The following is a 142,777-nucleotide window of genomic DNA, read 5'->3' on the forward strand; positions in this document are numbered from 1 at the left end:
CATTGATATTGCACAGACAGATGACTTTAGCACATTGAATTTTGTTAAGAGTTAAAGTGTTAAAGTTCAGTTATATAATGTTGGTGCATGTAGTTTTACTGGGAGCAGGACTGGTTGGTATAGACAACACAACACACACATCCACATCCACACAACAACACAATCACTTTGTAATGATGTTAAAAGAAGCTGTGTAAATAAAGTTCAAATACTTTTATATATTGTGCATACTGAGGGAAATTCTCTCTGGTTTCAAAATTACACACTTTCAACAAACTTGAATAATTTGACAAAAATGAAATATATGAAGATATTAACCCAAGTGACCAAGTAACCTTTCCTGACTACAACGGTCGGTCGTAGCTCCGCCCCCCGGGTATCGTACCTTACGTGGCGCCTCCCATCACGTTTCATCTCGGGTGTGTTTCCTCAGATCGTTGAATTAAAGACTCAAAGTTCATCATGTCATATATCCTCGTTATAATATAAAACTGGTTTAATAATCTATCTACTGGTTTAATAATGTATCTCCGTTATTTCATTAAACAATCTGGACGAGTTCTGTTTGTACAGTTGAGTCCCCCCCGCTCTGAAATGGTCTGTCCCGGGTCAGTTTGAAGTCTGGGGCGGGAAGAAAAAGAAGAAGAAGAAGAAGCAGCAGCTGTGTGTTTGTGACGTTTCTCTGAGGTAAACACACAAAGTGCAGGTAGACCGCGAGCTACACACACACACACACATCGCGTTGTTGAGTGAAACACACAACTCGAGTCTCTAGCGGTGCTCGTGCACTTTCTGCGCCTGTAGCCGCCGGGTTCGTTAGCTGCTAGCTCTTAGCATCCCGGCGGCTCTAATGGACGCAGGATGATGACGTGTCGACTCACTGCTGTGTGCCCGCAGGTCGAGGTGCTGCTCCCCTGGGGATGGACCTGACGACGTGTTTGAAGTCCCTGCTGCTGGCCATCCAGCAGTACAGAGGCAGCAGGACGACACACAACACAGCGCAGCTACACAAACAAGTGGAGGTGAGTTCCCTCAGGACGTCACCTCCTCTCGTCCAATACACCTGGTTGTCCCCAGCACCTGGAGCCACAACAACAACAACAACAACAACAATGGGACATATCACGTAAAACCCATAATAATAATTAGGCAGAATAAAATTGATGAGAATATTGCACATGCCCATAAAATCCTAAAAAGATATAAATCATAAAAGATGAAAAACATAAACTGGCATTAAAACCTTAAAACAAAGTGTAGCATGTGTCAGACAAAGTGAAGAAGGTTTGTTAAGATACATGACAGAACCAACATGTCTCCTATGGAGTTTCACACTTAGTCTCTGTAACGTCCACCTGATGGTAACCAGTCCAAGTCGGGGATTATTGAGAATCCTGTGTTCCAGTCTGACCACAGAACCTTGGTCTGAAGGGAGGGATGCTCCTTCATAGCCGTCTGTACCAGGTTCAATGTATGATTTGAGATCACGATTCTCTCAGAAGAGAACAGCTTTGCTCTCAGACTCGAGGAGAAGCTAAATCAGAAAGTTCTGATGTGTGGATTACGACAGGGTTTTAAGTCAAGTCAGGTTTATTCAGAGCGCGTTTGAAACAATGGAGTTGAGCCACAGTACTTTTAAAAACATGGTTACGGATGAAGTAAGTGTGGTGCAAGAGAAGGAGGCAGTGAAAGACACAAGATAAGAGTAAAGGAAGGAAGAAGGGATTTAGGAGGGAGGGATGCAGGATCTTATTCAGAGTCGGGCAAGTTTGGATGTTTGTGTTTTTGTTTACTTTCTAGATTTTAACACAGCCCAGAAAAAATGTGATGTTGTTGTGATGACAAAGGTTGAATGAGGTTAATATGAGTATCATGTGCATGGTTGTGGCTCCACAGTGGAATGTAATACACTGCAGGCTCATCTCTAATGAACTTACCCAAAAGGAAATTCTGTTTTATCCAAATCATTGGTACAGATTGTTTAAGATTCTCTGAAAGTTGGATGAAATGTGTTCTTTCCATCTTTGTGTGCTTCATACCAGTGTAGCATGCAGTCTCTGCAGTGTGCGTACCATGTGTGTTTGTGTGTGTTTGCAGGAGGTCTCAGGACTGAGATGTGACCAGCTGCTCTCCTCAGGCCAGGTTTTACCCAGTGAATGTGTCAGTGGACTGGTGGAGCTGGTTGGAAACCCAAACACCAACCCCTCCCTGACCAGCTCCATCATCTCTCTGCTGGCACAACTAGGTATTGTAAATACACACAGTATACACACCTTTCGTTTGTCTTAATGATACAGATATTAACACAGTGTCATAAGATTACAAACAGACCAACATGGAACTGATAACTGATCGTCTGCCATCGCCCCGGTCAGAATTAATGTGACTTTACGCTGCTTGTCTGTGATAAAGACTGCGTACTGACGGTCTGTGGTTTGAGAGTTAACGTGGTGTTTCCGTATCTTCAGTTATGAGCCAGTGTAAATAATTCTGTAGATCTTAAATATCACATTCTCACTGTCCTGCAGCCTGTGATGACGACAGTCGGGAGATGCTTCACAGCAGCTATAACCTCACCAGCACCTTAGCCTCGGTCATCCACTGCCACAGCGTCACACCAGCAGAGCCACTGGTCCTGCAGGTAAGTCACTGCTCAGCGTCCTGTGTCACGTATGTCCTCTTCTCTGTTCTTGAGTATTTCGAAGCATAATATGAAAACATGCTTTGAGTGGCATTCATTGTTTAAATATAATTTCTTTTACACCAAATCACAAAAAACAATTCGTTAGTCAAAGCTGTTGCTTCCTAAAACCTGAGTAGAAGAGGACTTGATGCATTTGTGGTCTTTTCAAGTGTGTAATTGAATTTCTCAGCTAAAATAGACCAAGCTACAATGAGTTATAGTTGTATTGCATCAATCTATGTAATCTTATAGGTCATATGTATTAATGTTGTATTTGTTTTCAGTGTCTTCAGGTGCTGCAGAAACTGACGTACAGCACTCGCACCTTCCAGTCGACAAACTACATCCACGAGCTCATCGCCTTTCTCATGACCAACATGTAAAACCCACATCTCACGTCACCCAGTATGATAAATCCCAGTGAGGGGTAGCTTTGTATTGCTGGCTTCACGCTAACCACGTCACGTTCTTTCACCGCAGCCAGTCTCACAATGATGACATCATCATGCCGTGCCTCGGCCTCATGGCCAACCTGTGTCGTGACAACCACTCGGTGCAGAGCCACATCAAGTCTCTGGTGAGTCTCCCACACTGACAGAGCTGAAAGGATTTGTTGTCTAACCGATCAGTTGATTGACAGAAAATTAACTGAATCGATTTATTTGTTTCTACACGTCCCCTCGTTTTAGCTTCTCAGTTGTACGGTTGTTCTGCCTCTATTGCTTACATGGATGTTACACCTTGGTTCTTCTGTGTAATTTGTGTGTTTTTCCGTGTAGGACAATGTGAAGCCGTTTTACCGCACACTGATCAACTTCCTGGCTCACAACAGCCTGACGGTGGTGGTCTTCACGTTGTCCATACTGTCCAGCCTCACCCTGAACGAGAAGGTTGGCGAGAAGGTAAAACTCAGAATCGACTGAACTTATATTTAAGTCCCAGTATTAGTATTAAGTATAAGTATTAGTTTCTGTGTTCTTGATAAAGTGCTTGTTCAGTTTACTGTATATACCTCACTTTATATTTAGTTTCTAGTTCCAAAAATGTGATGATGTGATTTATCTAATTTACTCATCTCAACAAATATCTCTTCACTTGTGTTCTCTGCTTGTTCCCATCAGTTCTTTGACGCAAAGAACATCCATCAGACCTTCCAGCTTGTGTTCAACATCATTGTGAATGGCGACGGAACTCTGACAAGAAAATACTCAGTGGATCTCTTGGTGGACTTGTTGAAAAACTCAAAAATAGCAGACTTCCTCACAAGGTGCAGACACACACACAAACAGACATTTCTCCACTGACCTCAGCAGTTGCTTCAGGGCTTTATGTGCTGTGAGCTAAATGTGTTTTCTTTCCTTTGCCAGGTATCAGCACTTCTCAGCATGTTTGTCTCAGGTCTTAGGACTGCTGCAGTCCAAAGACCCAGATTCTGCAGCCAAGGTGAGACCAGAGAAACCAGGCCGCATTTAATGAGACGTTTGTGGTTACAGAGAAAAGTGTGAAAGTACAACAAAAGGCAAATTCTGCACTGTGTGTATTTTGCAGGTCTTGGAGCTGCTCCTGGCCATGTGCAGTGTCTCAGGTCTGCGCTCGCTCTTGTGTGACGTGGTTTTCAAACCGGCTGCAGCCAAACTCAGAGCCCCGAGCAGAAGGCAGGGGCCCGGTCTGGATAATGGGGGACGCAAGGAACAGTCTGGCCTCGCCCTGGTGCAGTGGCTGAGCTCGCCTGTAGAGGGCGCTGAATCCTGCTCTCTGCAGGCCCTGCACCTGCTGCATGAGCTACTGAAGGTAGCTGAGGGAAACTGTCTTTATATAATATGTTTTCTCTTTTACTTTCTCTTTAATTTGTTCCTGATCCTGTTTTCCTGTTTCCTCAGGAGTCGTTGGGAGCAGATACTTTACCTGATCGTGTTGTGAGCTTCATAGAGATGCTGCTTCCAGTGCTGCTGGGGCTCCTGAGGGGTCTGGATCCTGCGAAGGGAGACGCTCACCTGAGGAAACACTGCCACCGCATCACACACGTCAACAGCTTGCTGCTGCATATCCTTCACAGGAGGTCGGCACCTCTGCTTCTTCTTTCGGCGAATATTGTGTCTCTTGTGTTTCTGCTGGTTCTGAAGCCTTGACTCTGCCACTCCTGTGCACTGACGAGTCCACCCGGTCCATCGTGTCCCGTCAGGTGAGCGCTCAGCTCTGCCTCTCGCAGGCGGAGTCCCTCCTCTCCTCATGTCACGGCAACAACCCTCTTACCTGTCTCCCTCCCGGCTCTGACAATGATCTCAGGTGAGTCGCAGATGAAGGAATGAAATGTACATTAAACTAACATGGGTTCTGATCAGTGTTCTGCTTTCATAGCTCAATATAACCTGTTTCACAAAAGAACCGAATAGAATTTTATGTTTCACATCTCGATAGAGAGGATTTAAGAACATGCTCCCTACTGATCCTGGGGACAGCAGGACTTTGCTCTGTGATGGATTTGTTTTTAAGCTGTCGTTTGTCTACTTGAGTAAATGAGCTGAATTATTTCAAGTTCTTAGTCGAGTGTTTTGGTGTCGGCTCAGTCAGGTGTGTGCAGAAGCTCTGCTGAAGACTCTGGAGTTGATGAGCAAACTGAGACAGCAGGTGAAAGACATGGAGACCAGCTTCTACAGGATGTTACAGGTACACACTCCAAAACTATTCACACACACACCTTTCACTTCCTGTTCTCCGTCTCTCGTCCCTGTTTTGTGGTTTTGTCAGTGACTTATCTTTCTCTCTCTCTCTCTCTCTCTCTCTCTCTCTCTGTCGATCAGGATCAGAGGATAGCCACTCCCCTCTCATTGGCTCTGACGTCCCACCACCGGCAGCGTGTGCAGACTGGACTCTCGCTGCTGTTTGAAGCCACGCCCCTCCCAGACTTCCCTGTGTTGGTGTGAGTCACATCCAGAAGGTTTTAAATGGCCACAAACACATTTACATTTCACAAATGCTGACATATTAGGTCTTAAAACATTGAGCCGGTGTAAAATGAATCAAAAAAGTCACTGTGCTGTCGTTGATCTCTTTCTGTGGAAGTCTGGGAGAAAGCATCGCGGCCAACAACGCTTATCGCCCGAGGGATTGTGAGCTGTCCGTCAAACGTGTGGCTGTGCAGGAAGTCCCACCTCCCAGGATAAACACGAGTGTACTGGACTCTTCCAGTGGAACCAGCAGGGGCGTCCACAGTCTGGTGGAGAAGATGCAGAATGGCCTGGGGGTAAAAACTGTGTGTTTAAAAATCAATAGTTTGTTGTTCAGTTTGAAAACTGCATCAAATACCGAGACTGAAGTTTAGAGTTTTCACAGAATTTTCATCATTGACATCGATAGAATCATCTTAGGGGCCATGTTTTTATGATAACGTGTATTTCTGAATCATGTCTCTTCAGGACCATAACAAGTATTCAGCTAAAAACCCAACTGTCTGTTTCTGTAGCTGCAGGAGCCGGTTAAAGACTCTCATGTGTCTGAGATCATCGATGTGTATGCAAAGAAGATCTCAGCATTTGCGGTGAGTACGTTTGTCAGATGAAACATAAGAACTTACTGTGTGAATACTGCTTTATCAATGTAAATGAATTTCTTATTTTTCTTTAAAAGATGTATAATTAAAGGAATCACAGAGAAGTGTGTTATGATCTGAGGTCAAAGGGTTTTTCTTGTTTCTCAATCATTACATTTTCACTGCAGTAAATCCTGCTTCTTCTGTGGTCATATTTTACAGTGTATGTTTTTTAAATGAGGGTTATTTCTCTTCCTGTCATGTGATCAGTCTCAGGAGAGTCGCCTGCAGGACCTGTTGGAGGCAAAGGCTCTCGCTCTGTCTCAGGCCGACCGTCTTCTCTCTCAGTTTCGCTTCCAACGAGCTCAAGCTGAGGCCGAGGTGACCCTGACACTTTACCACACGTTAGTCAGTCTCCTCCTCTGCTTCCTGAATCCTCTGGTGACTGTCACTTATCTTCTGCTGCTTCTTTCTCCTCAGGCTCTTAAACTCGGCTCTTTGCTGAAGGAGGCCGAGCGGCGGCGCGAGGATCTGCAGAGCGAGCTCAGCAACCAGGTGCTGGAGGTGAAGCGCTCCAAGGCCGACATGGAGGAGCTGCTGCAGCACAACGCCAGACTGCAGCAGGACACTGAGGAGCACCAGGGTCTGAAAGGAGGATACAACGCCTTGCTCAGCAGGTGAGAGGCAGAGGGACAGCAGCTGGAATCATAGGCACATAAATAATTAAACCTCTCTAGTGTGTATGAATCAGGGAGGAGGCAGGTTTTGAAAACCACAGATGAACATTTGAAAATTGTTAAACCCCAAAACATAATTCTTTACTCAAAACTTTACCAGTTGCTAGAAAAAATAATTCAGATTTCTGTGCGGATCAAATATGTTTTGGCTGCTCAAACCACATCATGTACAATGAAGTGACTTTGACTGACGCTCTATCTACTGACAATGAATAACGATATTCATAATGAAAATATGAAGTCTACTGTGTTTCGAACACGAAATTGAAAAGTTTCCTCACAGGTTGAGGCTGATCTACTGGGGTCGATGGTCTTGTCCCTGTAGATGTGTGACAGGTTGTTCTCCTGTGCAGGTTCACTGAGAGCGAGCGGCTGCTGAGGGAGCAGCAGGTCGCTCACGTCGCTCTCACCAAACAGAGCGACGCTCTGAGGAAGAACCACGAAGCTCTGCAGCTGCAACACGAAAAGTAATTCACACGGACATCTTAGTACCTTTATGTCTCCCTCCATCTTCTCTGTCTGGACAGAAAAGCTTGACATGGAAGTCGTCCGTTTCAGTCGAAGGTTCACGTCTCAGTGTCTTCTTCTCTTTCTTAGGATGGCGTCAGAGTTGGAGGAGAGAGAGGAGGAGGTCAGATCTCTCCGTTCAGATCTACAGCAGAGAAACAGTGACATCACAGGTCAGTGAGAAGTTGAATCCTAAGTGAGTGAGAGGCTGTCGTCACGACTGGTCATGTTCACCTGCTGGTCACCGACTCACACTCAGCATCTTAGTCAAGAATCCCTCTGGCTCCCCCTGAAGGTCGTGATAAGAATAACAGTGCGTCAGTGCTTGAATAAAACCCGCCTCCTTCTCGTCAGGTCTACGTGGTGAACTTCGGGCCGAGGAGCAGAAGGTGAAGGAGAAGGATCAGGAGAGGAGGGACCTGGAGGAGACCGTGGATGTTTTGAGGAAAGAACTGAACAAGACGGAGCAGGCGAGGAAGGACGCCAGCATCAAGGTAACGAGGAGCATTAGAGCACAGATCAGACACCAGCAGGCATCACAAGACCCGCGGCCTCGTTTAGAACTAATGCACACACACAAAATGGGTCTTGAGACCTTAAATGATTTCTGATACTGAGAACTTTGACGTTTCCTCTTGTCCAGGCGTCTTCTCTGGAGCTGCAGAAGAGCCAGCTGGAGACGAAGCTGAAGCAGAAGGAGGACGAGCTGAACAAACACTCGGCCATGATCTCCATGATCCACAGCCTGAGCAGCGGCAAGATGAAGAGCGACGTCAACCTGTCGCTCTGAGGAGCAGAGGACTGACCGAGGGAAAACTGACTAAAGGAACTTTATTAACTATGATCTTTTTAATCTGTAATACTGTATATATATTTTTAAATATAACTATACTTAATAATACACAAAGAACTAGAATTGTGAGACCAGTTCACACTTTCATGTTCTCATTTTTAAATTAAACTAGTATTTTTAAAGTCATATTGAAATCTTTTGTTTGTGTCTGTCTTTTATTGTTTGATAAATAAATGATGTATTTGTATCTTTACTGGATTTAAGGCCAAATCAAATGTGTGTATGTATTTTAGATTCAATATAAAACAGCGAAGTGACGCTGCTGCTTTTTCTTGTAAATATGTTTATGAGCTGATTTTCATCAAGTGAAACTCATTTGATCAGATTCGGTCAAGATCTGAATAAATTACTTCATTCACTTTGAATTCTTTCACTTTTTGTAAAAACAGAGCTTCAGTGTTTGAATAAAGTTTTTAAATTGTGACAGACGTCCTGCTGGAGTTTGGAACTTTGTTGTGACTGAAGGTTTGGGACCAGTTGTTTCTTTACAAGAAACACTGGGTGTCAACCAAACAAAAACAGTTTTGCTAAACAGGGAATATTCACATTTCCGGGTGAGAGAGGTGATTGTGTCATGTTTTCTTTATTTTTATAGTTTTATGGTTAAACTAAAGTGTCAAACCCCAACTAAATGTCTTTGTCACAGGAGTTTGAAGAAGACATAAATGTCAGTTGATTTATTGGTATCAGAATTTCTTCCTACTTTAAATCCATCAGGCTGTAACGAGAACGGTCTAAGAGATTCCTGTGTTTTAATAATTTAATAAAGCAACAGTCGGTGATACCAGGAGACAACAAAGTAAAGAAGTGAGGCTGTATATAGAGAGAACATTAATGTTAATAACTAATAACATGGAAAACAAAAGTAAACTTCAGATCCTCAATCAGGTGAGTGACAGGATTCAGTACTTTGACTTTAACTGACACTTAAATCCATTAAGTCCAACTGCTCTAAGTATAAATTTCTCAGGTTTTTAAACTTCAGATATTTTGTCTGGAGGTGTCATGTTCAGCTGCAGATATTCAGACATTCATACAGATATCAAAACCTTCAACTTTTAGGATTGAAGGATTTCTCTCGTCCGCTGTACTTACACTAGTTGTTTGTTAAATCCTTCATCACATGTTTACTGTTATATTACTGTAACTGTCCCACACACACACACACTGTGTCCCGTTCAGTGTGGAGTTGACAGCAGCCGGCTGCTCGATCTGTTTTCTATTTTCTCCTCCTGTGTTCCTGCAGCTGCCTCCTGTCACTCACGAGGTCTTTGGGCAGAAGGTCGGGGGGGAGCCTTCAGTCCGACATGAAGCTCCAGGCTGCAGCACTCGGCTCCGTGTTCCTCCTCACTCTGCTCTCATCTGGTGAGTGAGTCTTCCTTTCAAATCTCATCTGATCTCAACTTTTGATCTTCTTCACACATTTAGACGTTACGTAAATGTTCGTCTGGACCAGTGCATGTAGAAGTTATAAAACTTTGGGTCGCCAATCGACAGATGAAGCGAATCTGTCTGTCAACAATCCTGATAATCAAACAATTCAGTTCTATTTTAAAGGAAAATTTCCTGAATTAATCTTCTTAAATGCAAAGAAAGAATCAAGTGTCAGAAATGAGATTTAACTACAATTTAAACAGCTGAAAGGAACCTTGTGACAGGGCTTCACTTTAACAGAAAGAAAATCTAAATATCCACAATTATAAACAAACAGATAAACAAACTGATTAAGAAACAGATAAACAAACAGATTAACAAACAGAGAAACAAACTGATAAACAAACAGAGAAACAAACTGATAAACAAACAGATAAAAAACAGAGAAACAAACAGAGAAACAAACTGATAAACAAACAGAGAAACAAACTGATAAACAAACAGATAAAAAACAGAGAAACAAACTGATAAACAAACTGATAAAAAACTGATAAACAAACAGAGAATCATGGCTGTGTGGACGTGTGGAGATGAGAAATGTTGGCCAGCTTCGGTTTGAGCTCTGTAGAAGTGAACTTGTGTCACAGCAGCTGCCAAGAGGGACTGAAACGTGAGCAGCTTGTAGGCATTCACACACACACACACACACACACACACACACACACACACACACACACACAAACACACACTGCTTTGTGGGTTAGGAGTGAGGCCCTGTTCTTTAACGTGCACAGGTGACATCATGCTGCTGAAGTAAATGTAAACTTGTGGTGTGTGTGTGTGTGTGTGTGTGTGTGTGTGTGTGTGTCAGAGTGCTGGTGCAGGAACGAGGAGGAGCGTCTGATTCACTACCTGTTTCAGGAGCGAGGATACAACAAAGAGCTGCGTCCCACAGAGAGGCAGCAGGACGCCGTGGACGTGTACCTCGCCCTCACTCTGTCCAACCTCATCTCTCTGGTACCAGGACGTCTGTTTTAAACTGTGTGTGTCTCTCACTGTTTGAGTGAAATGAAGTTTTCAAAATAAAATATAAAACATTAATATTTAAAATATTAATATTAGATCATAACTTTAGTTGGTTAAAGTTCTCGCGGGCCACCACCCTTCCAAGAAGGGGAAATATAGCCAATTTATTAATTAAGATCAGTCTCATTTAGATGTAGTTCGATTAGAAATCTCAATATTTACTATTAATTATTATATAACGAACAGTGAAGGTTATGGAGTTCTTAACAGTGTAACGGTTGGCAAAATTCACTTATGCAACATTAATGACAGAACATTTGTGAAAGAAGAACATTTATTATGAACATAATAAAGTCTAAAAACACAAATTTCTAAACAATCGAATTAACTAACAAGGATGAGTGTGTATGTGTGTATGTATGTAAATTAGGGGCTCTCAAAATGGTGGTTGACCAAAGAGTAACGCCTTCCTGAGCTTGCTTTCAAAATGGTCACTGACCCCCTAAGAGGTTGCTTTACGGCCGAAGGGGAAGGTTTCTCTAGGTGAAATGCTATGTGTGTCTGTGTGTATGTTAATCAGATAATGACAGTCAGAGAGAAAGCCTGTGAAGAGCGTATCTAACACTTAACTTTCAAATAACACAATATCAGAAACACATATCAACCTTATAAACACGCACAGAATCGAATAAACAGTCGTGCTTAGCGTAGTATAATTATTAAGCCCAGATTATGTTACCAGTCCGAGGGAAAGAGGAAAGGAAGTTGCAGTTCTGTGACGTCTCCTGGCTTTGTGGTCGTAGAGTTCTCTGTCTTAGCGTTACTGTGGAGCCGTGTGCTCAGATGCTGGTTCGAAGTCCTGACCTGCAGGACATTGAGTCGCTGCTAGGAAGTTGTAGAGCTTGAAGGGCGAGGAGGTTTCCTTGAGAAGATGAGTTGGAGAGCTGCACCTCTGACCTCCGGGTTGTTGGTGGGAAGAGAAGATGTGTTGGAGCAATCAGGTTTCTCCCTCTCGCTGATGCAGGAGGAGAAGCTGGCTGCCTCCCTGCTGGAAGGTTGTGGAAAGATGGCTGGAGCAGCCTTCCGCCCTCAGAGGGAGTGGAGAAAGAGAACGATTTTGGGGCAGAAGTCCCCTTATATTGGCCCTGTGACCTCACGGATCCTGGACCAATGTGACCAATAGGAGGTGAGCATTTTGGCTCCTGACACCTTTGTGTGAGGTGGTCCAGACCACAGGACATGCAGCATCCTGGAACCTGTTACATCCTGGGGGACTGAGTTCTTTCGCTTTCTCGAGACTAAGAAACCCTGTTGCACTCTGGGAGACTGAGTTCACTCCAGAACATGCAGCTTGCTTGTTCCAAGCTTTGACCACACATTTAGGCCGAAATGAGGCCTGTGGTTTGCACAAAAAACATGTGCCAGCATCCCCCCTGTGGCTTCAGGGATCGCACCTGACGGGTGTTCCTGAGGGCATATCTGAACATGTTTAGTGCAAAGATGGAAAAGTCAATTGTCAGTTCATTTGGATGGTAACATCTGGGCATTTGTGTATCCTATCTAGTTAAGCTAAGCAAGATTCAAATTAGACAAATCATTCAGAGTTACAGTAACAGTACAATATGAACAACCTGTGCTGTTCACTAGGTTCAAGGAGAAAACAGAAAAATGTGACATTAGTAAATTGTAAGATAAGTTGTAAAGAGGCACGTACAATGATAAGGTCATTTTTTTGGGGGAATTTCCAAGAGTTTTGTTTCCTCATTAGATCTTACTCAATTTAGTACAGGGGCTAGCTGCATTGGTTATGGCCGTGAGGAACGAGCTCTGGATCGCCTGTGTCTTGGCTCAGGCCTGTAATGGTCTGCGGGGCCAGAGTCTAAGTTGCGTTCAGAGGCGCTGTCACTGTGTGCTCGGTCATAACCATATTTTGAACTGTACTCAGAGATGCTGTCGTCATCTTCTGACTAGTGGTAGTTTGTTTGGGCCAGAATGTCAGAGTACGGCTTCCTGCAGCTTCTACTGTGGGAATGCCTATCTCTCGGAACTTGGTGCACAAGGCAGATACGCTCTGTGTCCCGATGCTGCCTGTTGTCACCCCCCCTTGTTTTGCTGTGAGGGGGGGTGTTTTGCGGCTGTGGATAAATTTGACACCTTGGTGTTTGTTCTGACTCGGGTGCACCAACTGTAGCCTTGAGAGTGATAACAGTTTCCCAAGTCACCTGTGACATCTTCCTGAACTGCTGCATTGAAGGTTTTCCTTCCTGTGTCATCAGTACAACATGTATGCGTATATATGGATGTAAATTGCGTAAGAACGTGTCATTGAAGGTGGGATTTTCTTCTAGGCCTGGTTCGTTCTTTCCTTGAAAATAAACATGCCTCAAACGTATGAAATAATCATTGGGATTTTCGCGACGTGAATGTTTAATTTTGGATGCTGTAACAATGGCTGTTATCTCATCAGCAGTAGAAGAGAATTCCTCGACTAGTGCTTGACGGAGCTCTGTGTAGTTACTTGTGATACTGGAAGGAAGTGACTGAATAAACTTAAGAACAGCTGTAGAGCTGGTTTCTAACACAAGTCTAACCTTCTCTCTTTCTGTTGCATTTGGCACATCACTTAAGCTGAGATCTAGTTCTCTAAAGTAATTATCAATGTTGTTATCACAGTTGTCTGGATCAAATTGTTCAATATCTTTAGCTAGAAACTCAAGCAACTCAAAGCGCGGACACTGTGAGGTCCGGCTGCGTGCATCACCTCCTGCAGGTCTCTCTGGTTGAGGGGGAGGTGCTAAAACATTTTTGAATAGGAAGCTGTTACCTCTTCCTGTCGGTGGAGGATCAGAAGGTGACTTCATTCCCAAAGACTTCGGGTCGGATGGGATTCTGTCCCTCTTTGGGAGTGAAGAGGGAGTTAACCGTACACTATTGGAGGAGTTTGAATCGGAATAACCAGAATCACTTTGGTTCAAAAACTGATGTGAGGCCGCGCCTTCTAATCTAAGTTTTAACAATTCCTCCTTGTGTGAAAACAGATCTGACTCTGCTGAGTGCAGGTCTTCCAAATAGTGCAGAGTATTCTTACTAGCAGTCTGAACCTCCTGGAGGAGAAAAGCATTTTGTGCTCTAAGGGCATTTACCTCCTGTTCCACGGCTGCTTTGCTCTGACAGGCAAGGTTGATTTGCCTGTGGAAGTTAAGAATCATACATCTCAACAATGGACCCTTTGATGCTGTTTGTGCATCGCACCTGTCATTAAATAAAGAATCTATTTCTTTATTACACTCATGGAAGTTCAACTTGTTGATGAATTTAGGATATCCAGGGGTCAGGCTCGGTGCTAGGGAAGAAACAAATTGTTCTACACAGGGGTACTCCATTGTTGGATCTGAAATTCAAGGATTAGATTTAAGTGTATACGCTATGGTGAGTAAAACAGTTCACCAAACTTTTAATCACACTAACTGATATGCAGGGCAGTAACAGTTAGGGGTTCTATAAATTCACAGGGCTGGAAGCACACTGTGGCTCTTTCTCAGGTTCTCTTATCCAACTTAGGCTGATATGCTAGGCAGTAACAGCCAGGTACAAGCTCTGTAACATAGAGCCATTTAACAGTTACAGGCAATTTTGCAGCTTAACCATTTAACATTGAATGTGATATTCAAATGTTAAAAGCAATTATTAAAATTTCAACAAGGAACATTGAACTACAATTATTGGCAACAATAGCAATCTTTTAGGGTAACACTATGGGGACATAAAATGGTAGTTCTTAATAATTAATTATTAATAAACATTTCATTTATGAGTAAATTCAATTTCACCACAATGCACTTGTTTGTAAATGCGGTTGAATGTCTACTCCGGTGGCAGACTAGTGGAATTGAATTCAAACCTTTGACTTGACTGAAAATTACAAATTCACTTATTTCTGGCTTTTGACAGAAATGAAAAACACATTAACATTGCATAGTAATTAATTTTTGCTAACTGTACTCTGCCTCACACGGGGCACCATTATGCTGTGCAATAGTGCTTAAAAAGTGTTACCATAGAATAGTGTGCCTTTAATATTTAATACTAATACTTTGAGCTTGTTTCACTCTGTTATATTTAACAGCTAGAATTTCATCCCTCCGAGGCCAAACAGTCTCCGTATGAAACACTTTAATTCACTAGATCCAGATTTCTATCTGGATCTACACCAAATTTCTCACACTTGTAAATATCACTCCACCTTTTCTTCATCAAGATTAATGAATTATTATTACTGAGTTGTTTTTTGACAGATAACACGTCAGTCCACCAAGTTTCTAGATAATCAGTCCAGGAGTTTTTGCGTAATCCTGCAAACTAACAAACAGACGAAGCCTGACCTTGGAGATGGAGGTAATGATAAAGTCTCATATGTGTCTTTCTTCTGCAGAAAGAAGTTGACGAGACCCTGCTGACCAACGTATGGATCGATCATGTACGTAAAATTTATTTTACAGGAAAATATCTGTATATTTGTTTGCATAGATCCTCTAATTACGCACACCTTTCTGCACATTTTACTGACCCTCAACTGTTGCTGTGTTTGTATATTTTGTGTTTTTGCTTTGTTGTATGTGTTAGACGTGGACCGACTACCGGCTGTCGTGGAACTCCACAGAGTTCGATGGTATTGAGATGCTTCGCCTGCCGCCCAGCATGTTGTGGCTGCCGGAGATTGTGCTGGAGAACAAGTGGGATTCAATTCTCTGTATTCATTTGTGTTTATGGAGACAAAATGAAACATGTTTATCACACATATATAAATATATATCTTACCTATAATCTCTAAATCTGTATTAAAGATCAGTTCATCGTCCTCTGACCTTGAGCAAGACCACGAGCCTCTGATTTCTCCTCATGTGTTTGTATGTGAGGAGAAATCAGAATAGATCAGAATACGATCTAACTGGGCCCCTCTGCCTCTCCCCAGTAACGATGCCCAGTTCCAGGTGGCCTACTACAGCAACGTGCTGGTGGATCCCACTGGGAGCTGCATCTGGCTGCCTCCCGCCATCTTCCGCTCCTCCTGCTCCATCAACGTCAACTACTTCCCCTTCGATTGGCAGAACTGCACGCTCAAATTCACGTGAGACAGAATCCACACGTGTTTCAGTTTTGTTTCTTGTAGGAAACATGGATCAGTGATGATGAGCGTCGAGTGTGTCACTTTGTTCATGAACCTGAAAACGCTGTTTCCCATGTTGCTTTGCAGTTCTCTGACCTACAATGCCAAAGAGATCCGGATGCTGCTGAAGGAGGAGTCGAACGAAACCAGCAAGTGGACGGTGGAGTGGATCGTCATCGACCCGGCCAGCTTCACAGGTGACGCACATGTCCAGTCCAGTGAGTTCCTCCTGACCTCAACTCACTGATCTGAACCTCAGTCTGGGTTTGTTCTGTCTCTGTCGCTGCTCCTCACTGGTTTCAACAGAGAACGGCGAGTGGGAGATCAACCACCGGCCGGCCAAGAGGAACACGTACAAACACATTCCCATGGAGAGCAACAAGCACCAGGACATCACCTTCTACCTGGTCATCAAACGCAAACCTCTCTTCTACATCGTCAACATCATCATCCCCTGTGTGCTCATCTCCTTCCTGGCCTCGCTGGTCTACTACCTGCCGGCTGACAGTCAGTGCCCCCCCCACACCTCCGACTGACAGGAGACACACTTTGAGGAATGAGAGGAGATGTCTCCTCAGGAGTGGTTCCTAGAATTTAAACACTTACATGTGTGTGTGTGTTTGTGTTTGTGTGTGTGTGTGTGTGTGTGTGTGTGTGTGTGTGTGTGTGTGTGTAGGTGGTGAGAAGATGACCTTGTCCATCTCTGTGCTCTTGGCTCAGTCTGTGTTTCTGCTGCTGATTTCTCAAAGACTCCCAGAGACTTCCATGTCTGTACCACTTATTGTCAAGTAGGTTACACACACACAACACAACACACACCTAATAAAGACAACAATCAAAGATACAAAGGAGGAAATATTGAGTTTTCTGTTTCTTTATACATCACGTGTGTGTGTCTGTGTGTGTGTCTCAGGTATTTGATGTTCATCATGGTGCTGGTTACAATTGTGGTGCTGAACTGTGTGGTCGTCCTCAACCTGCACTTCAGGACCCCGAGCACACACGTCATGTCTGACTGGACCAAAAAGGTAACACACACACACATAGACACACACAGACACACACAAACACACACACACACAGTTTCTCTGTGATTAACCAGTTTTCTATTGGTACTATTTGACCTGGTTTGATTCTGGTGTGACTTCTGGATCTTATTTCTAATCATTCCTTTGTAAAAGATGACTCAGCGTTTTCTCTGCTGTGACTCAAAGACTTTAGCTTCTTTAAAGAAGAGTTTTTTTAAGAATACATTTTAAAGCCTGATTTAATTTCCCCTCTTCTCTGTCCAGTTCTTCCTGGAGCGCCTGCCCCGGATCCTGCGCATGTCCCACCCCTCGGACGAGGAGCCCCACTGGGATCGAGCGCTGCCCCGGCGGTCCAGCTCGGTGGGGTACATCGCCGCGGCGGAGGAGTACTACAGCTTCAAGTCCCGCAGCGAGCTGATGTTCGAGAAGCAGTCAGTGAGACACGGGCTGACCACACGGACCACACACGCTGCAGGTTCGAGAGCAGGTCACTCAGTGGAGTTCACACTTCAGACAGTTAGATTCCATCAAGCTGCTCCACCTCACTCAGAGAGACCAGTCCCCTCAGTGTGTAGCACGGCTTCATCCAGGTCCATGAAGGATTCTGTGAGGAACCAGAGAAAAGACAGACTCCTTTGTGTTGTTGTGTTGAAGTGTGTGTGTGTTGTCTACACCAACCTGCTCTGTGTGTTTGCTCTGGTTGTGCAGTGGTGAGTCCACAGGACGACGGAGGGATGACAGAGCAGCTGTACGCAGAGATCAAGCCGGCCGTGGACGGAGCCAACTACATCATCAAACACATGCGCAACAAGAACGACTACAACGAGGTGACACACACACACAAACCCACACACACACACAGAGAGGAAAGCAGGAGTCTTCTGTAGCTGATGACTTACAGATGAATGAGATGAATGACTCGATGCACTGTTTCATGAAGCAGAGTTAAACTTTAGTGTAACATTGTGTTACGCTCACTCGCTGTGTGCGTCTCACTCTGACCTCACACCTTCAGCCTTGTGTGCAGAATGCAACGTGTGGTTGTGTGTTCACAGGAGAAAGACAACTGGAGCGGCATCGCTCGCACGGTGGATCGTCTCTGCCTCTTCCTCGTCACTCCGGTGATGACGATCGGCACCATCATCATCTTCCTCATGGGGATCTGCAACCACCCCCCCCACCTGCCCTTTAAGGGAGACACACACGACTACAGAGAGGAAAACCCACGGCTGCTGTAACACATACACACACACACACAAACACACTCACTGCCATGTGGGTCTAGAGTTTGTTGCCTCTATATTATTTGTGGGTCCAGGTGCATAGTTGTGTGTTTCTTCAATCAAAAGTGGACAACGGAATAACAGAATAATCAAACTAGTATTTTAATTTGATTTGTGTGGTTTGAATAAACATTTATACTCAGTGGACATCTTTGATTTTATTTTTGTTCTGCATATATTATTATTATTATTATTGTTATTATTATTAAGAACATAACTGAGCGATTATCATTTGAAATAAAATGTAAATAAACTTAGTTTAATCCGTCATCACACACACACTAAATCAAAAACTTAACACTGGTGACATTAGAAGAAAAAGAAGCTTAATGCAGGAAGATACAAGTTTTTCTAAAATGCCATCAAAAACCAAAACAGTTAACATGTGAATACTCAGTAAATGATATTCTACTGCATCTAGTATTTATGATATATTCAAACATACAAAAGGCAAAAGACTCTCCGGCTAAAATGACGTCTCATGGACGGACGGAAGTTTTACTCAGTACGATACTGGGATGCAAATCCACACAGCAAGACAACAGAGCCAGAAAACACTTGGATGTACTGGACACATACAAGTACAAGAGTCAAATACTTCTGTCCAGAACGTAGACGGGAGCCGTGTATCAAAATACTCTGAGACGTACAGAAACCTGGAGGCCGGACGTCCTCACAGTCTGTCCACACTCCAGAAACTGTCTCTGTCTGGAGGAGACAACGACCTGAAAACTGTGACTCATCGTTAAAAACACAAGGCATTTGATCTGAGACACAAAAAGACACAGTGTGTTAGTTCCTGTATTTCAACCCAAGCTCAATGATTCAACGTGAGACATCTTTAAACTGTTATTATCTCTAATTCCTCCTTGCCCCCCCCACTCTCCAACTCGTCTCTTAAAGACAGAAATCAGACGGAGGCACTTTCCCGTCCTCATTTCCACACTAAGTCTTGTGATGTCCTGTAGTTTTCTCTTTGTCAATAAAAACTCTTTTCTCTTCTCACATTATTCTCGTAAGTTAGACAGATGTCTCACTCTGCTCCAGTTCACCTCAAACATGTTTTAAACAAGTTAAACTAACCTGAACCTGAGATAAACACAAACTTAATCTCACCTTAACTTAAACCTGAAACTACTTCATGCTTAAAAATGAAGTGAAACCATCATGTTGAGTGTCTCCACAAAATAACACAAACTGTTCAACACAACAGGTCCAACATGTTCACTGTCTTCAGGACATCATCTCTCCGACACTTTCTGTCCCTTGTCTCTGCTGGGAACCTCCCATCATCAATTATTTCCCAGCATGCTGCTGTTCCCAGAGGCCTGCTACAGTCTACCCCTGGTGGTTGTTCTGAGGTGGTGGTCGAGAACGTACAACAAGAATCTTCATCTACGTTTGTATAAAACGTCCTCGGGTCAGTTTTCTATTAAATATGGTAAAATGTTTATGAAACAGTTTCCTCAGAGACTTAAAGATGCTCTGCTCTTCATCGACTCTTCTTCATACTGTAAATGTCTCATTCACTTTTCTTCTGCTTGTTTCCATTATGTCAAACTGGTGATTTTGTTCTTTTACCTGCACCAAGGACGAGATGTTTCCACCAGTTGGTTTGAAGAGGAAAGAAAAGCTGAGTCATGATTCCAGTGAAGTCGGTGGAAGGATGTTTATTGAGCATTAAAGCAGAGACAAGTTGAAACAGAACTTTTCTCTCTGAGATGTTTTTCTTCTCGTTACATCTGGTTTGTCACAGAGGAAATGATCCATGTGTTTGACTCATAGACTGAATATAAAGGCTTTGACTGGGATGTGCTGCTGTTATACTGCAGCGCCACCTGTGGGTCAAAAATAGAAAAGCCACCACCGCTCTGCACCTGATGCAGAAATGAAAACGTCTCATTTTTAAGTCCAGAGTTTTGATCTTTTGTGTCAAAGACAAAACTCAAAGTGATTTGATTGTGTTGAACTTTGTGTTGAACTAAATCAATTTGTGACGTGAATCCAGGAACATTAAGATCATAAACAAACAGAATGTGGTTCTACACACATGGAGACAGACTGAGGGACAAAGGTGGAACAGAATAAAGGAAACTTAAACACATATATGTGACTCTTTATAGAGGGGTTATACATTCTGCTTGTGTTGTGTCATTTCAATAAACACATTCTTCATGTGGATAAACACAAGCTACATATTACAACAACCTCCTCTGATTCCTCTGGAGCTCTGTCTCCACTCTGCCTCCCAGCAACAAGGCCCAGTCAGAGCCGCTCTACACACAAGCTGCTGCTGCTTCAGCCTCTGGATCCTCAGGACACAGATCAGCCTCCGTCCACACACACTGTCCTCTTCACACTCATCTCAAGTGAGACCACCTCCACCTGTTGAGAGAAGAAGACATCAGTGTTACAGAGACTCACTTCATCAGCTGTGAGTCAGTGATGCAGCTCATCCAGTAGAAAGAGCAGCAGGGACTTCAGTCCTGTTCAGAGGTGGAGCAGCTTCCTCTCTGCTTCATGTTCACGTGTTGGAATGAACACGCTAAGAGCTCAGTGTGTGTCCTCTGCATGTCAAAGTGCAGAGTGGACACCTGAGAGGTGGATTTACTGCTGTTACAGGTGAAACCATGTTTCAGTTTCACTGTGTGTTGATGAACATCTGCTTCTGACAAACTGGGACCAGAGGAGACAGATGGACCTCAGCAGAGGTTCTGCTCTGTATAAAGAGCTCCTGGTTACCATGTGATGAGGAGAGGCTTCAGTCCCACTGATCTCAGAGCTGTAACAAAGATCCACCTGATCAGTTCTTCACTGATGAAGTGAGAGGACAAACTGTCTCAGATCAGATGAAGACGACACCGTCTCTGTCCCTCGTGTGAGGCTGTCAGCTGTGGTCCAGCTTCACTTCCTGTTCACATGAAAACAACAACAACTGTCGTCTTCACGTCAACTCAGTCACATGATCCCAAGCAGCTTGTGGCTCGTCTGATTGGCCGACTGTTGTCTCTCTGTGTATCTGTCCAATCCTGACGTCTGTCCTCATTGTCCTCTCACAGCTTCACTGAGGAAACACTGAGTCCTGAACTATGAAGACACTTCAACATGTCCAGGAGATCTTTCTGAGATCAGCTCAACTGAACCTGACAGACACAGTCAGGCTAAGTGGTCACATGACGCTGGTTATCAACTCGTTAAGTTAACTCAGGTTTTCCTCATCGAGATCTGAGCCTGCACATAAAAGGGGTGGGGTCTACTGTGTATGACCAATCACAGGCATGGACAGTTTGACTAACAGCAGAGCCTCATATTTCACAACCAGGATCAAACTGTTCTATAATAAAAATCAGAGGAGAACAAACACATGATCCAGAATAAAAGAAACTCAGTCACAGCTGCTAAATGCAGGAAGAACCGCTGGTAAAACATCTGGATCATGTCAATGTGTAAGTTACAGCGCCCCCTGGTGGCATCTGGTAAAAATATATTACGTGACCACGACATAATAACTTGTGAACAAGATAAATAACTCGAGGCCACGAGATCTGAATCTGTTGTTTACTAACAAGACGAGTGGAAGAGAAGAAGACACAAACTGTCTCACTGTCTCTGAGGACACACACTGACTGAGGTCATCTGGTGTTTTGGTGACAGGATGAGTCTGGAGACATTGAGATGTTCTGGGTGAGTTAGAGATCAACTGAACCAACCAGAAGTTGATTTAAACTTCCCTTATCCGTCCCTTTAAGGAGTGTGCACCACACAACAGTGTAGAGTCACTATGGTCAGTGGGCGGAGCTTCTATACGGGTTGATCTCCAACTTAACCTTGAGCAGGTTAGCCGTTCATCAGAAGTTACCATGGTGATTTACCTCGTTAAGAAGTGGACGAGCTTCGTAGAACTGAAAAAACTAAACCTGAAGTTAACCTGATAACCACAAATCCTGCTTGGTAGCACAGACCCTGGATCTGTGATACTGACTGTGTTTATTAAAATACTGATGAAAACAGCGTGGACTGACTCGAACCATCTACTGACCTCAGAGTCTCCAGTCGACAGGTTGGACTCTGCAGTAGATCAAGCAGCTCCTTCACTCCTGAGTCCTGCAGGTTGTTTAGTCTCAGATCCAGTTCTCTCAGATGAGAGGGGTTTGACCTCAGAGCTGAAGCCAGAGAAGAGCAGCTGATCTCTGACAGTCTGCAGCTCCTCAATCTGGATAAAGAATAAAACTTAACTGTAAATTAAACTGAATTCATTTGTGAAAATAAAGGACTTTGACTAAACATCACTCTCTCTATTTTCAGACCTGAAGTCTGAGTCAAATTGTTCTGGACATTTTCTGGAACTTGTCCTGCAGCCTCCTAATAAAGTTTCTGAGTGAGTCCATGTGAGAATAGAGCAGGTGCATGTCCAGAGGATTCACAGAGAGCCAGTGGATGTGTTGAGGACACAAACATGTGAGACAGACATGAAACTGGAAGAACACAAATATTTGAGGATGAAGAAGAGGAGCCGTACACATAGAAGACGAAGACGTCAACTTGGAAACACAAGGAGATTCCAGAGCTTTTGGTGATGAGGGCCAACGCCAATGTGGATGAACTGTAAACAACAACACTGATCTTTCCACACTAGAATTTATACGTCATGTCCGGACTCCTGCTGCTCCACCCATTCTTCATATGTCAAAATCAAACTACAGAAAATGTCCAGACACTATTTTACAGAGTTCAGTTTGGACATGTTCAGGAGTCGTGGATTACGTTCACATGTACGACACCTGGAGACGTCACTAACTCCATCAAACCTGTAACTTAACATTACTTAACATATCCATGGTTATCATGCAGATATGTGTTCTTTTTTTTCCTCGTCTGAATGTTCCCACATGTTCATTTTGCTATTAACATTAAAACATGATGTCTGACCTCAGAGTCTCCAGTTGACAGGTTGGATTCTGTAGAAAACCGCACAGGTCCTTCACTCCTGAGTCCTGCAGGTTGTTTTCTCTCAGATCCAGGTCTCTCAGATGAGAGGGGTTTGATCTCAGAGCTGAAGCCAGAGAAGAACAGCTGATCTCTGACAGTCTGCAGCCATTCAACCTGTATAAAGAAATATGAATATTAGAATGTGTCCTCCTGTTGTTGTGGATCGTCATCATGTCAACACAGACTCTCAACATGCTGCTGACCTAAGGCCAGTCTGTGACCTGAAGATAAATATCAGATCAGACATGTTGGACCATTGTTTCATTCATCAGCTTCTTCTCTGTGTGTTGGTCACTGAGCAGGTTTGTGTAATTAAACACTGTTTAAAGTAGGGATGACTCCTGACAGTCACTTCCTGTTTGTTTCTATACTTATCAACTGTCCAACGTGTTTCAATAAGAATGTGTCTTATTCTGAAAACCTGAGGAGGACGAGTGCTCGGCCTCAGTCCACATGTTATTTACTGACACTTTCTTAGTGATCAGGAGCAGGTGAGTGCAGGTGAATGGAGTTGATGAGGTGGATGTGACTGACAGGCTGGGTGAGTGACAGGTGACTGAGGGACAGTGAGCAGAGCAGAACTGAGACAATTTAAATAAATAATGACCCAATAAGAAAGAAAGTCTGAAAAGTGAAGAAGGATTTAAGGACCTCAGAGTCTCCAGTCGACAGTTTGGACTCTCCAGTCCAGAACACAGCAGCTTCACTCCTGAATCCTGCAGGTAGTTTAGACTCAGATCCAGTTCTCTCAGATGTGAGGGGTCTGACTTCAGAGCTGAGGCCACGACTTCACAGTGAGTCTCTGAGAGTCCACAACCACGGAGTCTGTAATTAAAGAAAATATCTGTTAAAATAAAAGCAGAAAACACAACATTCATACAAAACGTGATCATGTGACCCTCTCCCTGGTAAATCCCCTCTTTGCCTCATGAACATGTTAAAAACTCCTCAAGAGAATCCTTTGAGATTTGGTTCAAGCGTTCATTCAGACTGACAGAGGAACTCATTAGATTCAGGTGGTCAGAGGTCAAAGGTCAAAGGTCACAGTGACCCTCACACACACACACACACACACACCACACTAAACCACACCACACACACAAACACGCCAACCTAACTCTGATCTCCATGTCTTTGGGTTTGTGGAGGAAGCTGGAGAACCCAGAGAAAACCCGGCAGACACCAGGAGAACCTCCTCCTCCCAGAAAGGCTGCACACACACTGCAACTCCATGCTGCCCCAAACAACGAGGATCATTTAACACTGAGTGTATTTGAAGAACGACTCATCTCCACTGATTGAACATGTTATTGATCATGTCTGGACTCACCGAGCCTTCCTGCAGTTCCTCACAGCTGGGATCAGTCTCAGTCGCCCCTGGTCTGATGTGTTGAACTTCATCAAGTCCAACTCATCCAGAACCTCCTCTGACATCTGCAGCATGTAGGCCAGAGCTGAGCAGTGGATCTCAGAGAGTTTCTTCTTTGATCTGTTCTCTGACGTCAGGAACTGTTTCATCTGCTGATGAACTGAGTGGTCGTTCATCTCAGTCAGACAGTAGAAGATGTTGATGCTTCTGTCAGGAGAAATGTCATCACTCTTCATCTCCTTCAGGTTGTTGATGATTCTCTGGATGATCTCTGGATTGTTCTCTGTCCGACCCAGCAGGCCTCTTAAGACTCTCTGGTTGGACTCCAGACTGAGGCCGTGAAGGAAGCGAACAAACAGGTCCAGATGACCATTTGTACTGGTGAGGGATTTCTCCATGGTTCTCTTCAGGAGGTCATCCAGGGAGAAGGCACTGTCTGTGTCCCCATATGTTCCCAAGAAGTTGCTGAGTTCTCCTGTGTTCCTCTCGGTGTAACAGTGGAACATGTAGACTGCAGCCAGAAACTCCTGAACGCTCAGATGGACAAAGCAGTAGACTGATTTCTGGAAGATCACACACTCTCTTCTGAAGATCTCAGTCCAAACTCCTGAGTACACCGAGGCATCTGTGACATTAAGACCACACTGCTCCAGGTCTTCTTGGTAGAACATGATGTTTCCTTCCTCCAGATGTTTAAGTGCCAGCCTCCCCAGCTTCAGGAGAACGTCCCTGTCAGCCTCCGTCAGCTGCTGTGGAGTCGTCTCATGTCCCTCACCGTACTTGTTGTTCTTCCTCTTTGTCTGAACCAGCAGGAAGTGGGAGTACAGGTCAGTCAGGGTCTTGGGCAGCTCTCCTCTCTGGTCTGTGGTCAACATGTGCTCCAGAACTGTAGCACTGATCCAGCAGAAGACTGGGAGTTGACACATGATGTGGAGGCTCCTGGACGTCTTGATGTGTGAGATGATTCTGCTGCACAGCTCTTCATCACTGAATCTCCTCCTGAAGTACTCCTCCTTCTGGGCCTCAGTGAAGCCTCGTACTTCTGTGACCCTGTCAACACATGCAGGAGGGATCTGATTGGCCGCCGCAGGTCTGGAGGTTATCCAGACGAGAGCAGAGGGAAGCAGATTCCCCCGGATGAGGTTTGTCAGCAGCACGTTGACTGATGACCTCTGTGTGACCTCAGACACAAGCTCACTGTGGTTGAAGTCCAGAGAAGGTCTGCTTTCATCCAGGCCGTCAAAGATGAACAAAGGTTTACAGACAGCGAGCGTCTCTGCAGTGAGCTTCTCTAACGCTGGATGGAAAACACGGAGCAGCGTGAGAAGACTGTGCTGCTGGTCCTTCACCAGGTTCAGCTCCCTGAACGAAAGCACAGCCAGCAGACCCACATCCTGGTTCTCTAAACCCTCTGCCCAGTCCAGAGTGAACTTCTGCACCGAGAAGGTTTTTCCAACGCCAGCGACGCCGTAGGTCAGGACAACTCTGATGCTGCTCTGCTGGTCAGTGGAGGCTTTAAATATGTCGTGGACCTTGATGGGAGTGTCATGGAGGATCTTCATCTTGGAAGCCGTCTCAAGCTGCCTCACCTCATGTTGAGTATTAACCTCTTCACTCTGTCCCTCTGTGTGTATGTAGAGCTCAGTGTAGATCCTGTTGGGGAGGGTTCTACTTCCTGTTTCATCAGCTCCTTCAGTCACATGTTCAGATCTCCTCAGACTGAGCTTATGTTCATCTAAAACCTCCTGCAAACCACGATCTGCTGAAAGACAAGAAACAATGTCAGAGACAGAGAATCTGAGAAGCTGCTGATTGTTTTCATCAGATACAGAAAAACTACAGAAAATAAAAGCTTTTTAACTTTGTGCTTTTCTAACGATGTTAAATGTTGATGCTGTATGAAGGAACAAAATAAAACCACATGAGCTGTTGTCAGAAGTGAAGACATCAGCAGACACATGTACAGTGCTGCTCTGACCGTCTGTCTGACCTCCAGCTCCTGTTCTGGATCTTTGTCCACACTGGGGACAGGAGGAGTCTCCTGAAGAACCCAACTGGTCCCAGTATGAGGTGATGCACTGTCTGCAGAACCAGTGTCCACAGCTGGTGGAGACTAGATCCTTCAGGACGTCCTGACACGAAGCACAGCAGGACGACTGCTCCTCCTCAGAAACATGACTCCTCTTCCTCTCCCTGTGAAGACATGTCCTGATAACTCACATGTCACAGTCACAGGTTGTCATTACTTCTGTCAAGGAGGTTTTGTTTTCACCCAGTATGTTTGTGTGTTGGTTGGTTCGTTAGTGGGATTATACAAAATGACAGATTACCAGTAAACTTGGTGGAAGGCTGTGGTCTGTGAACCAGATTGGGGGGGGGGGGGGGGGGGGTCCTCTTTCACAGACATGTTCAGAGGACTGATGTTTACAAGTTTGTCGAACTTGGTGCAGATCCAAATCAAAATGAGTCTCTAGTGGATTTCAAAGTGGTTTCATAAGGAGCGTGTTGGTTCTTGGTGGAGGTCTGAGCTCTTTGAGTGATTCTGAGAGATTAGTCACTAACTTCAATGAAGCTGTGTCCTAATGCAGGGGCCACACTAGAGGAAACTAGATCCTCTTCAGAGCAGGTCACAGTAGAAACAGTCTCTTACTCTGTGTGTGAGGGTCCAGGTTCATTACTGAGGAGTGGAGGAAGTTCTTTGGACCGGTCAGTCTTCAGAGACACACAGCTGAACCCTGGAGACTCTGCTGGGTCCTCTTCCTCCTCATAACCACTCATCTTCAGTCTGAGAGGAGAAACACTGTGAGCTCAAAGGAACCATCACACACACACACACACACACACACACACACACACACACACTCTCATATTTATGACTTGAATATGGTCATAAATATGAATACTACCTTGTATATAAGTACATATTGAACATTAGTTATCCAGCTGTCAGTCCCTCACTTCCATTGTGTGTGATAAGGACTGAACTGTCTGTAGGAGAGACTCACTTCATCAGCTGTGAGTCAGTAATGCAGCTCATCCAGTAGAAAGAGCAGCAGGGACTTCAGTCCTGTTCAGAGGTGGAGCAGCTTCCTCTCTGTTTCATGTTCACGTGTTGGAATGAACACGCTAAGAGCTCAGTGTGTGTCCTCTGCATGTCAAAGTGCAGAGTGGACACCTGAGAGGTGGATTTACTGCTGTTACAGGTGAAGCCATGTTTCACTGTGTGTTGATGAACATCTGCTTCTGACAAACTAGGACCAGATAAGACAGATGGACCTAAGCAGAGGTTCTGCTCTGTATAAAGAGCTCCTGGTTACCATGTGATGAGGAGAGGCTTCAGTCCCACTGATCTCAGAGCTGTGACAAAGATCCACCTGATCAGTTCTTCAGACACAGTCAGGCTAAGGGGTCACATGACGCTGGTTATCAACTCGTTAACTCAGGTTTTCCTCATCGAGATCTGACTGGCGCATAAAAGGGGCGGGGTCTACTGTGTATGACCAATCACAGACATGGACAGTTTGACTGACAGCAGAGCCGCATATTCACAACCAGGATCAAACTGTTCTATAATAAAAATCAGAGGAAAACAAACACATGATCCAGAATAAAAGAAACTCAGTCACAGCTGCTAAATGCAGGAAGAACAGCTGGTGAAACATCTGGATCGTGTCAATGTGTAAGTTACAGCGCCCCCTGGTGGCATCTGGTATAAATATATTACGTGACCATGACATAATAACGTGTGAACAAGATAAATAACTCGAGTCCATGAGATCTGAATCTGTTGTTTACTTACAAGATGAGTGGAAGAGAAGAAGACACACACTGTCTCACTGACTCTGAGGAAACACACTGTCTCACAGTCTCTGAGGACACACACTGTCTCACTGTCTCTGAGGACACACACTTACTCTGAGGACAAACGCTGTCTCACTGTCTCTGAGGACACACACTGTCTCACTGTGTCTGAGGACAAACACTGTCAAACTATCTCTGAGGACACACACTGTGGTGGAAACCTCTGACATCACTACTCAATAGAAACACATGGACCTGTCTCCAGGAAGCTGACTGAGGTCATCTTGTGTTTTGGTGACAGGATGAGTCTGGAGATATTAAGATGTTCTGGGTGAATTAGAGATCAACTGAACCAACCAGACGTTGATTTAAACTTCCCTTATCCGTCCCTTTAAGGAGTAAGGAGAGTGTGCACCACACAACAGTGTAGAGTCACTGTGGTCAGTGGGCGGAGCTTCTATACAGGTTGATAACCAAATTAACCTGGAGCAATTTCGCCGTCATCAGAAGTTACCATGGTGATTGACCTCGTTAAGAAGTGGACGAGCTTCGTAGAACTGAAAAAACTAAACCTGAAGTTAACCTGATAACCACAAATCCTGCTTGGTAGCACAGACCCTGGATCTGTGATACTGGCTGTGCTTAGTAAAATACTGATGAAAGCAGCGTGGACTGACTCCAACCATCTACTGACCTCAGAGTCTCCAGTCGACAGGTTGGACTCTTCTTTAGATCAAGAAGCTCCTTAACTCCTGAGTCTTGCAGGTCGTTGTGTCTCAGATCCAGTTCTCTCAGATGAAAGGGGTTTGACCTCAGAGCTGAAGCCAGAGAAGAACAGCTGATCTCTGACAGACTGCAGCACATCAACCTGGATAAAGAATAAAACTAAACTGTTAATTAATGTTCATGTGTGAAAATAACAGACACATATTCATGTCAGCACAGACTCATAATATGGAAGAAAAATATGAAATCAGACATGTTGGATTAAAAACGAGTCCTGATTCAGTACAAATAGATTATTTGGACCCGGTCTCTGTCCTGCAGATCAGTTCAGGAAATCCAGAACTAAACTCAGTGTTTTAACAAGTAGCTGAATATTTAAAATATCACAGATTAATTAATGAATGGTTTCAAGTTATGTATGAAGAGGAATTATGTTAAATTAGAATTAAATGAGACAAATTGTGTATAAATGCTGTATTATAGATATGAGATCTACAAAAGTCAGTTAGTGAGCTGACCCCAGAGTCTCCAGTCGACAAGTTGGACTCTTTAGAAAAACACACAGCTCCTTCACTCCTGAGTCCTTCAGCCTGTTGATGCTCACATCCATTTCTCTCAGATGAGAGTGATTTGACATCAGAGCTGAAGCCAGAGAAGAACAGCTGATCTCTGACAGTCTGCAGCTCCACAACCTGGATAAAGAACAAAACTTAACTGTAAATTAAACTGAGTTAATGTGTGAAAATAACAGACACATATTCATGTGAGCACAGACTCATAACATGGAAGATAAATATGAAATCAAACATGTTGGACTAAAAACGAGTCCTGATTCACTACAAATAGATTATTTGGACTCGGTCTCTGTCCTGCAGATCAGTTTAGGAAATCCAGAACTAAAATGAGTGTTTTAACAAGTAGCTGTATATTTAAAATGTCACAGATTAATTAACGAATGGATTCAAGTTATGTAGGAAGAGGAATAATGTTAAATTAGAATTAAATGATAAATAACGTGTAAATAATGTATTATTGATATGAGATCTACAAAAGTCAGTAAGTTAACTTACCTCAGAGTCTCCAGTCGACAGTTTGGATTGTGTAGAAAACCACACAGCTCCTTCACTCCTGAGTCCTTGAGGTCGTTGTCAGTCAGATCCAGTTCTCTCAGATGAGAGGGGTTTGACCTCAGAGCTGAAGCCAGAGAAGAACAGCTGATCTCTGACAGACTGCAGCCCCTCAACCTGGATAAAGAAATATGAATATTAGAATGTGTCCTCCTGTTGTTCTGGATCGTCATCATGTCAACACAGACTCTCAACATGCTGCTGACCTCAGTCCAGTCTGTGACCTGAAGATAAATATCAGATCAGATATGTTGGACCATTGTTTCATTCATCAGCTTCTTTTCTGTGTGTTGGTCACTGAGCAGGTTTGTGTAATTAAACACTGTTTAAAGTAGGGATGGCTCCTGACAGTCACTTCCTGTTTGTTTCTATACTTATCAACTGTCCAACGTGTTTCAATAAGAGTGTGTCTTATTTTGAAGACCTGAGGAGAACGAGTGCTCGGCCTCAGTCCACATGTTATTTACTGACACTTTCTTAGTGATCAGGAGCAGGTGAGTGCAGGTGAATGGAGTTGATGAGGTGGGCGTGACTGACAGGCTGGGTGAGTGACAGATGACTGAGGGACAGTGAGCAGAGCAGACCTGAGACAATTTAAATAAATAATGACCCAATAAGAAAGAAAGTCTGAAAAGTGAAGAAGGATTTAAGGACCTCAGTGTCTCCAGTCGACAGTTTGGACTCTCCAGTCCAGAACACAGCTCCTTCACTCCTGAATCCTGCAGGTAGTTAAGACTCAGATCCAGTTCTCTCAGATGTGAGGGGTCTGACTTCAGAGCTGAGGCCACGAATTCACATTGAGTGTCTGAGAGTCCACAAGCACCGAATCTGTAATTAAAGAAAATGTAAAATTTGTGAAAATAAAATCAGAAAACACAACATTCATACAAAACGTGATAATGTGACCCTCACCCTGGTAAATCCCCTCTTTGCCTCATGAACAAGTTAAAAACTCCTCAAGAGAATCCTTTCAGATTTGGTTCAATTCAGACTGACAGAGGAACTCATTAGATTCAGGTGGTCAAAGGTCAAGGTCACACAGCATGTTCATGGCTTCTTCAAGTCTCAGGTCTGTCTTTAGGGAATTCTTCACATTTTGACCAGTTGGACTCAAAGATAACTGATTAGATTTCAGTGGTCAAAGGTCAAAGGTCACAGTGACCTCATATTATGTGAATGCAACATGTAAAGAACCTTGAGGGACGTACACTGCAATAGTTGGTGGTGGCGTACAAACAAAGGATGGGAACTCACACGCACACACACACGCGCAAACACACACACACACACACACACAAACACACCACACACGCACAGACACTCAGTCTCAAATCAACCTAACTCTGATCTAAATGTCTTATGGTTTGTGGAGGAAGCTGGAGAACCCAGAGAAAACCCTGCAGACACCAGGAGAACCTCCTCCTCCCAGAAAGGCTGCACTCACACTGCAACTCCATGCTGCCCCAAACAACGAGGATCATTTAACACTGAGTGTATTTGAAGAACGACTCATCTCCACTGATTGAACATGTTACTGATCATGTCTGGACTCACCGAGCCTTTTTGCAGTTCCTCACAGCTGGGATCAGTCTCAGTCGCCCCTGGTCTGATGTGTTAAATTTCTTCAGGTCCAACTCATCCAGAACCTCCTCTGACATCTGCAGCATGTAGGCCAGAGCTGAGCAGTGGATCTCAGAGAGTTTCTCCTCTGATCTGTTCTCTGACGTCAGGAACTGTTTCATCTGCTGATGAACTGAGTGGTCGTTCAACTCAGTCAGACAGTGGAAGATGTTGATGCTTCTGTCAGGAGAAATCTTATCACTCTCCATCTCCTTCAGGTTGTTGATGATTCTCTGGATGATCTTTGGATTGTTCCCTCTCCGACCCAGCAGGAATCCTAAGGCTCTCTGGATGATCTTTAGATTGTTCCCTGTCCGATCCAGCAGGCCTTTCAAGACTCTCTGGTTGGACTCCAGGCTGAGGCCATGAAGGAAGCGAACAAACAGGTCCAGATGACCATTTGTACTGGTGAGGGATTTCTCCATGGTTCTCTTCAGGAGGTCACACAGGGAGAAGTTACTGTCTATGTCCCCATATGTTCCCAAGAAGTTGTTGAGCTCTTTTCTGTTCCTCTTGGTGTAACAGTAGAACATGTAGACTGCAGCCAGAAACTCCTGAACGCTCTGATGAACAAAGCAGTAGACTGATTTCTGGAAGATCACACACTCTCTTCTGAAGATCTCAGTCCAAACTCCTGAGTACACCGAGGCCTCTGTGACATTAAGACCACACCGCTCCAGGTCTTCTTGGTAGAACATGATGTTTCCTTCCTTCAGATGTTTAAGTGCCAGCCTCCCCAGCTTCAGGAGAACTTTCCTGTCAGCCTCTGTCAGCTGCTGTGGAGTCGTCTCATTTCCCTCACCGTACTTGTTGTTCTTCCTCTTTGTCTGAACCAGCAGGAAGTGTGAGTACAGTTCAGTCAGGGTCTTGGGCAGCTCTCCTCTCTGGTCTGTGGTCAACATGTGCTCCAGAACTATAGCACTGATCCAGCAGAAGACTGGGATTTGACACATGATGTGGAGGCTCCTGGACGTCTTGATGTGTGAGATGATTCTTCTGCACAGCTCTTCATCACTGAATCTCCTCCTGAAGTACTCCTCCTTCTGGGCCTCAGTGAAGCCTCGTACTTCTGTGACCCTGTCAACACATGTAGGAGGGATCTGATTGGCCGCCGCAGGTCTGGAGGTTATCCAGACGAGAGCCGAGGGAAGCAGTTTCCCCCCGATGAGGTTTGTCAGCAGCACGTTGACTGATGACCTCTGTGTGACCTCAGACACAAGCTCCCTGTGGTTGAAGTCCAGAGAAGGTCTGCTTTCATCCAGGCCGTCAAAGATGAACAAAGGTTTACAGACAGCGAGCGTCTCTGCCGTGAGCTTCTGTAACGCTGGATGGAAAACACGGAGCAGCGTGAGAAGACTGTGCTGCTGGTCCTTCACCAGGTTCAGCTCCCTGAACGAAAGCACAGCCAGCAGACCCACATCCTGGTTTTCTAAACCCTCTGCCCAGTCCAGAGTGAACTTCTGCACCGAGAAGGTTTTTCCAACGCCAGCGACGCCGTTGGTCAGGACGACTCTGATGCTGCTCTGCTGGTCAGTGGAGGCTTTAAAGATGTCGTGGACCTTGATGGGAGTGTCATGGAGGATCTTCATCTTGGAAGCCGTCTCAAGCTGCCTCACCTCATGTTGAGTATTAACCTCTTCACTCTGTCCCTCTGTGTGTATGTAGAGCTCAGTGTAGATCCTGTTGGGGAGGGTTCTACTTCCTGTTTCATCAGCTCCTTCAGTCACATGTTCACATCTCCTCAGACTGAGCTTATGTTCATCTAAAACCTCCTGCAAACCATGATCTGCTGAAAGACAAGAAACAATGTGAGAGACAGAGAATCTGAGAATCTGCTGATTGTTTTCATCAGATACAGAAAAACTTCAGAAAATAAAAGTTTTTTAACTTTGTGCTTTTCTAACGATGTTAAATGTTGATGCTGTATGAAGGAACAAAATAAAACCACATGTGCTGTTGTCAGAAGTGAAGACATCAGCAGACACATGTACAGTGCTGCTCTGACCGGCTGTCTGACCTCCAGCTCCTGTTCTGGATCTCTGTCCACACTGGGGATAGGAGGAGTGTCCTGAAGAACCAGACTGGTCCCAGTATGAGGTGATGCACTGTTTGCAGAACCAGTGTCCACAGCTGGTGGAGACTGGATCCTTCAGGACGTCCTGACACGAAGCACAGCAGGACGACTGCTCCTCCTCAGAAACATGACTCCTCTTCCTCTCCCTGTGAAGACATTTCCTGATAACTCACATGTCACAGTCACAGGTTGTCATTACTTCTGTCAAGGAGGTTTTGTTTTCATTCAGTATGTTTGTGTGTTGGTAGGTTCGTTAGTGGGATTGTAAAAAACCACAGATTACCAGTAAACTTGGTGGAAGGTTGTGGCCTGTGAACCAGATCGGGGGGTGCTCTTTCACAGACATGTTCAGAGGACTGATGTTTACCAGTTGGTGGAATTTGATGCAGATCCAAATCCAAATGAGTCTCTAGTGGATTTCTAAGTTGTGTCCTAATGCAGGGGCCACACTAGAGGAAACTAGATCCTCTTCAGAGCAGGTCACAGTAGAAACAGTCTCTTACTCTGTGTGTGAGGGTCCAGGTTCATTACTGAAGAGTGGCGGAGGGTCCATGGACCAGTCACTCAACAAAGACAGACAGCTGGACCCTGACGACTCTGCTCTCAGTCTGTGGTCCTGACCTCTGCAAACACAAACATATTTTTATTCAGAACACATCATTCACTGGTTCATTCTCTGAGGACTCAGTTTGGAGGTTCACATGTTTGTAGCAGGTATCTTACTGTGTGTGTGAGGGTCCAGGTTCATTACTGAAGTTTAGAGGATCATCATTGGACGTGTCACTTTTCAGAGACATACAGCTGGACCCTGGAGACTCTGCTCTCTCCTCTTCCTCCTCATAACCACTCATCTTCAGTCTGAGAGGAAAAACACTGTGAGCTCACAGGAATCAGGACTTACCAGTCTGTTCAAGAAACACACCCAAAAAAATACCACACAAACACGCACACCCACACACAAACACACACACACGCACGCACACACACACGCACACACAAACACACACACACACACACATGCACACACACACAAACACACACACACACACACAAACACGCACACACACACACGCACACACACACGCAAACACACGCACACACAAACACACACACAGACACATAAATGCAGTTATGCAAATGTATCTGTTCAATACACAATATTCACATTACTATAAATCAGGGGTTCTCAAACTTTTGCAAGCTGGGCCCCCCCAAAACTGGTTAGGGGTAGCCCCCCCCCGCCGCCCGCCACCGCCGCCCTCAACTACACCACTATATATAGATAGATAGATATATAGATAGATAGATAGATAGATAGATAGATAGATAGATAGATAGATAGATAGATAGATAGATAGATAGATAGATAGATAGATAGATAGATAGATAGATAGATAGATAGATAGATAGATAGATAGATAGATAGATAGATAGATAGCATATTGTTATTGATAGGCCTGACATTTCAAGGCTAGGCTTTTGTTATTGTTAGGCCTATACAGACAATTATTATTACTATTTTACTATTTATGATTAGGATTAGGATCAGTAGTAGTAGGCCTATTAGTAGGCTATTCATATTAGCAGCTATGTGAGCCTGCATGCTTTCTTATTATAATAATCATCATTATTATCACCATCATTATATTATTATTATTATAATTAATGATAATCTACCAATTATTATGATATTATTATATCATAATATATTAAGTGTTATTATTGCTATCATTAGGATACTGTTATTATTATGGGCCTCTTGTGATCTTTAAAAATATCTTGCAGTTCTGTCAATGTCTGTACTCCCCAAATTCCACCAACATGTCTCCTGCGCCACGATATGAGTCAAGACTTTGGACCATGTTTACACCAGCATGGCTGGTGCATACAAAGCCGTCCCCCTCCCCCACCTAGGACAGTCTGACCACCTCTCTTTGATCCTACTCCCCAAGTACACACCACTCATCAATCGTGTGAAACCCACAGTGAGGACAGTTAAAGTGTGGCCAGAGGGAGCAGACACTGCACTCCAGCTCCGGTTTGAACACACTGAACTGGAGGGTGTTTGCTGTTCAGGCCACACTGGACTCCCACACGGACATCGACTCCTATACCTCTTCCGTTCTGGACTTCATCAACACCAACATCAACAGTGTCACAACCCTCAAATGAATCAATACATTCCCTAACCAGAAGCCATGGATGAACAGAGAGGTCCGCCTACTGCTGAAGGCATGAGACACCACTTTCAGAACAGGTGATGCTCAGGCCTACAGTTCATCCAGGGCTGACTTGAAGAGGGGCATCAAGAATTCCAAGCACTGCCACACGCTAAAGATTGAGAAGCACTTCAAGAACAACTCTGACCCCAGACGTATGTGGCAAGGCATCCAGGCTGGCCCTGATGGCATCCCCAGACGCGTGCTCAGGGCATGTGCTGGGCAGCTAGCTGAGGTCTTGACTGACATATTCAACCTGTCACTGGCCCAAGCAGCTGTCCCCACATGCTTTAAAACCACCTCCATCAAGCCGGTGCCAAAACACTCCACTGCAGCGAGCGTCATCGACTTCCGCCCTGTTGCGCTCACCCCCACGATTATGAAGTGCTTCGAAAGGATGGTCATGGCTCACCTCAAAACTGATTAAAAAACTCGGTGACCTAGGCATCAACACTTCCCTCTGCAACTGGATACTGGACTTCCTATCCAACAGAACCCAGTCTGTTAGGTTAGATAACCAGACCTCCTCAACCCTCATCCTGAACACCAGCATGCCACAGGGCTGTGTGCTGAGTCCTCTCCTCTACTCCCTCTTCACCTATGACTGCACACCTGTACATGGTTCTAATAGCATTGTCCAGTTTGCAGACGATAATACACTGATTGGCCTCATCAGCAACAACCATGAGTCGGCCTACACAGAAGAGGTCCAGCACCTGGCGGAGTGGTGCACCGACAACAACCTGGCTCTCAACACCAAGAAGACCAAAGAGCTCATCGTGGACTACAGGAAGAAAGGTGGCTCACACACCCCCATCCATATCAACGGGACGGAGGTTGAGCGTGTCACCAGCTTCCAGTTCCTGGGTGTCCACATCTCTGAGGATCTTTCTTGGACCCTCAACACCTCAACCATGGTCAAGAAAGCTCACCAGCGTCTCTTCTTCCTGAGGAGACTGAAGAAGGCCCATCTGTCTTCTCAGATTCTAGTGAATTTCTACCGCTGCACCATCGAGAGCATCCTCACCAACTGCATCTCAGTGTGGTATGGCAGCTGTTCTGTTGCGGACCGGAAATCACTGCAGAGGATGGGGAAAACTGCCCAACGCATCACCGGTTCCTCACTCCCCACCATTGAGGCTGTCCAGAGCAAGAGATGTCTGCGGAGGGCGCACAGCATCATCAATGACAGCTCACACCCCAGCCACAGACTGTTTTCCCTCCTCCCTTCTGGGAGGCGCTACAGGGTCATCCGTTCCAGGACCAGCAGGTTCAGGAACAGCTTCATCCCTGCGGTTGTCACCCTGCTAAACTCTGCACCACAGTGAAGGCATTCATTCTATCAGCGAGGAGTAGAATGTTAGATTCGGGCCTTGCAGAGACCGGTTAAGGCCATTCAGCCGGTCAAAAATATCCATCAAATAGGAGAGAGAGGCAAGCCACATGCCATCATCCAGTTGCCTTGCCAGATCTGTTTGACTTTCAGTCATAACAACTTTACCTCCTCTCACAGCTCATACAGCCGTTGTAACATCCGCCCCCTGGAGAGCCAGCGAACTTCAGTGTGCAGCAACAGCTGTTCATGCCCTGACCCCATCTCCTGGCAGACGACCCCAAACAAACGGGAGTTAAGTGGACAAGCTTTAATACTGTGAGTTATTTTCACGGCCTGGTGAAGCACTAACAAGATAAGCGGAGGCATCTTCTTGGCAGTTCAACAATATTCGGCAGAGTTCTGCTACTGCAGCACAATGTTTTTTACAAAGGCTTTGAGTTGAATATGATCATAAATATGAATATTACCTTGTATATACGAACATAATGATCATTCATTAGTTCTCCAGCTGTCAGTCACTCACTTGCATTGTGTGTGATAAGGACTGAACTGTTTGTCTGTAGGAGTGACTCACTTCATCAGCTGTGAGTCAGTGATGCAGCTCATCCAGTAGAAAGAGCAGCAGGGACTTCAGTCCTGTTCAGAGGTGGAGCAGCTTCCTCTCTGCTTCATGTTCACGTGTTGGAATGAACACGCTAAGAGCTCAGTGTGTGTCCTCTGCATGTCAAAGTGCAGAGTGGACACCTGAGAGGTGGATTTACTGCTGTTACAGGTGAAGCCATGTTTCACTGTGTGTTGATGAACATCTGCTTCTGAAAAACTGGGACCTGATGAGACAGATGGACCTCAGCAGAGGTTCTGGTCTGTATAAAGAGCTCCTGGTTACCATGTGATGAGGAGAGGCTTCAGTCCCACTGATCTCAGAGCTATGACAAAGATCCACCTGATCAGTTCTTCACTGATGAAGTGAAAGGACAAACTGTCTCAGATCAGATGAAGACGACACGTCTCTGTCCCTCGTGTGAGGCTGTCAGCTGTGGTCCAGCTTCACTTCCCGTTCACATGAAAACAACAACAACTGTCGTCTTCACGTCAACTCAATCACATGATCCCAAGCAGCTTGTGGCTCGTCTGATTGGCTGACTGTTGTCTCTCTGTGTCTCTGTCCAATCCTGACGTCTGTCCTCATTATCCTCTCACAGCTTCACTGAGGAAACACTGAGGCCTGAACTATGAAGACACTTCAACATGTCCAGGAGATCTTTCTGAGATCAGCTCAACTGAACTTGACAGACACAGTCAGGCTAAGTGGTCACATGACGCTGGTTATCAACTCGTAAGTAAACTCAGGTTTTCCTCATCGAGATCTGACTGGCACATAAAAGAGGCGGGTCTACTGAGTATGACCAATCACAGACATGGACAGTTTGACTGACAGCAGAGCCTCATATTTCACAACCAGGATCAAACTGTTCCATAATAAAAATCAGAGGAGAACAAACACATGTCACAGCTGCTAAATGCAGGAAGAACAGCTGGTAAAACATCTGGGATTGTGTCAATGTGTAAGTTACAGCGCCCCCTGGTGGCATCTGGTAAAAATATATTACGTGACCACGACATAATAACGTGTGTGAACGAGATAAATAACTCAAGGCCACGAGATCTGAATCTGTTGTTTACTAACAAGACGAGTGGAAGAGAAGAAGACACACACTGTCTCACTGACTCTGAGGACACCCATTGACTCTGAGGACACACACTGTCTCAATTACTCTGAGGACACACACTGACCCTGTGGACACACACTGTCTCTGAGGAAACACATTGTCTCTGAGGACACAAACTTTCTCACTGACCCTGAGGACGAACACTGTCTAACTGTCTCTGAGGACACACACTGTGTCACTGACCCTGAGGACGAACACTGTCTCACCGACTCTGAGCACACACACTGTCTCACCATCTCTGAAGACACACATTGACTCTGAGGACACACACTATCTCACTCACTCTGAGGACACACACTGACCCTGAGGACACACACTGACTCTGAGGACACACACTGACTATGAGAACACACACTGTCTCACTGACGATGAGGACACACACTGTCTCACTCACTCTGAGGACACACACTGACCCTGAGGACACACACTGACTATGAGGACATACACTGACTATGAGAACACACACTGTCTCACTGACGATGAGGACACAAACTGCCTCACTGTCTCTGAGGACATACACTGTCTCACTGTATCTGAGGACACACACTGTGGTGGAAACCTCTGAAATCACTACTCAATAGAAACACATGGACCTGTCTCCAGGAAGCTGACTGAGGTCATCTGGTGTTTTGGTGAAAGGATGAGTCTGGAGACATTGAGATGTTCTGGGTGAGTTAGAGATCAACTGAACCAACCAGACGTTGATTTAAACTTCCCTTATCCGTCCCTTTAAGGAGAGTGTGCACCACACAACAGTGTAGAGTCACTGTGGTCAGTGGGCGGAGCTTTTATATGGGTTGATCTCCAACTTAACCTGGAGCAGGTTAGCCCTTTATCTGAAGTCTCCATGGTGATTGACCTGGTTAAGAAGTGGACGAGCTTCGTAGAACTGAAAAAACTAAACCTGAAGTTAACCCGATAACCACAAATCCTGCTTGGTAGCACAGACCCTGGATCTGTGATACTGACTGTGTTTAGTAAAATACTGATGAAAGCAGCGTGGACTGACTCGAACCATCTACTGACCTCAGAGTCTCCAGTCGACAGGTTGAACTCTGCTTTAGATCAAGCAGCTCCTTCAATCCTGAGTCCTGCAGATCGTTGTCACTCAGATCCAGTTCTCTCAGATGAGAGGGGTTTGACCTCAGAGCTGAAGCCAGAGAAGAACAGCTGATCTCTGTCAGTCTGCAGCTCTTCAACCTGGATGAAGAAATATGAATATTAGAATGTGTCCTCCTGTTGTTGTGGATCGTCATCATGTCAACACAGACTCTCAACATGCTGCTGACCTCAGTCCAGTCTGTGACCTGAAGATAAATATCAGATCAGACATGTTGGACCATTATTTCATTCATCAGCTTCTTCTCTGTGTGTTGGTCACTGAGCAGGTTTGTGTAATTAAACACTGTTTAAAGTAGGGATGACTCCTGACAGTCACTTCCTGTTTGTTTCTATACTTATCAACTGTCCAACGTGTTTCATTAGAATATTTCTCATATATTAATTATTATTAATTATATATTCATATATTAAGTTTTCGAAAACCTGAGGAGGACGAGTGCTCGTCCTCAGTCCACATGTTATTTACTGACACTTTCTTATTGATCAGGAGCAGGTGAGTGCAGGTGAATGGAGTTGATGAGGTGGACGTGACTGACAGGCTGGGTGAGTGACAGATGACTGAGGGACAGTGAGCAGAGCAGAACTGAGACAATTTAAATAAATAATGGCCCAATAAGAAAGACAGTCTGAAAAGTGAAGAAGGATTTAAGGACCTCAGAGTCTCCAGTCGACAGTTTGGACTCTCCAGTCCAGAACACAGCAGCTTCACTTCTGAATCCTGCAGCATGTTTCTACTCAGATCCAGTTCTCTCAGATGTGAGGGGTCTGACTTCAGAGCTGAGGCCACGACTCCCCAGTGACTCTCTGAGAGTCGACAACCAATGAGTCTGAAATTAAAGAAAATATCTGTTCAATAAAATCAGAAAACACAACATTCATACAAAATGTGATCATGTGACCCTCACACTGGTAAATCCAGAACATGTTGAAAACTCCTCAAGAGAATCCTTTCAGATTTGGTTAAAACATTCATTCAGACTAACAGAGGACATCATTAGATTCAGGTGGTCAAAGGTCAAAGGTCAAGGTCACAGAATATGTTAATAGCCTCTTGAAGTCTCAAGACTGTCTTTAGGGGATTTCTTCACATTTTTGACCAGGACCTGGAGGGATAGACAATGCACTGGTTGGGGGCAACACCATGCTGCTCAAAACAATGAGAATCATTTGACACTGAATGTATTTGAAGAACGACTCATCTCCACTAATTGAACATGTTGTTGATCATGTCTGGACTCACTGAGCCTTCCTGCAGTTCCTCACAGCTGGGATCAGTCTCCGTCGACCCTGGTCTGATGTGTTGAACTTGTCCAGGTCCAACTCATCAAGAACCTTCTCTGACATCTGCAGCATGTAGGCCAGAGCTGAGCATTGGATCTCAGAGAGTTTCTCCTTCGATTTGTTCTCTGACATCAGGAACTGTTGCATCTGCTGATGAACTGAGTGGTCGTTCATCTCATTCAGACAGTGGAAGAAGTTGATGCTTCTTTCAGGAGAAATGTAATCACTCTTCATCTTCTTCAGGTTGTTGATGATTCTCTTGATGATCTTTGGATTGCTCCCTGTCCGACCCAGAAGGCCTACTAAGACTCTCTGGTTGGACTTCAGACTGAGGCCGTGAAGGAAGCGAACAAACAGGTCCAGATGACCATTTGTACTGGTGAGGGATTTCTTCATGGTATTCATCAGGAGGTCATCCAGGGAGAAGGTACTGTCTGTGTCCCCATCTGTTCCCAAGAAGTTGCTGAGTTCTTCTGTGTTCCTCTCGGTGTAACAGTGGAACATGTAGACTGCAGCCAGAAACTCCTGAACGCTCAGATGAACAAAGCAGTAGATTGATTTCTGAGAGATCACACACTCTCTTCTGAAGATCTCAGTACAAACTCCTGAGTACACCAAGGCCTCTGTGACATTGAGACCACACAAGTCCAGATCTTCTTGGTAGAACATGATGTTTCCTTCCTTCAGATGTTTAAGCGCCAGTCTCCCCAGCTTCAGGAGAACGTCCCTGTCAGCCTCCATCAGCTGCTGTGGAGTCGTCTCATGTCCCTCACCGTACTTGTTGTTCTTCCTCTTTGTCTGAACCAGCAGGAAGTGGGAGTACAGGTCAGTCAGGGTCTTGGGCAGCTCTCCTCTCTGGTCTGTGGTCAACATGTGCTCCAGAACTGTAGCACTGATCCAGCAGAAGACTGGGAGTTGACACATGATGTGGAGGCTCCTGGACGTCTTGATGTGTGAGATGATTCTGCTGCACAGCTCTTCATCACTGAATCTCCTCCTGAAGTACTCCTCCTTCTGGGCGTCAGTGAAGCCTCGTACTTCTGTGAACCTGTTAACACATGCAGGAGGGATCTGATTGGCCGCCGCAGGTCTGGAGGTTATCCAGACGAGAGCCGAGGGAAGCAGATTCCCCCGGATGAGGTTTGTCAGCAGCACGTTGACTGATGACCTCTGTGTGACCTCAGACACAAGCTCCCTGTGGTTGAAGTCCAGAGAAGGTCTGCTTTCATCCAGGCTGTCAAAGATGAACAAAGGTTTACAGACAGCGAGCGTCTCTGCCGTGAGCTTCTGTAACGCTGGATGGAAAACATGGAGCAGCGTGAGAAGACTGTGCTGCTGGTCCTTCACCAGGTTCAGCTCCCTGAACGAAAGCACAGCCAGCAGACCCACATCCTGGTTCTCTAAACCCTCTGCCCAGTCCAGAGTGAACTTCTGCACCGAGAAGGTTTTTCCAACGCCAGCGACGCCGTTGGTCAGGACGACTCTGATGCTGCTCTGCTGGTCAGTGGAGGCTTTAAAGATGTCGTGGACCTTGATTGGACTGTTGTGGAGGATCTTCATCTTGGAGGCAGTCTCAAGCTGCCTCACCTCATGTTGAGTATTAACCTCTTCACTCTGTCCCTCTGTGATGTAGAGCTCAGTGTAGATCCTGTTGAGGAGGGTTCTACTTCCTGTTTCATCAGGTCGTTCAGTCACTTGTTCACATCTCGTCCTCACACTGAGCTTATGTTCATCTAAAACCTCCTGCAGACCACGATCTGCTGAAAGACAAGAAACAACGTGAGAGACAGAGAATCTGAGAATCTGTTGATTGTTTTCATCAGATACAGAAAAACTACAGAAAATAAAAGCTTTTTAACTTTGTGCTTTTCTAACGATGTTAAATGTTGATGCTGTATGAAGGAACAAAATAAAACCACATGTGCTGTTGTCAGAAGTGAAGACATCAGCAGACACATGTACAGTGCTGCTCTGACCGGCTGTCTGACCTCCAGCTCCTGTTCTGGATCTTTGTCCACACTGGGGACACAAGCAGTCTCCTGAAGAACCCGACTGGTCCCAGTATGAGGTGATGCACTCTCTGCAGAACCAGTGTCCACAGCTGGTGGAGACTAGATCCTTCAGGACGTCCTGACACGAAGCACAGCAGGACGACTGCTCCTCCTCAGAAACATGACTCGTCTTCCTCTCCCTGTGAAGACAGTTCCTGATAAGTCACATGTCACATTCACAGGTTGTCCTTTTGTCATGATTGATTGACAGCTTCAAGATGAATGCAGTTAAGAATCTGAAGTCAGGCAGACTCCAGAGTAAAAAGTATTTTTTATGAAGCACATTTAAACTGATTAATAATGGAGGTATGAGAAGCAACCCTAACCCTAGAAATACTGCCAATTGTTTCCAGAGTCATAAGGTCAGAGACTTTTCACCATTGAAATCTAAACAGTTCATCTTTAAGACCAAGTGACAAGTGGTCAAAATGTGAAGGAACAACCAACGTGACCTTCGACCACCGTGACCTTCGACCTCCCAAATCTAATCAATCAACCTGTGAGTCTAAGAGAACATCTGTACCAAATTTGAAGAAAGTCCCTCAGGGCGTTCTTGAGATTTCCCATTCACGAGAATGAATTTCAGACAGAGCCTGAAAACATGGGGCTTCTGGTTGCTGGGTGTCACAGAGTAAAGGGTCTCAAGTGGTTTGAGGGTCATATAATTAACTTTGTTTTCAGTGACTTGTACAAAGCTCCAGGGTTTGATATCATAAAGGCAGTTAATAAAATGTATTGGGGCAAGCTGCAGTCTGCATTAAAGTTAGAAAGACGATTGTACTTTTGATGGATCGAGCAGAGAAGTCTCAGGAACAGTGAAAATAAAAGTGGTTCATGAATTGAACCTTGATGGTCACAACAATCGATGGAGCAGAGGATGAAAGAAGGTTCAGTCTCTCGTTAAGGAAGTGAAACGTTTCAACACTGGACGATGAAGACCAACTTCCACCTCGAGGTGTTTTACAAACATGTCAGGACTGTGTGGAACGCTGTGGTGACGTCCAGCAGAACTAAACCAGCACCAGACCCAGAGCCACAGATAGAAGGATGATGTCATGAACCTTCAACAGAGCAGATTCTAATGAGCTGAGCCACAAACACACTGGAGTACGTTAAAGATCCTCAAAGAGAAACCTGGGAGAAGTTATTATGGTCACTGGGATTCACGGTGGTTTCTTTAGATGAGTGGATGGTGCAACTTGCTTCTCTGTCAGACCTCGATGCAGAATGACTCCACGTAATTTACATTGCTAACCTCCACAGAGTAAGATCAGTGTGACCCCTGGTTTCTAATGATAGAATCTTCTTCACCTGGTTCAAGAGCCCATCTCCTGTTACAAGCAGTGACCTCAACTAAATAAACAGAGAGCAGTTTAGAGGCTGAAGGTTTGTGGTCTGTTACTTTATGTGTGAGGTGGAAATATATTAACATTAATGTGTTTAAAACTAAAACACAGTAATGTTGATGTTGCGTCAGACTCCTGAGATCTTCTATTCTTCCACCTGTGTCACTGAAGATCACCCGTTGGATCAGCTGGGGCCCTGCAGCTACTCCGTCCCCCTTTGTCCACAATTAATGTGTTTTCTTCTAAGATAATGTTACAAGAACAAAGTGACCTCAGTGGTCAGCATCAACACACCAACATTAAAAACATATTTAGAGCTACAAGCAGTGACCTTCACCAAATAAACACTGAGAGAAAGTGGAGAGTTTGCAGGTTCACATGTTTGTAGCAGGTCTCTTACTCTGTGTGTGAGGGTCCAGGTTCTTTACTGAAGTGTAGAGGTTCTCCCATGGACCGGTCACTCTTCTGAGAAACACATCTGAACCCTGGAGACTCTGCTCTGTCCTCTTCCTCCTCATAACCACTCATCTTCAGTCTAAGAGGAAAAACACTGCGAGCTCAAAGGAATCAGGACAAACCAGTCTGTTCAAGATACACTCCTAAAAATACCAAGCAGGGAAAAACACACACACATACACATGCACACACACATACACACACACACACATACACACACACACACACAAACACACACACACACACACACACACATTCAGGTGACTGTACCGTATGATTGTGAAAACACGTTGTGTTATTAAACACTTGATGAACAGATGTGATGAAGATAAAAAGTGAAACCGTGAGTTAACTCTGTAAATTAGTCCTTTGAAGGCTCTTTGATCCAGACCTGCTGTTCACATCTGTCTCTGGGATCAGGTGAAAAACACTGTGAACTCAAACTCACACAATGAAGCCAGGTAGTAAACTCAGTGTTTCTTCAAATAGAACAAACGCTCCTACACTGTGTCCCTGTTGTCACGCTAACCTGAGACAGTTGTAGGTTTAATGTGTTGCCAATCACAGCGTCGAGTCAAACTGTTGATTGACTGACAGAAGTTCATCCTGAATCTTCTTCTCTCTAAAGTCCACGAGTAGAAAACTGACTCAGAATCAGTGACAGTAAAATAATATGAATGAATAATATAAATGTTGCTGAACACTCACCAGCCTCAGACTTCACGTCTCCTCCGTCTGCTCCTTGAAGATAGAACGGGTCTGAACACTTTCACTGGCTCCTCCTCCTCCTCTCTGCACTTACTTGAAATCACATGACTGTATGTGTGTGTGTGTGTGTTCATCCCTGTCCCTCCTCACACACTTTTACCCTGAAGACCTGTCTGTGTGCGTCTCGTCTCGTGTTGTGCAGCAGGTTCAAACTTTTGTCTCATAAACTCTAGAGCGAATCAAACAAAGTGTCCTAATAACTCATTGTTTTATTGTGAGAACAGGTCAGAGGAGGAAACACACCAGACTTATATCTGTCTGTCTGTCTGTCTGTCTGTCTTCACTTCACCAGACTTGGATGATGCGGTTAATGCAGCATACTTCAATGCTTTCAACACCTGAATGCCCTGAGGACCGCCTTCCCCAATAAAATTGAGATGTCTGAAATAATGGCATGAAAACAACAACCAGGCGAAACCAGGAGATTTCTTCACACGTCTGACTGTCCTGTTTAATCAGCACAGCGGCATCCCCATACCTGACAACCTTGGCAACGAGCCAGGGGCTTATGACACATATCTGGCCATCCTGAATGATCTGTTCCCCCCACTACTGGCAGATGTAGGCCACACTTGCATCGGGCTTGAGGATGCTCGCTTGACAGAGATCAGATGTCATGTTGAACATGCTGAACGTTAACATAAAGAAACCAAAGACAAAGCTCAGCAGATAACAGATAACAACTCCAGAAATCAGAGCTAACTATGATGCAGGCTGTGTCAGCCCTTTCAAGGCCACTCAGATAAGATGGCGCTGAGAGCAGGGCCAACTTTACTAAAACCATGAATAGAGCGGCGTGGACGTGGCTATGGGTGAGGCTTCTCTTTACACTGGGCAAGGGAGAGCCCCCAGCAGGGAGAGGAGGGGGAGACAAGAACTTTCACTGCCGATTGAAATACAGAAAGTGAGGAGGGGGCAGACAGGGGGGAGACGAACAATCTATCCGCCGAGGATCAGAGAAACGGTGAAACACACACCCACACAAGCTCCAGCAATGAAGTACCGCTGGAAAATCTAACTGCACACACACACACACACACACACACACACACAAACCAGATTACACACAAATTTTGTTGTTCTCATGTTAAGTACAGCAGTGATGCTTTTAAAAAAATGCCTCAACTCAAACTGTGTTAACGGTCACAAATTTTATTTCATGGTTGACTCTGGTGCAGGTTAGTCTGTGATAAGGATGTCAGACTGGACAACATCTCCTGAGACACAGACTAGCTAAATTTCACGTCACACTCTCTTGTCACTCCTTTTTTCAGATTTTATGCACACTGATTCATTGCACTGGACTTCACATGTGACACACACAGCAGATTACGTTTATGAATCTCAGTTTTTGCCTTTTCCCGATGATTCTGTGTCCAATATTTTTTGGTCTGGTTCCAGAAGTGCAGCTGCTGTCTCACTCACTGACCAGCAGATGGCGCTGTTTCGCGTCTAGAATTCCAGCCCTCCATTTCAAAGTCCCAAGATGACTAGTGGCAAGACTTAAGCCTGAAACATGCTTCTGCGTTTTCACGGGCCCGTAAGCGCAAGAGCCCTTCCGGGTCCCTTACATGCTTATGTATCCCTCCTTACGTGCTGACGGGTGTCGACCCCCTTTTCTAAAATTTACGGCAAAGCTCCGCAAGCTCACTCAGCCCGCAAGGCTGTGATTGGTCTGCTTACTACATCCCGTCCGGAGTCTAGTTTCCGGTTTCATGCCCCACAATACGCGGAAATCACGGAAGATTTAGAAGAACGAATATGGACCAAATAGAAGAGCACTTGGCAGAAGAGATCCGAAAGTATTACCACTTGTATAACCCGTCACTGACTGGCCGATTTGTCCGCCAGAAATAGGCTATGAGGAGCCGGAGTGACGATGTAAATAAACAGTCTAATTATAAGAAGTTGCTCTTCAATGTCCAGCAGCTCCATCTCAATCAATTGTTGTTCGGTTGCAATCGTGAATACACTCTCTGCCATGGTTCACCGTGTGTTGTAATGGAGAACCCGACTGGTAGAAGGTAAATAAACAGTCAACAACGATTGTCACACCCACAAAGAAGGCGTCTCTCAGGTCGTCTTCGACAAAAAGCATTACTCCGCCTAGTGTTCTGGCGCGGAATTGCTTTGTAAGATGCGCAATGGTTGGGGAAGCATGAATGAAAACGAGTCTTGCGCCACAGCGGCGTGAAAAGACGCAGACGCAGTCGCAGAAGCATGTTTCGGGCTTTAGGCCCATTTGTCAGATCATGCCAGGCTGCCGTTGATTGGCAACCCCACGCTCATTTGTTGTGACTGAAAATCACCTTCATTCTTATTCAATGTTGTCCAGCCCTTCTGATGTTTCTCCTTTACTTTCAAATCTGCTTGAAACACTAAAAATGATGTGGGCCTAATCAGAAACTGTGATCCAGTCAAAATCAATCCAAAATCTGATTATAGGCCATGTAAACAACAATATCAATCAATCAATCAATCAATCAAATTTTATTTGTATAGCCCATATTCACAAATTACAATTCATCTCATAGGGCTTTAACAGGGTGTGACATCCTCTGTCCTTAACCCTCAGCAAGAGTAAGGAAAAACTACAAAAAACCCTTTTAACAGGGTAAAAATATGTAGAAACCTGAGGGGGAGCCACATGTGAGGGATCCCTCTCCCAGGACGGACAGAAGTGCAATAGATGCCACGTGCAGGAGAACATCATCAATAATCAAAGTCTCTAGCAGCATTGATGAAGCACAGTCCATGCTCAGCAACCATCTAGACCACGATCCACCATCCAGACCAGACGCCACTTCAGTCCTCAGTCACCGTCCACCGCCGCCCACCAGGAGGACCCATCACAAGCCACCACTGCGGTCCTGGTCCACCGCCCGTGCCCAATGCCAACGCGACACAGGGTCCGCCACCAGCACCACGATCAGCCCACATGACTCAGAATCCGCCACACTGGATCCAACACCGCGACCCCCGGTGCGCGATCCACAAACCGTAATCCATGGTGCGGCCACAGAGGCCCTGGATCTGCGGGTGATAAAGCAAAGGGATTCCGGGGAAGGGGGATAGGGATGGAGAAGAGGAAGGAGAAGCTGGAAAGAGAAGCTCCGTGTGTCATGTGTCATAAAATAGAACAAGTAACGTTCTGGCGCACTAATTAGCTCTAACTATAAGCTTTATCAAAATGGAAGGTTTTGAGCCTACTTTTAAACGAACAGATGGTGACTGCCTCCCGAACTGAAAGTGGTAGATTATTCCACAGCCGAGGGGCTTGATGGCTAAAAGCTCTGGCTCCTACTCTACTTTTAGAGAATTTAGGGACGACAAGTAGGCTTGAATTCTGGGAGCGGAGTGCTCTAGTGGGTTTATAAGGTATTAACAGCTCTTTAAGGTATAAAGGCGTTATATTATTAAGGGCCTTGAAGGTGAGGAGGAGAATTTTAAATTCTATTCTAGATTTAACTGGAAGCCAGTGTAGCGATGCTAATATTGGAGAAATGTGCTCTCTTCTCTTTGTTCTCGTCAGGACACGTGCTGCAGCATTTTGGACTGTAGAGTCTTTAACGACTTCCTGCTGGAGCCTGATAATAATGAATTACAATAGTCCAGTCTCGATGTAACAAAGGCGTGGACTAGTTTTTCTGCATCTTTTTGTGAAAGGACATGTCTAATTTTTGAAATATTACGCAAGTGGAAAAAAGCGGTCCTAGAAATTTGTTTTAAGTGACTATCACACAGTAAGAAGTGGAGGGGATATGTCCTGTTTTTGAATCCTTTTTGCGGGCTGGTGTAATTGTCTTCTGCCCTGATTCACCGGTCCGCACTCCCGTGCTCCCAGTTAAGAAGATCAGAGACAAAGGTCAATCTACTGAGTGGCGGTTTGTGCAGGATCAATCGCCTATTGTTCCCAAACATACACGCTGCTCTCCCAAATTTCGCCCAATGCAGCGTTGTTTTCGGTTGTAGACTTATCAAATGCTTTTTTTTTGTGTTCCTGTCCACAAGGACAGTCAGTACTGGTTTGCTTTTAATTTTGAAGAAATGGGCTACACATTCACACACCTATGTCAAGGATACTGTGAGTCTCCATCATTAAACAATCAGGCTCTCAGGAACAGTCTTGAACCCCTCATCCTCACTCTGGGTTCAGTTTTCTTGCAGTATGTTGATCATCTACTAGTTGCCAGTCCCACAAAGGAGCAATGGATCATGGCTTTAAAGCCTGGGTTGAACCCAAAAGCAGCCAGAGTCTGCCATAAGTACTGGTGTTCAACCCGGTCAAAAGCCTTTGACCTTTGGGTCTGTCAGCCTTTGGGTCTGTCAGCCAATGGAAGACTCTGGCCTTCCATTGGCTGACAGACCCCCACAGCCCCACACTGGAGGGAGGTTGGACACCTCTCAGGTAATACATAGAGGAGCACCCTGACAACTCTTAGCTTTTTCCTGTGCGCTGATGATTGGACCAGAACCTCTCCCGGTTACTCAAGATGATCCAGCCGCTCAAAGGGACCAATCATTCAGACGTTTGTATTTAAATTTTTATCTTAAATTTACCTTTTCACCCTTTTTAGTAAGACTCTTTTTATTAGATTTTTATTTTAAAAGACTCGGGTAAAAAGTCTTTCACTCGCAGGCCGAGCTCACAGACTTTTTCCAGATCCATAGTCAGCTGCTCTACAGCTGCTTTTCCCTGCAGAAGAACGAAGAAACCTCGTCGAGGAGAATGAGACGAAATCTCTCCTTTTTCCGGCCACAGCTCGATCCCCGCTGCCACTGCGCGAACCAGCTGATTGTTGGCCACACAATTCACTTTTCCTCCCGGAAGTGCTCCGCTCGAGCATGAACGAACCGTTGAACAACTACAAGTGAAAGGCTTATGTCTGGGCAGAGACTAGTTTAATAATTAGCGTGTAATTATTTGAGTGGATGATTGTGTAGGACCGCCGCGTCCATTTTATCCAGTGCCAGCTCGTCGTGATGAATCTGCGTTTCCGGCCGCACTGTTATCGTCAGACCAATTAAAAGACTGGTCCACCTTCGCGATGGACCAGTCGATCGCGATTGACGTATTGGGCAACCCTGCTTGATGCTGTGTGAGAAGGGGGAAGGGGAGGGGGCGCGGGGGACAGTTCACCTCTTGGTCTCCCAAATGGAACGAACAAGGGCGGGAACGGGGAACGATTATGGTATAATATAAAATGGCGCCTTTTTACCTTAAAGAGCTGTCAGTACCTTATCAACTCACTAGAGCACTGCGCTCCCAGAATTTACGACTACTTGTCGTCCCTAAAGTCTCTAAAAGTAGAGGAGGAGCCAGAGCTTTCAGCCATCAAGCCCCTCTCCTGTGGAATAATCTCTCACTTTCAGTTCGGGAAGCAGACACCATCTGTTTGTTTAAGAGTAGGCTGAAAACCTTCCTTTTCGATAAAGCTTATAGTTAGAGCTAATTAGTGCGGCAGAACGTAACTTGTCCTATGTTCTAAAATAGGAAGCGTTTAGTTTAAAAAGGCATAGAGGTATTGATGTATGATCTACTGAGTGGGCCACAGGGTTTTCATCGTACTACGATACAAACCAGTAGCCAGTCAGAATTACCTTGAGCCTCAGTGTACCCTCAAGTTCGGCCTGTATCATTGTATCATTGATTACGAGGCACAAACCCCTGATGACGCTAAGGCGCAAAAGGTATGTATGACACATGACACATGGAGCTTCTCTTTCCAGCTTCTACTTCCTCTTCTCGATCCTTATCACATCAAAGTAATTCATATCTCATCAGTACATGTCACTAACTTGACCCCTTCCCCGGAGTTTCTGTGTCTTATCGCCTGCAGATGCAGGGCCGCAGCTGTGGCCGTACAATGGATCACGATTTGTGGATCTCCTATCAGAGGTCGCAATGGTGGATCCAGTATGGCGGATTCTATATTGTGGGCTGATCGTAGTGGTAATGGCAGATCCGTTGTCGCGTTGGCATCAGATAAATGGTGGTGGACCAGGACCGAGGCGGCGGCTGATGATGGATCCTAATAAGCGGCAGTGGACAATGACTGTGGACTCTAGTGGATCTGATCTTGATGGTGGATCATGGTCTTACTGGCTGCTGACCATAGACTATGATTGCTGCAGGACTGCTTGATATATAGTATTGAAGTTATCCTTCAAAATGTTAACCCTCATCAGTGCTGCTAAAAACTTCTATCCCGATGATGTTTTCCTACACTTGACATCTATTGGACATCTGTCCGTCCTGGGAGAAGTCTCCTCACATGTATCTCTCTGAGGTTTCTACGTATTTTTACCCTTGAATTTGAGTAGGAGAATATTAAATTCTATTCTAGATTTAACCGGAAGCCAGTGTAGCGATGCTAATACTAGACATGTCTGATTTTTGAGATATTACAACTGTCTAGATAAGAGAGCTGCTCCATCCCAAGTGGGATGAACACCGTCTCTCCTAACAAGACCAGGTTTTCTCAAAAAAGTTAGCCAATTATCTACAAAGCCCACACCGTTTACTGGACACCACCTCGACAGCCAGCGGTTAAAAGACAACATGCAACTAAACATGTCACCTGTTGTGTTAGGTAGAGGGCCAGAGAAAATTACTGTGTAAAACATTGTTTTTGCAAAAGCACACACCGACTCAACATTAACTTTAGTGACACGGACATACGAAGCCGGGAGTCGCTGCCGACGTGAATCACGATTTCACTGTATTTACATTCAGTAAATACAGTAAAATCAATAAATCTGTACGTTCGATGTCGCCGGCCCTGGCCCCTGGGATACAATTGACTATGGTCGCTTATCTCACGTTTCTCAGAACCAAGTCGCCAATAACCAGACTTTGTTTCTCAGCGGGTGTGTCGCTGAGTGGAGAGAATCTATTTGAACCGTGAGCTGGTGGCTCTTTAATCGTGGGCTTTTTAAGGGTAGCACTATGCCCCCTTCGGACCATCAGCCAGCCGCCCTGGGCTCCCGGCTGCACGGGCAGGTCGAGGGACTGCTAGCTGAGGCTAAGCTACGTGCTAAGCTAGGTGGCTCCGCGGCAGCTAGGGCGGGACGGCTAACTACAGCTAACGTGGGTTCTAAGCTGCGGAGCCGAGCTTCTAAGTTGCTAAGTCTCGCCTCCTTCGCTACCAACACACTGCTTTAATAACATGTACCACTACTGTTAATGGAGGCAGAGGAGTAAGTAAACATGAGGCACTCGGAGCAAGAGAGAGCAGTGGAGCAACAGGGAGAGAGAGAAGACATCGCTGCTGTATAACAACGAGGTTGAGTTTTAAACAAAACACAAAATCACAAAGCACCAGAGAGTAGGGGCCCCGGGCGGTCTCGCAATTCCATGTAGATCCACCACTGCCTACCAGGCACACAGTAGGTCTGGTCTTGATGAATCACTTCCTCCATCACCTCCCTCAGACAGTTTGCCAGCGCTTTGGACAGTATCTTGTAGTCCGTGCATAACAGCGACACCGGACGCTCCTCCTGAAGAGCAGGAGAGTTATCACTGCCCTCCTGCAGCATATCGAAAGCACCAAGTCTGTAAAATTCTCGTTAAAAACTGTTAAAAGATCTTCAAATATCTCTTTACAGAACTTTAAAAACTGGGAGTATACTGCACTTTCTGTAGATGCTAAAATTATGTTTAAAGGACCCAGCGTATGCCCATTTTAACACAGTTGATATGGTTCCTTGGGGTCTTAATGAAATACATATTTTGGTCAAAATGCCACAAGGATCATTTAGACAGCACCCTTTTTACCCTGGCTAAAACATCCCTCCTCAGATTGACCTGTTTTGAAAAATCTTCTAAATGGGCATGGGAAAAACTATGACGTATTTTTCGGTCGTAATCCCATTCGACGCCATCTAGCATATCGTTTCTGACATAGAAGAACCACAACAAATCACGGGAGATGTTTTTTTACAGAGTTTTTAGGACGGTAGACATGCCAGATACCCAAATTAAGGTGTAGAAGCACTACAAAAGTGGAATTTTCATAATATGTGCCCTTTAAAACAATAGAACCGGTACAACCTCGCCATGGAAATGAAATTCCCTCGGCAATGAGTCCAGTTATATTGTCTTTTATTGTCATTCATCCTTCTCCACACATCACACAGATCATGGGCCTGCAGCAGCTGCCTCAGTGCACTCTGTGATGCTCTGTTCATCTTCCCCGCACTGTAGCTTCTTGAGTTCTTCTGGCTTCCTGTCCTGAAGTCGGAGGATTCACTATCAGCAGAGTCGGTCACCATGCTGGACTCTGCTGCTCCTCTCCCTCCGTTCTTCACTGTCCCTTTTTGGCTATTGAGCTTTCACTGTTGCTCCTGGTTTTTCTTTTCAGACAAGGAACTTTAAGCACCTCCTCATCACCCTCACCCTCCTTGAGCCTGTCAAGAACTGACTCTGTCAAACATTTCTTATCCTGAACTCAAAAAGAACTGAGACGGGCTGGAACATGAAGTGAAACCATCATATTGAGACAAGTGTCTCCACAAAATAACACAAACTGTTCAACACAACAGGCCCAACATGTCCACTGTCTTCAGGACATCAACTCTCAGACACTTTCTGTCAATTGTCTCTGCTGGGAACCTCCCATCATCAATTATTTCCCAGCATGCAGCTGTTCCTTGAGGCCTGCTATAGTCTCCCCCTGGGGGTAGTTCTGAGGTGGTGGTCGAGTACGTACAACAAGAATCTTAATCTACGTTTGTATAAAACGTCCTCGGGTCAGTTTTCTATCAAATATGTAAAATGTTTATTAAACAGTTTCCCCAGAGACTTAAAGATGCTCTGCTCTTCATCGACTCTTCTTCATACTGTAAATGTCTCATTCACTTTTCTTCTGCTTGTTTCCATTATGTGTAACTGGTGCTTTTGTCCTTTTACCTGCACCAAGGACGAGATGTTTCCACCAGTTTGTTTGAAGAGGAAAGAAAAGCTGAGTCATGATTCCAGTGAAGTCGGTGGAAGGATGTTTATTGAGCATTAAAGCAGAGACAAGTAGAAACAGAACTTTTCTCTCTGAGGTGTTTTTCTTCTCGTTACATCTGGTTTGTCACAGAGGAAATGATCCATGTGTTTGACTCATAGACTGAATATAAAGGCTTTGACTGTGATGTGCTGCTGTTATACTGCAGCGCCACCTGTGGGTCAAAAGTAGAAAAGCCACCACCGCTCTGCACCTGATGCAGAAATGAAAACGTCCCATTTTTAAGTTCAGAGTTTTGATCTTTTGTGTCAAAGACAAAACTCTGATTTTAAACTCAAAGTGATTTGATTGTGTTGAACTTTGTGTTGAACTGAATCAATTTGTGAAGTGAATCCAGGAACTTTAAGATCATAAACAAACAGAATGTGGTTCTACACACATGGAGACAGACTGAGGGACAAAGGTGGAACAGAATAAAGGAAACTTAAACGCATATATGTGACTCTTTCTAGAGGGGTTATGTATTCTGCTTGTGTTGTGTCATTTCAATAAACACATTCTTCATGTGAATAAACACAATCGGTGTGGAGGGCCATCTAGTGGTGAAGTTACATATTACAACCACCTCCTCTGATTCCTCTGGAGCTCTGTCTCCACTCTGCCTCCCAGCAACAAGGCCCAGTCAGAGCCGCTCTACACACAAGCTGCTGCTGCTTCAGCCTCTGGATCCTCAGGACACAGATCAGCCTCCGTCCACACACACTGTCCTCTTCACACTTAGCTCCACAAAGACCACTTCTCCCACCTGTTGAGAGAAGAAGACATCAGTGTCACAGAGACTCACTTCATAAGCTGGGAGTCAGTGATGCATCACATCCAGTAGAAAGAGCAGCAGGGACTTCAGTCCTGTTCAGAGGTGGAGCAGCTTCCTCTCTGCTTCATGTTCACGTGTTGGAATGAACACGCTAAGAGCTCAGTGTGTGTCCTCTGCATGTGAAAGTGCAGAGTGGACACCTGAGAGGTGGATTTACTGCTGTTACAGGTGAATCCATGTTTCACTGTGTGTTGATGAACATCTGCTTCTGAAAAACTGGGACCTGATGAGACAGATGGACCTCTTCGCCACTGTTGTGAGGCAGTCCAGTTTCTGTGCCAACAACAGCTCCCACCTTCCTCACCAGCCTGTCCAGTCGCCCTGCATTCCTCTTTTTTACGCTGCCTCCCTAGCACACAACAGCATAGAAAAGGATGCTGGCAACAACAGACTGGTAGAACATGCGCAGGAGTTTGTTGAAGATGTTGAAGGACCTCAACCTCCTCAGGAAGTAGAGCCGGCTCTGAACCTTTTCGTAGATTGCTTCAACGTTGGCTGACCAGTCAAGTTTATTGTCCATATGGACTCCAAAATATTTGTAGGTGTTGACCACCTCCACACTGACCCCCTCGATGGAGACTGGAAGCAGAGGAGGCTTTACTGCTGTTACAGGTGAAGCCATGTTTCACTGTGTGTTGATGAACATCTACTTCTGACAAACTGGGACCAGAGGAGACAGATGGACCTCAGCAGAGGTTCTGGTCTGTATAAAGAGCTAATGGTTACCATGTGATGAGGAGAAGCTTCAGTCCCACTGATCTCAGAGCTGTGACAAAGATCCACCTGATCAGTTCTTCACTGATGAAGTGAGAGGACAAACTGTCTCAGATCAGATGAAGACGAAACCGTCTCTGTCCCTCGTGTGAGGCTGTCAGCTGTGGTCCAGCTTCACTTCCTGTTCACATGAAAACAACAACAACTGTCGTCTTCACGTCAACTCAATCACATGATCCCAAGCAGCTTGTGGCTCGTCTGATTGGTTGACTGTCGTCTCTCTGTCCAATCCTGACGTCTGTCCTCATTGTCCTCTCACAGCTTCACTGAGGAAACACTGAGGCCTGAACTACGAAGACACTTCATCATGTCCAGGAGATCTTTCTGAGATCAGCTCAACTGAACCTGACAGACACAGTCAGGCTAAGTGGTCACATGACGCTGGTTATCAACTCGTTAAGTTAACTCAGGTTTTCCTCATCGAGATCTGAGCCTGCACATAAAAGGGGCGGGGTTTACTGTGTATCACCAATCACAGACATGGACAGTTTGACTGACAGCAGAGCCTCATATTTCACAACCAGGATCAAACTGTTCTATAATAAAAATCAGAGGAGAACAAACACATTATCCAGAATAAAAGAAACTCAGTCACAGCTGCTAAATGCAGGAAGAACAGCTGGTAAAACATCTGGATCGTGTCAATGTGTAAGTTACAGCGCCCCCGTGGCATCTAGTGAAAATATATTACGTGACCACGAAATAATAACGTGTGAACGAAATAAATAACTCGAGGCCACGAGATCTGAATCTGTTGTTTACTAACAAGACGAGTGGAAGAGAAGAAGACACACACTGTCACACTGTCTCTGAGGACAGTCACTGACTCTGAGGACACACACTGTCTCACTGTCTCTGAGGACACACACTGAATCTGAGGACAGACACTGACTTACCGACTCTGAGGACACACTGACTCAGTGTCGCTGAGAACACAAACTGTCTCTTTTCTCTGAGGACACACACTGACTCTGAAGACACACACTGAATATGAGGACACACACTGTCTCACTGTCTCTGAGGACACACACTGTCTCACTGTCTTTGAGGACACACACTGACTCTGAGGACACACACTGACTCTGAAGACACACACTGAATATGAGGACACACACTGTCTCACTGACTCTGAGGACACACACTGTCTCACTGTCTTTGAGGACACACACTGACTCTAGGGACACATACTGTCTATGACACACAATGTCTCACCGACTCTGTCTCACTGTTGCTGAGGACACACACACTCTCTCATTGTCTCTTAGGACAGACACTGACTCTGAGGACACACACTGTCTCACTGATTCTGAGGACACACACTGTCTCACTGATTCTGAGGACACACACTGTCTCACTGTCTTTGAGGACACACATTGACTCTGAGGACACAAACTGTCTCACTGTCTCTGAGGACACAGACTTTCTCACTGTCTCTGAGGACACACACTGGCTCACTGTCTCTAAGGACACACATTGTCTCACTGACTCTGAGGACAAACACTGTCTCACTGTCTTTGAGGACACACACTGACTCTGAGGACAGACCCTGTCTCACTGACTCTGAGGACACACATTGAATCTGAGGACAGACACTGACTCTGAGTACACATACTGTCTTTGACACAAACTGTCTCACTGTCTCTGAGGACACACACTGTCTCACTGTCTCTGAGGACACACATTGAATCTGAGGACAAACCCTGTCTCACTGACTCTGAGGACACACACTGTCTCATTTCTCTGAGGACACACACTGACTCTGAAGACACACACTGTCTCACTGACTCTAAGGACACACATTGTCTCACTGTCTCTGAGGACACACACTGAATCTGAGAACAGACACTGACTTTCCGACTCTGAGGACACACACTGTCTCACTGTCTTTGAGGACACACACTGACTCTGAGGACACACACTGACTCTGAGGAGACACACTGACTCTGAGGACACACACTGTCTCACTGACTCTGAGGACACACACTGTCTCACTGTCTTTGAGGACACACACTGACTCTAGGGACACATAATGTCTATGACACACAATGTCTCACCGACTCTGTCTCACTGTTGCTGAGGACACACACACTCTCTCATTGTCTCTTAGGACACACACTGACTCTGAGGACACACACTGTCTCACTGATTCTGAGGACACACACTGTCTCACTGATTCTGAGGACACACACTGTCTCACTGTCTTTGAGGACACACATTGACTCTGAGGACACAAACTGTCTCACTGTCTCTGAGGACACAGACTTTCTCACTGTCTCTGAGGACACACACTGGCTCACTGTCTCTAAGGACACACACTGACTCTGAGGACAGACCCTGTCTCACTGACTCTGAGGACACACATTGAATCTGAGGACAGACACTGACTCTGAGTACACATACTGTCTTTGACACAAACTGTCTCACTGTCTCTGAGGACACACACTGTCTCACTGTCTCTGAGGACACACATTGAATCTGAGGACAAACCCTGTCTCACTGACTCTGAGGACACACACTGTCTCATTTCTCTGAGGACACACACTGACTCTGAAGACACACACTGTCTCACTGACTCTAAGGACACACATTGTCTCACTGTCTCTGAGGACACACACTGAATCTGAGAACAGACACTGACTTTCCGACTCTGAGGACACACACTGTCTCACTGTCTCTGAGGACACATTGAATCTGAGGACAGACACTGACTCACTGACTCTGAGGACACACAGTGTCTCATTTCTCTGAGGACACACACTGTCTCACTGTCTTTGAGGACACACACTGTCTCTGAGGACACATTGAATCTGAGGACAGACACTGACTCACTGACTCTGAGGACACACATTGTGTCACTGACTCTGAGGACACACATTGTGTCACTGACTCTGAGGACACACACTGTCTCACTGTCTTTGAGGACACAAACTGATTCTGAGGACACACACTGACTCTGAGGACACACACTGTCTCACTGTCTCTGAGGACACACACTGACTCTGAGGACACACACTGACTCTGAGGACACACACTGTCTCACTGACTCTGAGGACACACACTGTCTCACTGTCTTTGAGGACACACACTGACTCTGAGGACACACACTGTCTCACTGATTCTGAGGACACACACTGTCTCACTGATTCTGAGGACACACATTGATTCTGAGGACACATACTGTCTCTGACACAAACTGTCTCACTGTCTCTGAGGACACAGACTTTCTCACTTTCTCTGAGGACACACACTGAATATGAGGACACACACTTTCTCACTGTCTCTGAGGACACACACTGTCTCACTGTCTTTGAGGACACACACTGACTCTGAGGACACACACTGACTCTGAGGACACACACTGTCTCACTGACTCTGAGGACACACACTGTCTCACTGTCTTTGAGGACACACACTCACTCTGAGGACACATACTGTCTCTGACACAGACTGTCTCACCGACTCTGTCTCACTGTTGCTGAGGACACACACACTCTCTCATTGTCTCTTAGGACACACACTGACTCTGAGGAAACACACTGACTCTGAGGACACACAATGTCTCACTGTCTTTGAGGACACACACTCACTCTGAGGAAACACACTGACTCTGAGGACACACACTGTCTCACTGACTCTGAGGACACACATTGTCTCACTGTCTCTGAGGACACACACTGTCTCACTGTCTTTGAGGACACAAACTGATTCTGAGGACACACACTGACTCTGAGGACACACACTGTCTCACTGTCTCTGAGGACACACACTGAATCTGAGGACAGACACTGACTTACCGACTCTGAGGACACACTGACTCAGTGTCGCTGAGAACACAAACTGTCTCTTTTCTCTGAGGACACACACTTACTCTGAAGACACACACTGAATATGAGGACACACACTGTCTCACTGTCTCTGAGGACACACACTGTCTCACTGTCTTTGAGGACACACACTGACTCTGAGGACACACACTGACTCTGAGGACACACACTGTCTCACTGACTCTGAGGACACACACTGTCTCACTGTCTTTGAGGACACACACTGACTCTGAGGACACATACTGTCTCTGACACACAATGTCTCACCGACTCTGTCTCACTGTTGCTGAGGACACACACACTCTCTCATTGTCTCTTAGGACACACACTGACTCTGAGGACACACACTGTCTCACTAATTCTGAGGACACACACTGTCTCACTGATTCTGAGGACACACACTGTCTCACTGTCTTTGAGGACACACATTGACTCTGAGGACACAAACTGTCTCACTGTCTCTGAGGACACAGACTTTCTCACTGTCTCTGAGGACACACACTGGCTCACTGTCTCTAGGGACACACATTGTCTCACTGACTCTGAGGACACACACTGTCTCACTGTCTTTGAGGACACACACTGACTCTGAGGACAGACACTGACTCTGAGTACACATACTGTCTTTGACACAAACTGTCTCACTGTCTCTGAGGACACACACTGTCTCACTGTCTCTGAGGACACATTGAATCTGAGGACAGACACTGACTCACTGACTCTGAGGACACACAGTGTCTCATTTCTCTGAGGACACACACTGTCTCACTGACTCTGAGGACACACATTGTCTCACTGACTCTGAGGACACATACTGTCTCACTGTCTTTGAGGACAGAAACTGATTCTGAGGACACACACTGACTCTGAGGACACACACTGTCTCACTGTCTCTGAGGACACACACTGAATCTGAGGACAGACACTGACTTACCGACTCTGAGGACACACTGACTCAGTGTCGCTGAGTACACAAACTGTCTCTTTTCTCTGAGGACACACACTGACTCTGAAGACACACACTGAATATGAGGAAACACACTGTCTCACTGTCTTTGAGGACACACACTGACTCTGAGGACACACACTGACTCTTAGGACACACACTGACTCTGAGGACACACACTGTCTCACTGACTCTGAGGACACACACTGTCTCACTGTCTTTGAGGACACACACTGACTCTGAGGACACATACTGTCTCTGACACACAATGTCTCACCGACTCTGTCTCACTGTTGCTGAGGACACACACACTCTCTCATTGTCTCTTAGGACACACACTGACTCTGAGGAAACACACTGACTCTGAGGACACACACTGTCTCACTGATTCTGAGGACACACACTGTCGCACTGATTCTGAGGACACACACTGTCTCACTGTCTTTGAGGACACACATTGACTCTGAGGACACATACTGTCTCTGACACAAACTGTCTCACTGTCTCTGAGGAAAAAGACTGTCTCACTGTCTCTGAGGACACAGACTTTTTCACTGTCTCTGAGGACACACACTGTCTCACTGTCTCTGAGGACACACACTGAATCTGAGGACGCACACTGACTCTGAGGACACACACTGTCTCACTGACTCTGAGGACACACACTGACTCTGAGGACACACACTGTCTCATTGACTCTGAGGACACACACTGACTCTGAGGACACACACTGACTCTGAGGACGCACACTGACTCTGAGGACACACACTGTCTCACTGACTCTGAGGACACACACTGACTCTGAGGACACACACTGTCTCACTGACTCTGAGGACACACACTGACTCACTGACTCTGAGGACAAACACTGACTGTGAGGACACAGACTGTCTCACTGTCTTTGAGGACACACACTGGCTCACTGTCTCTAAGGACTCACACTGTCTCACTGACTCTGAGGACACACACCATATCTGAGGACACACACTGTCTCACTGACTCTGAGTACACACACTGACTCTGAGGACACAAACTGTCTCTGACACAAACTGTCTCACTGACTCTGAGGACAAACACTGACTCTGAGGACAAACACTGACTGTGAGGACAGACAATGTCTCACTGACTCTGAGGACACACACTGCCTCATTGACTCTGAGGACAAACACTGACTCTGAGGACACACACTGACTCAATGACTCTGAGGACACACACTGAGTCACTGACTCTAAGGACACAGACTGTATTTTTAGAACACACACTCACTCTGAGGACACACACTGTCTCACTGTCTCTGAGGACACACACTGTCTCACTGTCTCTAAGGACACACACTGTCTCACTGACTCTGAGGACACACACTGACTCTGAGGACAAAAACTGTCTCTGACACAAACTGTCTCACTGTCTCTGAGGACACACATTTTCTCACTGACTCTGAGGACACACACTGTCTCACTGTCTCTGAGGACAAACACTGTCTCACTGTCTCGAAGGACACACCCTGACTCACTGATTCTTAGGACACACACTGTCTCACTGAGGTCATCTGGTGTTTTGGTGACAGGATGAGTCTGGAGAGATCGAGATGTTCTGTGTGAGTTAGAGATCAACTGAACCAACCAGACGTTGATTTAAACTTCCCTTATCCGTCCCTTTAAGGAGAGTGTGCACCACACAACAGTGTAGAGTCACTGTGGTCAGTGGGCGGAGCTTCTATACGGGTTGATCTCCAACTTAACCTGGAGCAGGTTAGCGTTCATCAGAAGTTACCATGGTGATTGACCTCGTTAAGAAGTGGACGAGCTTCCTAGAACTGAAAAAAACTAAACCTGAAGTTAACCTGATAACCACAAATCCTGCTTGGTAGCACAGACCCTGGATCTGTGATACTGACTGTGTTTAGTAACATACTGATGAAAGCAGCGTGGACTGACTCCAACCATCTACTGACCTCAGAGTCTCCAGTCGACAGGTTGGACTCTGCTGTAGATCAATCAGCTCCTTCACTCCTGAGTCCTTCAGGTTGTTGTAGATCAGATCCAGTTTTCTCAGATGAGAGGGGTTTGACCTCAGAGCTGAAGCCAGAGAAGAACAGCTGATCTCTGAAAGACTGCAGTCCTCCAACCTAGATAAAGAATAAAACTTAACTGTAAATTAAACTGAGTTCATGTGTGAAAATAACAGACACATATTCATGTCAGCACAGACTCATAAGCTAGAAAAAAAATATGAAATCAGACATATTGGACTAAAAAGGAGTCCTGATTCAGTACAAATAGATTATTTGGACCCAGTCTCTGTCCTGCAGATCAGTTTAGGAAATCCAGGACTAAAATCAGTGTTTTAACAAGTAGCTGAATATTTGAAATGTCACAGATTAATTAACGAATGGATTCAAGTCCATGTATGAAGAGCAATTATGTTAAATTAGAATTAAATTAGACAAATTGTGTATAAATGCTGTTTTATAGACATGAGATCTACAAAAGTCAGTCAGTGAACTGACCCCAGAGTCTCCAGTCGACAGGTTGGACTCTGTAGAAAACCACACAGCTCCTTCACTCCTGAGTCCAGCAGGTCGTTGTCACTCAGATCCAGTTCTCTCAGATGAGAGGGGTTTGACCTCAGAGCTGAAGCCAGAGAAGAACAGCTGATCTCTGACAGTCTGCAGCTCTTCAACCTGGATAAAGAATAAAACTTAACTGCAAATTAAACTGAGTTCATGTGTGAAAATAAAGGACTTTGACTAAACATCACTGTCTCTGTTTTCAGACCTGCAGTCTGAGTCAAGTTGTTCTGGGGATTTTCTGGAACTTTTCCTGCAGCCTCCTAATAACGATTCTGAGTGAGTCCATGTGAGAATAGAGACGGTGAATGTCCAGAGGATTCACAGAGAGTGAGTGGACGTGTTGATGAGGTTTCTAACACATGACGGACAAGAAACTGGAAGAACACAAATATTTCAGGATGAAGAAGAGGAGCCGGACACGTAGAAGACGATGACGTCAACTTGGAAACACGAGGAGATTCCAGAGCTTTTGGTGATGAGGGCGGACGCCGGTGTGGATGAGCTGTAAACAACTACAGTGATCTTTCCACAGCAGAGTTTATACAGCATGTCCGGCCTCCTGCTGCTCCAACCGTTCTTCATATATCAAAGTCAATCTCCAGAAAATGTCCAGACACTATTTTACAGAGTTCATGACTGAAAACAGCTTGAAAGTCCTTGTGTCCTCGGGGCTCAGTTGTTTGTAATATGTAACTTCACCACTAGATGTCTCTAAATATCTTGCTGGACATGTTCAGGAGTCGTACACATGAACAAGTGGACTACGTTCATATGTACGACACCTAGAGACGTCACTTACTCCTTCACAGTGAACCTGTAACTGAATGTTCCCACATGTTCCTGTTGCTGTGAACGAGTCAGACCCGGACAATCTCCTGCTGCTGCTTCAGCTCCAGAAAATGTCCGACCCACTTGTCAGAACGTGTTCCACAGTTGATGTGTGCAAAGAGCAGTTCTATGATCATGTTTTCTTGAAGTGGTGATGATCTGAGCAGCAGTTTGACCAGTTGAAAGTGATGCAGGGAGCCTGAGGAACACGTGTGTACAGGGCGGGACAGAGATCTAGTGCTGAAAAGATAAAGGCATGGACAACCCTGTGTAAGTCCTGAAACCAGAGGAAGGTTTTCATGTTGGAATTGAACCCAAAGTGGAAGAAACATGGCTGAAGAACTTGGTCTTAAAAATAAAAGACATCAAATATAATCAACTTGGACTCTGGACCCTGAGCCCAGTCCTAGGACACCAACGCAGCACGCTATCATGTGGTCAGTCCACAGGACCACCGGGACAAGTCCTGGTTAGCTTCCACAGAAACATTACATGTACACATTGTCCAGCATTGGATTGTTTCTCTGTCAGTAAAACTTCAGTCACATTGAGCCCTACTCGGTCCTCAGCGCTCATTCTACAAACATCTCTCAGCTCAGTATCAGTGTTCACTGTTAGGAATGTTGTGACCTTTGACCTTAAAGCTCCAGTGTGGAAGATTCAGGTAAAATTATCCATTGTTAGAAACTGAATAGAGAAGAATCCCAGAGACGTTTTCAATAGTTTCATCTGAATTGTACCAGTTGTTGTTTAAATACTTTAAATTTACATACTTTTATTTTTAAATTATTAATATTTTCATACTTTATTTTTATACACTCTTTATATATATACATATATACTTTACATATGAATAATTTAGATTTAAATACTTTATATTTCTATACTTATATTTACATACTTTATATTTAGATGCAACATGAAAGTCCACCACTAGATATCACTACATTCTACACTCGCAACCTTTAACATTAAAACATGATGTCTGACCTCAGACTCTCCAGTCGACAGGTTGGACTCTGTGCAAAACCACACAGCTCCTTCACTCCTGAGTCCTGCAGCTTGTTGGAGCTCAGATCCAGTTCTCTCAGATGAGAGGGGTTTGACCTCAGAGCTGAAGCCAGAGAAGAACAGCTGATCTCTGACAGACTGCAGTTTTTCAACCTGGACAAAGAATAAAACGGAAATGTAAATCAAACTGAGTTCATGTGTAAAATTAACAGATAAATATTCATGTCAGCACAGACTCATATCATGGAAGATACATATGAAGTCAGACATGTTGGACTAAAAACGAGTCCTGATTCACTACAAATAGATTATTTGGACCCGGTCTCTGTCCTGCTGATCAGTTTAGGAAATCCAGAACTAAACTCAGTGTTTTATCAAGTAGCTGAATATTTAAAATGTCACAAATTAATTTATGAATGGATTCAAGTTATGTATGAAGATGAATTATGTTAAATTAGAATTAAATGAGACAAATTGTGTATAAATGCTGTTTTATAGATATGAGATCTACAAAAGTCAGTCTGTGAACTGACCCCAGAGTCTCCAGTCGACAGGTTGGACTCTGTAGAAAACCACACAGCTCCTTCACTCCTGAGTCCTGCAGGTTGTTGTCACTCAGATCCAGTTCTCTCAGATGAGAGATGTTTGACCTCAGAGCTGAAGCCAGAGAAGAACAGCTGATCTCTGACAGACTGCAGTTCTCCAACCTGGATAAAGAAATATGAATATTAGAATGTGTCCTCCTGTTGTTGTGGATCGTCATCATGTCAACACAGACTCTCAACATGCTTCTGACCTCAGTCCAGTCTGTGACCTGAAGATAAATATTAGATCAGACATGTTGGACCATTATTTCATTCATCAGCTTCTTCTCTGTGTGTTGGTCACTGAGCAGGTTTGTGTAATTAAACACTGTTTAAAGTAGGGATGGCTCCTGACAGTCACTTCCTGTTTGTTTCTATACTTATCAACTGTCCAAAGTGTTTCAATAAGAATGTGTCTTATTTTGAAAACCTGAGGAGGACGAGTGCTCGGCCTAAGTCCGAATGTTATTTACTGACACTTTCTTAGTGATCAGGAGCAGGTGAGTGCAGGTGAATGGAGTTGATGAGGTGGACGTGACTGACAGGCTGGGTGAGTGACAGATGACTGAGGGACAGTGAGCAGAGCAGAACTGAGACAATTTAAATAAATAATGACCCAATAAGAAAGAAAGTCTGAAAAGAGAAGAATGATTTAAGGACCTCAGAGTCTCCAGTCGACAGTTTGGACTCTCCAGTCCAGAACACAGCAGCTTCACTTCTGAGTCCTGCAGCTTGTTGTCAGTCAGATCCAGTTCTCTCAGATCTGAGGGGTCTGACTTCAGAGCTGAGGCCACGACTTCCCAGTGAGTCTCTGAGAGTCGACAACCAACGAGTCTGTAATTAAAGAAAATATCTGTTAGAATAAAATCAGAAAACACAACATTCATACAAAACGTGATCATGTGACCCTCACCCTGGTAAATCCCCTCTTTGCCTCATGAACATGTTAAAAACTCCTCAAGAGAATCCTTTCAGATTTGGTTCAAGCGTTCATTCAGACTAACAGAGGAACTCATTAGATTCAGGTGGTCAGAGGTCAAAGGTCAAGGTCACACAACATGTTCATTGTGTCACATGTTCAAGTGTCAAGTCTTTAGGGGATTTTTTTCACATTCTGACCAGTTGGAAACAAAAATGTTATGACAAAAGACGGATATATACATTTAACATGTTTTCTTTTTATATTCATAAATAGACAAAACGATGGTGCTGCAACTCAGCAGTTCTTTAGCAGTTGCCTTTGCTATTCCATTTGGAACATTAATATAATCTTCATCCTAAACAGAATTCGGGCTTCTTAGCCATTGTATGGTTGATTAAAACTTTTTTCTTTTCTTTTTAAATCAAACAGAAATTATTTGGGCTTCTTAGCCATTCTTTTTATAGGATGGTTGACATTTTTTATATTTTTTGTCAAAGAACCATTAACCACACCATGACACAATCTAATGCTTCTCAAGGTCCTCTTAGCTAATCGTTCTTTAGCCAGTTGGTGAGGCAAACTAACTTGTTCACATTCTATGACAGTAAAGCTGGCTCTTTTGCCCAATGTGTCCTGCGAGTGAAGCTGGTTTGGCGCATTGCACTTGAACGCCCCTCGCCGACCGTTGGTACCTAAAGGCCGAATTATAGTCGGGTTGCACGCATGCAAGCAAGACACGCAACACGCACCTTTCGTGCCCTCTGCTGGCTTGCTTGCGTCCGACAATTTGTCTAACTACACAACAAAGCGACGCGAGCCTCACGCAGCCCGCAAGGCTTGTGATTGGTCTGCTTACTACATCCCGTCCGGAGTCTAGTTTCCGGTGTCATGCCCCACAATTCGCGGAAGTCACGGAAGATTTAGAAAAAAAGAATATGGACTTGGCAGAAGAGATCCGAAAGTATGACCACTTGTATAACCCGTCACTGACTGGCCGATTTGTCCGCCAGAATTAGGGTATGAGGAGCCGGAGTGGCGATGTAAATAAACAGTCGACGAAGAAGAAGACGTCTCTTCTTTGTGTGTTTTGTCTTTGAAAAAAAACGTTACTCCGCCTAGTGTTTTGGCGGTGAATTGCGTTGCAACACGCTAAGCACGTTAGAGAAGTATAAACCAAAAGGAGTCCGTCGATGCAGCTGCGTGGCCTTTAGGCTGGTATTACTACGGTAAAACGATAACGTCTTCCCACAGAGTGTACATATCACCTTGGTTTTATAGAATGTTATATCTTAGTTTTTTTGGAACAGGATCTTCCCGTCCAGAAGGTTCTCAGGTTCATCAGAATTATCCATGTTTGTTTGTTTGTTTGAATGGCAGCTGCCGCCGGGTTCACACTGGACGCGTAAGCGCAGCGCCAAGCCTTAAAAAACAGCTGGTTCCCCTCCACTCCCACGTTAAACTGTTGTGCTGGTCACACCGGATGCATAGCGCCGTGAGGTGATCGTTTCGGAGTCAAGTCAATTTTTTCGCTCATTAGAGCGGCGACTAGTGCATAGTGGGCGGAATTGCGGGTATATTGGAAGGTCCTTCTGCGCATGCGTTAAATGCATAAAAAATAAATGAATTAATCCTGTAATTTAATCATAACGCGTTAACTCGTTATTTTTCACACCTCTAATATAAGTACATATTGAAAATTAGTTCTCCAGCTGTCAGTCAGTCACTTCCATTGTGTGTGATAAGGACTGAACTCTGTGTCTGTAGCAGTGAGACATGTGACCTCAGGAGGCCTCAAGTAGTTTGGATGCAAACTTCAATCAATCACTTGATTATTCAGCCAGTTGCAGCCATTTTAATTAAAGTTCTTTGTATTTGTGTTATTAATAAAACAGTTCATGGTTAAACTGTAAAATATCAAGTCTCAGTTACATTTCTTTGCCGTAAGGGTTTGATAACGACATCTTAGGAATCATTGTCAAATCTTTTTCATACATTTATTGGCCGATATTTCAGTTTCCGTTTTCTTTCACTCTAACATTGATATGGTTTTTGAACGAACTCTCAGAAACTGAAGCTTTAGGATGTGTCTGCTGATGCTGCTGAGATGAAGCTGTTAGAGCATCTCCATGACAACAGGGTTATTCTTTAGAGCAGAATATTGAAATTATCAGAATAAACAGTAAACTTACTTTAAATTCATCATCTCCATAGCGTCTGATTGTGGATGGTCCGTTTTGTGTTTGTTCTTTTCAAAAGAAATAATCATTAAAACAAACAACACATAATAAATGAATAGCAGAATTATTGTAAATATTAATATTTACCTTGAGTATTTTAAAGTAGAAGAATCCTGCTCCTGCTCCGAATACTACACACACAACGAGGACTCCGACCACAATAAGTGCAACTGCACCTGAAGAACCTGTAATTCAGAGAGAAGAACTGTAGCATCAACAAAGTTCAGTGATGTGTCTTCAGTGTAAAGTGTAGTGTGTGTGTGTGTGTGTGTGTGTGTGTGTGTGTCCTCCTGGTTCCTGTGTGTTCTCCTGACAACATGTGGACATGATGCTCCTGAGGAGCTGGAGGACGGAGCCCTGGGGGATCTGCTCCACCAGGAGGAACCAGGACTCACTGCACCAGCCTCAGGTCTGACAGTCACTCTGAGGATTTCATCATCAGTTCTGGTCTCATGGGATCTTACCTTCCTCTATCGTCACGTAGCTGTTGATGAAGAGCGTCTCCTCTTCACTACTGAGTTCACAGGTGAACGTTCCCTGGTGATCTGAAGATAAGTGGTGCAGCGTGAGGCTGCCTGACGCTGACACATCCTCCACCTGCTGCCTCCACTGCTCTGAGACCCTGGGGGGGCTGTCCACCCCGGTCTGGTCCACAATGATCTGACTGTGGTTGAACTTCCACACCCAGTGTGTCGGGGGTTTGGTGTTTGGAGCAGTGCAGTGGATTGTTGTTGTTGTTTTAAACAGTGACACATGGACGAGAGCTGAAAAGAAAAGAGATCAAATAATATCATCGTGGTCAGAATGTGGTTTCAGGCTCTGATGAGACTTTCTGAACATTTTCTATCATCAGAATGATTCATGTGGAGGAGGGTGTGGCCTTGGAATGATGAACTGAACTAGAAGGTCCCTCAGTGGAGCTGATATCTCCTCCAAGGACCAACAGTCACTTCAAGCTGCTCCACATCTCACACACATCAGTCCTCTCAGGGAAAATGTCCAGAAAGGTCCAAAGTTAAAGAAAGAAAACTAATGGATCTGTTCAATGCTCCATTTGTTTGTTAAGCTTTGAGCAACAATACACAACAACTACTGAACAGATTTCCATGAACTTTGGCAGGAAGGTGTGTTATGGGTCAGGCTCAGAAAATAACTCATCAGATGTTTGTGTGGATCCAGGATTTGTTGTTTTTTCACATTAACATTGTGAGAGAGGACGTTTTTCAACATTTTCATTGATTTCCCTGCGAGTAACTGATGAAGATGAAGAAACAATCTGACAAATTTAGAGGACTGATATTTATGAGTGTATGAAATTTGGTGCAGATCTTGGGCCTGGTGAATTTCAACGTGGTTTCATAAGGAGACTGTTGGGCCTTGTGGAGGTCTGAGCTCTACTGAGTGACCTGTCGCCCACGTTCCATCCTCACAACTAGTTTAGTGAAAATCGGTTCAGCGGACAAAGAAACAAACAAAGTAAAGATTGAGAATCAGCATTGATACAAGTTGTGAGTTATCTGTAGGAGCAGATATGAATATGCAGCAGTAGGTGAAACAAGCAGAGGTTCAGTTCCATAGAGCAGATTCAACGTACTGGGTTGATACCACAGCGCGCTCCTCCTCCCACTGCGAGTGCTGATGCTGCAGATCAGAACAGAGTCTCTGTCTGACAGTGTCACTGTGCTGCTGATCTCATAGAGCTGCTGCTCCGTCTCCTTCACTGAGGTTTGGTTCTGAAGGGTCACGTTGGACGGAGGCCTGGTGGACCAGGTGAGCTGTGGCTCGGGGTAGATCCCCTCTGAGCGGCAGGTGAAGCTGTCCTCCACCTGCTCCATGTCCACGTGACGCACCGGAGCTGCAAGACAACATTTCTCTTTTAGAACTCATTGATCATCTTTGCCTCGTGCTCTGTGGAGCTCTTCATTAATCTGACATATTGTGCTTATTATTTAACATGTCACATATGAGTCAATATGAGGAGCTGCTGACATCAGCTGTGTCTCAACTCAGGGGCTGCATTTGAAGACCGAGCTCCAACGAGTGGATCCGTCCCCGTCCAACCTGTCCCAGGATGCATTGCACTTTAGTGACTAACCATGTTTCAAAGAGGTAATGGTGCCGGCAAGCAGCGAGACGTCCAATGCTTCAGTATCAGCTTCAACTCAACCCAACAGTACACATGTTAAACAAGGGAACAGCAACAAGAGACAAATATCAGTTCTAGTATTTGTGTTGTGTTTTCACTGTGAGTTTCTTTACCATCTGCTCTCAGGTTGATAAATGACTCCTTGTGGTCTCCATTGATGGTGCTGGTGTAGCATTTGTATCTTCCCCGGTCCTGAAGCTGCAGCCCCGTCAGCCTGATGGAGGCGTTTCCTCTGGAGATCTGATCTGTGAACAGCGATGTCCGGCCTCTGAAGCGCTTGCCATGGAGTTCAATCTGGTGTCTGGCACTGTAGTCGGAGACGAGACGAGTGTTTCCTGGTTCCAACTTTATCCAGTGGATGACTGGGTCTTTACCAGGCTGAAAGCTGCAGGGTAAGATGCAGCTCTCCTCTAAAACACAGGAGACCTCAACAACTGTGAGACACCGGGTAAAAAAACAACCAGTTCAGGATCAACTGTGGTGAATAGAAGATTTTTTTAAAGAGCAATTAGAACATTTGCTCTCAGACGGATTGTGAATGTAAATATCCTGATGGAACTGTCTGTCTGTTTGGCTGTTGACAGTTAACATACAGTAGATTGATCTGAGCTGCTTCACAAAAACAACCTCCTGCCACACGAGGCATTCGAATGTGTAACGTACATTTACTGACAAACCAAAGATATGAACTAAAAATCGGAACATTCTTTGTGATGAGAAGAACTTAGGATCCGGAAATTTAGACGTAAAGAAAGATACAAAATTTTAGAATCCCGTTTTTTAGTGTATGTGTATGTGTTTTTGTGTACAAAATAACACACTCACACCCACTTTCAAAAGAAGCCCTCTGTATAAACCTCTGTTATAAACCCAGCTCAGCTGCAGAACCGGTTGATCATCACCCAGTTTGAATGTAAGCTATTCATTTATTTGCCTCATTGTGAAGGTTTGGTCAGTGAATTTGTGTTTCCTGTCATCATAAGCAGTGTAGTGCAGTTGATCTTTATTGTGAAGGGTCGCCAGCGGATTTGGTTGTTGATTTGATTGAGCTTTGACTTGATGTGGAACAGAAACAACATGTCTCCTGGTTCAAGTCCACAGTGTTCAGTTCTTAATTTACTGTGAAGTCTCGGTAAACGAGAATCAAACCCTCGGCTCCATGAACATCAGACAAGTGAGAAACAACCAGTGACATGGTGGAATAACTTGTTACTGCTGATTGAACCACACTGGCCACTCTACGACACATCAGTGTTTCTACTGGTTTCCACAGACAGACACTACAACCAGTGCCGGCGCGTATCACACAGGAGAACAAGGCAGTTTCCTCAAGCAGCTCTTTAGTGAGGGCGATGAAATGTGTGGTCACCAGCTGTCAAGAGCCAGAGGTCGATTCAATTTAACTTTATTTAACTTCACCTCAGACTCGTGGGTCAGAGATCGACTCTTTGAGAAAATAAAAATCTATTGAGAGGAAAACTGAAGCGACGGAAATGATCTGACTGCGAATCTAAAAAGAGGCGACTATTAAAGGAGCAGGTATTCAACCCCAGAGGTTTGAATACCATGTCATGGTCATGTCACTGTCGTGCCATATGTTCTCCACTTGATGACGGCTGTCTTCACTTTGTTTCATGGTTCATCTAATGCCTTGGAAATTATTTTGTAACCTTCTCCTGACTGACACCTTTCAACAGTGAGATCCCTCTGATGCTTTGGAAGCTCTCTGTGGACCAGAGCTTTAACTCTAAGATGCAACTAAGAGAACTTCAGGAAAATCCTCAGAGAACTTTATATGGGATGAATCAGAGTCACTGAAAATGATGTGTGTACTGATTACTATTTAACATGAGTTTGAATGTGATTTGTTAATTCTGAACACAGCCACACCCAAGAGACTGTTGTAACCATATTATTTATTTTGTATTTTCCCCCTAAAAGATTTCAGTTTTTATTTTCAACTGAATTGTTCACGTTATAGGTCACATTAAAGGTGGAACAAGTTCTGACAGGATTTATCTTGGTCTCATTTTTTACATCACAAAAACCTGTCATTTTAAGGAGTGTGCAGACTGTTTCTATCCACTGTACAGTATGGTCTACACAGAAACGCTGGTGGGCTTTTATTTTGAAATGTCTAAAGGCAGCAATGAAATCATTTATCTTTATGACATGAATTTAAAAGATAAACATTGAAACTGTGTTGAAAGTTAATCTTCTCTGTATATTCTGCAGTGAACCACGAGCTGCACGCAGAGCAACTCAGAGAGAACTGAACCATGACTCAACAGAACTGGTTTGTTATCATGGGAGTGGAGCGGCTGGATTTTCATTTCCGCGTCCATGTGTTGTGACAGCATTATCAAATCACAGAGCTGATATTTATTCACACACACACAAACACATCATTTCAAGTGGAATAAAAATATAGATATAGAATATATAGAAATATAGAATCCAAAGTTAGCATTCTCTGATTGAGTTCTATACAACATGTGTTAAGGCACCATCACGTGTTTCCTCTGGAAAGTTTGTGGAACGTAGTCAATCTGGTTCTGTAAGATTCCAACACTTGGAACAAGATAATCTGTTTTCTCTCAACTTCATCACAGATTAATTTATTTACCATTAAAATGAATTTTGTAACTACATTGTGAAAATATAATCTTACAGCATCGTAAGTGTTTGAGTGTCACAGGTTCTGATATTTATTCACACACACACACACACACACACACACACAAACACACACACACACACACACACACACACACCTTTAAAAACCACAACTCATTTTAGTTCTGTTGATGCTCAAGTTTCAATGAAGAATAACAGAACTCAACATCTGGTGTGAACTGTTTCCCCTCCAGCTCAGTGAGAACATGTTTCTCTGTGTTGTTATAAACCTTCACAATCATTTCTCATGTTTCCTGCTTCGTCTGATGGAAACCAACATGTCTGTACAAAGTACTACGTTCAAACAGAACCTGTGATTTCTGAGTAAGATCAGACTTCACGTACCTGCTGTGGTGAGAGTCCACATGATGAGGAGCAACACAACCAGAGACTGGAACACAGACATCTGTCTTTCATCCTGTGAGAACTGAATGTGGATCAATGAAGGAGAGACCAGTTAACAGCTGGTTTGACTCATGACACCGAGTCAGAGCAGCTGAGGTTCAGACTCTGCAGCTACGATCTCTGCAGAGTTCAGACTGAAGACTCACACACACACTCTAAGTCCCATTGAGAACATTGTGTCATGCAAACTGAAAGTGACTCTGTAAAGTGTGTGTGTGTGTGTGTGTGTGTGTGTGTGTGTGTGTGTGTGTGTGTGTGTGTGTGTGTGTGTGTGTATGTGTGTGTGTGTGTGTGTGTGTCAGAGTGCTGGTGCAGGAACAAGGAGGAGCATCTGATTCACTACCTGTTTCAGGAGCGAGGATACAACAAAGAGCTGCGTCCCACAGAGAGGCAGCAGGACCTCACCTCATCTCTCTGGTACCAGGACGTCTGTTTTAAACTGTGTGTGTCTCTCACTGATTAAATGAAATTAGGTTTTTTGGATGAGTGTAAAACAGAATAACTTTATAACCTATAGTTTGAGCTTGTTTCACTCCATTATATTTAACAGCTAGAATTTCATCCCTCCGAGGCCAAACAGTCTCCGTATGAAACACTTTAATTCACTAGATCCAGATTTCTATCTGGATCTACACCAAATTTCTCACACTTATACATATCACTCCACCTTTTCTTCATTAAGATCAATTAATTATTATTACAGAGTTGTTTTTTGACAGATATCACGTCCTTCCACCAAGTTTCTAGATAATCAGTCCAGGAGTTTTTACGTAATCCTGCAAACTAACAAACAGACAAACCCTGACCTTGGAGATGGAGGTAATGATAAAGTCTCATATGTGTCTTTCTTCTGCAGAAAGAAGTAGACGAGACCCTGCTGACCAACGTATGGATCCATCATGTACGTAAAAGTCATTTTACAGGAAAGTATCTGTATATTTGTTTGCATAAATGCTCTAATTACACACACTTTTCTGCACATTTTACTGACCCTCAACTGTTGCATGTGTTTGTATATTTTGTGTTTTTGCTTTGTTGCATGTGTTAGACGTGGACCGACTACCGGCTGTCGTGGAACTCCACAGAGTTCGATGGTATTGAGATGCTTCGCCTGCCGCCCAGCATGTTGTGGCTGCCGGAGATTGTGCTGGAGAACAAGTGAGATTCAATTCTCTGTATTCATTTGTGTTTATGGAGACAAAATGAAACATGTTTATCACACATATATAAATATATATCTTACCTATAATCTCTAAATCTGTATTAAAGATCAGTTCATCGTCCTCTGACCTTGAACAAGACCACGAGCCTCTGATTTCTCCTCATGTGTTTGTATGTGAGGAGAAATCAGAATAGATCAGAATACGATCTAACTGGGCCCCTCTGCCTCTCCCCAGTAACGATGCCCAGTTCCAGGTGGCCTACTACAGCAACGTGCTGGTGGATCCCACTGGGAGCTGCATCTGGCTGCCTCCCGCCATCTTCCGCTCCTCCTGCTCCATCAACGTCAACTACTTCCCCTTCGACTGGCAGAACTGCACGCTCAAATTCACGTGAGACAGAATCCACACGTGTTTCAGTTTTGTTTCTTGTAGGAAACATGGATCAGTGATGATGAGCGCCGAGTGTGTCACTTTGTTCATGAACCTGAAAACGCCGTTTCCCATGTTGCTTTGCAGTTCTCTGACCTACAACGCCAAAGAGATCCGGATGCTGCTGAAGGAGGAGTCGAACGAAACCAGCAAGTGGACGGTGGAGTGGATCGTCATCGACCCGGCCAGCTTCACAGGTGACGCACATGTCCAGTCCAGTGAGTTCCTCCTGACCTCAGCTCACTGATCTGAACCTCAGTCTGGGTTTGTTCTGTCTCTGTCGCTGCTCCTCACTGGTTTCAACAGAGAACGGCGAGTGGGAGATCAACCACCGGCCGGCCAAGAGGAACACGTACAAACACATTCCCATGGAGAGCAACAAGCACCAGGACATCACCTTCTACCTGGTCATCAAACGCAAACCTCTCTTCTACATCGTCAACATCATCATCCCCTGTGTGCTCATCTCCTTCCTGGCCTCGCTGGTCTACTACCTGCCCGCTGACAGTCAGTGCCCCCCCCACACCTCCGACTGACAGGAGACACACTTTGAGGAATGAGAGGAGATGTCTCCTCAGGAGTGGTTCCTAGAATTTAAACACTTACATGTGTGTGTGTGTTTGTGTTTGTGTGTGTGTGTGTGTGTGTGTGTGTGTGTGTGTGTGTGTGTGTAGGTGGTGAGAAGATGACCTTGTCCATCTCTGTGCTCTTGGCTCAGTCTGTGTTTCTGCTGCTGATTTCTCAAAGACTCCCAGAGACTTCCATGTCTGTACCACTTATTGTCAAGTAGGTTACACACACACAACACAACACACACCTAATAAAGACAACAATCAAAGATACAAAGGAGGAAATATTGAGTTTTCTGTTTCTTTATACATCACGTGTGTGTGTCTGTGTGTGTGTCTCAGGTATTTGATGTTCATCATGGTGCTGGTTACAATTGTGGTGCTGAACTGTGTGGTCGTCCTCAACCTGCACTTCAGGACCCCGAGCACACACGTCATGTCTGACTGGACCAAAAAGGTAACACACACACACATAGACACACACAGACACACACAAACACACACACACACAGTTTCTCTGCGATTAACCAGTTTTCTATTGGTACTATTTGACCTGGTTTGATTCTGGTGTGACTTCTGGATCTTATTTCTAATCATTCCTTTGTAAAAGATGACTCAGCGTTTTCTCTGCTGTGACTCAAAGACTTTAGCTTCTTTAAAGAAGAGTTTTTTTAAGAATACATTTTAAAGCCTGATTTAATTTCCCCTCTTCTCTGTCCAGTTCTTCCTGGAGCGCCTGCCCCGGATCCTGCGCATGTCCCACCCCTCGGACGAGGAGCCCCACTGGGATCGAGCGCTGCCCCGGCGGTCCAGCTCGGTGGGGTACATCGCCGCGGCGGAGGAGTACTACAGCTTCAAGTCCCGCAGCGAGCTGATGTTCGAGAAGCAGTCAGTGAGACACGGACTGACCACACGGACCACACACGCTGCAGGTTCGAGAGCAGGTCACTCAGTGGAGTTCCACCTCACTCAGAGAGACCAGTCCCCTCAGTGTGTAGCACGGCTTCATCCAGGTCCATGAAGGATTCTGTGAGGAACCAGAGAAAAGACAGACTCCTTTGTGTTGTTGTGTTGAAGTGTGTGTGTGTTGTCTACACCAACCTGCTCTGTGTGTTTGCTCTGGTTGTGCAGTGGTGAGTCCACAGGACGACGGAGGGATGACAGAGCAGCTGTACGCAGAGATCAAGCCGGCCGTGGACGGAGCCAACTACATCATCAAACACATGCGCAACAAGAACGACTACAACGAGGTGACACACACAAACACACACACACACAAACACAGAGAGGAAAGCAGGAGTCTTCTGTAGCTGATGACTTACAGATGAATGAGATGAATGACTCGATGCACTGTGTCATGAAGCAGAGTTAAACTTTTGTGTAACATTGTGTAACGCTCACTCGCTGTGTGCGTCTCACTCTGACCTCACACCTTCAGCCTTGTGTGCAGAATGCAACGTGTGGTTGTGTGTTCACAGGAGAAAGACAACTGGAGCGGCATCGCTCGCACGGTGGATCGTCTCTGCCTCTTCCTCGTCACTCCGGTGATGACGATCGGCACCATCATCATCTTCCTCATGGGGATCTGCAACCACCCCCCCCACCTGCCCTTTAAGGGAGACACACACAACTACAGAGAGGAAAACCCAAGGCTGCTGTAACACATACACACACACACACACACACAAACACACTCACTGCCATGTGGGTCTAGAGTTTGTTGCCTCTATATTATTTGTGGGTCCAGGTGCATAGTTGTGTGTTTCTTCAATCAAAAGTGGACAACGGAATAACAGAATAATCAAACTAGTATTTTAATTTGATTTGTGTGGTTTGAATAAACATTTATACTCAGTGGACATCTTTGATTTTATTTTTGTTCTGCATATATTATTATTATTATTATTGTTATTATTATTAAGAACATAACTGAGCGATTATCATTTGAAATAAAATGTAAATAAACTTAGTTTAATCCGTCATCACACACACACTAAATCAAAAACTTAACACTGGTGACATTAGAAGAAAAAGAAGCTTAATGCAGGAAGATACAAGTTTTTCTAAAATGCCATCAAAAACCAAAACAGTTAACATGTGAATACTCAGTAAATGATATTCTACTGCATCTAGTATTTATGATATATTCAAACATACAAAAGGCAAAAGACTCTCCGGCTAAAATGATGTCTCATGGACGGACGGAAGTTTTACTCAGTACGATACTGGGATGCAAATCCACACAGCAAGACAACAGAGCCAGAAAACACTTGGATGTACTGGACACATACAAGTACAAGAGTCAAATACTTCTGTCCAGAACGTAGACGGGAGCCGTGTATCAAAATACTCTGAGACGTACAGAAACCTGGAGGCAGGACGTCCTCACAGTCTGTCCACACTCCAGAAACTGTCTCTGTCTGGAGGAGACAACGACCTGAAAACTGTGACTCATCGTTAAAAACACAAAGTATTTGATCTGAGACACAAAAAGACACAGTGTGTTAGTTCCTGTATTTCAACCGAAGTTGCATCGTGTGAACTTTTATATCAGAGGTCATCAACTAAACTACACTCACCTGAACATGAATAAAACTCAGGATCAATCAATGATTCAACGTGAGACATCTTTAAACTGTTATTATCTCTAACTCCTCCTTGCCCCCCCACTCTCCAACTCATCTCTTAAAGACAGAAATCAGACGGAGACACTTTCCCGTCCTCATTTCCACACTAAGTCTTGTGATATCCTGTAGTTTTCTCTTTGTCAATCATCAAACATGCCTCGACTTAAAGATGCTCTGCTCTTCATCGACTCTTCTTCATACTGTAAATGTCTCATTCACTTTTCTTCTGCTTGTTTCCATTATGTCAAACTGGTGATTTTGTTCTTTTACCTGCACCAAGGACGAGATGTTTCCACCAGTTTGTTTGAAGAGGAAAGAAAAGCTGAGTCATGATTCCAGTGAAGTCGGTGGAAGGATGTTTATTGAGCATTAAAGCAGAGACAAGTAGAAACAGAACTTTTCTCTCTGAGATGTTTTTCTTCTCGTTACATCTGGTTTGTTACAGAGGAAATGATCCATGTGTTTGACTCATAGACTGAATATAAAGGCTTTGACTGTGATGTGCTGCTGTTATACTGCAGCGCCACCTGTGGGTCAAAAGTAGAAAAGCCACCACCGCTCTGCACCTGATGCAGAAATGAAAACGTCCCATTTTTAAGTCCAGAGTTTTGATCTTTTGTGTCAAAGACAAAAGTCTGATTTTAAACTCAAAGTGATTTGATTGTGTTGAACTTTGTGTTGAACTAAATCAATTTGTGACGTGAATCCAGGAACTTTAAGATCATAAACAAACAGAATGTGGTTCTACACACATGGAGACAGACTGAGGGACAATGGTGGAACAGAATAAAGGAAACTTAAACATATATATGTGACTCTTTATAGAGGGGTTATATATTCTGCTTGTGTTTTGTCATTTCAATAAACACATTCTTCATGTGAATAAACACAACAAGTGTGGAGGGCCATCTAGTGGTGAAGTTACATATTACAACCACCTCCTCTGATTCCTCTGGAGCTCTGTCTCCACTCTGCCTCCCACCAACAAGGCCCAGTCAGAGCCGCTCTACACACAAGCTGCTGCTGCTTCAGCCTCTGGATCCTCAGGACACAGAGTTAAAAAAAGGTCTATCCAACCTCCACCTGTTGAGAGAAGAAGACATCAGTGTCACAGAGACTCACTTCATCAGCTGTGAGTCAGTGATGAAGCTCATCCAGTAGAAAGAGCAGCAGGGACTTCAGTCCCGTTCAGAGGTGGAGCAGCTTCCTCTCTGCTTCATGTGCACGTTTTGGAATGAATGCGCTCATATGCTCCCAGCTGTCTTTGGTCAATTCAAGCCCATATCAATACCCTTCCTATCCGAGGTGGTTCACCATCTGTGACCCACAAATTTCCCTTCCGACAACATCACCGCCAGTCTGCTTAAAGAAGTCTTTGACACTGTTTGCCCATTTGCTGTCTTAAGCCTGAAACATGCTTCTGCGACTGCGTCTGCGTCTTTTCACTCCGCTGTGGCGCAAGACTCGTCATTCATGCTTCCCCAACCGTTGCGCGTCTTACAAAGCAATTCCGTGCCAGAACACTAGGCGGAGTAATGCTTTTTGTCGAAGACGACCTGAGAGACGCCTTCTTTGTGGGTGTGGCAATCATTGTTGACTGTTTAGTAACCTTCTACCAGTCGTGTTCTCCATTACAAACACACGGTGAACCATGACAGAGAGTGTATTCACGATTCCAACCGAACAACAATTGATTGATGTCCATTCTTCTTTTTAAAATCTTCGGTTGTTTCTGCCTGTATTATGGGGCATGAAACCGGAAACACAGCTCCAGAAGGGATGTAGAGCAGACCAATCACAGCCTTGCAGGCTGAGTGAGCTTGCGGAGCTTTGCCGTAAATTTTAGAAAAATGGGGCGACGCCAGTAAGCACGTAAGATGGGATACATAAGCATGGACTGACTCCAACCATCTACTGACCTCAGAGTCTCCAGTCGACAGGTTGGACTATGCTGTAGATCAAGCAGCTCCTTCACTGCTGAGTCCGTCAGGTTGTTGTCACTTAGATCCAGTTCTGTCAGATGAGAGGGGTTTGACCTCAGAGCTGAAGCCAGAGAAGAACAGCTGATCTCTGACAGTCTGCAGTTCCACAACCTGGATAAAGAATAAAACTTAACTGTAAATTAAACTGAGTTCATGTGTGAAAATAACAGACACATATTCATGTCAGCACAGACTCTTAACATGGAAGATAAATATGAAATCCGACATGTTGGACTAAAAACGAGTCCTGATTCAGTACAAATAGATTATTTGGACCCGGTCTCTGTCCTGCAGATCAGTTTAGGAAATCCAGAACTAAACTCAGTGTTTTAATCTAGTAACTGAATATTTTAAATGTCACAGATTAATTAATTAATGAATTCAAATTATGTATGAAGAGGAATTATGTTCAATTATAATTAAATTAGATAAATTCTGTATAAATGCTGTTTATAGATATGAGATCTACAAAAGTCAGTCAGTGGTCTGACCTCAGAGTCTCCAGTCGACAGGTTGGACTCTGTAGAAAACCACACAGCTCCTTCACTCCTGAGTCCTGCAGGGTGTTGTGACTCAGATCCAGTTCTCTCAGATGAGAGGGGTTTGACCTCAGAGATGAAGCCAGAGAAGAACAGCTGATCTCTGACAGACAGCAGTCCTTCAGCCTGAATAAAGAATAAATCTCAACTGTAAATTAAACTGAGTTCATGTGTGAAAATAAGAGACACATATTCATTTGAGCAGTGACTCATAACATGGAAGATAAATATGAAATCAGACATGTTGGACTAAAAACGAGTCCTGATTCAGTCCAAATAGATTATTTGGACCCGGTTTCTGTCCTGCAGATCAGTTTATGAAATCCAGAACTAAACTCAGTGTTTAACAAGTAGCTGAATATTGAAAATGTCACAGATTAATTATGAATGGATTCATGCTATATATGAAGAGGAATTCTTTTAAATTATAATTAAATTAGATAAATTCTGTATAAATGCTGTTTATAGATATGAGATCTACAAAAGTCAGTCAGTGAACTGACCTAACAGTCTCCAGTCGACAGGTTGGACTCTGTAGAAAACCACACAGCTCCTTCACTCCTGAGTCCTGCAGGTCGTTTGCTCTCAGATTCAGTTCTCTCAGATGAGAGGGGTTTGACCTCAGAGCTGAAGCCAGAGAAGAACAGCTGATCTCTGACAGACTGCAGTTCTTCAACCTGGATAAAGAATAAAACTTAACTGTAGATTAAACTGAGTTCATATTTGAAAAATAACAGACACATATTCATGTCAGCACAGACTCATAACATGGAAGATAAATATGAAATCAGACATGGTGGACTAAAGACGAGTCTTGATTCAGTACAAATAGATTATTTGGACCCGGTCTCTGTCCTGCAGATCAGTTTAGGAAATCCAGAACTAAACTCAGTGTTTAACAAGTAGCTGAATATTTAAAATGTCACATATTAATTAATGAATGGATTCAAGTTATGTATGAAGAGGAATTATTTTAAATTACAATTAAATGATAAATTGTGTATAAATGCTGTTTTATAGATATGAGATCTACAAAAGTCAGTCAGTGAACTGACCACAGAATCTCCAGTCGACAGGTTGGACTCTGTAGAAAACCACACAGCTCCTTCACTCCTGAGTCCTGCAGGTTGTTCCAGCTCAGATCCAGTTCTCTCAGATGAGAGGGGTTTGACCTCAGAGCTGAAGCCAGAGAAGAACAGCTGATCTCTGACAGTCTGCAGCGAATCAACGTGGATAAAGAAATATGAATATTAGAATATGTCCTCCTGTTGTTCTGGATCGTCATCATGTCAACACAGACTCTCAACATGCTGCTGACCTCAGTCCAGTCTGTGACCTGAAGATAAATATCAGATCAGACATGTTGGACCATTGTTTCATTCATCAGCTTCTTCTCTGTGTGTTGGTCACTGAGCAGGTTTGTGTAATTAAACACTGTTTAAAGTAGGGATGGCTCCTGACAGCCACTTCCTGTTTGTTTCTATACTTATCAACTGTCCAACGTGTTTCAATAAGAATATGTCTTATTTTGAAAACCTGAGGAGGACGAGTGCTCGGCCTCAGTCCACATGTTATTTACTGACACTTTCTTAGTGATCAGGAGCAGGTGAGTGCAGGTGAATGGAGTTGATGAGGTGGACGTGACTGACAGGCTGGGTGAGTGACAGATGACTGAGGGACAGTGAGCAGAGCAGAACTGAGACAATTTAAATAAATAATGACCCAATAAGAAAGAAAGTCTGAAAAGTGAAGAAGGATTTAAGGACCTCAGAGTCTCCAGTCGACAGTTTGGACTCTCCAGTCCAGAACACAGCAGCTTCACTCCTGAAGCCTGCAGCTTGTTGTCACTCAGATCTAGTTCTCTCAGATCTGAGGGGTCTGACTTCAGAGCTGAGGCCACGTCTTCACAGTGAGTCTCTGAGAGTTCACAACCAACGAGTCTGTAATTAAAGAAAATATCTGTTAGAATAAAATCAGAAAACACAACATTCATACAAAACGTGATCATGTGACCTTCACCCTGGTAAATCCCCTCTTTGTTAAAAACTCCTCAAGAGAATCCTTTCAGATTTGGTTCAAGCGTTCATTCAGAGGAACTCATTCGATTCAGGTGGTCAAAGGTCAAAGGTCAGGGTCACACAACATGTTCATTCAGACTAACAGAGGAACTCATTAGATTCAGGTGGTCAAAGGTCAAAGGTCAAGGACACACATTATGTTCATTGCGTCTTGAAGTCTCAAGTCTGTCTTTTGGGGATTTCTTTATATTTTGACCAGCTGGACTCAAAGATAAACTGATTAGATTTCAGTGGTCAAAGGTCAAAGTGACATCATATTATTGTGAATGCAACATGTCAGGGACCTGGAGGGACGGACTTTGCACTGGTTGGTGGTCGCGTAAAGAAGCTCACACACACACACACACACACACACACACACACACACACACACACACACACACACACACACACACACACACACACACACACACACACACACACACACACACACACACACACACACACACACACACACACACACACACACACACACACACACACACACACACACACACACGGGTCATACTCATATATATGTATTTTGTCATTTCTATTAAATGCTGAATGCTCGAGCATAAATTTACACAAAGAAATGCAGTTATACAACTTTAGTTGTTCAATGGACAATATTCACATTAATATTAATTCATATTTACAGCTTCTGTTAAATTTTAATCTTCTCAGTTCAACAATGTTCTGCAGAGTTCTGCTACAGCAGAACAATGTTTTTTACAAAGGTTGAATATGGTCATAAATATGAATATTACCTTGTATATAAGAAAATGTTGAACATTAATTCTCCAGCTGTCAGTCACTCACTTCCATTGTGTGTGATAAGGACTGGACTCTGTGTCTGTAGCAGTTAGACAGGTGACCTCAGGAGGCCTCAAGTAGTTTGGATGCAAATTTCAATCAAACACTTGATTATTCGGCCAATTGCAGCCATTTTAATTAACGTTCTTTGTATTTGTGTTATCAATAATACAGTTAGTGGTTAAACTGTAAAATATCAAGTTTCAGTTAGGGGAGAGCGGGGTAATGTGGGACATTTTTTACATTTAATCCCCTCTAGGCGAGCTAAAATGATATATCAGTAAAGTTTACACATTTCCCATTAATTCAGGATGTTTTCTAGCAATGGAAATGATCAGAATGTCTTCAGGACAAGGGGTAGTGAAAACATGATTTAAAAAAAAAAAGTGGTCTTGTGTCCCACTTTACCCCAGCGACTTAACTGGAGCAAGGCCATGGAACTGGTCAGCTAGTTGTTTCAAGGGTTTGGCTCCTCCTCCATCTCATCTGTGAATATTCTCTTTACCTCAGCTACTGCACCCCAGGCTACTGATTTTACTTTCCCTTTCTCTTTTTTCTTTATGAATCTTTTGAGGGTTGTCTTATCAATATTTCTATCCCTTCCAGCTTTTCTTAAGGACTTCTTTCCTTGCATGACCTCAGCGGCTACACTCTCCATCTCAGTGAGGGGTGTTTGGCCCCAGGTTGTCTTCCTGGTATAGTTTCTTGGCATGATGGCTTTTCTACAATGTTTATGACATTAAAAATAAAACATATATAAAGTAATATAACACTAAAATATGTAGACTAAACTTAACTTGTGCTTCATGGCGGGTTAAAGTGAGACAGTGTCCCACTTTACCGCACAGCCACCGTTTTAGAAAAAACAACATCTCTTAGCAATTCAGGCTAATCTTCAGCTAGCATCAATCACAAGTTCATCAACATGTATGATATAAGTTTTTCTACCTGATTCAATTTGTTTTGACACAACAGCTGATTAAGTTCAAAGCAAGACAATTTACTTTTACATTCAAAAAACTTTCCACAGCACCTGCACCAACTTCTCCTTCATGGCAAGGGGGGAATGGGAGGGGTTGAAAACATAATTGTCACATGACCACAAATGTGTTCTGTTGCCTAGATACAGGGGGTGTCTCACATTACCCCACTCTCCCCTACATTTCTTTGCCGTAAGGGTTTGATAACAACATCTTAGGAATCATTGTCAAATCTTTTTCATACATTTATTGGCTGATTTATCGGTATCAGATTTTCTTTCACTCTAATATCGATATGGTTTTTGAAGGAACTCTCAGAAACTGAAGCTTTAGGATGTGTCTGCTGATGCAGCTGAGATGAAGCTGTTAGAGCATCTCCATGACAACAGGGTTATTCTTCAGAGCAGAATATTGAAATATTCAGTTCAGAATAAACAATAAACTTACTGTAAAGGTTTCATCTCTGTAGCGTCTGGTGGTGGATGGTCCGTTTTGGGTTGTTTCTTTTCAAAATAAATAATCATTAGATGAAACCACACATAATAAATGAACAGCAGAATTATGTAAATATTAATATTTACCTTAAGTCTTTTAAAGTAGAAGAATCCTGCTCCTGCTCCGGATGCTACACACACAACGAGGACTCCGACCACAATTCCTGCAACTGAACCTGAAGAACCTGTAATTCAGAGAGAAGAACTGTAGCATCAACAAAGTGCAGTGATGTGTCTTCAGTGTGAAGTGTAGTGTGTGTGTGTGTGTGTGTGTGTGTGTGTGTCCTCCTGGTTCCTGTATGTTCTCCTGACTACATGTGGACATGATGCTCCTGAGGAGCTGGAGGACGGAGCCCTGGGGGATCTGCTCCACCAGGAGGAACCAGGACTCACTGCACCAGCCTCAGGTCTGACAGTCACTCTGAGGATTTCATCATCAGTTCTGGTCTCATGGGATCTTACCTTCCTCTATCTTCACATAGCTGTTGATGAAGAGCGTCTCCTCTTCACTACTGAGTTCACAGGTGAACGTTCCCTGTTGGTCTGAAGATAAGTGGTGCAGCATGAGGCTGCCTGACGCTGACACATCCTCCACCTGCTCATTCCACTGCTCTGAGACCCTGGGGGGGCCGTCCACCCCGGTCTGGTCCATAATGATCTGCCTGTGGTTGAACTTCCACACCCAGTGTGTCGGGGGTTTGGTGTTTGGAGCAGTGCAGTAGATTGTTGTTGTTGTTTCACTCGGTGACACATGGACGGGAGCTGAAAAGAAAAGAGATCAAATAATATCATCGTGGTCAGAATGTGGTTTCAGGCTCTGATGAGACTTTCTGAACATCTTCTATCATCAGAATGATTCATGTGGAGGAGGGTGTGGCCTTGGAATGATGAACTGAACTAGAAGGTCACTCAGTGGAGCTGATATCTCCTCCAAGGACCAACAGTCAATTCAAGCTGCTCCACATCTCACACACATCAGTCCTCTCAGGGGAAATGTCCAGAAAGGTCCAAAGTTAAACAAAGAAAACTAATGGATCTGTTCAATGTTCCATTTGTTTGTTGGGCTTCAAGCAACAATACACAACAACTACTGAACAGATTTCCATGAACCTTGGCAGGAAGGTGTGTTATGGGTCAGGCTCAGAGAAGAACTCATCACATGTTTGTGTGGATCCAGGATTTGTTGTTTTTTCACATTAACATTGTGAGAGAGGACGTTTTTCAACATTTTCATTTCCCTTTGAATAACTGATGAAGATGAAAAAACAATCTGACAAATTTAGAGGACTGATATTTACGAGTGTGTGAAATTTGGTGCAGATCTTGGGCCTGGTGAATTTCAATGTGGTTTCATAAGGAGACTGTTGGGCCTTGTGGATTCTGAGCTCTACTGAGTGACCTGTCGCCCACGTTCCATCCTCACAACTAGTTTAGTGGAAATCTGTTCAGCAGACAAAGAAACAAACAAAGTAAAGATTGAGAATCAGCATTGATATAAGATGTGAGTTATCTGTAGGAGCAGATATGAATATGCAGCAGTAGGTGAAACAAGCAGAGGTTCAGTTCCATAGAGCAGATTCAACGTACTGGGTTGATACCACACCGCGCTCCTCCTCCCACTGCGAGTGCTGATGCTGCAGATCAGAACAGAGACTCTGTCTGACAGTGTCACTGTGCTGCTGATCTCATAGAGCTGCTGCTCCGTCTCCTTCACTGAGGTTTGGTTCTGAAGGGTCACGTTGGACGGAGGACTGGTGGACCAGGTGAGCTGTGGCTCGGGGTAGATCCCCTCTGAGCGGCAGGTGAAGCTGTCCTCCACCTGCACAATGTCCACGTGACGCACCGGAGCTGCAACACAACATTTCTCTTTTAGAACTCATTGATCATCTTTGCCTCGTGCTCTGTGGAGCTCTTCATTAATCTGACTTATTGTGCTTATTATTTAACATGTCACATATGAGTCAATATGTGGAGCTGCTGACATCAGCTGTGTCTCAACTCAGGGGCTGCATTTGAAGACCGAGCTCCAACGAGTGGATCCGTCCCCGTCCAACCTGTCCCAGGATGCATTGCACTTTAGAGACTAACCATGTTTCAAAGAGGTAATGGTGCCGGCAAGCAGCGAGACGTCCAATGCTTCAGTATCAGCTTCAACTCAACCCAACAGTACACATGTTAAACAAGGGAACAGCAACTAGAGACAAATATCATTTCTAGTATTTGTGTTGTGTTTTCACTGTGAGTTTCTTTACCATCTACTCTCAGGTTGATGAATGACTCCTTGTTGCCTCCAATGATGGTGCTGGTGTAGCACTTGTATTTTCCCCGGTCCTGAAGCTGCAGCACCGTCAGCCTGATGGAGGCGTTTCCTCTGGAGATCTGATCTGTGAACAGTGATGTCCGCCCTCTGAAGCGCTCGCTCTGGAGACCTAACTGGTCACTGGCTCTGTAGTAGGAGTGGACAGGAAGGTTTCCTGGTTCCACCTTCACCCAGTGGATGGCTGGGTCTTTACCAGGATGAAAACTGCAGGGTAAGATGCAGCTCTCCTCTAAAACACAGGAGACCTCAACATCTGTGAGACACCGGGTAAAAAAACAACCAGTTCAGGATCAACTGTGGTGAATAGAAGCTTTTTTTAAAGAGCAATTAGAGCATTTGCTCTTAGACGGATTGTGAATGTAAATATCCTGATGGAACTGTCTGTCTGTTTGCCTGTTGACAGTTAACAGACTTTAGAGGCTCAGATTCACACCAATCCTTTTTTGAATCCAGTTTGTGTGTGAGTACAAAATAACACATGATTTATCTTGGTCTCATTTTTTACATCACAAAAACCTGTCATTTAAACAGGTGTGTAGACTTTTTATATCCACTGTACAGTCTATGGTCTACACAGAAACGCTGGTGTGCTTTTATTTTGCAATAATTTATCTGTATGACATTAATTTAAAAGATAAACGTTGAAACTGTGTTGAAAGTAAATTTTCTCTGTATATTCTGCTGTGAACCGAGAGCTGCACGAGGAGAAACTCAGAGACCTGAACCGAGGCTCAACAGAACTGGTTTGGTAACATGGGCGCGGAGCGGCTGGATTTTCATTTCCGCCTTTTTTCGTTTCCACGTCCATGTGTGAAGACGGCAGACAGAGCTGATATTTATTCACAAACACTTAAAAACCCACAACTCAGTCTGATGGAAACAAACATGTTTGTACAAAGTACTACGTTCAAAACAGAACCTGTGATTTCTGAGTAAGATCAGAGTTCACGTACCTGCTGTGGTGAGAGTCCACATGATGAGGATCAACACAACCAGAGACTGGAACACAGACATCTTCACTCTGTGAGAACTGAATGTGGATTAAAGAAGGAGAGACCAGTTAACAGCTGGTCACAGAGGAAGGTTCCGACTGTAGACTCACACACTCTTAAGTCCCATTGTTAACATTGCGTCATGCAAACCCAAAGTGAATCTGTCCAGTGCGTGTATCTGCAGCCTGCTGTGACACGAGTGAGCAGGGACCGTCTACAAAGTGCAACACCGAAAAGAGATATTACAAAAATATTCAATAACTACACTCTATTACTGTAGTTTCTCACCAAAATCATGTCACAGGTCCGGGGTCTCCTGATGGCGATGCTACAGTATTTAATTTCGAAAAAATATATTTTGCATAAGTTTGGGATATATTTATTATGATATTCAATAACTTCACTGTTATACTGTATATTCTTACCAAAATCATGTCACTCGTCCAGGGTCTCCTGCTTGCTATGCTACAGTACTACGTTTGGGAAAAAGGGATTCAGTATAAGTTTTGTAAATATGTATTATGAATATTATTAAATAACTTGACTGTAATTCTCACCAAAATCATGTATTTGTCATAATAAATATTTCTAAAACTTAAGCAAATCACTTTTTCCCATACTTAGTACTGTAGCAAAGCCAGCAGGAGACCCTGGACATGTGATGTAATTTAGATAAGAAACTACAGTAATAGAGTGAAATTATTGAGTATATTTGTAATATCTCTTTTCGGTGTTGCACTTTGTAGATGGTCCCTGCTCACCTGTCTCACAGCAGGCTGTACATAGACACTGTGACAAGCCTGGAGTTGTCTGCTGTGCTATTGTTGTGTTTCAGGCTCCTGTAGGCGGAGTCAGACCAGTGATCAGCAGGGATGTGGCCCACCTGGGTTGACTGCTACTTAAGAGGACTGTAGAGTGGGCTCTGCTCTCTCATTCACCGGGTCTACCTCCACACGGACATGTGGAGGTTTTGTTTGTAGTATCATTCATGTAGAATAAATACTGTACCTGCAGAGCTTTGTGCCATTCAGTGTTTCCTGTTGCACACGGGAGCCATAGTGTTACAACACCAATGTCCAGTGTCCATCACAGAGGAAAACTCATATTGATGATAACTGTCCTCAGGGGCGTCGTTAGGCCTGTTCTTCAGCCCCCCTAAATATTTTTTTTTTTTTTTTTAATTAAACTATTGTTTTACATATGGACAAGTCATTTAGAACTCTAACATGCTACATATGTGAGTGCGTTTCCGGTTTGTATGTTTTCTCCCCCTTCAAATTACAATCCAATAGCCTCTCATCATACTTAACAATAAAAGACCGGGCACTAGGACCTTGGGGAGTGTGCATCGCTGCTAATTTCTCACTCTGCCAAGTAACGTCTCTCATCCAGACAGCAGGATTACAGCCAAGGAGTTTAGCTCATAGTAAATGATGCACAGTGACATTGTAAGTACAGGTAGTTACAGAATGTGACTCTGTAGTTGTTAACGATTGTTACCTGCTTAAATTTGGGTTTACTTGAGGCAGATGAAAGGGAATATTGTAATGAGCTATGTTAACACTAAGCTAGCTAGCTAGCTATTTTGTTAGAAAATGTCTCCAGTGAGCAAGAGTGTGAACGAGCAAATTTGAAATGTAACATTTAACATGTTTTCTTTTAATAATCATAAATAAACAAAACAATGGTGCTGCAACTCAGCAGTTATTTAGCAGTTCTCTTTGCTATTCCATATGGAACATTAATATAATCTTCATCCTAAACAGAATTCGGGCTTCTTAGCCATTGTACGGTTGAATACAACTTTTTTATTTTCTTTTTAAAGCAAACAGAAATTATTCGGGCTTCTTAGCCATTCTTTTTAAAGGATGGTTGAACATTTTAACATTTTTTGTCAAACAACCATTCACCACACCATGACACAATCTAATGCCTCTCAAGGTTCTCTTGGCTAATCGTTCTTTAGCCAGTTGGTGAGGCAAACTAACTTGTTCACATTCTATGACAGTAAAGCTGACCGCTTCTTTTGCACAATGTGTCCTGCGAGTGAAGCTGGTATGGCGCATTTCACTTGAACGCCCCTCGCCGACCAACACGTTCTTAGCGTTGAGGTGGTACTTTAGGCTGGTATTGCTCCGGTGAAACGATAATGTCTTCCCGCAGATAGTGCATATCACCTTGGTTTTATTGAAAGTTCCATCTTTGTTTTTTTGGAGCACGATCTTCCCGTCCAGAAGGTGATGTTTGTTTGAATAGCAGCTGCCGTCTGACTGCATTAGAGCGGCGACTAGTGGAGATTGGGCGGAAATGTAGATATATTGGAAGGTCCTTTTTCCGCATGCGTTAAATGCGTTAAAAAAATTAACGAATTAATCCTGTAATTTAATCATAACGCGTTAACTTGTTATTTTTCACAGCTCTAATTTTAAAACAATAATATCAGTTCCTATAGAATGTTGTTGTTTATAATCAGTTATGCTAGTGAAAACTAAATGTCATAGTGTCCCTCATAACGCTATTGTACCGGTATATCATCCAATTCATTGACCAGATGGATATAAGAAGATTCTGTAGCAGAGGTGACTGCTCCGCCCAGTCAGATGAGAGAGAGAAGCAGGAGACTGACAGGGCTGAAGGAGCCGGTGGGAGAATTAGGATTTGGGAGTGACGCGGATATGAAAACTAGTATATCCGTCTTTCCTTTACAAGCAGGAAAATTATTTCTCTCTATTTGCGAAAATTTCATATTTGTGTTGTCAAATTTCACGATGACCCTGAAATTCTGTCTCTTCTGTTATCTTATACTGAACGAATGCAAGCAAAGATACAGAGAAAAACCAGACTCTTTCTGATTGAACCAATCTATGAACATTGAAACAATGGATATCCGCAGCCCCAAATGAGCCCAAAAATAATTGGTGCGCGCTACATTCAGCATCCTTAGGGGCAAAGCCCCCCCTTTCTTTCAATCCTAGAAACGCCCCTGACTGGCCTGTAGCCCACACGTTTCGCTTATGACTCATCAGCGAAATAACCTGGGAAGTCACAATCTGTGAACATCTTTCTGAACTTTATTGAACTACCGCAGTATTCTTGGCGCTGCGCTTCCGCTTCCAGTGTAAACCCGGCGTGAGGCTTTTCTTAAAACCATAGAGTAGGTGTTGTTCATGTTTACTTTGTCCTGAGCTTCATGAGGCTGCATTTAAACATCAGGAAAATTACTCGTCAGTTTTGGAACCGAGAACTTAATTCAAAATTAAGAAATGTTACACATGAATGTGACCAGGTCATTTTCATCTGCATGAACAGACCTTTAATCTAGTTCATTTTAAGTGTAAACTGACACAACACTGAGTATAACTAAATATATAATTTTATACTTATAACTTTATAAGCTGTGTTATCAAATATGTTTTGCGGCTCCAGACAGGTTTTATTTGGTGGAAGAGGAGAAATGGTTCTTTTGATAGTAAAGCTTTCTGACCCCTGTCAAAGAGGACCATCAGAAGATCTCAGGAAGTGTTGGAACGACCAGTGACCACACGGTGGAGCCAGAGGAGAAGACATCTGGAGATTCATTTAGAGTTCAGTGAATAAATGAAAGCTTGGATCTGCAGGTGGCGCTAGAGGACAAGATAAAAGTTCACCAAAGTCATGAGCAGTCCTCCTCTGTTCTGTATTTAAGCTTTTCATCCCCTGATGAGTAAAATCCTAAATTCGTCAAATACAGAAAGATACCACACAGATTCAGATAAATACATTTTAATAAATACAAAACAGTACCAGATATAAAATACAAATCTGTACATTCTTTCCAGAGCTTTAAATTATTATAATTCAGCTTTAACCTGGTTCAGGTTCTGTGAGTCTGCTGAACGTGTCAGATGAGTTTGGTCTCAGCTGTTTCATTCAGGTTCTGTTGGTTTTCAAGTCTCTGTCGGATGTTGTCCAGAGTTAAAACAGACTTAGAGCAACACTATGTCTCCACCTCAAACCAGCAGCTGGGTTCAACTGGGTTTGATGGTTCAGTGGCTGAAGCCGTTTGGTCTCTCACAGAAGAAGAAGGCAGCAGGATGTTGACCGGGTCGGACTCGTTCACATGGAACCAGACGTCGACCTCATCAACTAAAGATCTGGAACCTCCTCGTGTTTCCAAGTTGACGTCTTCATCTTCTACGTGTTCAGCTCCTTTTCTTCATCCAGAGGTTTTTGTTTGTTCTTTTTTTTCCAAGGCAGCCTTTTTTTATTTTCACATGACGTGTTCTCATTATTTTCTTCATTGACTGACCTGTAAACAAAATTAGGAGAATTCAGAGCTGCTGAAATCTTAATCTCCTGGATTTTTATTCTTCATCAGTCATAAACACAAACTGCAGAAGATGTGAAACTATCAAACATCAGGACATTTTCTTTCTCTCTTAATCTTATTGAATCCATTGAACTCATTTTTTCATATCATGCATTTCTTTGTGCTTTTTGCTTTTGATCCACGAACCTGAAACAAACATCTCCTCCAGGAAATGACAGAAATAACAGATGTAATTATCTGAGACGTTCACAGACACATCTGCTTCATGTTCACTGATAAAGAAACTTTCATTTTACAGAATGAACGATACTAATAGATGTTACATTTGACATAAATACACATTTTTTAATTAAAGTTCTTTGTATTTGTGTTATTAATAATACAGTTTATGATCAAACTGTAAAATATCAAGTCTCAGTTACATTTCTTTGCCGTAAGGGTTTGATAAAAACATCTTAGGAATCGTTGTCAAATCTTTTTCATGAATTTATTGGCCGATTTATTGGTATCAGATTTTCTTTCACTTTAATATCGATATGGTTTTTGAAGGAACTCTCAGAAACTGAAGCTTTAGGATGTGTCTGCTGTTTACAGCATCTCCATGACAACAGGGTTATTCTTTAGAGCAGAATATTGAAATTATCAGAATAAACAATAAACTTACTGTAAATTGTTCATCTCTGTAGCTGCTGGTGGTGGATGATCCGTTTCGTTTCTCTGAGTTCAAAAGAAATAATCATTAGAAGAAACAACACATAAAAAATGAATAGAACTATTGTAAATATTAATATTTACCTTTTGTCTTTTAAAGTATAATAATCCTGCTCCAGCTCCTAATGCTACACACACAACGAGGACTCCGACCACAATTCCTGCAACTGAACCTGAAGAACCTGTAATTCAGAGAGAAGAACTGTAGCATCAACAAAGTTCAGTGATGTGTCTCCAGTGTAAGTTGTGGTGTGTTTGTGTGTGTGTGTGTGTGTGTGTGTGTGTCCTCCTGGTTCCTGTGTGTTCTCCTGACTACATGTGGACATGATGCTCCTGAGGAGCTGGAGAACGGAGCCCTGGGGGATCTGCTCCACCAGGAGGAACCAGGACTCACTGCACCAGCCTCAGGTCTGACAGTCGCTCTGAGGATTTCATCATCAGTTCTGGTCTCATGGGATCTTACCTTCCTCTATCGTCACGTAGCTGTTGATGAAGAGCGTCTCCTCTTCACTACTGAGTTCACAGGTGAACGTTCCCTGGTGATCTGAAGATAAGTGGTGCAGCGTGAGGCTGCCTGACGCTGACACATCCTCCACCTGCTGCCTCCACTGCTCTGAGACCCTGGGGGGGCCGTCCATCCCGGTCTGGTTCACAATGATCTGACTGTGGTTGAACTTCCACAGCAGGTGTGTCGGGGGTTTGGTGTTTGGAGCAGTGCAGTTGATTGTTGTTGTTGTTTCACTCGGTGACACATGGACGGGAGCTGAAAAGAAAAGAGATCAAATAATATCATCGTGGTCAGAATGTGGTTTCAGGCTCTGATGAGACTTTCTGAACATGTTCTATCATCAGATGTGAGTTATCTGTAGGAGCAGATATGAATATGCAGCAGTAGGTGAAACAAGCAGAGGTTCAGTTCCATAGAGCAGATTCAACGTACTGGGTTGATACCACACCGCGCTCCTCCTCCCACTGCGAGTGCTGATGCTGCAGATCAGAACAGAGTCTCTGTCTGACAGTGTCACTGTGCTGCTGATCTCATAGAGCTGCTGCTCTGTCTCCTTCACTGAGGTTTGGTTCTGAAGGGTCACGTTGGACGGAGGCCTGGTGGACCAGGTGAGCTGTGGCTCGGGGTAGATCCCCTCTGAGCGGCAGGTGAAGCTGTCCTCCACCTGCTCCATGTCCACGTGACGCACCGGAGCTGCAAGACAACATTTCTCTTTTAGAACTCATTGATCATCTTTGCCTCGTGCTCTGTGGAGCTCTTCATTAATCTGACTTATTGTGCTTATTATTTAACATGTCACATATGAGTCAATATGTGGAGCTGCTGACATCAGCTGTGTCTCAACTCAGGGGCTGCATTTGAAGACCGAGCTCCAACGAGTGGATCCGTCCCCGTCCAGCCTGTCCCAGGATGCATTGCACTTTAGTGACTAACCATGTTTCAAAGAGGTAATGGTGCCGGCAAGCAGCGAGACGTCCAATGCTTCAGTATCAGCTTCAACTCAACCCAACAGTACACATGTTAAACAAGGGAACAGCAACTAGAGACAAATATCATTTCCAGTATTTGTGTTGTGTTTTCACTGTGAGTTTCTTTACCATCTACTCTCAGGTTGATAAATGATACCTCGTGGACTCCATCGATGATGCTGGTGTAGCACTTGTATCTTCCCTGGTCCTGAAGCTGCAGCCCCGTCAGCCTGATGGAGGCGTTTCCTCTAGAGATCTGATCTGTGAACAGTGATGTCCGGCCTTTGAAGAGCTGGCCCTGGAGTTCAATCTGGTCTCTGTCACTGTAGTAGGAGTGGACAGGAGGGTTTCCTGGTTCCAACTTAAACCAGTGGATGGCTGGGTCTCTACCAGGATGAAAGCTGCAGGGTAAGATGCAGCTCTCCTCTAGAACACAGGAGACCTCAACATCTTTGAGACACCGGGTAAAAAAACAACCAGTTCAGGATCAACTGTGGTGAATAGAAGCTTCTTTTAAAGAGCTATTAGAGCATTTGCTCTCAGACGGATTGTGAATGTAAATATCCTGATGGAACTGTCTGTCTGTTTGCCTGTTGACAGTTAAGAGACTTAAGAGGCTCAGATTCACACCAATCCTTTTTTGAATCCAGTTTTTGTGTGTGTACAAAATAACACATGATTTATCTTCGTCTCATTTTTTACATCACAAAAACCTGTCATTTAAACATTAGTGTGCTTTTATTTTAATATTTGCAAAGGCAGCAATGCAATCATTTATCTTTATGACATTAATTTAAAAGATCAACGTTGAAACTGTGTTGAAAGTTAATTGTCTCTGTATATTCTGCAGTGAACCACGAGCTGCACGCAGAGAAACTCAGAGAACTGAACCACGACTCAACAGAACTGGTTTGTTAACATGGGCGTGGAACGGCTGGATTTTCATTTCCGCCTTTTTTTCCACGTCCATGTGATAACGGCAGACAGAGCTGATTATTATTCACACACACTTAAAAACCACAACTCAGTTCAGTTTTGTGGACGATAAAGTTTCAATGAAGAATAAAAGAACATCTGGTGTGAACTGTTTCCCCTCCAGCTCAGTGAGAACATGTTTCTCTGTGTTGTTGTAAACCTTCACAATCATTTCTCATGTTTCCTGCTTCGTCTGAGGAGCAACACAACCAGAGACTGGAACACAGACATCTTCACTCTGTGAGAACTGAATGTGGATTAAAGAAGGAGAGACGGTGGAAACATGCAGAGAAACTGAGGTTCAGAGTCTGAACTACAATAACTACCTAGTGAATCAAACTGTCCTCAGATATAAAGTTGCACTATAAACATTGCTAAACATTAACCAACTTAAGGTTCAGGTTGTAAAATTGCAATAAACTGCTCCTTCTTTCTTGAGCGAGAGCAGAAGTGACTAACATTAGCAGAAAGTCTCACAGTCTGATCACAGTGCTATCGAACAAACAAGCACAACCCTGTGGACAAACACAGTTTGTTCATCTACTGAAGAAACCATCTGTTGAACTTTTATGATTATGTAATTTCTTTGTAATACAATTTAATTAAATGAATGAAACCTGAATTATTCTAAATAATCTTCAGTGTTGTATTTATTTGCAGCTTCATTACCTGAACTCATCACCTGCACGTCTGCCTCGGGTGTTAGAAGGTTCAGTGGCTTCAGCCCTTTTTTAAATATTTATAATTCTTATTCAAACTTCAGACTGGATGTTCTTAAGATGTGAAAGATCACTGCTCTTTGTTAGGGTTATTATTATCATGACATCCTCTGATTGTATCACTGGTATGAAGTGGTTTCAGAATGATGACAAAAATATCATTCATCACAATCTTCTGGGACAACACATCGTGACAGGCCTCCCTTAGAGTGGAAGTGTGTAGAATCTAGTGACATCTAGTGTTAACGTTTTGTGTTGCAGCTGAACACCTCTCACCTCACCCTCCTCTCCCAAACATGAGAGAACCTGTGGTAACTTCAGTTTTCATAAGAACTCAACGGGTTTAGTTTGTCCAGTCTGGACCCCTACAAGAAACATGGTGGCCTCCATAGAGAGGACCCCCCCCCCCACACCCCCACCCGTTGTAAATATAGTGTATTTCAATATAAAGGCCCATTCTAGAGTAAATAAAACAACAATTTGTATTATCAAGATGAAACATACTGGTGAAAACATTACTAGTATTATTTTATATTAAATAGATCCATTTCTATAAATCTTTCACATTGGACCATAACATCAAAACCAAGGGGCAAGAAACGACAAAATAAAATAAATAAAATTGACAATAAAAATAGCATTTATATTAATATTACTTTATATTTTTTAGATAACATCGATGAATCAGATAAGTCAGTGCATATTCGAGATTTAAATCTTCATACTGTTCACATTTGCAATATTTTGTAACTTAATGGTAAAATATTTTTTCTATTTGTTCTGTGTATAGTTAGTTAGTTAGATATAAAGTTAAAATAACAGAGCGACACCTAACAAACAATAATACTGTCTGTTCCTGAAGAACAGACCTGAAACCTGGTGAACTCCTAATAACCGAAGCTAAAGTCATAAAGACAAACGAACAGTAAACGAGTCAGAAGCTTCTCCAGCGACTGATCCCAACACGACCACATGGATGAGAGAAGTCTCACACACACACATACACAAACGCTTCTCACACTCACACTTCACAAACACACACCATTCCCTAATCGAGCAACGCATAGAGTTATAACTAAAGAGGAATAACACAAGATCTCAGGAAGTGTGGGAAAAACCAGTGACCACACGGTGGAACCAGAGGAGAAGACATCTGGAGATTCATTTAGATCTCAGTGGATAAATGGAAGCTTGGAACTGCAGGTGGCGCTAGAGGACAAGATAGAAGTTCACCAAAGTCATGAGCAGTCCTCCTCTGATCTGTGTTTAAGCTTTTCATCCCCTGATGAGTAAAATCCTAAATTCGTCAAATACAGAAAGATACCACACAGATTCAGATAAATACATTTTAATAAATACAAAACAGTACCAGATATAAAATACAAATCTTCACATTCTTTCCAGAGCTTTAAATTATTATAATTCAGCTTTAACCTGGTTCAGGTTCTGTGAGTCTGCTGAACGTGTCAGATTAGTTTGGTCTCAGCTGTTTCATTCAGGTTCTGTTGGTTTTCAAGTCTCTGTCGGATGTTGTCCAGAGTTAAAACAGACTTAGAGCAACACTATGTCTCCACCTCAAACCAGCAGCTGGGTTCAAATGGGTTTGATGGTTCAGTGGCTGAAGCCGTTTGCTCTCTCACAGAAGAAGAAGGCAGCAGGATGTTGTCCGGGTCGGACTCGTCCACCTGGAACCAGACGTCGACCTCATCAACTAAAGATCTGGAACCTCCTCGTGTTTCCAAGTGGACGTCTTCATCTTCTACGTGTTCAGCTCCTCTTCTTCATCCTGAGGTTTTTGTTTGTCTTTTTATGTCTCAGGCAGCATTTCTATATTTTCAGGTGTTGTGTTCTCATTATTTCCTTCATTGTCTGACCTGTAAAGAAAATAATGGAAATTCAGAGTTGCTGAAATCTTAATCTCCTGGATTTTATTCTTCATCAGTCATAAACACAAACTTCAGAAGATGTGAAACTATCAAACATCAGGACATTTTCTTTCTCTCTTAATCTTATTGAATCCATTGAACTTCTTTTTTCATATCATACATTTCTTTGTGCTTTTTGCTTTTGCTCCACGAACCTGAAACAAACTTCTCCTCCAGGAAATGACAGAAATAACAGATGAAATTATCTGAGACGTTCACAGACACATCTGCTTCATGTTCACTGATAAAGAAACTTTCATTTTACAGAATGAACGATACTAATAGATGTTACATTTGACATAAATACACATTTTTTAATTAAAGTTCTTTGTATTTGTGTTATTAATAATACAGTTCATGGTTAAACTGTAAAATATCAAGTCTCAGTTACATTTCTTTGCTGTAAGGGTTTGATAACAACATCTTAGGAATCATTGTCAAATCTTTTTTATGAATTTATTGGCCGATTTATCTGTATCAGATTTTCTTTCACTCTAACATTGATATGGTTTTTGAAGGAACTCTCAGAAACTGAAGCTTTAGGATGTGTCTGCTGATGCAGCTGAGATGAAGCTGTTAGAGCATCTCCATGACAACAGGGTTATTCTTTAGAGCAGAATGTTGAAATTATCAGAATAAACAGTAAACTTACTGTAAATATATCCTCTATAGCGTCTGATTCCGTCTTGTGTTAGTTCTTTTTCTCTGAGATCAAAAGAAATAATCATTAGAATATACACATAATATATGAATAGCAGAACTATTGAAAATATTAATATCTACCTTTCTAAAGTAGTAGTATAATCCTGCTCCAGCTCCTAATGCTACACACACAACGAGGACTCCGACCACAATTCCTGCAACTGAACCTGAAGAACCTGTAATTCAGAGAGAAGAACTGTAGAATCAACAAAGTGCAGTGATGTGTCTTCAGTGTAAAGTGTAGTGTAGTGTGTGTGTGTGTGTGTGTGTGTGTGTGTGTGTGTGTGTGTGCTCCTGGTTCCTGTGTGTTCTCCTGACAACATGTGGACATGATGCTCCTGAGGAGCTGGAGGACGGAGCCCTGGGGGATCTGCTCCACCAGGAGGAACCAGGACTCACTGCACCAGCCTCAGGTCTGACAGTCGCTCTGAGGATTTCATCATCAGTTCTGGTCTCATGGGATCTTACCTTCCTCTATCGTCACGTAGCTGTTGATGAAGAGCGTCTCCTCTTCACTACTGAGTTCACAGGTGAACGTTCCCTGGTGATCTGAAGATAAGTGGTGCAGCGTGAGGCTGCCTGACGCTGACACATCCTCCACCTGCTGCCTCCACTGCTCTGAGACCCTGGGGGGGCCGTCCACCCCGGTCTGGTCCACAATGATCTGACTGTGGTTGAACTTCCACACCCAGTGTGTCGGGGGTTTGGTGTTTGGAGCAGTGCAGTGGATTGTTGTTGTTTCACTCAGTGACACATGGACGGGAGCTGAAAAGAAAAGAGATCAAATAATATCATCGTGGTCAGAATGTGGTTTCAGGCTCTGATGAGACTTTCTGAACATCTTCTATCATCAGATGTGAGTTATCTGTAGGAGCAGATATGAATATGCAGCAGTAGGTGAAACAAGCAGAGGTTCAGTTCCATAGAGCAGATTCAACGTACTGGGTTGATACCACACCGCGCTCCTCCTCCCACTGCGAGTGCTGATGCTGCAGATCAGAACAGAGTCTCTGTCTGACAGTGTCACTGTGCTGCTGATCTCATAGAGCTGCTGCTCCGTCTCCTTCACTGAGGTTTGGTTCTGAAGGGTCACGTTGGACAGAGGACTGGTGGACCAGGTGAGCTGTGGCTCGGGGTAGATCCCCTCTGAGCGGCAGGTGAAGCTGTCCTCCACCTGCTCCATGTCCATGTGACGCACCGGAGCTGCAAGACAACAGAGATTCAGTTTGAGGGAAGATGTTTCCCACGTGGTGATGTGGGAGGAAAGACTCTTTGCTCTGCTGCTTCTGTGGAGCATCTCCTTTCACCTGAGATCATTCAAAACCAATAAAAACTGTTTCCAGAGACTTTGTTTTCTCTTCTTCACTGAATAAGAAAAGTCTGTTTCCCACTTGGCTCGTCCAGAACCTGGAGTTTGCTTCAGGAAGCTCAGTTGAATGATCACATGACTCTTTTACTGTTGAAGCTTTTCCAGGAAATCATCCGTCACTTCTCAGACTGTTTCCTGATGTTACTCATTGATCTGAGAGTTGTTGTATTGAGCTCACACAGTCGTAAAAATCATGGTTTTATGATAGTGATCAGTATTTATACAGCACCCGGACTTCAGCCTTTTGACCCGTGTTCAACACAGATCACTTTGAATTCAGCCGACAGAGATTAACATGGCTCAGATAAATCTGATCATATCACATATGAGGAAAGTCTGAGTGTTGTTCACATTTTCCATCGAGGTGGATTCATGAGCACTGAAAACTGTGCACGTGAATTTAGAAGAAGTCGTGAGATGAACACCAGAGAAAATCACAACTTTCTCTGAAGTCGTCACAAGGTTTTATAAAGTGTTTTCTTTTATTTTGAAGGAGGCACAGCTGTGAAACCAGGTCTGTTTGTGCACGTGCACTCTATCTACTCCATGACCTTGTTCAAACGACCTTGCATGAAGTTCAGGCTTCCTGGGAATGAAGTCTTATCAGCTGGGCTCAACACACACACTGCCTGTACACTGTAAAACATTTCAAAGTATGGTCAAGTCGAATTTAAAAATATATTCTAAGTTTATCTGCTTTCATTTTGACAAATGTCCTGAAACGAAAGTTCAAATGTTTCAGTGCAAACACTCATTAACTTTTCACTGTGGGGTCAAAGGTCACAACAACACCACCAGGCTTTTCACCTCCTTGAATAAACCAAGAAATAAAAAGTGAAAGTATCAAAGTCTTGAATTCTATCTGACTCACTACTTGATTTCACCAGTGGGGGGGGGGGGGGGGGGGGCGCCCCAGATATTTCTCACACAACAGAGTGTCTCTCTTCCTGCTGCAGTTCTACCTCCTCGTGTCTGGAGCTCTTCATCATTTGACATATTGTGATTATTATTTAACATGTCACATGTCAGTCTTGCCAGAATGCAGATCCAGAAGTTGTATCTGATCTGAGTTCTGTGTCGTGCCATCTAGTGAAATACTCTAGAGGGCGCTGCTGAGAGTACACAGAAAGTGCAGCTACGCTCATCAAGCATCTGGTCATGTGACCACTAAACAGCAAGTGCATCTCCAGCCTCATCTGTTTTATAATTATATCAGAGACAAATATCATTTCTAGTATTTGTGTTGTGTTTTCAGTGTGAGTTTCTTTACCATCTGCTCTCAGGTTGATGAATGACTCCTTGTTGCCTCCATTGATGATGCTGGTGTAGCACTTGTATCGGCCCTGGTCCTGAAGCTGCAGCCCCGTCAGCCTGATGGAGGCGTTTCCTCTGGAGATCTGATCTGTGAACAGTGATGTCCGGTTTGTGAAGCGCTCGCTCTGGTGATCAAACTGGTCTCTGGCTCTGTAGTAGGAGTGGACAGGAAGGTTTCCTGGTTCCAACTTTATCCAGTGGATGACTGGGTCTTTACCAGGCTGAAAACTGCAGGGTAAGATGCAGCTCTCCGCTAAAACACAGGAGAACTCAACATCTGTGAGAGATCGGGTAAAAAAACAACCAGTTCAGGATCAACTGTGGTGAATAGAAACTTTTGTTAAAGAGCAATTAGAGCATTTGCTCTCAGACGGATTGTGAATGTAAATATCCTGATGGAACTGAAAGAATATTGACTTTGAGATTCATCTAAATCTGAACATTCTTTGTGATGAGAAGAATTTAGGATCTGGACATTTAGATGTAGAGAAAGATGGATTTTTGTAGAATCCCATGGTTGTGTGTGTGTTGTTAAGTAAGGGATTCATTTTTGCAACTTGTATTTGTGAACTACAGTTCGGCCTATATGTTTTGTCAAACCCCGACCACATGTTTCTTTGGTCTGGAGACAAAGCAGAGCCTCCAGAACTCAGTGTTCCAAGTCCCCCCTCTCTTCTGTCTCTTTCGACTCGTCTCTTCTACTCAACTCATCAAGAGGAGCTCACCTCTCTTTCTTCTCAACTTCCATGGAGGAGAGGTGCAGCTCTCCAGCTCACCCAGCCAGGGAAACCTCCTCCCTTCCCAAGCTCTACCAACCTTCAAGCAGGCCTGCCTGGAGCAGACTGCTGAAAGCTTCCAAGGGCAGCGACAGAGAGCCTGAAGGCCGGCGCATGCTTCTGCAACTGCGTCTGCGGCTTTTCACACAGCTGTGTCGAAGGACTCGTTGTCATTCATGCTTCTCAAACCGTTGCACGTTTTACAAAGTAATTCCCCGGCCAGAACACTAGGCGGAGTAACGTTTTTAGTTGAAGATGGTTAGAGACGCCTTCTTTCTTCGTCAATTGATTATTTACTTCGCCACTGCGGCTCCTCGTAGCTTTTTTCTGGCAGACAAATCCTCCAGTCAGTGACGGGTTATCCAAGTGATCATACTTTCGGATCTCCTCTGCAAAACGCTCTTCTATTTGGTCCATATTCGTTCTTCTAAATCTTCTGTTGTTTCTGCCGGTATTATGTGGCATGAAACCGGAAATGCGACTCCGGAAAGGATGAAGGTAGCAGACCAATCACAAGCCTTGAAGGCTCACTCGTCATCATATGGTAAAAAATCATGATGACGTCATTATCAAATGGAATAAAAATATAGATATACCATATAGACCATATAGAAATATAGAATCCAAAGTTAACATCATCTGATTGGGTTCTATAAAGCATGTGTTGTTTGATTCAGTGACAAATTAAAAACTAAACTATCATCACGTGTTTCCTCTGGAACGTTTGTGGAACGTAGTCAATCTGGTTCTGTAAGATTCCAACACTTGGAACAAGAGAAGCTGTTTCCTCTCAACTTCATCACAGATTAATTATTTAGCGTAGAAATGAATTTGGTAACTAAATTTTAATGTGATTTTTTTTTTTCTTAAAAATATAATGTTATAGCATCGTTAGTGTTTGAGTGTCACAGGGCTGAGATTTATATACACACATTCACACACACACACACAAACCCACACATACACACACACTTAAAAGTTCAGTTCTGTTGAAAATTTTAGTTTCAATGAAGAATAGAAGAACTCAACATCTGGTGTGAACTGTTTCCCCTCCAGCTCAGTGAGAACATGTTTCTCTGTGTTGTTATAAACCTTCACAATCATTTCTCATGTTTCCTGCTTCGTCTGATGGAAACCAACATGTCTGTACAAAGTACTACGTTCAAACAGAGCCTGTGATTTCTGAGTAAGATCAGACTTCACGTACCTGCTGTGGTGAGAGTCCACATGATGAGGATCAACACAACCAGAGACCTGAACGCAGACATCTTCACTCTGTGAGAACTGAAAGTGGAGTCAATGAAGGAAAGAGGGTGGAAACATGCAGATAAGCAGGTTTGAGACTGCGTCAGTTCTCTGGCTGCTGACGATCAAACTCTTAACAATCTTCTACTCAGTGATAAAGTTCAGTGTAAAGTTCAAACTGACTCACAGGTTGTTTCACTGAAACTCTATCAATCATTGAAGGCTCAGTGAAAGATTTGATTGGGAGAAATTGAACATAAAGTAATCTAGTTTTCAAGAGTGTGTAATGATTCAAATTGTATGAATTGTTTATGTATTTACCCTTGAATGTGGTAAAGGGTGAGGTGAGGAGGATTCAGCTGCATCATCACAATTCAACACTAGATATCACTACATTCTACACACTGAACCTTTTCTGACTTCAAGAATAAAAAAAAGATGTGAAATTAGAGGAATCTACCAGTTTCTGGTTTATTAGGTAACTGAGCTGCCACTCGAATTCCATTAATCTGGTTATATTCAATATTTTTCTATTACAAGCAACTCCAATGAAAACACAGAAACCCAACATTAGGTGTGACTGAAAGGTATTTACAGTGGATGACGTGTTCCTTCATCGTCATAACAAAACAATGTTACTTTATTATGACTCAGCTTCTTGAAACAGTCCCTGAACTTTTTCACTGTTTCCTCCTTATTGTTCATTCAGGCTTCAGTGACCAGCAGATGGAGAAATGTCCTCACTCTGTGTGAGCGAGGAGATGACTTATTCCTGTCTCGTCATTGTTTACTTTTAAAATCTCTGGAAGAGTCAATACAAATGTTCAGAACTCAACATTCTCAAACTAAACAGATTCCAGGTCTGTTATTTTGTCAAACACTGACCACATAAGAAAAGTTAAGTTGATTGATTTCTTGCCTTCTCATCGTTTTCTTACCTTTACTCCTAAAGTTCCCATGATGCTTTGAGGCTGTAAATATCTTAACACAACTTTTCTGAAAGTGTCATTTTCCCCTCTGGAGGCTTCAGGCTGTTTTAAACTTTGCACGAGGATTTGTTTACAGTAGTTTCAGCAGATTAATGTGCAACGTGTCTATAAACTTAAAATCAAATCTAATCTCTGAGAGACTGTAACCTTGGTTAGTTAATATGTGTAGAAAGAACAACACACTCAGAGTTCAGTGATTAATCTGTTTTAATAACGACGGATCAGGAATCTGAATGATCCATGGACCAGCTCACTGGGTTGAACTAAACCTGTGTGAAGGTCTGGCATCAAGTTGGACTTTAGGTTCTTGTCTCCATTGCCCCCTGGTGGCTGGCTGCAGTAAAGGTCATTTGGTTATTTGGTCAGTGAGTTCAGTAAAGTTGGAAAGATGTTCACAGATTCTGACTTCCTGGATCAATGAGTCATCAGCGAAACGTTGTTAAAACACAAACGCTGCATAATTCCCACCGTAGTGAGGTGGACAACGGGCTACAGGCCAGTTATCATCAATATGAGTTGTCCTCCGTGATGGACACAGGACATTGGTGTCTGTGTACAACCTGCTGTGAGACGAGTGAGCAGGGACCGTCTACAAAGTGCAACACCGAACAGAGATATTACAAATATATTCAATAACTTCAGTCTTTTACTGAATATTCTCACCAAAATCATGTCACATGACCAGGGAGTCCTGCTGGCTATGCTACAGTACTAGGCTTGGGGAAAAGTGATTTAGCATAATTTTGGGAAATATTTCTGAAAGTATCTAATGTTACTGAAGAACAGACCTGAAACCTGGTGAACTCCTAATAACCGAAGCTAAAGTCATAAAGACAAACGAACAGTAAACGAGTCAGAAGCTTCTCCAGCGACTGATCCCGACACGACCACATGGATGAGAGAAGTGAGTGACGTCACGACACACTCGCACACCGTCACTCCAACTTGACTTCACGTCAAGCACTTTTAATCATAGAGGAACGTCACAAGATCTCAGGAAGTGTTGGAACAACCAGTGACCACACGGTGGAGCCAGAGGAGAAGACATCTGGAGATTCATTTAGATTTCAGTGGATAAATGGAAGCTTGGAACTGCAGGTGGCGCTAGAGGACAAGATAGAAGTTCACCAAAGTCATGAGCAGTCCTCCTCTGATCTGTATTTAAGCGTTTCATCCCCTGATTAGTAAAATCCTAAATGTGTCAAATACAGTGATACCACACAGATTTATATAATTACATTTTAATAAATATTAAACAGAACCAGATATAAAAGTCAAATCTTCACATTCTTTCCAGAGCTTTAAATTATTATAATTCAGCTTTAACCTGGTTCAGGTTTGTGAGTCTGCTGAACGTGTCAGATTAGTTTGGTCTCAGCTGTTTTATTCAGGTTCTGTTGGTTTTCAAGTCTCTGTCGGATGTTGTCCAGAGTTAAAACAGACTTAGAGCAACACTATGTCTCCACCTCAAACCAGCAGCTGGGTTCAAATGGGTTTGATGGTTCAGTGGCTGAAGCCGTTTGGTCTTTCACAGAAGAAGAAGTCAGCAGGATGTTGTCCAGGTCGGACTCGTTCACATGGAACCAGACGTCGATCTCATCAACTAAAGATCTGGAACCTCCTCGTCTTCCAAGTTGACGTCTTCATCTTCTACTCGTTCAGCTCCTCTTCTTCATCCTGAGGTTTTTGTTCGTCTTCTGTCTCAGGCAGCATTTCTTCATTTTCAGGTGTTGTGTTCTCATTATTCTCTTCATTGTGTGACCTGTAAAGAAAATTTAAAAAATTCATAGCTGCTGAAATCTTAATCTCCTGGATTTGTATTCTTCATCAGTCATAAACACAAACTTCAGAAGATGTGAAACTATCAAACATCAGAACTTATTCTTTCTCTCTTAATCTTAGTGAATCATTTCAACTTCTTTTTCATATCATGCATTTCTTTGTCATTTGCTTTTGATCCACGAACCTGAAACAAACATCTCCTCCAGGAAATGACAGAAATAACAGATGAAATTATCAGATGTTACATTTGACATAAAATATATTTTTTAATTAAAGTTCTTTGTGTTTGTGTTATTAATAATACAGTTCACGGTTAAACTGTAAAATATCAAGTCTCAGTTACATTTCTTTGCCGTAAGGGTTTGATAACGACATCTTAGGAATCATTGTCAAATCTTTTTCATAACTTTATTGGCTGAAATATCAGTATCAGATTTTCTTTCACTCTAATATCGATATGGTTTTTGAAGGAACTCTCAGAAACTGAAGCTTTAGGATGTGTCTGCTGTTTAAAGCATCTCCATGACAACAGGGTTATTCTTCAGAGCAGAATATTGAAATTATCAGAATAAACAATAAACTTACTGTAAATGGTTCATCTCTATAGGGTCTGGTGGTGGATGATCCATTTCGTTTCTCTGAGTTCAAAAGAAATGATCATTAGAAGAAACAACACATAATAAATTACCAGCAGAATTATTGTAAATATTAATATTTACCCTTTGTCTTCTAAAGTAGTAGTATAATCCTGCTCCAGCTCCTAATGCTACACACACAACGAGGACTCCGACTACAATTCCTGCAACTGAACCTGAAGAACCTGTAATTCAGAGAGAAGAACTGTAGAATCAACAAAGTGCAGTGATGTGTCTTCAGTGTAAAGTGTAGTGTAGTGTGTGTGTGTGTGTGTGTGTGTGTGTGTGTGTGTGTGTGTGCTCCTGGTTCCTGTGTGTTCTCCTGACTACATGTGGACATGATGCTCCTGAGGAGCTGGAGGACGGAGCCCTGGGGGATCTGCTCCACCAGGAGGAACCAGGACTCACTGCACCAGCCTCAGGTCTGACAGTCGCTCTGAGGATTTCATCATCAGTTCTGGTCTCATGGGATCTTACCTTCCTCTATCTTCACGTAGCTGTTGATGAAGAGCGTCTCCTCTTCACTACTGAGTTCACAGGTGAACGTTCCCTGGTGATCTGAAGATAAGTGGTGCAGCGTGAGGCTGCCTGACGCTGACACATCCTCCACCTGCTGCCTCCACTGCTCTGAGACCCTGGGGGGGCCGTCCACCCCGGTCTGGTCCACAATGATCTGCCTGTGGTTGAACTTCCACACCAGGTGTGTCGAGGGTTTGGTGTTTGGAGCAGTGCAGTGGATTGTTGTTGTTGTTTCACTCGGTGACACATGGACGAGAGCTGAAAAGAAAAGAGATCAAATAATATCATCGTGGTCAGAATGTGGTTTCAGGCTCTGATGAGACTTTCTGAACATGTTCTATCATCAGATGTGAGTTATCTGTAGGAGCAGATATGAATATGCAGCAGTAGCTGAAACAAGCAGAGGTTCAGTTCCATAGAGCAGATTCAACGTACTGGGTTGATACCACACCGCGCTCCTCCTCCCACTGCGAGTGCTGATGCTGCAGATCAGAACAGAGTCTCTGTCTGACAGTGTCACTGTGCTGCTGATCTCATAGAGCTGCTGCTCTGTCTCCTTCACTGAGGTTTGGATCTGAAGGTCCACGTTGGACGGAGGCCTGGTTTGGTTCTGATGGATCGAGTTGGACAGAGGCCTGGTGGACCAGGTGAGCTGTGGCTCGGGGTAGATCCCCTCTGAGCGGCAGGTGAAGCTGTCCTCCACCTGCTCCATGTCCACGTGACGCACCGGAGCTGCAAGACAACAGAGATTCAGTTTGAGGGAAGATGTTTCCCACGTGGTGATGTGGGAGGAAAGACTCTTTGCTCTGCTGCTTCTGTGGAGCATCTCCTTTCACCTGAGATCATTCAAACCAAGAAAAACTGTTAGAAATAAAACATCTTTCCAGAGACTTTGTTTTCTCTTCTTCACTGAATAAGAAAAGTCTGTTTCCCACTTCGCTCCTCCAGAACCTGGAGTTTGCTTCAGGAAGCTCAGTTGAATGATCACATGACTCTTTTACTGTTGAAGCTTCTTCAGGAAATCATCCGTCACTTCTCAGACTGTTTCATGATGTGACTCATTGATCTGAGAGTTGTTGTATTGAGGTCACACAGTCGTAGAAATCATGGTTTTATGATAGTGATCAGTATTTATACAGCACACGGACTTCGGCCTTTTGACCCGTGTTCAACACAGATCACTTTGAATTCAGCCGACAGAGAAAAACATGGCTCAGATAAATCTGATCATATCACATATGAGGAAAGTGTGAGTGTTGTTCACATTTTCCATCGAGGTGGATTCACGAGAACTGAAAACTGTGCACGTGAATATAGAAGAAGTCGTGAGATGAACACCAGAGAAAATCACAACTTTCTCTGAAGTCGTCACAAGGTTTTATAAAGTGTTTTCCTTTATTTTGAAGGAGGCACAGCTGTGAAACCAGGTCTGTTTGTGCACGTGCACTCTATCTACTCCATGACCTTGTTCAAACGACCTTGCATGAAGTTCAGGCTTCCTGGGAATGAAGTCTTATCAGCTGGGCTCAACACACACACTGCGTTTAAAAATATATTCTAAGTTTACCTGCTTTCATTTTGACATTTGTCCTGAAACGAAAGTTCAAGTGTCTGTTTCAGTAGAAACACTCGTAAACATTTCACTGTGGGGTCAAAGGTCACAAAACACCACCAGGCTTCTCACCTCCTTGAATAAACCAAGAAATAAAATATGAAACAATCAAAATCTTAAATTCTGACTCATGCAGCCGTCCCTGCTCACTACCCGACTTCTCCTTTGGGGGCGCCCCCAGGTATTTTTTACACTACAGCAGGAAGACAGACATGTCAAATACGACAGCGCAGGCACTAGCCAATCAGATCGCGTTTATGCTCACGTCTAAAGAGCGCGAAGCTCAAAAATAAAAGATGGCGGACCAAACTCCGTAGATGGTCGTATTTGTAGTTACTGTAACTGAAAAATAAGTCTGAGAGGATTTGCGAGGTGTCTGAGCCACCTTTCTAATGTTAGCATGCTACTGCCCACAAGGGTAGTATTGAATGCACAATAACAGTGTAGCTATGTTAAAACATGGCACTAGGCCCAGAGTAATATAACACTACTTTATGCAATTTATATAGTAGGGGGCCCCTGCTCCATCTCGCCATCAGTTTGGGCAGAAAAACTTTGAAGACCCCTGCTCTAGAGGGCGCTGCTGAGAGTACACAGCCAGAAAGTGCAGCTACGCTCATGAAGCATCTGGTCATGTGACCACTAAACAGCAAGTGCATCTCCAGCCTCATCTGTTTTACAATGATATCAGACAAATATCATTTCTAGTATTTGTGTTTTCACTGTGAGTTTCTTTACCATCTGCTCTCAGGTTGATGAATGACTCATTGTTGACTCCAGGGTTGGTGCTGGTGTAGCACTTGTATCTTCCCTGGTCCTGAAGCTGCAGCCCCGTCAGCCTCATCGAGGCGTTTCCTCTGGAGATCTGATCTGTGAACAGCGATGTCCGGTTTGTGAAGCGCTCGCTCTGGAGATCAAACTGGTCTCTGTCTCTGTAGTAGGAGTGGACATTGAGGTCTCCTGGTTCCATCTTTATCCAGTGGATGACTGGTGCTGTACCAGGATCAAAGCAGCAGGGTAAGATGCAGCTCTCCGCTAAAACACAGGAGACCTCAACATCTGTGAGATCTGTAAAAAAACAACCAGTTCAGGATCAACTGTGGTGAATAGAAGCTTTTGTTAAAGAGCAATTAGAACATTTGCTCTCAGACGGATTGTGAATGTAAATATCCTGATGGAACTGTCTGTCTGTTTGGCTGTTGACAGTTAACATACAGTAGTTTCATCTGAGCTGCTTTCACAGAAACAACCTCCTGCCACACGAGGCAGTCGAATGTGTAACGTACATTTACTGTCAAAACAAAGATATGAACTAAAAGAGGCTCAGATTCACACCAAGTGGAAAAGTTGTGTGTTGATCACAGAAATGTTCATTTAGAAAATTGAACTTGAGATTCAGCAAAATCTGAACATTCTTTGTGAGAAGAATTTAGGATCTGGAAATTTAGATATAAAGAAAGATGAATTTTTGTAGAATCCCATGGTTGTGTGTGTGTTGTTAAGTAAGGGATTAATTTTTGCAACTTGTATTTGTGAACTACATGTTTAGTCAAACCCAGACCACATGTTTATTTATTCTGGAGACAAACCAGAGCCTCCAGAACTCAGTGTTGTAAGTCCCCCCCTCTCTTCTGTCTCTTTCAACTCGTCTCTTCTACTCAACTCATCAAGAGGAGCTCACCTCTCTTTCTGCTCAACTTCCATGGAGGGAAACTTTCTCCCTACCCAAGCTCTACCAACCTTCAAGCAGGCCTTTCTGGAGCAGAAAGAATCCAAAGGCAGCAAAGCGAGAGCTGCATCAGAACTTCAGCTCAAGAGCTGCATCGCACAACAGAACCACAACCACAGGAGCCACAAACCAGCAAGACGACTTCACTGGACTTCAAACAGCACATCTAGCTTTTTCCCTTTTCATGGACGGGTAACACAACTGGGCTAAATAATTATACTAGGCTAAGCAAAGACTTAGCGTGTGATGTTTATAAGTTTGATTTGTGTCGCTGTGATATTTTGGTTATAAGTTATATAAAAGTAAATGTTAGTGTCGTGGCAATTTCTACAATCCCACTCTACCAACGAGGAAAGATTGTGAAGATTTGTCCAGCAACTATCAGGAGGAGTGAAAGGGAGTGGCACCTGTTCACTCCCTGATTCCAAGAGGTCGGACTCTGCCTGCGCATCATCGTCATTGACCAATCCGGTTCCACCTACATGCACGCCTTCTCACATACACATCTTTATATAGTAAGTACAACTTTAGTAGTTTCTGTTTTTATACTTTTATTATCTTCATCATAAATGTTTTTCTTCGACAAATATTTTTTCATTAATGTTGCAAAAGTGTGTCACACAACCAATAATATTAGAGACATAATTTACATCTTATTGACATTAACCAATCATTCATCATCATATGGTAAAAAATCATGATGACGTCATTATCATATGGTATAAAAAAAATATAGAAATATAGAATAAAAAGTTAACATCTGATTGGGTTCTATACAACATGTGTTGTTTTATTCAGTCACAAATTAAAAACTAAAGCATCATCACGTGTTTCCTCTGGAACGTTTGTGGAACGTAGTCAATCTGGTTCTGCAAGATTCCAACACTTGGAACAAGAGAAGCTGTTTCCTCTCAACTTCATCACAGATTCACTTTTTACCATTAAAATGAATTTGGTAACTACATTTGAATGTGATGATTTTAGTTTCTCTTAAAAATATAATGTTACTGCATTGCTAGTGTTTGAGTGTCACAGGCATGAGATTTATTCACACACATACACACACACTCACCCACACACACACAAACACACACACACACACACACACACACCTTTAAAGACCCAACTCAGTTCAGATCTGTTGATGCTCAAGTTTCAATGAAGAATAAAAGAACCTCTGGTGTGAACTGTTTCCCCTCCAGCTCAGTGAGAACATGTTTCTCTGTGTTGTTATAAACCTTCACAATCATTTCTCATGTTTCCTGCTTCGTCTGATGGAAACCAACATGTCTGTACAAAGTACAACGTTCAAACAGAACCTGTGATTTCTGAGTGAGATCAGACTTCACGTACCTGCTGTGGTGAGAGTCCACATGATGAGGAGCAACACAACCAGAGACCTGAACGCAGACATCTTTCTTTCATTCTGGGAGAACTGAATGTGGATCAATGAAGGAGAGACGGTGGAAACATGCAGATAAGCAGGTTTGAGACTGCGTCAGTGCTCTGGCTGCTGACGATCAAACTCTTAACAAATTTTTCTATTATAAGCAACTCTAATGAAAACACCGAAACCCAACATTAGGTGTGACTGAGAATTATTTACAGTGGATGACGTGTTTCTTCATCGTCATAACAAAACAATGTTATTTTATTATGACTCAGCTTCTTGAAACAGTCCCTGAACTTTCTCACTGTTTCCTCCTTATTGTTCATTCAGGCTTCAGTGACCAGCAGATGGAGAAATGTCCTCACTCTGTGTGAGCGAGGAGACGACTTATTCCTGTCTCGTCATTGTTTACTTTTAAAATCTCTGGAAGAGTCAATACAAATGTTTCATTGTTTTCTTACTTTTACTCCTACAGTTCCCATGATGCTTTGAGGGTGTTAATATCTAAACACAACTTTTCTGAAAGTGTCATTTTCACCTCTGGAGGCTTCAGGCTGTTTTACACTTTGCACAAGGATTTGTTTACAAATAGTTGTTTGTAGTTTCAGCAGATTAATGTGCAACATGTTTATACATTTGCAATAAAATCTAATCTCTGAGAGACTCTAACCATGTGTAGTTAATATGTGTAGAAAGAACAACACACTCAGAGTTCAGTGATTAATCTGTTTTAATAACGTCACATTAAATACGACAGAGGTTCAGTTCATGAAGCTCAGAGACAGAGGTCGAGTCTCTGTGGATTTCACCTCAGCGTTCGGAGGTTTCTCTCCTTTGTTCAATATCAGTAATTTACAGTCACATTCTTCTTCTGGGCTCCAGGATCCAGAGGGAGTTTGGCCTCTGGGAGTTTTTATTGGACAGTGAAGGAAACAGCAGAAGAACAGGAGGTCAGTCTTTAATGTTTCAGCCCTTTAGAAGTGGAGAAGTCCTTCACTGCTCCTCCAGGGAAAAGTTTCACCACATGCTGAAGAAGAATCTGTGTCTCCAGCTGCTGACGCTCTGCAGGAAGCTGGGATCAGGAATCTGACGGATCCATGGACCAGCTCACTGGGTTGAAGTAAACCTGTGTGACGGTCTGGCGTCAAGTTGGACTTTAAGTTTGTGTCTCCATGCCCCCTGGTGGCTGGCTGCAGTTTAGGTCATTTGGTTATTTCTTGACATGGTAATGATGAACTGCTGAGACTGACTCTGATTGGTCGAGTGCCTGAAACGACCTCTGTTCCAACGACCTTGTACCTGAGATAACGTGGCTTCATATCTGGACAGTGGGAGGAAGAGGAGACGCTTTTTATTCACAGTCTATTATTTGATCCTTTCGGCCGCGGGGGGGGGGGGGGTTCAGTGTGGAGTTTGGTCGCTACTTGTTGAATGACACAATGAACAAAAGAAAAGAGCGACTCTGGTTATCACAACATCAGCGAGCAGCAGTTAAATACCCCCCCGCCCTCTGACCAGGCCCTAGAGCGACTCCCTCCGTCCACCTCTACAACATGCAGCTCCAGGTCCTTTGCTCATTAACCGTTTCCCCGGCCTCTGGATGAAAACTTCACTTTGCAGGATTCAGCCTTTAGGTTCAAGTCCGGGGCCACTGACCCGTCAGGAAGACGAGTCGTTCAACACGTATTTAAATCAGAAGAATCTTCTTGTTTGTTAGTATGCAGTGAGTTTGGTTTGCAGGTTCCTCTCAGGTCTGGAGGCTGGACTGTCCGTTAGTCACGTGGAGCGCCGTGCCCTCGGTCACGTGACTGACGCCCGTCGAGTCTGAGAGGAAACACACAAATCAGAGAATTCAGAGACAACAATCCACCACTGAGAGTTGACTTCACAGGCTTTGTTCGGTCTCTGCCTCCATCTAGTGTTGGATTGTGCACATTGTGTATTTGTTTCTGACAATCCGACCTTTGACCGCCTGCAGCTCTGTGACCTCTTCGGGGTCGTTCCTGTGCTTCCCCCCCGAGCCGCCTGCAGACACAGCAAAGAGACGTGTGAAGAAGGACATTTCAAATCACCTGCACATTCAACAATTACTCAAGTCACAGATCTCAAACTCATAACCATCACTTCCCTAAATATGTGTCATTGTTCATCAAGATGAGTGAAAATCAAACTTTCTATCTCAGAGTTTTTGTCACTTTCTCAGAGAAAGTGACAAAACTCCATTCACACCAAAAGGTGCCGGGTTGTTCCCTGAACAAAACCAATCTTATTCAAATCATTTTGTTGTGTTCTGTGTATTTTGTTGTGTTCTGTGTATTTGTTGTGTTCTGTGTATTTCTTGTGTTTTGTGTATTTCGTTGTGTTCTGTGAATTTTGTTCTGTGTATTTGTTGTGTTCTGTGTATTTCTTGTGTTCTGTGTATTTCGTTGTGTTCTGTGTATTTCTAGTGTTCTGTGTATTTCGTTGTGTTCTGTGTATTTCGTTGTGTTCTGTGTATTTCTTGTGTTCTGTGTATTTTGTTTTGTTCTGTGTATTTGTTGTGTTCTGTGTATTTTGTTCTGTGTATTTGTTGTGTTCTGTGTATTTCTTTTGTTTTGTGTATTTCGTTGTGTTCTGTGAATTTTGTTCTGTGTATTTGTTGTGTTCTGTGTATTTGTTGTGTTCTGTGTATTTGTTGTGTTCTGTGTATTTCTAGTGTTCTGTGTATTTCGTTGTGTTCTGTGTATTTTGTTGTGTTCTGTGTATTTTGTTGTGTTCTGTGTATTTTGTTGTGTTCTTTGTATTTCGTTGTGTTCTGTGTATATATGTATATATTCTGTGTATATCTCTCAGCGCTGGTGGAACCACTTTCTTTGAATCTGAGTGTGAACACAGATTTTGCTCCGACACACAGGAGTTTGTGTTTTGAACGATGAGGTCTGTGCAGTCGAGTTGTTTTCTTCCTGTGTGTGTCTGTCCACATCCTCTGGAGTCGGTCTTTACCTCTCAGCTTCAGGAACGCGAACATGGCTGCCAGCGCCACGACGAGTCCGGCTATCACCAGGCCCAGAATCCACCAATAAGACGGCTCGTCTGATGTGTTCCTCTCAGCTGCACACAAAGAAAGACACACTGTTTAAAACACACAGTCAATAGAGGTCGAATTGACTGATTTCTGCATAGTCTCACTTTTTGTTATTTCATAAGCTGCAGCAGTTCGTCGTGACATAGTTGAATTTATATACTCAGACGACAAAACTGCTGATTCTGCATTTTTTTTTGCTATTTTCAAAAAAAACCATTTTATATTAATGCTGACGTTCAATTTGAAACTTCTTTTGTTTTCCTTTGTGCGTTTAAATGAATTTCGTGAGGATCAACATTTTCCTCAAAAGAGAAACGATAGCAGATAATAATTATTCAGATGATATTTAGTTTTTCTGAATTGCGAGTATAAATATGAAAATGAGTTTAGTTTGTTTTGTAAACTTCTGCTGTGATCCAGGATGTTTTCCTCTCTGTATTAACGTTGTGAGATGAGTCGTGTTTCTATGTTTCCTCTGTGAATCAGGAATGTGGTGCAGCCTGGTTGAATCTGAGGGTTAGGGTCAGTAGAGTGGAACCATCACCTCTCCTTCAGGACCTCACCTTCAGGACCGTCGATGATGACATCAGCTCGCTCCTCGTGGGTGTTGTACGGGACGGAGAACCTGCAGGTGAAGCTGCCGCTGTGCTCCGAGGCCCTGGGGTCCATGAGCCGCAGGGAGCCGTCCCCGAACGGGACCCTGAAGCCGTCCAGCTCCACGTGGCTGCTCCACGCCGCCGCGGCCACGCTGAGCCCTGACCGGCTGTCGTAGCTGAGGATGTGGGAGGGGTCCTCGCCGGCGGAGAAGCTCCACTCCAGGGAGGGGCGGTTCAGGTAGAAAGGGGCGGAGCAGGGGATGGTCAGGTCCCTCCCTTGAGTCCCTCTTATTTCTACCAGGAGGAAATGTGTCCACCGTTAGATAAAGATGGCCGACATGACAGCTCCCCTAAAAGGGAAGCCGAAGCATCTGTATCGCCCCCTGGTGGCTGGCTGCAGTCTGGGTGATAAACCCTGCAGTAAGTGGTTTCAACCAGCAGAGGACCACCTCGGATTTCAACTCACAACTAGAATCCTTCATTCTTCTCACCTCTTTCTCTGAGTGAGGTGGTCCAGGCCGGGCCCCCGTAGGGTGTGATGACTTTACAGATGTAGATGAGGTCCGGATGTCCTCTCAGCAGCCGGAGGCGACTGTCCACCGCGTACAGGCCCTGTGGGTTGGCCAGCATGCGGGTCACCGGCCTCAGGTCCTCGAAGGTGGGCGGCTCAGTCGCCCAGGTGACACGAGGAGGAGGGAAGACGTTACGGACGCTGCACTTCATCTCCTCGTAGCCGCTGAGCCTCGACAGCTCCAGGGTCAGACCTCGGATAGGGGCTGCACACACACACACACAAACAGACACACACATAGACACACACACACACACAGCATGTTCAAATGTTTCCCAGCAGCCCCTGATGATAGACTCTAAATGCCAGGGCCCAATATAACCTGGCAGTGGGCGAAGTCACTCTTCTGCAGTCAGATAACACGAGTACACACAGTACACGGTATGTAGTACCACTGACTGTGAGGAAAGATGGACGACATGGCCGCTCCCAAAAGTGAAGCCTATCGCCCCCTGGTGGCGGGCTGCAGTACAGGTCAAAAACCAAAACCTCCTCCTTGTTAATTGACCACACTAAAGATGGTTTCTGATGTTTCAGGTCCTTATGATCAGTTTGGTTGTTATTAGTTATTTGATGATATAAAAACAAGCTGAGACGTGATGATTGACAGCTGAGAGTGACTCATTAGTTTGACCCCTGGAGTCAAAGTACCCACATTCATGAGAAGTTAGCCAGGTGGAAATAAAATGGAAACTCCAATAAATAATCATCACATTTCTTTTTAACGAGACAGTGAAGCTTCATCTGTTTTGAACTCACCTTCCACCTTCAGGATGACTTTGGCGTCGTGCTCTCCGTTCGATGTCGTCACGTGACACCGGTACGTTCCTCTGTCCTTCAGGTCCCCGCTCCGGAGGACCAGGGTGGCGTTCCCACGGGAGATCAGGTGAGGAAACACCGACACACGCCCGGAGGGTTGCTTGAGGTCCAAGTGCTCCTCGCTGCTGCTCTTGCTGTCGTCATCGTCTTCATCATCGTCTACATCATCGTCTTCTTCGTCTTCCCGCTCAAACTTGTAGACCAACACTTCCTGCCTGAACCACTCCACGGTCTCCTGGCTGCCGGGGGGGAAGCTGCAGGGCAGGACGCACTCCTCCGAGACGAAGCACGTCACGGTCGCATCTGATTCACAAACAAAAAGACGTGACGGTGACGTTCTGTTCTCATCTGTAGTTCTTCAGAATGATGACGTCAGTGTTGATCAGTTTCCCGAGCTTGTGTGTAAAGTGCTGAGTCACAGTTCGTTTCCGCTGCAGCCTGGAGGAACATGTCTGATTGTTGAGGCAGAAACAATCTCACTGGTTCATTCAAATGACTCTGGAGCCTGGACCGACTGCGTATATATATATATATATATTCATAAAGATAAAACAATTCATGGCTGTGAATAATGATGCTGGAGATCAAAGACATGGATGAAATTATTCTGCAACAAAACCAACGAAAAGACCAGAACCAGTGTTTGTTCTTCTCTGAATATTTATTGATTATTGATTTGATTTGTGGTCACATGGTACAGTTGATGTCCAGCGTGTTCCCTCATCAATAACAAGGTTTCTTCTTCTACTTCTTCTTCATCTTCTTCTTCTTCTTCTTCTTCTTCTTCTTCTTCTTCTTCTTCTTCTTCTTCTTCTTCTTCTTCTTCTTCTTCTTCTACCACCCGTCACCTGCTTTGACTTCACTAATCGGGCGTGAGCGTCAAACTCGACCTCGGAGATTCCTCACGTCTCTGGAGCGTCTGCCTCGACACACCCTCCACGGCGTCAGAGACACACCTCCTCAGTGGCTCCTCCCCCTGGGGCCAGAAGGTGTCAGGGTGCTGGAGAATCACTTCCACATGAGTGAGTGACAGTTTCTGTTGTGACGACAGACGAGTGCCTGGAGGGGTTAACAGTGAGTGAGTCTCCTGAGAGCTTCTGTCAGCACCTCGCCTTCTTCCCGCTCACAGCTGTTCTCCCTCTGGTTCCTGCCCGTCCTGTTAATCATCAGTTTGACAGCATCACGACCTGAAGCTCTGACTCACACCTGCAGCAGAGCAGCCGACCTGTTCCCCCGCCTGACGTGCAGGTTCCCCAGCTGGCCCCGGGCCCCCGCAGGAACGTGACCTCTCATTGACCTTGTTGTGGTTTGTGTTGTGACGCTGCACCGAGCGACACAATTACTCTGATGGTTAAACATTAACCACAAACACGCTCTCATTTGATAAAACAAACATTCAGTCTAATCCTTTAACTGACTGTCGAGGAGATTTACACAAGATTACAAATATGTGATAGCAGCTTATCGCAGACTTCACAGGCTGAGGAGGAAAATCCACCTCAGACTCACTTTCATCTTCTGCTGTTCAAACAGTGACACACGTTATGAAATCTGAGCGTGTCAGTGGGTTTGTGTTCTGTTCGGTGGCAGAGAAACAGGAACAGGTGGATTCAATCCGGAGCTTTGAGCTGCATCACAGTCTGTTTGTTTTTCTTCTCAACAAGATTAGCTCCAGGAACACCTTGAGGTAAGTGCACCTCTACTGAACAGACGTGTTCAGGTTTATCAACTTCATTTGTGCTGTGACTGGAAAATGATTTCATGCTCTGATGTTCAGGAAACGCATCACTGTCCTCAGATGGTCCACTGCTGCAGCTCCTCCTTTCAGCCCCTGTCTGAAAACACGATTTCTGATTTGGCTCCAAAATCAGTTGTGCTTTTTAATTTAACATTCCCCAAAAAATAACACAAAGGAGGAAAGAAAAACGGAAAACCTGACTCCTTTCAGATTAACATGTAAGACAGTTGTGTGTGTGTGTGTGTGTGTGTGTGTGTGTGTGTGTGTGTGTGTCTGGTTTGGGTTTGTCCTCCATCAGAGAGCAGCTGGTGCACAGAGGGAAACGATCAGAGCCACTTGTTGCCTCAGGAATTTATTAAAGCCCAAAACAAAGACTCAATTAGCGCAGCTCTTAAACTTTGAAAAGAAACAAAAGTCGAATCCTTCCACTTCACGAGGTGTCATCAAACGGCCTCTTGGCCAAATCATCGCTTCCTTTTTGCCTATTTCCCTTTTCTGCTGTGGAACCTCAGAGGAGAATTAGCACCATCGCTGGTTCCTCAGAGCCATGTGTTTAAGGTCCAGGCGACATTCAGGTCAATCTCTATCAGCAGCTGTATGAATGTAGAAGAATTAAACATCTGAAGAACTTCATGTTTACCAGCAGGCGACCGAGGCCTGGTCCAGCCTGAGCCTTGAACCCCAACCCGGCTGTAGAATCAGAAACCAGGAGCTTCTGGATCCTGAATCTTGTCCCTCACCAACGGATTCATTCGTTTACAGAGATTCACCGACTTATTATAACCAACTAATCACTTTCTCCCTCAAAATACATCAAAGCTTTTCAGAGTCATCTTTTCTCATAATTTCTCTTTCAGTCGTCATTAATAATAGAGTTGATAAAAGAGGGCGGGGCCACATGTCACATCTGGTCTCAGCCTCAGGAGGAAAACGTGGTTTTGACGAGCGGCGTCTGGAACATCCTGCTCTGCTGCTGCCACCCCCCCCCCCCCCCACCCGACTCCCGATAAGAAAATGGACAAACGGAAGGATGGATATTATTTATGATAATATTTTGCCCTGCAGCTTTACTGCTGAGATCTAGAGAGAACAGTGTGGGATCAGAAAGTGAAGCAGGGATCAGACGTCCTCACAGAAGAAAAATGAATTTTCTCTAAACTGACTTTCAGGCTCAGTTTTGTCCTTTGTCACCAACGCCTGCAACTTCTTTATCTGCAGCTGTAAACAAACATCGAGACGTTTCCTTTTCTCTTCGCTTCCTACGCACATGGATTTTGGATAAAACATTAATAAATATTTTAATCTTGACCTTGGAATTAGTTGTTTGCTGAAAAAATTCTTTAAAGGTCGACCTCCTGGTCCTGATTGGGTGAAGTGGCCTAATCTCTCCCTCTGGACATTCTCCATGCAGAACTTCTACTTGTGAGTATTTTTATCTTTGAGGATTTCAGTGATGGACACGAGGAGAATGTTTTAAGGCCCCTTGGTTTTTCAACATGTGTCCTGCAGCTGCTCGGTGGAAACCTGAAACTAAACGACTGGACGTCTCATCACTTGTTTGAACTTTTACCTCTTTGGAAAAAAAACAGGTCATGACCGAAGTGCATTGAATCCTGGGATCAGCCCGAGAGCGAACCATTGTTTCTCTGGGATGAAAAGATTCTTTTGACGTCTTCTTTAAAACGAGACATTCAGGCTTCAGGAGGATGCAGCAGCTGATCAACATGACATTAAAACAACTGCTCCACCTCCTCCAAGGACATCATGTTTTAACCTGCGTTGGTCTCCCTGGTTGTTTGCATTGAAGGATGTGGTTTTGTTGCTGATGTGGTTTCCTGACAAATAGAGCCACTAACCTGGATCCATCCCCAACATGCAGCTGAGGAGGGAACTGCAGCTTCGGCTCAAAGGATGTTTGTTGCATTTGTTAAATCTTTTAGTTCTTATAGCGGAGACATGTGCTCGGATGAGTCAGCACCACGTGTTTCTGTTTGCTTTGGGGAAAGTGAGCAGAACTTTCTCTGCACAGATCCATGAACTCAAACTTCAGGTGTGACGATTTGAGGTTTTTGTTTCAGATTAGCACAGATGTTGTGGATAAAGTTGAGTCACACGTGAACTCATCTGTGAGGAATGGCGGTCGGTTGAAACACGAGCACACCAGGTTTTTCCTCTTAACTTCAGCTGCTCTGTCATTTTCTGTGGGCGGAGGATTTTTTCCATCCTGAGTTCAGACCTTTCAGGAAAGTTTGAACACGTCTGACTAATGGTGCTGAGACACAAATTTAACTTTAACATTTACACTTTTCTCCTGTTGTGTTTCTTTTCCCAGACCGGTTGTGTGAATCAGGTTGTGCAGACAAACCCTCCGGCCTGTTGATCCCTGAGACTTTCCCCTGCAGACGGATCGGTTGAGGCTGCCGGACAAAGAGGTGTTTGTGTCCTACCTGGGGTTTTGTCCTGCGTGGCGAAGGAGATCCAGAGGAGCAGACAGGCCCAGGTGTGTATCGCTGACATGACTTCCTTTCAGATGGACGCATTCAAGACGCACACAGACACACACACAGGCTTCGATGAGGCAGGGGGACACATGCAGTCAGTCCATACTCAGAGTCAGCCGAGAGTTTCCAGTCCCTCTCCTTTCGTCCTGTTTGGGTTTTTTCCTTCGGATCACTCTGGGTGGGTTGGCATCACACACACAGACACACACACACACACACACACACACACACACACACACACATACACACAGAAAAAGAGAAGCATGATTAAACACACATTCCTGATGACATGGACTCATGAAGACGTACATGCAGAGTCAGAACGAGACCGGACACGTGCAGCTCTCAGGTTGGATCCTTTGATGATCGGGGGGGATAAAGTGAGATTTGCATCCGGAGCCCTGAAGTCTTTGATCCACCACGAGCTCTGACAACAACACCCAACTATCTCGATTTCTTCTTATCTTCTTTCTTATCCTCCTGTGTTCCTGATAAGCAAAGTGAAGAAGATGCGTCTGTTCTTCGTGCTAAATAAACAAAGCACAATAAATCTAAATGATTTGAAGTCGGGGTCGCACATCGAAGAGGAGACGTGAGGAGTCCTGCCCCTGATAAAAACCATCGAGTCCTAAAGGGTTAAAGTCGATTTCCCACAGAGAGCGAGTGTCATGATGAGTCGGGTGATGATGATGATGAGGAGCTGTGATGAAGAGGGCGAGGAGGCCGTGCAGCAGCTGTTCACATGTTTATGGTTCATTCTGCCTGCATTAGAGCGGTAGATACCCCCCCCCCCCCCCCCCCCCAGGCGTAATACACTGAGAAGACACACCTTATCAGATATTCACCGCTGAACTCTGCCTGTTGTGACTTCTCCTAAATGTTCCCTCTGAGTAACGGAGTAAAAATGCAGCGACAGTTGAGCAACAGCCAGAAAATGACAAATGACTTTCCATTAGTTTTGTGGCCTGAAGAAACAAAACAAGTTGATCCAACTTTCTCCTCCCAGCAGAAAACAAAGAGGCCAAACTTCAGGAATGTGAAACAGAGACGTTCAAGATTCTTCAGAAAATGTTGAGATTATTCTAAATCTATTCAAGAATGTTTGGACGTCTCATGCTTCAACAATCCAGAGAAATTCATTTTTTTTATCACATTTCCTCAAATATTAATTCAATGTTTTTTCCATTATTGTGTAAAGTACTATAATTACAGGAGATTAAAATGAATAACACGCAAACAACTGCAATCAACACTCTCTCTGAGGCGTCTGGAACATGAACACATAAATACCTCCTGGACCTTTGCTACATCTTATATCAATCCTTTTCTCTATTAATTATTAATATAATTCAGACGCTACCAGTAACTCTTCGACCTCAGTGAACTCTCAGCTTAAGTAAAAGAGAATTAACATGCGTACAAGTAACAGAGAGAAGAACGTATGAAGTCAAATGTGAGAAAAACAAGTCAGATAAACACTTTGCTGAACGTGTCACCTTCAAAACAAATGATTAAAGATTTCAACTTCCTTGTCTTGTGTTAAAAACACTTTCTCTTGTCTAATTATTTTAACCCAGTGTGGTTAATATTAAAATTCATCCAGTGACCCAAAGTCTGTCGCTGGATAATAGATTGTGTTAATAACACAATATATTAGACACACGTCAGGTAAACACCAGGATTATCAGTTACTCTGCCACAAGTTACAGTTTTTATCACCTTGATAAAGATTTATTGACGTTATTAAAACACGAACAATAACTCTTTGGCCTCAGAGGCACTTTCAGCTTATCTCCAGCGCAATTTGCTTTGTATTAAAAGACAATAATTAATCAATGAGAGGCCATAAACGCTTAACACTCGGAAAATCTGGACAAAGTCTGGAGTCTTTTCAATCTGGAGCCAGAGTCACAGCCTGACCCGGTTTCCCCACATGAGAAGAAACATACGCTGCTCTGACTTTCACAGAGCACGTTTTTATCTGCGCGTGTTGTTAAGAGGACTTTTGATTCTGCTTGTTGAGGTGTTTACTTCACAGCTTCTCCCGAAGCAGCAGCAGGTGAGCACGTCCTCAGCATCCGTCCACCGCAGGGACTCAGACTCTCAGCAGCTGATCGCTTTTCTGAATGAAATGACTGTGCTGCTGTTTCCTTCAGGAGGCGACAGGGAAACCAGGTTCTAGACCACAACACGTTCCTACTGGTCTCCTCAGTGGAAACTGAACACGTTTATTAATGTGAGGATTCTATTCTTCTGAGTTGAGGTATTCATTTGAGTTCCATGTAGAACATATTGAAAGATTCATCACAGGAAACACAGAGTTTCCACATCAGCAGTCAAACCTCCTTTGATTACTGTAAAATGTCTCTTTATAGACCTGTGAAATCACATTGTCATGAAACTTGTCCCCTGTGCCATGAAACCTGAGAAAACACCCACACACACACACAAACACACACACACACACACACACACAGAACCACACACACAAAGGGAGTTACTCACAGTGTCTGAGTTGAAGCTCGGTTCAGATGAAATTCAGGAGAAAGAGGAAGAAGTGAGGAGCGGAGGAAGTGCCGAGCCTGCTGCCTCCTGAGACTGAGCGTTAGCTTGACTGGATCGACAGGTTATTTAGAGAATAGGCAGAGCACACACACACACATACACACACACACACACACACACACACACTCACAGACACACACATACACACGTACACACCACACAGCAGGCACTGACGGGAGGGTCAGGTCTCTCCCCACATGAAGTGCACACCCTCTGAATGGGTGGAGTTTGGGTTGTGATGGCAAAGCTGCAACCACACGCACAGACACACACACAGAAGCACAAACACAAGTGTGTAAGGGTAAGTGTTTCCTCTGAAGCAACATCAAATGTCAGTGGGGTTTGTTTTCAGAGTGAGGAGCAGTTTTAAAGTGAGCTGTGCCTCAACGTGATATGTGTTCTATGTCAAACAGCCGACACACAAACACACACACACAAACACACACAGTCTGTTCTACACCTGTTGAGAACAGACATACACATGCAGACACTACAGTGACGCTCCGACTTTTTCCTTTTCTCTTTAAATTGTTACAGCTGCTGTTAAAGTGACTCACACGTCCAGATTAGATCTAGATCGGAACTAAGCTTCACATCTGGTTTTGAGGTTTGTGTGGAAAAAGTTAGAAGAAGAAGAAGACAAAGAAGAAGAAGAAGAAGAAGAAGAAGAAGAAGAAGAAGAAGAAGACGAAGAAGCAGAAGAAGAAGAAAGACTTGAGTGACGATAACAAAGAGACTGTCATGAAACATAGACTGAAAATAAAGATGGACGACATGACAGCTCTCAAAAGTGAATCCAAAATATCTTGATCGCCCCCCTGGTGGCTGGCAGCAGGATTGTCGCCTCCATGTTAAGAGATGGGACTTGGACCAAACAAAAAAAAGTTAAATGAGGATTGTTTACGTTGTTGTAAAGAAGTCACTATGCTATAAACATGAGGTGAGGCGTCATGATTGACAGCTGAGTCTGACTCTTGATTGGTCCAACACCTCGATGCCACAGCTTTGATCCGTCCCCTGATCCGTCCTCCACAGGCTCGGAGTCCAAATGACGTCACGATCGCAAGTTGGCCTGAAAGATGGAAACATTCCTGTACAACAGGAGGAAGTGGAAACGTTTCCCTGAAATCACACTGATCCAAGAAGAGAGTCATCGTTAAGATAAATACTGTAAATCAGTTAATTCCTCTTGTCTCTCGTTCCTGTCGGGTTTCAGGTCTTTCTGAACTCGTCCTCTGGGACAGACGGGATTCTTCAAGATGTCAGAGATTCAGTGAAGATGTTTTCACCTGATTTCAACTTATTTCCACAATGATAGAAAATCACAAACCTTCAGAGCAATTAAAAGATGGAACTCCACTTCCTGACACTTTACAGAGACGTCAAGATCCCGCCGATACCGGCCCTCGACCAATCAGGGGCACGCTGGAGACACCAATCACGGGAATCCCCCGAGGACCAGACACGCTCATTCCAAAATGGCCTCCGTGGCTCACTACCCTCAATTAAGACCAATCTGTTGGGTTTAACGAAGGCTAAGAAACACGACCACCACTTTAACAAACTTAGATCCCATCACATTGATGTTGTTTCATATCCAGGTTCACAGGTTCGATTCCTCCGGTGCGTCCCGCAGGGTGTGGTGTTGCTGCAGCGTGACGCCATTGACGGTCGTGGTTTCAGGTGCAACAGGAAAGAAAGAGCAGGAAAACTTCCTCTAAGTAAAGTTAGATTATCTCAGCTGATTCATCCCAGTGTCACAGGTTTGATCTTTTGTGTCATGAAATAAAACATATAATGTTTAAACTTGTAGAGATTGTGTAATGATTTATTCATTTCTCAACCTTTTTGATGCAAAAGAGGAAATTCCCCCGAAACGCACTGAAGATCTTTATCACTTAATCTGATCTTTCATTCACGATGATACATCCGTCAAACTGATGTTCTCTTGCATCTGTGTGGCGCTTGTCAGGCAGCTGGTTTGTGTGTTCTTTGTGTTGATGTGTGTGTGTTTTTGTGTTTCTGACGGAGGTGTAGAGTGAGGAATGTGTCAGGTGAGAGGGGATTAGACACAGTCTGCTCCTTCCAGCTCCGATTAAATCTGAGGCTGATCTCGACAACCTTTTGTAGTTTGAGTGGCTGATTCATCTTATCGCACGCACACACTCACACGCACACAGACACACACACACACACACACACACACACACACACACACACACACACGCACACACACTAACGAGAGGCAGAGGTGTGTGCCAACCTCATATAATCACACCAGGTGCCTGTTTTTTCATTGTCCTACTGAGAAAATCCTGATTACTGGTGTGTGTGTGCATGTGTGAGTGTGCATGTGTGTGCAAGTGTGTGTGTGCGTGTATGCATGTGTGTGTGTGTGTGTGCGTGTGTGACTGTTTGTAGGTTAGTGAAAGATTGCTGTGGCTGTAGATAAGAGGATTATGGTGGAATTAGTGTCATTCCTCTATCGCTGCGAGGAATAGATTCATATCGATTTTAATCAGAGATTGAAAGATCCACAAAACCACAGATAAAACAGACTGAGTGAGAGAGAGAGAGAGAGAGAGAGAGAGAGGGAGAGGGAGAGAGAGAGAGAGCATGAATGAATGAAGTGGACGGACGGCAGAAGCCAGAGATTCCTGGAGATCATCGCAGTCGGGATGTTGAGCCGGAGACTGAGGAGCTGCAGCTGCTGCAGAGACACATACATGTGCATGTGAACACACATACATGTGCATGTGAACACACATACATGTGCATGTGACAACACATACATGTGCATGTGAACACACATACATGTGCATGTGAACACACATACATGTGCATGTGAGCGAGCACATCCAGACTCGACTGATGCATTAGCTCGGTCCTGCACCTCTCAGGCTGAGGAGACGAGCGGGATGTGGGACCTGACCCTCGGCCGTTAGTCAGCAGGACGTCTCGGTGTGGACGCTGCCACCTGGAGGTGGTCGGTGGATGGGGGGGGGCTGGGTCACTCTGGACGCCATGCTGCCGTTGAGTCTGCTGTGGGGGGGAGACGTGTGAAGCATGAGGGTGGGAGCGCTGGCTTTCCTGGCTCTGGCCACCAGCCTCTTTGCTGAGGTGACCGGCGGTCGCATCTCCGGACGCAGGAAACAGAAGGAGGTGTTCCTCGGGGAGAACAGCAAGTTCAAGTTTGGAGGGTGAGACGAGCAGACACACACACACGATACACAATCACGATACACTCATGATACACACTCACGATACACATTTCATGATACACACACATGATACACACTCACGATACCCACACACGATACACAATCATGATACACACACACTGTTATAGCTGTTTTTTACTGAAAATCTGTTGTGTTCTGTTACTTCCTGCTTCTTCCAATCACTTCCTTCGACTTCCTATTACTTCCTGCCACTTCCTGCTACTTCCTTATTCAAACCGACCCTTGTTTTCTTCTACTGTACATGTGAGAAACAGAAATACATGTGTTCATTGTTTATTCATATCGTTTTTTTATAATAGTGGTGCTTGATTTCATAAAACTAAGTCACAATTTATTTAAATGTTCTCCAAATGTAATATTCAAATGTCTAACCCCAATAGTGTTGAGCATGATCATTAATATTTAATATCAGAACAACTGATGGAGGTTTGACCTCTAGTGAGGTGGAAGGTGAAGAGCAGGTTGTGATCATCGTTTCTTTAAAGGAACATTCCAGCATTAAAGTAAATGTGTCTCCACCTGTTTCACGAGTCGACGCCAACACCAACGCCCACCTCGCCACATTGAAGACAAAAGGAAAACCGTCCTGGATTTATTTTGATCCCGCTCCAAAGTGAGCCGGGCTCTTCACGCTCCCTCAACGTGCACGGAAGCTGCTCCAGTAGGTTGTGAGTGATGAAAGACAAACAGACAAACGCTGATGAGGTAACGACAGAGTCAACATGAGACTCTGCAGCTTTGTTCTCACACAGGCAGTGAGGCCTTTATTAGAGACGGGAACCTTTGTGTGTCCTTGTTTGCGTACACACAGGAGGTCAGAGGTCAGATGTGAGCTGTGGCACGTTGGGGTTGGACGTGATGTAAGGTTTCGGTCGGGCTGTGAACGATGAATGGAAGTCAGTGCAAACTCAGTGAAGCTCACACTTCAGCTCACGCCCTGAAACTCAGTGAAGCTGCACCACATCACACAAACTGTTTTCAGACATGAACACAGAAACCTCCGCAGACAAACACAGGACAGGGGTTAAATCACAGCCTCCGCAGGTTCGATTCCTCCGGTGCGTTCCGCAGGGTGTGGTGTCACTGCAGCGTGACGCCATTGTCGGTCGTGGGAAAGAAAGATCAGGAAAACATCTTCTGTGTAAAGTTAGATGATCTCAGCTGATTGATCTCAGTATCACAGGTCTGATCTTTTGTGATCTTAGAATTAGAAACATTTTTAAACTTTGTTATAAAGTTATTCTTCATATCGGACTTTATTTCTCAACACTTTGAAGAAGTCAAAGAGGAAATTCTCCCAAATGCTCAAAAACCAAATCAGACATGACAACAACCCAGATATCGTTTCTCTGCAAGATACAAATAAACACCAGAGGTGATAAAGACAGCTTCACAATCCTGTGTGTCTGTGTGTGTGTGTGTGTGTGTGTGTGCATGCGGCCACAACCTTCCCTCTGTGTCTCACTTTGTTAATTCAGGATCAGGTTCAGGTTAAAATTAGCTCAAAGTTTGTTGAGTGGTTTCAGTTCAGTTCATTAAAACGAGCTCAGCTTGAGATCAGTGTTATTCAGGTTGTTTGGACGATTGTGATTTTTGATTCAAGGTTAAATTAACGGATTATGGAAAATGGGATTTAGCTCAAGTACATTTTGTGATCTGACAATAACAGAGGACCAGGTGTGTGTGTGTGTGTTTGTGTGTGTGTGTGTTTGTGTCAAAGTGTGTGACTGTGACTTTCAGAGGCTTTTCCTTCATCAGCAGAGAAAATCTCAAACAGCTTTTTACCTCTGTCTGCTCACCTGTAAACCACAGGCACACACACACTGACACACACACACAAACACAAACACACACACATACACACACACACACACACACACACGTGATGCAGCTGAGAAGCAGCTGTGGCCGATCTGTAATTACAGCTTCCACATCCTGAAAGTCGTCTGGTCGGGGTTTCCCTGGTCCGGCGTCAGACGTTCAGAGCAGTTTTGTGTTTACTTAACTTTGGTCTGTGTTTGCTTTTTATTTTCTGTGAACGGCAGCGCTCACACACACTTAACACAATTGAACACACATCAACACACTCCAACACACTCCCAACACACTTAAATACACTTAAACACACTCCCAACACACTTAAATACACTCCAACACACACTCCAACACATTCCAATACTCACACTCAAACTCTTCTATTAAAATTGTATAAAAATGTTGTTATTACAATATTTTCTGCAAATGATATCTCTTCATTATAGTCTAAAATTGTGTTTCTGCACAAAAATGATAGGTTTTAGTCAAAGAAAAATCTGTGTGTGCTGTATTAACACAGATTTGACTGTCCAGCCTTTGTGAGGATTTTGGACCCGGTTGTGTACATTTTATTGCAGGAAGCAGCGTGTGTCCTGCTCTGTCAGGGATTATCAAGGCATTCTGGGAAATGTAGTCGTTCAGAAACTTGAGGCAGAGATATTAGAAAATTACAAAAGAGTGAGAGAGGGAGAGAGAGAGAGAGAGAGAGAGAGAGATACATGCTGTGTTTTTTCTAATCAAAAATACAGCCTGTAATTAAAGCCTTTATAAACCAATTAATCACTTAACACACTGTGTGTGCGTGTGTGTGTGTGTGTGTGTGTTGTGTTTGTGTTGTGTGTGTGCGTTTGTTTGTGTTGTCTCTGCAGGCGTATTGACTACAAGCTGAAGAGGCAGGACAGCACCAAAACGCTGCTAATAAAAAGTGAACAGCTGCTGAGGATCGAGGAGCAAGACTTTGCCATGAGACCCGGCTTTGGAGGTCAGACTCACACACACACACACACACACACACACACACACACACACACACACAGACACACACACACCCCATTCCATCTCTGATCTCTGTTGATTTAATCCATTCAGCCATTGTCTAACACAGAACCCGCTCGTCATCCCACGCTGATGATGCAGAGGTTTGATGATGTGATGATTCGCACTGGGTCACTCAGACAATGGATGTGTCAATCCCAAATCACCAGCACTGACCCAGATTACACTGCTGTGTGTGTGCGTGTGTCTGTCTTTGTGTGTGTTTGTGTGTGTGTGTGTGTGTGAAAGAGAGACATTTGGAATACAGTCGGACTCTGTGTGCTCACTCCAATGTGATTGTGCCCCTGCGTTTGTTTTTGCAATATAATGAGTGCCTCGTGTGTATGTGTTGTGTGTATGTGTTTGTGTATGTGTGTGTATGAGTGTGTGTGTGTGCATTAATCTGGATTATATTCTGGAGTCTGGAGCAGATGGGGGGGTGGGAAACACACTGACGTGTGCAGTGAAGATCGTCTCTAACACTTGACGACACATCGAGCAGACTCGTATTTGTTGAAGCAGATTATATCATGAAAACTCTGAATGAGATAAACATGTAAGTGTTTGTTTATTTAAAGAACACACACGATGCAGTATATTTACTCTTAACTAAATATTACTTAGTGCAGAAGAGGTTGATGTAGAGATCAGATCTGTGATCTCTGGTCTGTCTGATCCTGAGGTTCACTCTGAGTATTTGTGCGACCACAAGAGGTTGTGTGTCATGACAACATCAACAGAGGTCGTTTTAAGTTTTCTGAACAAAGGACACAGCTGTGATTTCTCTGGTGATGACAGCGTCTCTTCCTTTGATCACTTTAAAGATGAAAACACGTGAAAATTTTAATAACTGACTCCAGAAGCTTCTTTTAATCACAACTGAACTTCGTGCTCTTCCTCACGTCCGTACTGTGGCCGAGAAACCCCGAAGCTCTTCTTCTTCTAGGTATTGAACCCCCTGTTTCTGCCTCCATACCCCCCCCCCCCTCCTCTCTTCTATATGTCTGACGTCTCTGTGGTTCTGCCTGTCCTTCAGGGGGGGGGGGGGGGGCAGCGAACACACCCCTGTCTGCCCTCCAGCACTGCAGCATTACCACGCACTATAACTTTACACTGACATGGGGCAAATCTTAGCTTTGTTTGCCTCAGATAAGCCCATAGCTATAATGTGTGTGTGTGTGTGTGTGTGTGTGTGTGTGTGTGTGTGTGTTTGTGTGTGTGTGTGTGTGTGTAAGCTGAAGAATCAAAACCACCCCCTCGTCAGTTCCCACCAGGGACCAGAGTCCAGAAATAAACCATGGGACACGTGTTGAGGGCTTGAAGTCGGGCTCGACCTTTAACTCAAATGAATCCCAACAAACTCACAGTTGACTCCACATCAGCAGCGTGCTCCTTCCACGCCGCGGTCACACACCGTGGTTTAAAACACTCGTAATTGATTTACCAGCGGAGCCGGCATTCTGCTGGTGTCCCGCAGCTCTACACCATGTGACCTCGTCTTGCCTCAGCTGCAGGTAAACAACGTAGATTCTGATCTGGCAGATTCATTCCTGTCATTAAAGCAGGTTTGGCCTCGTGACCGTGGTGAGTCTGTTTACCGCCGTGGAATGAAATGACACCTTTTCACACGGAGACATCACGTTGTCAGAAAGCCTGTGCTCCTCCAGCCTAGGTCTGGACACACTGGAAGAGCAAGATGTTGTTCTCAGAGTCTAACGAGCACGTTCTCACAGAAGCTGAATGTCGTGCAGAGAGAAAACAAAGCCATGAGGAAGAATGTTCTGAGCTTATGACCTGAAAACATCAACAACTCCCTGAGCATCATCGAAGCTGAGCAGGATCCTCATGCTCCTCTGAGGTCCTGAAGGGACAAATAACTGGAACTGAAACTGGAGAACAAGGTTCAAACTTTGTGTTTGGAAGTTTAGAATCTTATAGAAAAGGTTTTGAATGATTGAAACTGAAGCTTTCAATCGTTTCAAGAACGCAAATGTCCGAACGTCCTGTTGCTCCAAACAGCCACGTAGAAAATGACTGAATGAGCTCATGTGAGAAAACAGCAGGAGATTCTCCAGAGGATTCAAACAAGACGACACGGACGGGTGCAAAACTGACATAGACTAAAATAACACAAATATGGAAAGGAGGAGGCGTACACCTGGAGGTCAGGTACACATGCAAAAAGTTTCAAATCTCAAGTTTCAACATTTCAGCACTTGTTTCCTGAACCATTTCCAAGTTTTCAACCCTGGAAGACAAACTGAGCAACTGGGAGAACAACTGGAATCTGAAAGTGTGAACTTGTGTTGGAGAAACAAGAAGAGCTGCAGCTTTGAAGAAGGAGAAACTCAAATAGAAAAAAAAGGAATTTTAATCTATTTTAAACATCATTTGTGCAAGCTTCAAAATCCAGAGTTTCAATCATGCAAAATCTTGACCGGAGCCTCGACCTTTCTGACTCACAGCTGCAGCAGAAAACAACACAAAGTTCAAATCAGTTTGTTTCTAAACCGGTGACCTGTCATGTTCAGCACATGTTATCTACAGTGAGTGGGATGTAACATGGAGAACCGCTGCTGTGGGGCTTTGTGAAGGTTGAGACGTGTGTGTCACAGATCATACACATCCTTCAGTTTCCTGGCAGAGGAGGGCGTTCATCACATCTCTGTGTTTCAGGACGGGCTACAGGTTCAGAATCAGATCTAATCCCCGTCACCTCTCGCCTCCGGTGACCGCTGCTGATGAGGGTCAAATCCCAGCACAGAGAAACAAGCCGGTGACCTGAAAGCTGCATTATGCTGCTTATGACTGAGTGAATTGATCCATCTGCAGCGGTGTGTTCTGGGATTAAATGACTCAACGTAAATCGCAGAGTGTCACGGACATTTCAGGACAAAAAATGAATTGACCTTAAAGCCTGTCAGGCGAAACAAAGCTGCAGCCGTCACTCAGATGTAGAATGACTCAAATAACAAGCCCAGAGCTGCAGGTGGAGACTAAAGCACAAACACAGGGATCAACTAAGGAACTAATTGTATTTTTAATTAACAAATTTTCTTAAACTCATAAATCTTTAGATGATTGCGTTTGCAGACATGTTTTTCTGACGCTGATGAAACTCTAAATTTCAAGATGTCCCTTAAATAACCTCACCAATGACACCTGCGATACCGGAGGAAATATGTGACCACCTGAAGCTACTGATTTAATCTGCTGGTGGAACAGGCCGAGCAGGAAAGCACAAGACCAGGGCTCCCGTCCATTAATCACCTGAGACAGCTCTGTCTTCACCGCGTGCTCCTCCAGGAGATCTGAAGATCCGTGTGCAGATTACAAAGATCCATGTGACACGTGGTTCACGTCAGCTCCTCGGAACAAGAGCCACAGCTTCCAACTTCTTATTGACATTTATTATTATACATGCTAATATTACTATAATAATGGAGAAGTTGAGGTTATGAAGATGGTTAATTTACAAAGCCTTGAAGGTGATTGACTGTTTCTACCACTAATGGAGGTTAATAGTGTAAGAAGCAGGAAGTGGAGACAAAGTGGTTGTAAAATAAAATAAACAGGTGGATGATGGATGGATGAATAGATCCATGGAGGGATGGATGATGGATGGATGAACAGTTGTTCGTCTCAGATCAGGAAGTGAAATGAACGAATAGATAAACTTCACTTGAATTTCAAACTCCAATATCAACAGTCCTTTAAATTCCATTTCACTGCAGCAGAATTCCCAGTCTCATAAAGATCAGCTCCCTGAACGTTCTTCTTCCCTGAACCAGGTGTTTACACTGGGATCCACGGTGACTTCCTGCAGACACACTGGGACGTAAACATTCCCAGTGTGTTCCCACAGTACAGCTCTGTTCAGTGAAATCTGTTTCAACAGGGAAACACTTGGTTTTACATGCGTGTCAATAAAAAGGCTTAAGAGTCTCTGGGTGTGACGGGGGGGGAGAGGAGAGCAGTAACGACCGGGGGGGAGAGCGGGTGACCTTCTGTTTCACGTTTCTTTCCCCAGCGGTTGTTGTGGCGACCCTCGGGTTCGATTCCGCACATCGGGGGGGTTTTGTGAGTCAGACAGAGATGAAGTCGTACTGCGGGAGCTTTACAACCTCGGCTGTCACATGAACTTCATTAAATGAAGTGTTTATCCTGACGCTAACATTCAAGTGGATTTAACACACTTTACATCCAGGTTCTCACACACACACACACACACACACACACACACACACACACACACACACACACACATTTGTTCTCTTGTCCTTTGGGGCAGAAACAGGAATGTAACCTGGTAAACCACGTCCAGACGTCGGTCACAAACAAACACAGACCGGAGTGATAGTGTGTCTGAGTGTGTGTGTGTGTGTGTTTGTGTGTGTGTGTGTGTGGTTTGGTGACTTTTGTGGTTTCTAAATTGAGTTTAGATCTAAATAATGTAAAAAATGTCTGAGCCGGTTCCTCCTCCTGTTTATTTGTAGTGAAACATCGATGGTTCTTGATTCATGTGCAGTCGTGAGAGGGAGGAAACTAATAAAGTCGATAAATGTGGACTTTGTTCAAACATAAAAAGAGACACAGGGAGAGAGAGTAGACGTTGTGTTAAAGTAATCACACCAGAGCTCATTATGCAGAGTTACACTGGATATTATCTTATATCTTACATCAAAGGTCACCAGTGATAATGTTTGAGATGTGTGACCAGATACAGAGGAAAGGTCAGAGTGGTCAGAACCTGTTGAGCGGTGGAGTGAGTCGTCAGTCACAGCCTCACTCCGTCAGAGCATTCCTCTCATTGTTGAACTTCTAACTCCAGAGAACCGCCCCCCCCCCCCCCCCCCCCCCCCCCGGTGCAGATGGAAGATCTGAAGAGTTTGAGAAACCAGTGAGATCATCGTGGTCGAGGCTGGGAGGAGGTTTTCAGTCTCCAGGCTGCAGCGCTGGTTTCCTCCTGAAATGAGTCCAGCTGAGTTTCATGAGGAGAAGGAGAGCAGCGTCCCAGCCGGTCACTGGGAGGATGACTCCATGTCATGTTCTGTGTGGGAGTGAACACCAGTGACCGGAGCTGGTTCTGTGTCGTTCAGCTTTCTTTACTCTGTGTTGCACAAATCATGTCGGTGGTGAAACCAGTTCAATCTGCGGACGATGATGCTGCAGAGATGAGTAACCAGGAGACGTTTGAAGTTTCACAACTGAAAACTGAAAACCAGTGACTCTGTTCTCCCCCCCCCCCCCCCCGCACTCACTTTCAGATCCTTAGAGTTTTGACCTGATAGAACTAACGATGCTCCGCTGGTGGTTTCAGGTGCAGCCATCCCCGTGGGCATCGATGTGCAGGTGGAGAGCATCGACAGCATCTCCGAGGTCAACATGGTGAGAAGACACTTCATCTGATCAGATCTCACTGAGTTTCCTGCAGAGCAAAGTAACAAACCAACCTGTTGAAGTGCTGTTAAAGAGTTTTATGAAAACAGATTAAATCGTTGAGGGGAAATCCCCTTATCTTCACGTATGTTGATTTATCTGCACATGTTTCATTTGTTCATCTTTGCTTTACATTCAAATCAACACTAATAACAATAACATGTATATAAATTTAGATAACAGGTGTGCAGGTAGATGTACGGTTGAGTTGAAGCTTGGTATTTACATTTCAATTTGAGAGCATCGGACGTTTTGTTCTCGCCTCTTGTCACAGTGATTATCTAAACATCATCAAAGTGAAATGATTGGTTTACCTGAGAGAGATTCCACTGAGACACAGTTTATAGAAACACACAAAGTCTTTCCTTCTCCAAAAAGGCTTTTTATGATGTGTGATGAATTGAAAAAAGGAAACCTCAACACTGTGGATCGCTGAATCACTTCCTGTCTGATGCCTTCGTCTGGAGCGTGACCTCCTGAGACTCAAGTGGACACTGAACTCACAACCTGAGATGAATGATGAAGAGGAGGGTGCCTGGACCGGAGCTGTGAAACCTGCATGAGACTCGTTCCTCACTGAAGTTTGTTAGATGAAGAACATTGGACCTGAGTTTGTTCTTTCCTTGGTGTCTCCAGGACTTCACCATGACTCTGTACCTGAGACACTACTGGAAGGACGAGCGTCTGTCCTTCCCGTCCCGGACCAACCAGAGCAGAACCTTCGACTCTCGACTGGTGAAGAAGATCTGGGTCCCCGACGTCTTCTTCGTCCACTCCAAACGCTCCTTCATCCACGACACCACCATGGAGAACATCATGCTAAGAGTTTACCCCGACGGGAACATCCTGTACAGCGTCAGGTACAGGAGGAGACGAGAGGTCATGAATCATGACTCCAGGAGGATGATTCTGAACTTTGAGAAATGAGACGGACAAAAGTTGTCTCACTGTGTGTGTGTGTCTGTGTGTGTGTGTGTGTGTGTGTGTGTGTGTTGCAGGGTCACTGTTACAGCTCTCTGCTCAATGGATTTCAGCAGCTTCCCTCTGGACACACAGAACTGCTCGCTGGAGCTGGAGAGCTGTGAGTCACAAACACACACACACACACAAACACACACACACACACACACACAGACACACACACACACACACGCACACACACACACACACACACACACACACACACACACACACACAAACACACAATATTGATACTGCCGACAAAACCAACCAATCTCTGTCTCATCTTTCAGTTATCATCTTTCCTCTCTCTCTCTCTCTCTCTCTCTCTCCCTCTCTCTCCCCCCCCCCCTCCCTTAGATGCGTACAATGAGAACGACCTGATGCTTTACTGGAAGAACGGGAACGACTCTCTGAGGACGGATGACATCGTCTTGTCTCAGTTCTTCATTGAACACTTCCAAGCCTCCAGCGGCCTGGCTTTCTACAGCAGCACCGGTGTGTGTGTGTGTGTGTGTGTGTGTGTGTGTGTGTGTTAATTTGTGTTACCTCTTTAATAGGGTTGGGGCTCCTTGGTTTCCCTTCCCAGTCGTCATAAGATCAGTTAGAGCGGTCACCAGATCAGTAAAAACTCATTTAGCTTTTCTTCAACTCTCTCAGATAATGATGTCCTCTTCAGCTCGTTGGATGAGACGTTTAACTTCAGTGTCTCTTCTCCTCAGGTTGGTACAATCGGCTGTTCATTAACTTCATCCTGCGGAGGCACATCTTCTTCTTCATGCTGCAGACCTACTTCCCCACCATGCTCATGGTCGTGCTGTCCTGGGTCTCCTTCTGGATCGACAGGAGGGCGGTGCCAGCTCGAGTCTCTCTGGGTAGGAGCGCCTGCACCTTAACACACACATCCATCTGAAATCCGTCCTTCAGGGTGTGAGGGTCAGAGGTGACGCCCTTAGCTTTGAGTTCTCTAACCAGAATCACTTGTGAAAACACGTCTCTCCCTGCAGGTATAACCACGGTGCTCACCATGTCCACCATCATCACAGGAGTGTCCTCCTCCATGCCTCAGGTAACAGCCGGTCTCAATCCTCAGGAGCTTCAGAGCTTCCTCTCTTCTCTCCTTCATCTTCTGGACGTACCAACCTGTCCCAGATGAGAAGAGTTCAATCCATTCTACTAGTTACTGACATGTGTTCAGAGTCTATGCATGTGTGTCTCTGCCCGTCCAGGTGTCCTATGTGAAAGCGGTGGACATCTACCTGTGGACCAGCTTCCTGTTTGTCTTCCTGTCCGTCATCGAGTACGCGGCGGTGAACTACTGCACCACTCTGGAGGAGATGAGGAAGATGAAGAGGGGGAAGGTCAGCACACAGAGGAAGATTATTACTTTATAACATCAAATACAAAACTGAGGATGACTCCTGTGAGGAATAAATCAGCCAAACCCATTCTTTGCACCATATCTCCCTCTAGTGAATAAACGCAGGTATTACACCAGGAGCCTTAAAGCATAAAACAATGCAAAACTCTGTAGAGCAGTGGGCTCACAGCAAGAAGGTCCCTGGTTCTAATCCCAGCTGGGCTCCTTCTATTGGAAGTCAACATGTTCTCTCGGGGTGTGCATAGATTTCTCCAGCTCCCCCCCCCCCATGACCCTCAAAAGACGAGCGCTACAGCCTCTCAGTTCTCTCTTTACCTTTTCAGATCCCATCCACCTTCAACGCCAGCCAGGCGATGGCCTTCGACGGCTGCTTCCACGACAATGACATGGAGCTGACCCCGTTCCCCCGGATGACACCCACCCTGACCTCTGACCCTCTCACCACTCCGAGCCTAACCCCCGACATCCGGCCCACGGGGGGAACTCGCCTCCGCCGGCAGCGATCGATGCGAGAGAACGTGGACCTGCTGGTGAGCAACAGCTACATGATCGACTCGTACTCCCGCCTGGCCTTCCCTCTGTCCTACCTGCTCTTCAACACCATCTACTGGTGCCTGTACTCCTGACGCCTGACTCAGACTCATCCAGGGGCCCTTCACTGGATTAACCCTGGGCCTCAGGGGCCCCTGCTCCTGCATCCAGCTCCTGCTTCGCTCATCACTTTCATTGCAAAAGTGATTCACATGCGACCTCTCGAGTCCCTCAATCGTTAGGAACCTGCTTTTTTATTAATCTGTACATGTGGCTCTTTTTTCTGCATCATTTTACTAAGTATATTCAACAGCTTTATTTTCCCATAGTTATTAGACTCATGTTGAATGTCTTAGCAACAGAGAAATACTAAATTTGCATCAAATGTTTGTGAAAATGTACTTTTCTTGAAAATAGAATTTTCCCTCCACTGAATGATATGTTTGGATGTACGCGTTATTCATAACTTAATAAATTTGTATCTTGTTTGTGAGGCTGTAAAACTTTATTATAGCGACTGAACCAGGGACTGTTCATTTAACACAACACATTTTATTTGCTGTGTCCAGTTTGATTTATACCTTGTACACAAAAGTGTATGAAGGCCTTGTGGTCGGAAATGAATTAGCATATTTTAGATTTTTACATGTTGAATTCATGTTTCTTTATTTATTCATTATTATCATCACTATTATTAGTGTTATTATTTTTATAAAATGAAGATCCAGGGGTTAGGGTAATTGGATATTAAATCCATATGAATTTAGATTTCAGAAGGTTTGGTTATTTTTTTAAGTAAAATTATTTAATTTGAACCTTCAGTAATAGATCAGTTTCAATAGCAACTACAGAGATTATTAATATTTGTAAACTAACGTAAAGTAGCGGTTTAAGACGCAAACACGCGCAGGAGAGACGCAGAGAGGCTGACCTCTGACCCCTGACCCTGACCCCCCCAGGTGAGTTCCTGTTCCTGTGTCACAGTCCGATGCTTTGACTCACACACTAATACACACAGAGAGGGATGAGCTACATGCTAAGAGCTTCATTAGCCTCGGCTGTTAGCATGTTAGCTTGTTAGCATCGTTAGCGTGGATTGTCAGAGGCTGAGCTTCCTGCTGCCTCGCCTGAAAAGTCGTCCACTCCTCGGGGGACGAGAAGCGACCTGTGGGCCTGTAGCTTCCATCCAAACCGGGAGGAAAGGGCCCGAGCTTCACCTGGAAGGTAACACTGTGGGTTTACACCTGCTTTTATTATATTAACTCGTTTTTAATGTTTGTTTCAAGTATTTTTAAAAAGTGTTCTAGGTGTTAGAAAGTTGAGTAACAGTTAAAAACACTGATTGAGTGACCAGGAGCTAACCAAACTCAGCCTGGTTATATTTAATATGAATTCTTATTCAACAGATTCTCAGTGAGGTTATGAAAAAAAACAACCATAAGGAACAAATGTGCAGTTTATTAGGAACACCCAGCTGCAGTCAATCCTGCAAGGTTCATTCAAACGTTTGGGTTGGATTCTAAATTAATTTACTGAAAGATCATTTATTAATGATTACAGAGTTTTAGGGTCAGGCATAAGAAAAAAAACGTTTTTATTTTAATACTTCAGCTGTTTTTGTATTTTGAAAATAAGCCTGAAATGAAGTCAAACTAAAGATTTTCATTGTACTTCATCTGTACATTTCAAATATCAAAAATAAACTTATATGCAGAAAGATGTCTGTTTAGTTTTGAGCCAAAATTTTGATTTGATTTGAATTATACCTATTTCTATATTTTAAACGGCTCAAGTTGTCGTTATTGAATGTCCACTGTGGATCTGAGCTAAAGTCAAAAGTATCTGCTTATCACAATCAGATAAGATGTCATGACTCAGCAGGTTTTCATCTGTATTGACTGATCCAGTTGTTTCCATCATACAACGACAGAAGCACTCGTCCCGAACCTTCCAGCCTGAGTCACATGACGTCATACCAAACTCCACTGGGCCCAGCTGATCTCCAGGTGCAGTTAACAGCCCACCAGGTACTATGACAGTGTACATGTACACACACACCTGCGATATTTATAAAATGAAAGTAGCACAACTACAAAACTCGGCAAATATTCGTTCAAATTTATCAATGTGCGGTTCAAAACAGAAACCAGATTGTTTCATTCATGGATCCCAAAATCCATCATTTCAAATTAGGTTCCATATACACATTTGTTGTTTAAAACAAACTTTCCAGATGAGGAGAAGTTTGAGTTTTCAGAGTGAACAGAAAGCAATAACAATACTGGAGAAGTAAGGGGGGGGGGGGGGGGGGGGGGGCAGTGGCTCTGTCAGAGGGGGCAGGGTGGAGGTTCGGATGGGGACGCCGAGGCAGTGAGGGCAGAACTGATGTAAGTGAAACGGAAAGGTATCAGTGGGAGGGA

At 44.1% G+C, this 142,777-nt stretch overlaps 8 protein-coding genes across 12 annotated transcripts; 4 read left to right on the forward strand and 4 right to left on the reverse strand.

Moving 5' to 3' along the window:
* Window positions 1-604: 604 nt before the first annotated feature.
* Window positions 605-8,674, forward strand: cip2a (cellular inhibitor of PP2A). Of its 3 annotated transcripts, none has more exons than XM_062379015.1 (22): window positions 605-687; window positions 898-1,022; window positions 2,098-2,245; window positions 2,529-2,641; window positions 2,968-3,062; window positions 3,164-3,260; window positions 3,463-3,585; window positions 3,805-3,950; window positions 4,051-4,126; window positions 4,232-4,474; window positions 4,564-4,725; window positions 4,821-4,969; window positions 5,251-5,350; window positions 5,485-5,603; window positions 5,747-5,936; window positions 6,147-6,221; window positions 6,483-6,593; window positions 6,693-6,889; window positions 7,303-7,416; window positions 7,547-7,629; window positions 7,811-7,950; window positions 8,100-8,674. In XM_062379015.1, the coding sequence occupies exons 2-22, from the start codon at window positions 921-923 to the stop codon at window positions 8,244-8,246; spliced, it is 2,730 nt and encodes a 909-aa protein (XP_062234999.1). In that variant the 5' UTR covers window positions 605-687; window positions 898-920; the 3' UTR covers window positions 8,247-8,674. The 3 variants fall into 3 exon arrangements, with proteins under 3 accessions (XP_062234999.1, XP_062234998.1, XP_062235000.1); XM_062379014.1 differs by having other exon boundaries at window positions 634-706; XM_062379016.1 differs by having other exon boundaries at window positions 634-706; window positions 5,747-5,927.
* Window positions 8,675-9,548: 874 nt separating this feature from the next.
* chrnd (cholinergic receptor, nicotinic, delta (muscle)) lies at window positions 9,549-18,334 on the forward strand. Of its 2 annotated transcripts, XM_062380129.1 has the most exons (12): window positions 9,549-9,674; window positions 10,555-10,700; window positions 15,142-15,186; window positions 15,333-15,442; window positions 15,682-15,837; window positions 15,964-16,073; window positions 16,183-16,383; window positions 16,553-16,664; window positions 16,790-16,904; window positions 17,169-17,379; window positions 17,613-17,731; window positions 17,960-18,334. In XM_062380129.1, exons 1-12 carry the CDS (start codon window positions 9,617-9,619, stop codon window positions 18,140-18,142), a joined length of 1,566 nt encoding a protein of 521 aa, XP_062236113.1. In that variant the 5' UTR covers window positions 9,549-9,616; the 3' UTR covers window positions 18,143-18,334. The 2 variants fall into 2 exon arrangements, with proteins under 2 accessions (XP_062236113.1, XP_062236114.1); XM_062380130.1 differs by lacking the exon at window positions 9,549-9,674 and having other exon boundaries at window positions 10,562-10,700; window positions 15,333-15,378.
* Window positions 18,335-19,831: 1,497 nt separating this feature from the next.
* On the reverse strand, window positions 19,832-46,176 carry LOC133933033 (uncharacterized). The gene is given in 19 exon segments (XM_062379987.1): window positions 19,832-20,572; window positions 22,227-22,400; window positions 23,117-23,290; window positions 23,828-24,001; window positions 24,507-26,304; window positions 26,524-26,758; window positions 27,204-27,330; window positions 29,041-29,214; window positions 29,591-29,764; window positions 30,143-30,316; window positions 30,854-31,027; window positions 31,754-33,608; window positions 33,837-34,050; window positions 34,366-34,516; window positions 34,617-34,751; window positions 40,205-40,378; window positions 40,954-41,127; window positions 41,541-43,772; window positions 45,379-46,176. Coding segments are annotated over 19 exon segments (8,466 nt in total). The 5' UTR covers window positions 45,507-46,176; the 3' UTR covers window positions 19,832-20,547.
* A 9,000-nt stretch (window positions 46,177-55,176) lies between these two features.
* On the reverse strand, window positions 55,177-90,141 carry LOC133932496 (ribonuclease inhibitor-like). The gene is made up of 14 exons (XM_062379204.1): window positions 89,885-90,141; window positions 88,864-89,184; window positions 88,199-88,459; window positions 87,074-87,373; window positions 86,699-86,796; window positions 86,565-86,620; window positions 84,031-84,204; window positions 82,768-82,941; window positions 82,217-82,390; window positions 66,519-66,692; window positions 65,965-66,138; window positions 64,084-64,257; window positions 63,529-63,702; window positions 55,177-55,961 (listed from the first exon to the last, which is right to left on the reverse strand). The coding sequence occupies exons 1-14, from the start codon at window positions 89,943-89,945 to the stop codon at window positions 55,934-55,936; spliced, it is 2,343 nt and encodes a 780-aa protein (XP_062235188.1). The 5' UTR covers window positions 89,946-90,141; the 3' UTR covers window positions 55,177-55,933.
* Window positions 69,816-75,120, reverse strand: LOC133932499 (programmed cell death 1 ligand 1-like). Its single transcript, XM_062379207.1, has 4 exons — window positions 74,896-75,120; window positions 71,988-72,308; window positions 71,323-71,583; window positions 69,816-70,492 (listed from the first exon to the last, which is right to left on the reverse strand). The coding sequence occupies exons 1-4, from the start codon at window positions 74,954-74,956 to the stop codon at window positions 70,179-70,181; spliced, it is 957 nt and encodes a 318-aa protein (XP_062235191.1). The 5' UTR covers window positions 74,957-75,120; the 3' UTR covers window positions 69,816-70,178.
* Window positions 75,991-78,975, forward strand: LOC133932497 (acetylcholine receptor subunit delta-like). 2 transcript variants are annotated; one of them, XM_062379205.1, is made up of 9 exons: window positions 75,991-76,113; window positions 76,353-76,508; window positions 76,635-76,744; window positions 76,854-77,054; window positions 77,222-77,333; window positions 77,459-77,573; window positions 77,838-78,048; window positions 78,248-78,366; window positions 78,595-78,975. In XM_062379205.1, exons 1-9 carry the CDS (start codon window positions 76,058-76,060, stop codon window positions 78,775-78,777), a joined length of 1,263 nt encoding a protein of 420 aa, XP_062235189.1. In that variant the 5' UTR covers window positions 75,991-76,057; the 3' UTR covers window positions 78,778-78,975. The 2 variants fall into 2 exon arrangements, with proteins under 2 accessions (XP_062235189.1, XP_062235190.1); XM_062379206.1 differs by lacking the exon at window positions 78,595-78,975 and having other exon boundaries at window positions 77,838-78,145.
* A 3,528-nt stretch (window positions 90,142-93,669) lies between the features above and the next one.
* Window positions 93,670-96,493, reverse strand: LOC133932500 (V-set and immunoglobulin domain-containing protein 10-like). The gene is made up of 6 exons (XM_062379208.1): window positions 96,385-96,493; window positions 95,884-96,144; window positions 95,407-95,706; window positions 95,028-95,125; window positions 94,897-94,949; window positions 93,670-94,211 (listed from the first exon to the last, which is right to left on the reverse strand). Exons 2-6 carry the CDS (start codon window positions 96,122-96,124, stop codon window positions 94,097-94,099), a joined length of 807 nt encoding a protein of 268 aa, XP_062235192.1. The 5' UTR covers window positions 96,125-96,144; window positions 96,385-96,493; the 3' UTR covers window positions 93,670-94,096.
* Window positions 96,494-129,020: 32,527 nt separating this feature from the next.
* On the forward strand, window positions 129,021-140,808 carry LOC133932368 (gamma-aminobutyric acid receptor subunit rho-3-like). The gene is made up of 10 exons (XM_062379033.1): window positions 129,021-129,154; window positions 131,881-131,993; window positions 137,367-137,434; window positions 138,122-138,345; window positions 138,484-138,566; window positions 138,806-138,943; window positions 139,168-139,320; window positions 139,453-139,514; window positions 139,675-139,806; window positions 140,150-140,808. The coding sequence occupies exons 1-10, from the start codon at window positions 129,021-129,023 to the stop codon at window positions 140,450-140,452; spliced, it is 1,410 nt and encodes a 469-aa protein (XP_062235017.1). The 3' UTR covers window positions 140,453-140,808.
* The last annotated feature ends 1,969 nt before the right edge of the window (window positions 140,809-142,777 follow it).

The sequence above is a fragment of the Platichthys flesus genome, chromosome 21, assembly GCF_949316205.1.
Source record: "Platichthys flesus chromosome 21, fPlaFle2.1, whole genome shotgun sequence".
Lineage (NCBI taxonomy): Eukaryota > Metazoa > Chordata > Actinopteri > Pleuronectiformes > Pleuronectidae > Platichthys > Platichthys flesus.

Bases quoted from the DNA above. Each gene is read 5' to 3' on its own strand.
- LOC133932500 (XM_062379208.1), bottom strand. From the start codon at position 96,124: ATGGAGCAGGTGGAGGACAGCTTCACCTGCCGCTCAGAGGGGATCTAC. The intron at 95,126-95,406 runs GTAAGATCCCAT...TCTGAATTACAG, and splicing joins CTACGTGACGATAGAGGAAG to GTTCTTCAGGTTCAGTTGCA. The intron at 94,950-95,027 runs GTAAATATTAAT...TTTTGAACTCAG, and splicing joins TATACTTTAAAAGACAAAAG to AGAAACGAAACGGATCATCC.
- chrnd (XM_062380129.1), top strand. From the start codon at position 9,617: ATGAAGCTCCAGGCTGCAGCACTCGGCTCCGTGTTCCTCCTCACTCTG. The intron at 10,701-15,141 runs GTACCAGGACGT...TTTCTTCTGCAG, and splicing joins TGTCCAACCTCATCTCTCTG to AAAGAAGTTGACGAGACCCT. The intron at 17,380-17,612 runs GTTCGAGAGCAG...CTGGTTGTGCAG, and splicing joins ACGGACCACACACGCTGCAG to TGGTGAGTCCACAGGACGAC.
- LOC133932496 (XM_062379204.1), bottom strand. From the start codon at position 89,945: ATGTCTGTGTTCCAGTCTCTGGTTGTGTTGATCCTCATCATGTGGACT. The intron at 88,460-88,863 runs GTAAAGAAACTC...GTTGTGTTGCAG, and splicing joins CATCAACCTGAGAGTAGATG to CTCCGGTGCGTCACGTGGAC. The intron at 63,703-64,083 runs GTCAGTTCACTG...TTCTTTATCTAG, and splicing joins TGTCGACTGGAGACTCTGGG to GTTGGAGGACTGCAGTCTTT.
- LOC133932497 (XM_062379205.1), top strand. From the start codon at position 76,058: ATGCTTCGCCTGCCGCCCAGCATGTTGTGGCTGCCGGAGATTGTGCTG. The intron at 76,114-76,352 runs GTGAGATTCAAT...GCCTCTCCCCAG, and splicing joins GAGATTGTGCTGGAGAACAA to TAACGATGCCCAGTTCCAGG. The intron at 77,574-77,837 runs GTAACACACACA...TTCTCTGTCCAG, and splicing joins TGTCTGACTGGACCAAAAAG to TTCTTCCTGGAGCGCCTGCC.
- LOC133932499 (XM_062379207.1), bottom strand. From the start codon at position 74,956: ATGTCTGTGTTCCAGTCTCTGGTTGTGTTGCTCCTCATCATGTGGACT. The intron at 72,309-74,895 runs GTACGTGAAGTC...GGTGTCTCACAG, and splicing joins GTGGACTCTCACCACAGCAG to TTGTTGAGGTCTCCTGTGTT. The intron at 70,493-71,322 runs GTACGTTGAATC...TTTTCTTTTCAG, and splicing joins CGCGCTGTGGTATCAACCCA to CTCTCGTCCATGTGTCACTG.
- LOC133932368 (XM_062379033.1), top strand. From the start codon at position 129,021: ATGAGGGTGGGAGCGCTGGCTTTCCTGGCTCTGGCCACCAGCCTCTTT. The intron at 137,435-138,121 runs GTGAGAAGACAC...TGGTGTCTCCAG, and splicing joins GCATCTCCGAGGTCAACATG to GACTTCACCATGACTCTGTA. The intron at 138,944-139,167 runs GTGTGTGTGTGT...TCTTCTCCTCAG, and splicing joins GGCTTTCTACAGCAGCACCG to GTTGGTACAATCGGCTGTTC.
- cip2a (XM_062379015.1), top strand. From the start codon at position 921: ATGGACCTGACGACGTGTTTGAAGTCCCTGCTGCTGGCCATCCAGCAG. The intron at 5,604-5,746 runs GTGAGTCACATC...TTTCTGTGGAAG, and splicing joins CCAGACTTCCCTGTGTTGGT to TCTGGGAGAAAGCATCGCGG. The intron at 7,951-8,099 runs GTAACGAGGAGC...CCTCTTGTCCAG, and splicing joins GGAAGGACGCCAGCATCAAG to GCGTCTTCTCTGGAGCTGCA.